The 144179-nt window shown below is 43.6% G+C and overlaps 2 protein-coding genes across 3 annotated transcripts; both read left to right on the forward strand.

Moving 5' to 3' along the window:
• Positions 1-2797: 2797 nt before the first annotated feature.
• Positions 2798-11323, forward strand: NAT14 (N-acetyltransferase 14 (putative)). Of its 2 annotated transcripts, XM_075605253.1 has the most exons (4): positions 2798-3501; positions 5236-5307; positions 7983-8080; positions 10190-11323. In XM_075605253.1, the coding sequence occupies exons 3-4, from the start codon at positions 8000-8002 to the stop codon at positions 10727-10729; spliced, it is 621 nt and encodes a 206-aa protein (XP_075461368.1). In that variant the 5' UTR covers positions 2798-3501; positions 5236-5307; positions 7983-7999; the 3' UTR covers positions 10730-11323. The 2 variants fall into 2 exon arrangements, with proteins under 2 accessions (XP_075461368.1, XP_075461369.1); XM_075605254.1 differs by lacking the exon at positions 5236-5307 and having other exon boundaries at positions 2799-3501.
• A 7869-nt stretch (positions 11324-19192) lies between these two features.
• On the forward strand, positions 19193-78416 carry SSC5D (scavenger receptor cysteine rich family member with 5 domains). The gene is made up of 15 exons (XM_075606644.1): positions 19193-19373; positions 21063-21089; positions 23123-23437; positions 29419-29520; positions 30445-30759; positions 31934-32101; positions 39517-40026; positions 43978-44376; positions 61683-61806; positions 62675-62698; positions 68237-68310; positions 69876-69902; positions 71329-71643; positions 74354-74671; positions 76941-78416. Exons 1-15 carry the CDS (start codon positions 19346-19348, stop codon positions 76961-76963), a joined length of 2769 nt encoding a protein of 922 aa, XP_075462759.1. The 5' UTR covers positions 19193-19345; the 3' UTR covers positions 76964-78416.
• Positions 78417-144179: the final 65763 nt, after the last annotated feature.

The following is a 144179-nucleotide window of genomic DNA, read 5'->3' on the forward strand; positions in this document are numbered from 1 at the left end:
GTGTAGTAGTCCAGCCCCCCTCCCCTCCCCTCCCCTACAAAGCTCAATGAAGACACAAGTCTGCCCCTATTCAGTATGCTGTGAAATTGTTTCCCAGTGCTAGAGAAGCAACTAAATGAGGGGGGGCGGGGGTAACATTTTCTCCAGCTCAGATAAGCCACTTCACAGCATATTGAGTAAGTGCCACAGATGGAGCTCATGTTGGTATAAATACATGGTGGTTTACAGCAGCATTGATTTGAAGAATTTTGATTTTCCAGATCAAAAGTTACTCATTTTAAAGTAACAGTAAAATGAACAAGACTTAAAAATATGCAACAAATTTATTTTTTGCACATGTAGGTCATAGCACGGTTTCAAGTTGAATACACATCTTATCACAGGCCTCAATTTTAAGGGTACAAATACAAGCACAGATTATTGCCCATAAGAAAATAAAAGCTTTGTAGGAAGAATACATAATTTTATTTCCCTATAAATGTTTAATAGAAAAAAAAATGATGGGTGGCGGTTACTTTAAGAGGAGCCTAGGTTTTTTTTTTTGTTAAACAATGATGGGAATCGGGTGTCCTACTGAGCTGAACCTCTTTTAATGTCATCTCCGGGGACCCTCTGCTTACAGGGATTCATACCTCCAAATGTGCCCCTGGAATTGTTCCAGAGTGAACAATATTGAAGTGTTGAAGCTCCTGCATGACGCGGGCCAATACAAAGCCACAACATCAGTGTTTCAGGAAGCAGGAGTCTCCAGGGCTCAAATAAAAGTGGTTAATCACAAGAGGCCGTTGAAGTTCGAAGATGCGGTGCACAACCAATTGGAAGAAAAATGCTACGAGATGAACTCTAATATAAAGATTTATTTACTCATGTTTAAAAAATAAAGAAAAACGGAGGTACACAAAACACCATGGTGTTAACAAGGTGTGCTACGATCCCCGTCATGCAAAGGGTTTAAAGTGGATTTAAAAATCTCATAGGGGTCTATGTACTAAGATTTTTTTTTTTTTTAATGTGCATAAAAATTGTGCATTATGTGCATGAAGACTACATATGACGCATAATTCGTTGTTTGAAATGTTGTTTTTTTACGCATGCCTCATGTTAAATTGATATAATTTAAATTAAAACAGAATTATGTATATTTTGTTACTACACTAATATATATATTTACTAATACTAGTATTATTTATAATAGACATACTACAAAATAATAAATTTAGTTAACCTATGTAATGAAACATCTACTCTGCGTCACATAGTTTTTGTTGATACATAGCAAATTAATTCTACGCTAACTTTTTTTAAGTTTATGCCAAGTTGAACTTGGCGGACGTTTTTGATGCACTTTAAATCAAATTTTGTGTGCAGAGAAATGTTCTTTTTTTAATTTTAGTACACACCATTTACATCTGTAGGTCAACTGCAGTACATTTCTGTGTGGGGAAAAAATATGGTGCAGATGGACACATTTTAGCTTGGTACATACAGCTGGAGCCAGATTTACTCTCCCTGGATTCGCAGGATGAAAAGCAAAACACTGCAGCTCTGAGGGCTGTAAAACCCGCAGCAGTCTGCAGAGGGGCTGTTCTTTCAAATAGGACCCAGCACGGGCAGATTTCCCACAGCGGGGGGATGCTACTGTCAGGATTCTATGGGTTCACCCACCTGCGCGAACATTATTTATCTACATTACATCTGCAGGTGCACACAGGCGCAATCAACATTGAGTTTGTCATGCACGCGCCGATCTTGCTCCAAAAAACAGTTTGCGATGCTTAGTATATAGGTCCCATAGTGTACAGGCAGTCCTCGGTTATCCAACGCAATCCGTTCTGGAAGTAGCGTTGGATAGTGAAACCGTTGGAAAGTGAGTCCCATGTGGTAATCAGAGGCGGTGAGCGTTGGATAACACATTCCGGTGTTGAAAAACGGCCCGTAAGGTTGCATTGTAAAGCGTTGGATATGCCATTCGCTGTAAAGTGAAACGTTGTATAACGAGGACTACCTGTATAAAAAACGAATAGCAAAACTCAGTCGTGTGCTCAGCTGACTGCAAATTTTTCCACTATACAAGGAATTGTCATAATATTCAGAAAATGTGACCCATATCATAGATGCAAATGAAACCATGATTCCCGGAAAACTGGACCAATCTCTGCTGATTTCAAGTTCTACAAGAAGCTGTATTGGAAATAAATTCCCTAACTTCTATTAGCCCCTACACTCCCTTTATCCAACCTCAGACCAATCAATGGGTCTTATTCAGTTTTACACAATCTCATGTTTGTCATAAATGAACTGTATAGTTTACTTCAATAGAATGTCACTGTTTGAAGTTATAAATACTTCCCATTAAAAGGTCCTTTTTTCCCCCTCATGAAAGCGGCTCGTTTGGAAACCGTTACTGTCAGCTGATATTGAGCCGAAGTACAGTATGGTGAGAAAAGAAACATTGCACAGTTAATGGTGCCTTCACTTGAAGTTAATGCATCGTAACGGTACATTGCTGCCCCACTTCCCATCATAAAGGTATACAGGGATATACCAAATAAGTATACATGGGAAGGATGTTGATCCAGGGATTAATCCGATTGCCAATTCTTAGAGTCAGGAAGGAATTTATTTTTCCCCTTAATGGGGTTTTTTGTTTGCCTTCCTCTGGATCAATAAATAAGTATAGATATAGGATAAAGTATCTGTTGTCTAAATTTAGCATAGGTTGAACTTGATGGACGGAAGCCTTTTTTTCAACCTCATCTACTATGTAACTATGTAACTATATTAAATAGCAGTCAAGACTCAAGTGAGAAAGCATCTTCTCCTGATTAGAGATGGGCAAAATGTTCACAGGAGTTTGTGAAGCCATGCAAAACTGGCCATTGGTTTCATGCGAAAAAAAAAAAATCTGATTTGCCAAAGTTTGTAACATTGATCCAGATCCTGAAAGGGGGCTGTTTTTTTTTTCTCGAGGAGGTTACTCCACTAAATAGGGCTCTCTCGCTCTCGTCTCTACACCAAGAGGCCTATTTCAGGGTCTGGATCTCTGTGTTGTGAAATATTGCAGATTTCTGCAGCATCAGAGACAGATTTTGCTATTTTTTCGTTCTGTAAAGCTTAGCACAATATCTCGCAAAAACGCAATATTTAAAAAACAACAAAAAAAAAAAACATGGGGAAAATGTAGGGACTAGTTGGGACAGTTTCACACCTAGTCCTGACATTTAACAGGAGTTGCTCTGAATTCATGATGTGCACTGTAAAAAAATAAATAAAAGGTCTAATTTTCCCATACTGTACTTGGTTTTCCTCATCTCCATTTTACAGCTTTTGCACTGGATGTCACCATGACACCATGACACACTCCTCCCATCCCTCAGCATCCAAGCTGCTCTGCAGTTGCTCAGTGCTCCCTGAGCTCTCACGAGATTGATTCATACCCACACACGGGCATAGCTGAGGTTCTGTAAGACAAAGCTGACCGTGTGATCTCATTGCTAAAAGGTGAGTGCACAGCACAAGACATTGCTAACATTGCTGCCACTTTAATAAGTTCTATGCACCAGTTATATTCTTTAACCCATTTGCTGCCAGAGGGGCTTTGCAATGCGTTGCTGGCACCAAAGGGATAATCGTTGCTTTTGCAGTCAGTGTGATAATTGGCAACGGCTGGGCAGGGCTGAAGATCTGAATGTGTATACAATGTTACCCCTTTCCTCTGTGGTGTGAAGTCTCTGGAATATGAGCATAATATGGCTAAAAATAGAAATGTCAGCACGCTATGCTGCCAGTTTTGTAATCCACTTCTATTAATAAAAAAGCTTTTGTAAATGCTTCTGTTAGATGCTGTGTCTTCCTAAACTGGTGCAATTATGTTATAGCCACGTAGCGGTTGTGTATATATATATATATATAGTAAGCATGAGCTGGGGAGGAGACGCGGGGTGTGAGTAATGGTTTGCTCAGCAAACTGCTATTGGATGCAATTCCTCCCTCCTCTTCTACCTCTCCCCCTCCTCTCCTCTAACCACCCCCTCTCCTCGCCACAACACTGCAAGATGGCGAGAGTCTACATTACCATGCACAATTCTCTATAGTATCACATACATAGAGTACCTGCACTGCAAGACATGGATCATTCCATATGTATTACAATACATACAATTCGAATTAAAAAGTATTGTACTACTGAATGGTTTTCAAGTATGTTTATTGCATTTGTAAAACAATAGGTGCAATGCAGTTTAAAAGAAACACCTATTACAGAAATATAAATAAAAATATATCAATAATCATTTGCCATGACCTGAATATTAATAATTAATTTTATATATACAGCATAGATCAGTGGAGAGCTGAAACGTTGATACTTTAGTATCCATTTCCCAGAATCCCTTGCTGCAGTGGAAGCACTCTGCTAGGTGAAAAGCAGTGTTGCAGACCTCTGTGAGACATGTGAATGTGCTCACAAGTGATATCTTTAGTTGCGGAATACTTTAGTAATAAACGGTTTTTTTTCTTCATAAGACCTGGAGTGCATGTTCTCATTTACTATTCCAACTATTTTTTACAGTTTGCTCCCAGAGATGTTATCTAACTTTGGAGACTATAATCACTTATACATAGATAGATAGATAGATATGAATAGGGAAGGAAGATCTTAATGCACCACTTACCTGCATTGGAATAAGGGGACTAGGGAGAACATCTTACGTTGTGATGGCAACGCTGCGCCACCAGGTGTCCCGTTGTGATAACATGATGCGCATGGCACCATGCGGCGTCACATTGTAATGGTAACGGGGCACCACAAGGCGTCATGACGCCTCATTGTCATGGCAACACAACGCCATTTGAGGTCGCGGAGCCATGATGATGGAACCCTGCAGGAGGAGTTGACGGGAGATGCTGCCTGAGCAGGTAAGAGAGTTACAGAGGCCCAGCTCTCTCCGCCCGCAGTCAGTTTAATTGTTGTGGTGGAGAGCATGGGGCCTCTGGAACCACAGGACTCAGTGCACAGGCACCGCTGGCGCTGCCATCATGCCGGCCATGGTTGGAACATCTTGCTTTTTCCAGAAAGTAGCTATACAGAATCTGGTGGTCAAGAGGATATGGGTAATCAAACTGATGGAGGCCCTTAGGCCATCTGGAACTGGTTTGCCTAGCAGAACCATGCAGGGATCAAGTCTTAGGGTAATATTTAGCATTTAATTTTTTGACCAGAATATCTGCTTTCAGAGTGGATCCAGTACTGGACAGAACCACCATATGTGTGCCATAGATCCATTCTGGCCACACCCTCTAAAACAGGTCAGTGAGTAAGAGTTATACAGTATATGGCATAAAGCTAGACTGGGTCATATACTACTGGAATACAGTAGCAGTTTGTATGGATTTTATTTAATAACCGCATATCAAACTTTTTGTAGCTGGCACTGCCTTATACACTGTGTGTGTATCTGGTGTGCATAGGTCTGTGTATGGTGTGTGGACAGGGTTGACACAACTATGAGTTGGCAACGTATCTCCGGGCTATGGGTTTACCTTGTTTAATCTCTGGGTGGCGTCTCTTGGCGTAATCCTGCATCTCCCCTTTCAACTCCCGTGAACATGGCTGTGCGGTGTGAAATGGTGCCGTGTTGCCATGACAACGGGACGCTTCGTGCCGTCACGTTGCCATGACAACGGGGCGTCACGTGATTCTCGGCGTCGTAAGGTGTCCTGTTGTCATGGCAACTTGACGCTGCATAATGTTGCAACGTCACGTAGCGTCCCGTTGTCATAGCAACGTGGCGTAATTTCACACCATGTTGATGGGAGACGCAGGAGGATGCCAGAGGATGCTGGGAGATCCCACCGCCAAGAGATATTTTTTTTACATTTATCTCCGGGTTCGCCTTTAGTAGAAGGTGGTAACCCTGTGTGTGGGGATTGCCTCCCGAGCTAACGTTGGCAGCAAGACTTCGTTTTGAGCGTTGCTGTAACCATTATTAACCATTTTGTGACCAGATTTACTTTTTTTTTTTTTGTTTTGTTTTATTAAATACAATCATTATAAACTAAGAAACCTTGGGGAACTTTTTGGGATACGATTTTACACTAGAAAGGTTATTCCTATTATGTCAATTTATTGAAAACAACATGGCATTAGGGTAAGAAGTCTTGTAAGTTGCAAGTGTGATATGTAGTTTATGTATTACATTGTGATGATACGAGCATGTATTTTTAGCTTTACAGATTTTAAAATTCAATAAAAATAGTCAAAGAAACAAAAAAAAAATCAAGAAATATGTATAAACTTATATTGTGAAGCAATGGTAATAATATTAAGTAATAACAGTAATATTAATAGAAACAAATGATGAGAGGTACATTTTGTACACATTTTTGATATGTTCAATTTAAGTTTTCATTTATAGTTATTGGGCGTTATTCATTAAAATGCAATATTGCACATACTGTAGCGGTACTATTACCCACAAACTGAAGTCAGTGGGCGTTTCTGTGCAATAACGCCCTAATCCGCACTTTCACAGATTAATAACGCCCTTTATGTCCATTTCCGCTTTCTCTGTGCAGGAGTATTTCATTCAGACATGACTGTGCTTGCTCGACTCACTTGTTTACACTCTAAATGAAGAACTGCATGTGGTTGAATGTATCAATGAATTACTCACACAATACTCTATCCAATCTATTAATTTATTCATTGATCCCTCTAGTGCAGAGTACTATTCAATAATTAATTCTATTACCTGACGTATGTTCACAGTCATTCACCTGTGCCCTATCATTCTAAATGAAGACATTCAAATGAATTGGGAATCTTTCATTTCAGGGGCAGTTGTCATATCTAATTAATTAATTTAATTGTGTGTTCTCCTATTTGCCCCATTATCTGTTTCCTTTCCTTTGCTCTATTACTTCCCTTTTTTGGGATATTAAGTGTACCCAGTGCTGATATTTCTCATCTCATTTCAGTGGGATCTTCATCATTGCTCCCACTGCAGCAAGGGAGTCTGGGAAATGACATGCAAATGAGCACACAATGTGTCACCTTTTGCCTGGAATATCCATGCACATGGAGCCCATTTAAGCAGATGCATCGCTAGTCCCATGCTGTGCTTAAAAGCTGTGTGAACAGCGAGTCAAACAAAACACAGTCTTCCTTCTTACCTCTTAGGGTAAAGTCCAGGGGTTTCAGGTCCAATTGATGATCTTTATTAACTTATCTCTTTTGAGTGCTGGGAACCACTTTCATTTTCTAATCTTATCCTGGAGGGAATTAAGAACCCTCATTTTTGTTCCCGTTGCACCTATATTTGAATATAGCTATACTTTTTACATTCAGAGGTGGGGCTGTCTGACCTATCTACCTTTTATTGAATATTGTATTGTATTCTAATTTCTCAGTACAATTACATTAATTGATATCACTGTCTAGTCTTCAACAATCCAGGAGCACAGGGACAGATTACCAATACAGGCAGTCCTCGGTTATCCGACACAATGCGTTACTCAAAATCGCGTTAGATAGCGAAACGTCTTAAAGCGAAACACGTTTTCCCATAGGAACACTGTTTAAATGAAAGGTTCCGTTCCTGAAGGCATTTTTAATGCTAAAATACACAAAATATTTTATGCAGGCAATAAGATACGCAGCACACATAAATTATATAGTGTATATACTGTATTATATATATAATATAACATAAAATCTAATAATATAATATATTATATAGTATAATATAATATTATATTATATAATATATTATATACACATAAACAACTTTGCAAAGCGTTGTAAGAGGGTTGGATAAGCTGGTTTGGCGTTGTAAAAATGAATATAGGTATGCATTGCATAGCGCTGGATAAGCCATTCGTTGTAAAGCGAAGCGTTGTAAAATGAGGACTGCCTGTAGAGTTGTTATTGTTATCCAATGGTTTTCTGATAAACAGTAAATGTCTTATAAATGCTCTACCAGGTTTCCTGCCCGTGACCATGCCCTCGATTGATGAGAGTCAACTTTCTGTGCGAGAGATGCGTGAGAATGAGGCACAGATGGTTCTTGAAATGTTAAAGGTAAAGATGCACATAACCAAACACACAGAAGGTTTGTAGTGGATTTTGTAGTCAAAGGATGTCACATTATTGCCTGAATTCTGTAACGTGTTGAGTCCAGCAGGCTGCACATGAAATGCTCTGTGAAATAAGCATCCTTTATATATTTTTAGTTAAAGCTTGTTGACCCTGGAGAAAACATTTTCATTTTCTTTTTGGTAATGCCCTCTGATAGACCCATGTGAGAGTTGTGTATAGATGAATTCTGAACATGAGTTTTCAAGGTTTTAGCTATGTGGGGCCAGCAATCTGTTTTAATTAGATCCCCGCATCAGACTAAGCTTCTTCACTTCAGAGTTTACTGTCATTATTAATGTACTTGCATATGAACATAAGTTTCAAATATAATTTACATGCAATTTACCTACAACCAACCCTAAACCCTTGATCCCTTGGGCTACCAATGGCCTGTCGCAGAAGTCCTTCCCTCCCCTCTGTGATTGGTTAAAATTCTTGGCATTAATCACACATTTTTGGCATTCCTGGGTGATTTATGTCGACCAATCAGAAAGCAGAATTTCAATAATGACTCCCTTCTTAGCCTATAATTTGAGCTAAACAGCACTGTCAATCTTCTCACTAGGACAGTAAAAGGTGAAAAAAAAGCTGCTTCCGTATAGAGTGATCACTAAACAATAAAGTGATCCGTATTAAGTGCTCTTATACACAGTGAAAACCTCAAGTGACAGTGTTAAAAACAATATATACACATCATTGTGCAGTGAAAAAACAACTAAATAAGGTTGTAACTCCCTGCTCAAACCCTCTGGTGGGTCCTGTCTTCGCTGGTCTCAAAACACTGTATTTCTTCTCACAATCCAGGGGAAGCATAAGGAGAAAAACAACAACAAAGATCTAAGTGTAGATGTATGTGAAAAAAATAAAGAGTATTGACATGGCTCCTATAGAGTGCCTACTCACGATGTGTAGAATGTATATACACAGATCCAAACCAGTTGCAAAATCCGCACTGTGGTAACTTCAGGAGAGATTATCAATAAGTATGATAATTAAAAGCATATATCACGTGTGTAGACGTTGTCGCTCTGACCCGCTCACCGCCTCCGTCTCCGGTGATTCCGGCAGTAAGGGAAATCCTCCTCTACTGACAGGCTCTCTGCCTGCATGGATCGCAAGCTCCGATATGTCACTTCTGGTCGGCAGTACATAACTTCCAGTTTCGGTTTGCAGGTTCAGAGACGCGTGCGTGAGTGCTCTCATTGGCAAGGACCTCCCACTCTATGCATTTCGCCAATTGTGAACCAGCTTCATCAGGAGACACATACATACATTTTTCACATACATCTACACTTAGATCTTTGTTGTTGTTTTTCTCCTTATGCTCCCCATGGATTGTGAGAAGAAATCTTCTCACTAGGATAGGCTGACCACATTTCCTTGAGACAAAAACGGGACATTGGGATGGCAAAAACGGGACGCCCCACTCCCAGCTCCCCCCGCTCCTAGCTCCCCCCGCTCCCAGCTCCCCCCACACACACACATCATATACTGTGGGGTGGGCAGTAGACGGGAGAGAGGAGCAGCCATCCCCCCGATAATATACTTGGGGGGTTGGGGGGCGTCCATCCCCCGCCTCCCCCTGTCTCCGGCTCCTACCTGATGGCAGCAGCCGCGGCCATCGTGCCACGAGGTCTTCAGACAGACTCGCACTCAGCAGACCCCGGAAGTTCTGGGTCACAGTAGAGCGCGTTACTGTCTGTGAAGGGAGAGCGCGCGCGTTACTCGGCAGCGGCTGGAGAAAGCGCGGGAGTGAGGGGGCGCGCGCATGCGCTAGTGCGTCCATGCGTCCGCATTACAGATCGGAGCGCTCGTGGAGGTGGAGAGGGGCCAAAAACGGGACAAAATAGAATTTTATATAGAAAAGACGAGACAGTCTGGAAATAGGGTAAAAAACGGCAATCTCCCGTTCAGAACGGGATGTATGGTCAGCCTACACTAGGACCACAGTTTAAGCATGTCCACTATAGAGCAATATTACCTGAAAATAACAGAGACGTTCTGGTACATTACAATATCAAATCCTTAATTGCTGTTCTTTCTTTTTATCAGGATGGTTTTAAGGATACAGAGAACCGCTTGATCCTGCACATTTTAACACGCCCCATTACTTTACTACTCATGGCGGTGGCCAGCAGCGGCCTGCGCTTCTTTCTTAACTCCTTTATTGCTGCTCTTCTTATACCTGTCTTGCTGGCTGTTGTGGCTCTCAAGCTAATGCTCTGGCGCTCTCCTGACTTGAAGCAGATCTACTCCTATTACAGCATTGGCCAACGCAAGATCTGGGTGGCAGTATATGACCAAGATGACATATGTGGATGTGTGGCACTTGAGCCCACCCAGGATGACCAGACGGCTGAGCTGAAGAGGATGTCCGTCAGCCGTTGGTACAGACGTTCAGGGGTTGGCATCCACCTACTAAAGTTCTTTGAGAACCATGCCAAAAAGAAAGGCTTTCAGTGCATTGTACTCTACACTTCTGTTGTGGCTAAAGCAGCCACTGGACTGTTTGAGAAAAGTGGATACAAAGTTACTGGAGGTTGGAATTGGCTTGGTTACACAATTATGCAGGAGTACAGGAAATACCTCTAGTTTGTGTCAGAAGAACTCAAAATTAAAATGATGCTAAGTAACGTGGCCTTGAAAAGTAATACTTTTCTCCTACAGTGTTCATTGTAAACGCTTGATTATTTGCCGTCAGAAACAAGATTTCACATGCTACTTGAAAGGCAATTGAACATTGAATCTCTTTCTGGCGAAGAAAAACTCTTGACTCTCATAAGTAAACGCTGAAGTAAGATTATCAGAAATGTTACTGTTGAAATTTGCGCTAGGATAACATTCCAGCAATTTCAGCTCTGCCTCCGTCTTATTTCAAACTGATCACTCAAGATTCAATTATAAATTGTCAGTTAATTTATAACTTTGGAAGAATCAACTTGATTCAAGAAAGTTGGCCGGTCTTTAAAAATTCAGGTTTTAAATTGTATTGCTACAGAATTAAGACAATCCATGGAGTACAGTATATCAAAGGTGCGTGAGATGACACAACACAACATTGACAGGATGTTATTGGATGGGAACCTTTATATGAAGGGTGTTTTGTGTGGATGTTGAGGCTCATGCCTGAACACATAATGTCAAAGGACAATTATGAAAATGACATGATGAATGGCTCATATATATATATATATATATATATATATATATATATATATATATATATATATATATATATATATATATATATATATATATATATATATATATATATATATATATATATATATATATATATATATATTTCTTCTAAATAGCTTAAAACAGCAACCCCCCTCTGGAAATTTACCAACTTAAAAGCCATGTTCATTTTTGTACTGGATATGTTTTATTTATTTATTTTTTGAAGTTTAGCGTTTTTCTGTTAACCAAGGTGGGCTCCTGACGAAGTCCTACCCTGAGAGTCAATCAGTAATAGGGATATTATTCTCCATTCACTGATCTGCCATCAGCAAGTATGGCTGTCATGTCTACCCATGTTTAGGACACATTAGTCATCAAGGGTAGGACAGATTAGCCTTGTATAGGACACAGTCATCATGGGTAAAACACGTATTTTAATGTATTTATGAGAAATGTAAATTGAACTGAGTACAGATGATCAGTCCAATGAAGGAGACTTAAGCACAGTAGTGACCAGAACTTCACAGCAGCCTTAAGAAGGTATAGTGTGTTTCTTCTTGAAAACGAATGTACAACATAATATATATATATATATATATATATAGAGTATATTTATCCGATCTTAGAATCTAAATGTCAAAAAACCCTCAGGGATTTGTGTATATTCTTCTCCATTCTTAACTCACAGTTCACTTCATTTTCACTAGTACAGTGGATTTATCTACGGTGAGAAATAAAATATAGGCATCTATATACAACCTTTTGTCTCTATCTTGGGGTTACATTAGTGAGATTTATAGCCTAGCATAGGGAATGGACCGGATGTGCCCTGATGTCAATACGTTCTTAAATGCTTTCTTGGATAAACGGTATCTCAGTCATATTACTGTAAGTAACCAACATGAGTTTTGGAAAAGTTGTTAACCTCTAGCTGATTGTGAACCATATTCTTTGCTCACTGTGTTATATGTATTCTCTTTTGTTATGCTGCATATAGCAGCAGCCATATTTACTGAGCTGTACTAAGATGTAAGAAACCTTACAACTATTTGAACTAATTCAGCTTTAAGATTTCTTACGGCTTAACACTGATTAGTACATACAGCCCCATATGTTTAACTTGGAATACGATTAACACCTACGATTAACACGAGTTTTCTGTGTACTGAAAGATGATTAATGGGCATCTGATTAAAAGACAGCAGGAGTATTGAATCAACTGTATTTGTTTCTAAGAAGAAATAAACTGAGAGTGTTGAATACATGTTTTCCTATACAGGTTGGTAAATATGCTGTGTAGTGTTTCTGAATCGCTGTTTCTATCAAACAAACGCAATGCGTGCCTACATCTCATTGTCTGGAATTACAGATTTATTATGTTTTTTAACTCTGTGTTGTGTATACTCTTTATCTGTTAGAATAATCAACATTTAGACCCACATTTACTAAACAGTGCTAATCCGTAAACTAATCAGAGGGCCCATACACAGGAATGAGCTACACTGTGCATTACGATTTAGCACCGCTTAGTCAAAGACTGACTCAGTGAGTTGTAGCCGGTACAGTTGCGGATTTAAAATGTTGCCGCCCATAGGCACTTACACCGGGGTCTCCTCTGAACATTTGCTCATTAGATGGATGCAAATAAATGTCCCACCTTATAGTGATATATCAAATAGTCCACGGTCTGGTTCTTTTCTTAATTTATTCAGAGACAAGTGAAAACATAATTCACAGCATCATTTCAGTCAGTGACATCATTCAGGCGTATAGAATGTAGCTATAGAGTGGGGGAGGATCCTTAGCTTGGTGGTTCTTAGCTTGGTTGATGTTAAATGATTCTGAATTCTATAAATTCAAATATAATCTTATACATTTTAGCAAATCACCTGTTTTTCTCACTGTCAGCCCAGTCGTCTTAGTCAGTCATCAACATTAGAACACTGTTTCTTCATTTAGCAATGTTTATATGGATCTACAAAACACTCTTTGTTCTGTCACAAAGTAACTATAGGATTAACTATGTTCCTAATCTTTTAAGACCGATCTTTTTGTATTGTCTTTTACTAACTATTTAACTAACCTTTGATTCCAAACTCATGACCATATACTATTCAAATCAGCAGACATTAAACATACCAAGTTTCATACAAAATGGAAATGAATAAAACAAGATAGATTCTTAAGTCAAATAAAACATTTCTATACCTGCCTGTCTTCAGACTGATTTATCCTCTTATCTTTGCAGAGGCAGCTAATCATTTTTCAAAATAAGTTCTAACTTAATACTAAATTACTTGTTTTAACTATTTACATGCTGAATATATATGTATATAGACAATACAACATCTTTATTATTTAGGCTTGAAATCGTCCTATCTTCAGCCTCCTCCTGCAGCACCGCCCTCCTCCTTCTGCAGCGTCAACGTCACGCGGTGATGCCATGTGACGTCACGTTGTCATGGCAATGCGCCGCCATGTGATGCAGAAGGAGGAGGGCCCTGTGCGAAGGAGAAGGTAAGAGACCTTTACAGAGGCCCGACGCTCTTCCCCCGGCAATCAGTGTGGAAGAGCGTGGGGCCTCTGTATATGGGGGGAAAAAAATTGCCATCCCCAAATTTTGCTGCCCTAGGCGCGGGACAATCAGGCTCTGGGAAAATCCGCCATGGAACAGGTGTGAAATACGTAAGCCTCTCTTTGAGTAACAGTTTGACTATCAAATAATACATAAGGTCTTTCTAGAAGGGTAATTGTCACTCAATCACCAATAATACAATAGAAAAAAATGGGCCCATGATGGTGCAAACGGCTGTGTTGTACTGCCAGTGTTTTTATATCCCATGTAGTGCCCATTTGCTGTGATATTGATGCAGATCATTGCATTATGTGTTCACCGTTTATTGTTGTTCTCGACAATGCATAAATGATGTGGATCCTCAATTGTTCCAATGCAGTCACGCTCCAACAGATGTGAATCGTAATACAAATGTAGTAATTATGCTACTGACTTTTTTGGACCGAATATTTGGACATTTGTCAAGGGTTTTTGTTTAGGAAGCGCCAATAGAGGAGGGCAAGCACATTGGGCCATATTTACCAAGCAGTGTTTTGCCACAAAACATCTGGCAGTGGAAGACACCTTGCAGCCATTTAATATCAATGGAATTGTAAGGTTTCTTCCAGCTCCTTATAGTGTAATGCTGTTGAGTAATTAAGGGCGATTATCTGTTATTACAATTATGTTATATCCTTGTTTTTCATGTTTGAAATACATTTTTAAAAAAAATCTGTTTAACCCTTTAGTTTGATGAGAAACAAATCCTGGTATGGTATAAAAAGTTTACTGAACACATAGAAAGAGTAATAACAGAACCACTCAGGCCTTACAGGGCCTTACCCTCATTGTCCTCCACCACAATGTCCACACCGGGTAGATAGTCACCAAAGTACTGAGGGGCCCCTGGGAACCCAACTACGCTTGTGTCCACAAGTACTAACCCCGCCCAATGTGTGAGACAGCGCTGCCCACACAAACGTGTGTAGCATTAGTGCACTTGTTGGTACCAGCCGGTTGTTCCAACACCCGGTGAAGCAGACTGTAGACAAAGGGGCCGCCCTGTCCCACGCCGTTGTCGTGGGTGGTGGGTGGTGTCCAGCTGCAGGGTCCCACACTGAAGAGAGTCTCTCATGTATAGCTGATGGTCTGGTCCCAGACTACCAAAGGCCAGGATACAGCCACATCCTGGCTTTGTCCCTCACACTGGTACTACAGGGGCAATGTCCCTAACTGATGGACTTGTCCCTGCAGCAACCACAAGCTGAGGTAAGTCGGGGCCTAGCTGGAGCCTAAGGGGGGCTCTGGCCTAGTGCAGCGGTCACAGACGCCCTGAACACACAACCTACCCTCTTCTTCTCTGACTGGCGTAGCTGCAAGCACGCCAAAGTAACAATCTCAGGGAGTAGGGGAGTGCTGCAGCCCTATTGGATGTTTTGCGCTGTGTGACTTACAGCCCCTATGCCCTATGGAGCTTGTAGTTCCCCTGTAGAGCATTATGTGTAATGGCCGCCGTTATTGATGAGCCTCTGCGCATGCGTTGGGTGAACCAACATGGCCGCCGCAACTATTGGGCCAATGAGCATGCGCCAGAGTACAAACATGGCCGCCAGGCTCTTCTGCGCATATGGAAGGTAAGGGGATGAAGGGGGACCCTGGGGGGACCAGGCCACATATGTATAGGTTTTACAACAGAGCATCTTGGACACATACAGTGGTGTGAAAAATAAAGTACACCCTCTTTGAATTCTATGGTTTTACATATCAGGACATAATAACAATCATATTTCCTTAGCAGGTCTTAAAATTAGGTAAATACAACCTCAGATGAACAACAGCACATGGCATATTACACCGTGTCATGATTTATTTAACAAAAATAAAGCCAAAATGGAGAATCCATGTGTGAAAAACTAAGTATACCTTATGATTCAATAGCTTGTAGAACCACCTTTAGCAGCAATAACTTGAAGTAATCGTTTTCTGTATGACTATATCAGTCTCTCACATTGTTGTGGAGGAATTTTGGGCCCCTCTTCTTTATAACGTTGCTTCAGTTCATTGAGGTTTGTGGGCATTTGTTTATGCACAGCTGTCTTAAGGTCCAGCCACAGCATTTCAATCGGGTTGAGGTCTGGACTTTGACTGGGCCATTGCAATACCTTGATTCTTTTCTTTTTCAGCCATTCTGTTGTAGATTTGCTGGTGTGCTTGGGATCATTGTCCTGTTGCATAACCCAATTTCGGCCAAGCTTTAGCTGTCGGACAGATGGCCTCACATTTGACTCTAGAATACTTTGGTATACAAAGGAGTTCATGGTCGATTCAATGACTACAAGGTTCCCAGGTCCTGTGGCTGCAAAACAAGCCCAAATTATCACCCCTCCACCACCATGCTTTACAGTTGGTATGAGGTGTTTGTGCTGATATGCTGTGTTTGGTTTTTGCCAAACATGGCGCTGTGCATTATGGCCAAACATCTCCACTTTGGTCTCGTCTGTCCAAAGGACATTGTTCCAGAAGTCTTGTGGTTTGTTCAGATGCAACTTTGCAAACCTAAGCCATGCTGCCATGTTTTTTTTAGAGAGAAGAGGCTTTCTCCTGGCAACCCTTCCAAACAAACCATACTTGTTCAGTCTTTTTCTAATTGTACTGTTATGAACTTTAACATTTAACATGCTAACTGAGGCCTGTAGAGTCTGAGATGTAACTCTTGTTTTTTTTGCAATTTCTCTGACCATTGCACGGTCTGACCTTGGGATGAATTTGCTGGAACGTCCACTCCTGGGAAGATTGGCAACTATCTTGAATGTTTTCCACTTTTGAAAAATCTTTCTCATTGTAGAATGATGGACTTTAAATTGTTTGGAAATGGTCACAGATTGATGGGCAGCAACAAGTGCTTCTCTAAGATCATTGCTGATGTCTTTCCTCCTTGGCATTGTGTTTGTCATGGGAGAGAGGGTTTGGCCCGGTATTAAAGGGGTTATACCCCTTTTGGCCACCCCTTGCTCTCACCTGGGAGGCGAGGGGTTAACTGGAATGATGTCCAGTACTGTAGTTATGCCCCTGCTTCAGCACCAACTGTGTATCCCCCTTTGAATATGTATTGTTCCCATTCCAGTGTCTGCACCAACACATACACTGGGATCTATGCGGGAGGGAAAGGGTTAATGTTAATTTTGTGTTTATGGCCCTTTGTCACTTTTCCCACCTTTGCAGGCTCCATTTTGCAGTCTCTCCATAGGTCGCCATTACAGCCCATGTAACCCCTATGGAGATTCCGGCGATTTTGGCCCATTCTCATAGAAGACCTGCAGGTGGCGCCCGAGAGGAGGAGCGGCGGTCCCCCATTGTAAGTCAATGGAGCCATTCAGTTCAATGGGGATTTCTCGACGCCGACCTCCAGGAACGGGTTGGCAGCCAACCAAACCGCAGAAGCGGATACAATATCCAAAAAAGAGCTTTTGATCACACTAGGTCAAGTTTAAATACAATTGGCGTGGGAAACTTAGGTTCTAGGGCACCCAGGAATAAAATTCGTTTTGCCCCTAGACCCTAGGAACCCCCACACTCGACCACCACCGGGTCCGAGAATTAAGGACCCCCGTAAAGGGTCGCGCTCGCCATGAGGGTCGCGCCATTGACTCTAATGGTAGCGGAGGTCCCATTGAATCCTATGGTGGCGCCGGCCCATGCATTTCCTATGGAGGCGCCGGCCATATTGATTCTAATGGAGGAAAGCCGCGTGGCTTTGAAACGGCTAAGTCCGAAAGTGTATAAAGTGTAAACCTATATCTCCGGTTCTGTGAGTACCAGAGGGCTGGGATTTTGGTCGCATGTAGTCACTGCTCCGGTATGACTGCATGGCCATTTCCAGCCCTCTCCGATCAACATGACGGAGTATGGGCAAATGTGAAAATTGTGATTTCCCCATTGACTTCAATGCCGGAGTTGCTCCATTGAAAGCCTATAGCGGCGGAGCCCATTGATTTCAATGGAAGAGTGAAATGCAGTGATTTCTTTTAGCTTATAGCGGAGAATCCTGCATTAAAGTTAATAGGGGATTTTAACTTGTTTTTTGTATCTCCGGTTCTGGGAGTAGTGGAAGGCTGATATTTGGCCACTATGGCAAAGGTCCTCCGGTAGGAGGACATGGCAAATTTCAGCCCGCTCAGACCCACAGAACGGATTATTTTAATATGTGTAGATATTAAAGAATATACTGTTTTGCAAGGCTGGTATAAAAGCCCGGGAAAGTTACTGGCTCTGCTTTATGTTAATGTTCAGGAGGGCGACACTTTGTCTACAACAGCCCCCCTGATCAGCGACTTGACCACTCTGATTGTGTACAATAGGGCGGAGAAACGCAGAGCCTGAGTGGTCTGTAAGTGCCATAATTCACACTTCCAGACAAAAGGGTTTCCTGACCAGATACAAGTCTGGTAGACTGTTAGGCGCCCAAGGTTAGGCTATGGGGCTGAAACTCCATATAAACGAGTGTAAGCCCTATACCCAGTGTCTTTTCGTGATGTCTTCATTTGAACCTGTATTGCTGAATGAATTGCCAATCCTGTACCTGATTGCTTCATTGTCCAACCCCTAAGTAAGTGCTATTTCTTGTCTGTTATTTGTATCATCTTGTGTGTTCTCCTTCTTTAAAGGAATAAACTATATTTCTTATATCTAAGTCGTGTTCAATTCAACCCAGATATTTTGGTGTATAGTATACCCTGTCACAAGCTACCGTGACAGTGTTAACACACACCTGAATGCTCCAGACCAGCAAACTGAGAAAACTTTGGCTTTTATAGAGGTGGTCACACATGCTGATGATCAATTAATCAAGGGCATTTGATTAGCAGCACCTGTCTGCTACTTAGCATCTTAATTCCTATGGATGCAGTAAGGGTGTACTTAGTTTTTCACACATGGCTTCTCCATTTTGGCTTTATATTTGTTAAATAAATCATGACACGGGGTAATATGCCATGTGTTGTTGTTCATCTGAGGTTGTATTTACCTAATTTTAAGACCTGCTAAGGAACAGATGATTGTTATTATGTCCTGATATGTAAAACCATAGAATTCAAAGAGAGTGTACTTTCTTTTTCACACCACTGTACTTTAACTCCCATTGTTTTACCAGTAAGTGCTTATAAAGGCCTACAAGACAATTCCCTGTAATCAGAAATAAAAAGATTGCCCAAGATAACAGAATCAGCAATGTGCAAAGATAGATTTGGTTTGCACATGTGACACCATAAACAGTTGTAAACTTCTTAAACGTATCACTGCCTATGAAGGTTGTTTTTATTAATGCCATGCAGCCCCTACAGCACTGAGAGGGTTAAGTGCCCTTTCTTGCTTCATTTCGAAAGTCTTGTCAGCCTTTATATTCCCTGTGTGTGTTTGCAGTTTGGTAAAGAATCATCGTGCAGCAAGCAGACGGTAGATTTTCTGTCTCACTTATGGAGTTTCTTCTCTTCTCTGTGCTAGGTGAGTTACATATTTGGTATAATTTGTTTATCGGACTATACTACAAATAAATGATGCACCACCAGACACCCCTTAAAACCGCAGTTGCACATACTTAGGATAAGTGATCCTAGTCACATTGAAATACAGTAATTTACAGTTTTAGGGGCAAGGGTCCGTGTCATGTATACATGTCAGTATACATGTAATTCATAGCACTTTTATGTTCCATTGGTAGTATTGCTGGGAGCAGACACTTGCATCCTACAGAATACCATGAATTTGCCGGATTACCTCCAAACTGGTAGGCATAAAGCTGGGATTTGATGGAACAGTAGAATGTAGTGCTCAAATAGTCCAATATGGTTTATATAACAGATATAGAGATAAATGTCCAGATACTCATGCGACGTCCTGAGTGAATATTTGCAAATACTGAGATGGGTATGTACCTAGCGATGTCCACTTGACTACCGCAATTGATGGTGCAGAATTATAACCCAAATAGGAAACTATAAATGACAACGTCCTGTATAAACAGGGTACATGATAGGGCGATGTAGCCCATTACCTGTATACCTTGAAGGGACGTCCACTGTATCCACGACGTGCATCCACGGGTGAGAAATCCACGGTCATGTAGGTAAGCGGAGCACAGTCCAACGACATCCAGAGCAGGATAAAGAGAATAAGAAAAAATCCCAGGCCAACTTCAAAATAAGCAGATCAGTTTATTAGCAAGCTAATGCCAAAAACAGGGGCTTCACGAACGCACCAGGTTATTCTCTTTACCCTGCTCTGGATGTCGTTGGACTGTGCTCCGCTTGCCTACATGACCATAAAGCTAGGATTTATATGCTAGAAGGCAACTGTTTTAATAGGCCAGGTAGGTGGCAATGCTTTTTTATTATGTACAATTCTAGCAAACAACTCTTCCATTGCTTTTCTGCCATTCCAATCACATGTAAGTGATATCGTAACAAAATGTATAACTTTCAAAATTTCCTTTAAAAACAAATCGCTTTACAGTGTTATGGCCGTTTGCTAACTGTTGAAAGCTATTTTATTTCTCCAATCTGGTGCAATGTCTTGCACAGTTTTTGCATAAACTTGCTAAACAGACAATCATGTAACGTGTTAACTCTTTTTCTGGTTTGAAACACAGCATTAAAAGTCTCTTTATTAGTACACTGCACGTGTTTGATGTCTTGCAAATCTTTTTTTCTGGTTTCAACTATTCTTTGTGTGCAACATTTCATTTATTTATTTATAAAATGTTTTACCAGGAAGTAATACATTGAGAGTCACCTCTCGCTTGGTAAAACTGAGGGTTATCAGCATTATATTCTCCTATTGTATACAGTATGTGCTAATTCGCGTAATTTTAGTGGCAGATTTAAAAAAAAAAACTATTTCCCATAGATATCAAGGATCATTTAAATGTTTCACAACTACAACACATTAAAATAGTATAATTTTCCTTTTTTTCCCCTTTGTGGCATCTTGGAAACGTCTTTGCTTCATTAACCTAACTTTTTTGCTTGAGAAAAAAACTTTATTAATTACATTACATTATTTGAGTGCGATAAATGACTTATTATATGTTCTTTTTAACTTGCTCATGAGTTATTACTCTGACTTGGTGACAAACAAATCAACCATTCCTGCAAAACAAAGTAAATTACATTATTTATGTCTTATCTTTTTCAGCTGCTTTGCAGGGATTTTCATCAGCAGGTAATAATGATATTGTGAATGATCAATAAGGAGAATGATTGATCAAAACATAGTTTGATTATTAATTTTTCAGAATGTGGGCAAATGTTGGTATTCTGTAAGCAATGTCCAAACGGTGCAGAAAAGGCTGGGAAGGAGAGGGAGAAAGAGAGAAAAGAGAGAATGTGGTTTGAAAACAAACAATAGTTATGAAAGAGGTTCATAAAGCATGTAGATATAAAGAAAGTGAATAGCAACTTGTTATCTGCCAAATTTACCCAATAAAGAATGTAAGGGACACTCATTCAAATTAAAGGAAGTTTGTGTAAAGGAAATAAATGGTACCATCCCTGCTCACGAGCAGCCCATGGTACTCATTTGCATTGGATGATGGCAAAAGTATTAATATGTTTGAGAGAATCCTAATAATATTCATGGAGGATAAGGTTATACACAGCTAAACATCCACATCCAACATCAACAAATTGCAAACTCTGTGCTTCAAATCTAATGCCAGTGATATGGGAAGGCACCTGTTTTGCAATTACCTTGAAGCGAATAATTTGGTTCATATTTCTTATATATGAGTGATAAGGCATGATAAAGAAAAGAGAGAAGCTGGTTAGAGATGGAAGATAGAGGGAGGGGGAGGGGGAAGCAGAGAGAAAATATTTAAAGCCAGATAGGTAGACATTGATAATAATCATCAATAAATTGAATTCCTGCTGATGGCTTATGAGTACATAATTATAAATGTAGATATAAATCAGAATCTTGCCACAGAGTAATTAATATGTGTCAAGTGCTGAACTTAAAACCCGAAAACTCACAAATGATCTGCCTCTTAGTGCTATGGGCCAGACAGGTGTACATGTTGCTGCTAAGCAAAGGGACTTCTTCTTAGCAATCTTTAAAAGACTGTCAAAATGTTCAAAGGAAAACACAGCATCCACACACCCATAAGTACAAACAATGGGGATATACAGAGAGGTATTGAAAAGAGCGACGAAATGCACAGCATTTTATTTATTTTGTGCCTGCGTCTGCACCAAATGTAATAATAAACTAGTTAAACAAGGGTTTTTACATTTAATGCAGATTGCTAATCAGAGGCGTTTATTCCCTGTCAGATTTGGCATTCATATAGTTTGATACATATCGTTGTATGTACATCGGGTGACCTCCTTAATTTATCACCCACATCACTGTTTGATAAAATGATTCCTACAGATGCATTTCTAAAACGTAAACAAAAGGTTCCATGGCATCGCTTTATATGCGGATAGATGGCAGCTTCATTTCAATTTCACTTTAGCCATATACGTCACCTGACCGAAGCCAAAACAATAATCTTGTCATTTACATGTGATACATGTTACACTGGGATTTGGGAATCTGATATTTATTCCACATCAGCAGATGCAGTGTCGAGAAAAGTCCATGTCACTTCCTTGCCCGCCCACATTTTCTGTGCGTTCCCCACACCTTCATTAGAAAGTAAAGTCGGGGATTATGCTTTGATAGTAAGGAAATGCGTTCTCCCTTGATGGGCGATAATGCGTAAGAGCGACTCGACAATAGAACAGAGGAATCCCTTGGATGATTACATTGTGCCGGGCCCGCGGGGGGAACTACCCCCTGGTCGGACCGGAGCGAGCAGCGAGGCCACATTGCACTACATTGTTCAGGAAGGATGGACGGACACTACCCTACCACCCCCCTATTCCCCACACCCTCCTGCCCCCCCTATATTTCCCTATTTATTTTGATGTTATATTTAGTTTGATATTAACTTGGCCAGGAATATGTGTACAAAAATGTTCAGAAATCTGTCAACAGAATTTTCTTGTCAACTATGTATTGTTATATCTTTGCAAGAACCCAATACAATTTAAGTTGCAAAAAAAAAAAAAAGAAAAGAAGTGAAGTTGGTATAACGCAGGGTACACTAGATTTCTACCGGACTGCTGCCCCATATCTGAGAGTCCAGTGATACTTGAAAGCTGGGTTTGTGCTTGGTACATATCCCATTTTGTCCTTTCTTGGCTCCACAGATGAATTTTACCTGAGACTCTCGAATGGTCCAGATCGTTGCACAGGGAGAGTGGAAATTTTGGTGAACAATAACTGGGGCACAGTGTGTGATGATGACTGGGATTTGAACGATGCTGAAGTAGTGTGCAGAGAGCTACACTGTGGAACAGCTCTAAGAGCCCCAAAAGAAGCTTTCTTTGGGCATGGAGCTGGTGAGATCTGGCTGGAAAGTTTAGACTGCAAAGGAACAGAATCATATCTACGACTCTGTAAACACCCAGGGTTTGGAAAACACAACTGTCATCACGGAGAAGATGCTAGTGTTGTTTGCTCAGGTGCTCTTAATTTATTTGGAATATTTCTGTAATATCCCTATTGCTGCTGAAGGGGCCTCAGTTTTCACTACTGATTTGTTATTAAACCTGTTTGTATTTACAACACATTATGTAGATAACCTTTATTTTAAATAATCAGTAACCAGATTTCCCCTTACTAAACAGTATGTCATGTTAATGTGAACATACAGTAGTATAACACTGATTAACCAGCTTACTTGTTTATCCATTATTCTACTAAGGTAAACAAGCATAACATTTAATATAAACATTATCATGTTAATATGTAATTTAACAGAATATTAAACTACAGAGGTTGCCTCGCGCGGTCGTGACACAGATGGATTAACGCTGTGGGGGTCCGATTCAGAAACATGAACCCCCGGCAGCTCCATCATGGCAGACACTGTCCCAGCACCGCTGACTTTTGATTGTTCATCCGTAGCACTGAGGTCAGTAAGTCTTGCTAAAGTGGCTCAGTGAGTAGAAGACACGACTCTGAAAACAGCAACCCAGAGTTTGAAGCAGGAGTTCAAACTGGTTCAGAATCCTGGTGTCAGCTCCTTGTGACCTTGGGCAAGTCACCTTATCTCCCTGTTCCTCAGGCACCAGAAAAGCTCTACGGGGCTTTGACACATTGTGCCTGGGAACTGATACGTAGAGTGCTGCGTAAACTGTCTGTGCTATACCAGAGAAATTATGATTATACTATTAAGTACAATTTATATAAGTTATTTAAATTGCAATAGTGTTCCTTAGGATTTTATATTATAATCATTGTTTTTCATATCACTTGTATTTCTAGCACCATTATTGCCACATGATCACAATAGTTTCAATGACAAATAGAAGTGATACATGACTTTCTACCATTCATAGTTACATGGTTACATAGTTACATAGTAGATGAGGTTTTAAAAAAGACACACGTCCATCAAGTTCAACCCATGCTAAATTTACATGACAGATGCTTTATCCTATATCCATACTTACAGTATATTGATCCAAAGGAAGGCAAACAAAAAAAAACTCCAGTGACATATCATCCAATGTTATCTAATAAGGGGAAAAATAAATTCCTTCCTGACTCCAAGAATTGGCAATCAGATTACTCCCTGGATCCATATCGTTCCCATGTTTACTTATTTGGGATATCCCTGTACACCTTTTCTTTCTAAAAAGATGTCCAACCTTTTTTGAACAAATCTATTGCATCTGCCATCACAGTCTCCATGGGTAATGAATTCCACATTTTACCTGCCCTTACTTTAAAGAACCCTTTCCTTTGTTCCTGGTGAAATCTCCTTTCCTCCAACCTTAAGGGATGACCCTGATTCCTTTGTAATGCCCTTGGGATGAATAGTTCTTTTGAAAGCTCATTGTACTGTCTCCGGATATATTTGTACTAGCTGAGAGACCCGGCGTTGCCCGGGATGTAAATGCGTAATAGGTAGTATTATTTATAAATCGTGGAACAATAGGTGACTGTTTGTTGTAAAGGTTGGATAATAATATTGAAAAGAAAGATGGAAGAAAATGTAATACGATGTTGTATAAAAATGGTTTATTGTAACCACACCACAGTACAATGTATATTTTGGTGCCATAAGTGATGTAAAAATCTGAGTCGTGTGTCCTGCTAGGGTGTGAGGCGGCGGGTGGCGCGTGGGTTGTGAGTGCTGTGTGCGAGTGGGGGTCCTGCTAGGGTGTGAGGCGGCGGGTGGTGCGTGGGTTGTGAGTGCTGTCTGTGAGTGGGGGTCCTGCTAGGGTGTGAGGCGGCGGGTGGCGCGTGGGTTGTGAGTGCTGTCTGTGAGTGGGGGTCCTGCAAGGGTGTGAGGCGGCGGCTGGCGCGTGGGTTGTGAGTGCTGTCTGTGAGTGGGGGGTCCTGCTAGGGTGTGAGGCGGTGGGTCAGTGATGTCGGTGCGTAGGGGCGGGAGGCAGCAGGTGTGTGTGGCGGCAGGTATGTGTCGAGTGTGGCGGGTGTCTGTTGAGTGCGTGCAGCGGCTGTGAGGCGGTGGGTGAAAGGCAGAGGCGGCCGGAGTAAGGGCGGGTGAAAGGCAGAGGCGGGGTGGGGAGGCGGTAAGGCGGGCATGAAGGCGAAGGGCGGCGGGAAGGGGAGGAGGGGGGCAAGGGGTGGAGGAGGGGGGCAAGGGGTGGAGGAGGGGGGAAGGGTTAGAGGAGGGGGGGGAAGGGTTAGAGGAGGGGGGGGAAGGGTTAGAGGAGGGGGGGAAGGGTTAGAGGAGGGGGTGGAAGTGTGGGAGGGGGTGGGAGGGGAAAGGGGAAAAAGAGGTGGAGGGGGGGGGAAGAGGAGCGGAGGGGGGGGTGGAAAGGGGAGCGGAGGGGGGGTGAAGGGGAGCGGAGGGGGGGTGAAGGGGAGGGGGGGTGAAGGGGAGCGGGGGGGGGAAGGGGAGCGGAGGGGGGGAAGGGGAGCGGGGGGGGGGAAGGGGAGCGGGGGGGAAGGGGAGCGGGGGGGAGGGGAGAAGTGGTGGGAAGGGGGAGGAGGGGGGAGGTGGTGGAAAGGGGGAGAAGGGGGGAGGTGGTGGGGAGGTGGTGGGAAGGGGGGAGGTGGTGGGAAGGAGGAGGAGGGGGAAGGTGGTGGAAAGGGAGAGAAGGGGGAAGGTGGTGGAAAGGGAGAGAAGGGGGGAGGTGGTGGGAAGGGGAAGGTGGTGGGAAGGGGGAGGAGGGGGGAGGTGGTGGGAAGGGGGAGGAGGGGGGAGGTGGTGGGAAGGGGGGGAGGGTGGAGGTGGTGGGAAGGGGGGGAGGTGGTGGAAAGGGGGGGGGAGGTGGTGGGAAGGGGGGGGAGGTGGTGGGAAGGGGGGGGAGGTGGGAAGGGGGAGGCGGAGGGAAGGCGGGGGGTGGGAGGCGGTGGGAAGGCGGGGGGTGGGAGGAGGTGGGAAGGCGGGGGGTGGGAGGCGGTGGGATGGCGGGGGGTGGGAGGCGGTGGGAAGGGGGGTGGGAGGTGGTGGGAAGGGGGGGGAGGTGGTGGGAAGGGGGGGGAGACGGTGGGAAGGGGGGGGAGGCGGTGGGAAGGGGGGGGAGGCGGTGGGAAGGGGGGGTGGGAAGGGGGGGTGGGAGGCGGTGGGAAGGGGGGGGAGGCGGTGGGAAGGGGGGGAGGCGGTGGGAAGGGGGGGAGGCGGTGGGAAGGGGTGGGGGGAGGCGGTGGGAAGGGGTGGGGGGAGGCGGTGGGAAGGGGTGGGGGGAGGCGGTGGGAAGGGGGGGGGAGGCGGTGGGAAGGGGGGGAAGGGGGGAGGCAGTGGGAAGGGGGGGGAGGCGGTGGGAAGGTGGAGGGGAGGCGGTGGGAAGGGGGGGGAGGCGGTGGGAAGGGGGGGAGGCGGTGTGAAGGGGGGGGGAGGCAGTGGGAAGGGGGGGTGGAGGGGAGGTGAAGGTGGGGGGGTGGAGGGGGGGGTGGAGGGGAGGTGAAGGGGGGGTGGAGGGGAGGTGAAGGGGGGGTGGAGGGGCGGTGAAGGGGGGGTGGAGGGGTGGTGAAGGGGGGGGAGTGGAAGGGAGGTGAAGGGGGGGGGTAGAAGGGAGGTGAAGGGGGGGGTGGAAGGGAGGTGAAGGGGGGGGTGGAGGGGAGGTGAAGGGGGGGGGGTGGAGGGGAGGTGGTGAAGGGGGGGTGGAGGGGGGGAGGTGAAGGGGGGTGGAAGGGAGAAGTGGAGTGAGGGGAGGTGAAAGGGGGTGAGGGGAGGTGATGGGAGGGGAGGTGATGGGGGGGTGAGGTGTGGGTGAGGGGAGGTGAAGGCCGCTCACTCACCCGTCCGGCAGGTCCCACGTGGATCTGAGGCGGGAGGCAGCGTGTTGTGGCCGCTCTCCCGCTGTGTCCCGGGCGCTCGCTCGCTCCCCCGCTGACTGTAGCGGTGCCGGGGGGGGGGGGGGTATCGGGGAGACACTGACACTGGAGGGGAGGGGGGGTGGAGGGGAGGTGAAGGGGGGGTGGAGGGGAGGTGAAGGCCGCTCACTCACCCATCCGGCAGGTCCCACGTGGATCTGAGGCGGGAGGCAGCGTGTTGTGGCCGCTCCCCCGCTGTGTCCCGGGCGCCACCATCTTGGGCACTCGGCGCCGTGAGGCAGCCTGCCTGGCCACTGGCTGTTCCCCCGCCGGGGAGGGGGGGGCATGTATATGTGTGGGGGGGGGGGAGAGGGGGGGTCTCGCACGGCCGCTGACACTGGGTGGGGGGGGGCGCTGAAGGACTAATAATAGTGTGTGTGTGTGTCCCGCTGACTGTAGCGGCGCCGGGGGAGGGGGGGGGTCGGTGTGAAAGCGCGGGAGACACGGGGAGAGGAGGAGGTGCGCGCGGGTGCTGCTAACACTGTGAACCCCGTGTGTGTGTGTGTGTGTGTGTGTCCCTGTGTGTGTGTGTGTCCCTGTGTGTGTGTGTGTCCCTGTGTGTGTGTGTGTGTGTGTGTGTCCCTGTGTGTCCTTTGGCCCGTCACTCCGCCTCAGGCCAATGAGAGGTGTGCGGGGGCGGGCCAAGGGACCAATGAGATTTCCCCTAGGGACACCGGACATCCAGGCAGGCAGCAGGCATGCATGCATGCAGGCAGGCAGGCAAACATACAGTGCTTTCACTAATATAGTATAAGATATAGTTATCATATCCACTCTTAGACACCTCTTTACTAATGTAAACAAATCTAATTTAGCTATCCTCTCCTCATAAGTTAGATTGCCCACCCCCTTTACTAATTTGGTGGCTCTTCTCTGCACTCTCTCTATTTTCATAATGTCTTTTCTAGGAGTGGTGCCCAAAATTGTACTCCATACTAAGGTGTGGTCTTACCAACGCTTTATAAAGGGGCATTGTGGCAGGACAGCCTGTAGGCAAGGTCAGACAATAGTCCACACATGGAGTTTCGGGTTAAAGCAAATGTTGAGTGGTTTTATTTCTTCACAGCACAATTAAACATTTGGGCACACTGTCCCTTTAAGGCAAAACAAAACTTACAAAAAGAACACCTACTCCTCATAGGGAGAACTTGCTAACACTCCAAGCCCTATCTATCGGGCTGGCTGACTGTCCAGTTCCCAACCCCTAAACATACTGTACACAATAGTCATGGAACAATATCAAAGTTCTTACTGTGTCTTAGAGAGAGGGTTGGAAATCCATCTGGATAGCAGCTTGCATAGGACAGCTCTGTAATCTTAGACAGCCACCTTCTACAAGCATTAACGTCCTTATCAAGGTGGTTGTCAGCTGTCTCCGCTTACTTCCTGATTGCCCAACTATTCTTACTGGGTTAACCTCAGAGTGCTGGATGAAGGACTCAGATGTATGTTTCCCAGGAATGATTATCAGTACTTGACTTCACCACATCACAGGCATAATTATGTTTTCTTCCCCTCCATCCATTGCCCGTTTAATGCAAGATAAGATCTTGTTTGCCTTTGCAGCTACTGCGTGACATTGGGCACTATAGTATTCAGTACTCGGCAAGAGGCAAAAAAATGCACCTTTTTGGGCAATTCAGATGAATTGCTCCTCTTTTCTTTATTGAACAAAGATGTCAATTATTTACTGCTTCAAAGCTACCGTTCGGACGGTTTCTGACTGAAAATTACTATTGACTTCAATGGGGATTTTCAGCCTGATCGGCTGCATCGGAATATATTGAAAAAGGCCCCATGTGTCAAGGGAAACATTTGCAGCATACAGTATGTATCAAAGAAAATAATCTTATCAAAATGAATAGATTTAGTTTTCTTTGATTACATCTGGTGCAATTGTTCCCCCCCCCCCCCCCACATTGCACTACTTTTGCCTTTATACCAGACCCCATAATCATGAAATAAATCACCTTAAACAAACATGAAAGTACTTGAGTGACATTTTCTGCAAGTATATGACTTGATCCTTTTAATGGAAGTGCTACAGCCTGTTAATTTAATCGGAGTGCTTGTTGTTCATTTGTAGTATCGTAATTGTACTTTAAACAATGTCATTTTAATTCTTAAGGATCTTGGAATTATTTCCTTTTAGGTTCAACTGCATTTCTGGAGCCTAACCATATGGCTGTCCCCCTTACTACAGTAATAGATAAGTCCCCGGAAACTGAAATAATAACCACTCCAAAACCTTCCGGTGAGTAATATAGCATTTTGCATGGGCAAAACAATGAAGAATGCTTTCTCCTCTGTCTTCTGATATTAAACTGTGTAACTGACCAGTTTATTATTTATAAAAAAAATGTTTTACCAGGAAGTGATACATTGAGAGGTACCTCTCATTTTCAAGTATGTCCTGGGCACAGAGTTATAGTAACAATACATGGTTACATTAAATGAACAGAGTAATACAGTCATTTCCCAGACATTTCATGGACAGTTAGTTGGAAAATTGGGTACAGGGAATACAAGGGCTGGTGAGTTTCAGTTTGAAATAGAGCAGTTTAACATCACCAAACATCAGCGAACAGCAGCAAACGGCCGCCTTTGGGGCGACGCAGATATAGACTGAAGGGGTTCAGATTGAATGCAGCTGTGGTTTCAAAAAGCCCTTTGTCCCTTGGGTCATTAACATTCCAGAGGGTGGGGCTGATGGAATACAGCAGTAAGAAAACGCAGATATTATACGTTAGCACGCTGGATTTGTGCAGACAGGAGCATCTCTTGGAGAACCCCATCAGGCGTCCGCCTTTGGGGCGACGCAGATGTAGACTGAAGTGGTTCAGATTTAAGGCAGCTGTTTATATCAGTATGTATAAGTTCATTTCCACAAAGATGCCAATCCCTTTGCATCTCCATGATGCACTTTACATATACTGTAAGTAAAACATTTTGGGGGCAACTTGATTATTGTACGAAAATCTTCTCACTGAAGGTATACTTATATCTTGTCACTGCTTCTAGGTGGATAAAATAGGTAGTAATACAGTACTAATAAGTATTATTATGGAAAAAATCAAAGAAAAGTCAGTTGTCCATTTGAGCAGCGATGAACAATAGGGACACTCAGACAGACAGACAAAAACTGTCACAGATAATGTTTCCTTTGTTTAACTCACAGAGAATGTAGGAGTCAGATTGGTGAATGGAAAAGGCCCCTGTGCGGGCCGGGTGGAGGTCTTCTACAACGCTACCTGGGGGACAGTGTGTGATGATCTATGGCATATGGACGATGCAAAAGTGGTCTGTAAACTGTTGAACTGTGGGCACCCTATCTCAGCCCCTGAGAAAGCCTTCTTTGGAGCAGGGACGGGGCCTATCTGGCTGGATAATGTACAGTGTAATGGAAATGAAAAGTCATTGGAGGACTGCAAAGCTTTACCCTGGGGAAAACATGACTGTAAACACGAAGAGGACGCTGGAGTTGTTTGTTCGGGTCAGATTTCTATGTAGTTTGTTTCCCTTCATATTACTATTTTCTAATTCATCTTCCCACACACAGGGACAAGAACGCTGTGAAAGATTGGTGGAGAACTTGAACACGCCCAAGCACTCACAACTCACCGGGTTTAGAACAAAAATAAAAGAAAATGTATTAAACTACATATTTAAAAATGACATACTGGGAACATACTGGGGACAAAACAAACAAAATTCTCCTCCCACGCGTTTCACGCTGTGATACCGCGTTCTCAAGGAGTGTTAAACTGAGGGTATGTTGCCTGGTTTATATAGCCCCTCCTTCTGGCAAACACAGCTGACTGAAAGTTGATTAAAGACGTCAGTTTAAGGTAATTCATAGTGGCATTGAACAGGACATGATAGCAATTAGACAAAGTATCATAACTTACACATAATACATTGGTTGATATAGTGCAAACTTTGACTTAATGTAAAGAGACATATATTTCTCCCCAGAGTGAAAAAAAAATATATATAATTAAACACTATATATATATATATATATATATATATATCATAAAAGATATAAGGTTGTAACTGTAATTTTGTCTAATTAGTAAAACGCCACAATAAAACCTCATAATGTGTATAGTTCATCGGGTTTGTAATTTGGAGTATTGATAGATTCTTATAAAGAAATGTCATAGTAGGTTTAACACATCATACAGCAACATGAATATATCGCCATGTAGTTATAACTAATTAATCTAAATTATAAATCTAGAATATTAAATAGTAATAATATAGTGGCATATTTATGTCACATATAGTAGAAGATGAATGGAACAATATACATTTTCTGGATATAATATAACGTATTCCTACTAGAAAGACCCCCCAGTTTTAGCTTCAATATTGATGGTACATGAAGTCAAAGTGGTATTGGCATAACAATGATAGAGACACATAATTGATTCAATAACATGTCATATGGGAGAGTGCAAAGCAACGACATCTAATAGAGAGAGGATTGCAGATTGGATAAAGTGGTTGATAACAATAAAATCTTTCCACACTAATTTAAAGGAAATACTTTCCCCACACACAGGGAGCCTACTCTTTACAACATTGTAATGAACGAATAAAGACCTATATATTTTTTTCTTTATAACTGAATTTATATTGTAAGTATTCTTCCTTTTACTCAGATCACCTCCTTGCTGTACCACTTCCCTTAAATGAAGATACGGTTACTGCAGGTCACAGGGAGGTATCACAGGGGTCCTTCAAACTATTGCCGCATGCATCGGGTACAAGTCAGAGTTCAGACCACTTTCTTATCCCTCCCGAGAATCCTGAACAAAATTCACAGTCCGGTAAGTAATTATGCCGAGTTTTTACAGCACTTGAGTTCACATTCTCTGGGTCTGTTTTCTTTAATACATTAAGTGGCTTACTCTATATCTGTTGAAGTGGCCCTTATCCCCATTTAGGGATGTTTTCTGATGTAATTCCCCATTGATGTCAATAGGGAATTTCATCTAAAATGAACGACCGACCGCTTTAGCATATATATATATATATATATATATATATATATATATATATATATATATATATATATATATATACGAACACAAAGAAAAAAGAAGGTTTGTTGAAAGCACACGAAAAATATGTGAAAGTACAAAATGGATTTTATTAGCAATACAAAACACAAAAATAATATTAAAATATACCTAAACACATACTAAATGAACACTGCTGAACCAAAGAAGGCACAATAAAAATGTAGGGACCCAAAATATGCAACATGCAAAATACATAGGTATGATAATGCAAATCCAGGGGAAAATAATTTCCCCTGGAAATGCAATGGAGATCGGCCGATCAGCAACACATGATAATACAAATTACTGGAAAAAAACAATATCTACACAAACCCAAGTAAACACAGAAAAAAGAGCAACAATGAAAATATAATGAATGAATACCCTAGATGCTGCGTAGCCAGAAGGTGGTGGCTAAACCCTGGCAGTTATAATAAAGAGCCAGAGAAAGACAGAAAATAAATGTCTAAAATATGCAGAGGTGGGGTCCTCTTAAAGACTAAAATGTAAACTATGAGTCAGCAGAGAAAACAAGGGAGAAAAACATGACATTAGGGAGTTATTTTCTCATGTTTTTCTCCCTTGTTTTCTCTGCTGACTCATAGTTTACATTTTAGTCTTTGAGGGGACCCCACCTCTGCATATTTTAGACATTTATTTTCTGTCTTTCTCTGGCTCTTTATTATAACTGCCAGGGTTTAGCCACCACCTTCTGGCTACACAGCATCTAGGGTATTCATTCATTATATTTTCATTGTTGCTCTTTTTTCTGTGTTTACTTGGGTTTGTGTAGATATTGTTTTTTTCCAGTAATTTGTATTATCATGTGTTGCTGATCGGCCGATCTCCATTGCATTCCCAGGGGAAATTATTTCCCCCTGGATTTGCATTATCATACCTATGTATTTTGCATGTTGCATATTTTGGGTCCCTACATTTTTACTGTGCATTCCTTGGTTCAGCAGTGTTCATTTAGTATGTGTTTAGGTATATTTTAATATTATTTTTGTGTTTTGTATTGCTAATAAAATCCATTTTGTACGTTCACATATTTTTCGTGTGCTTTCAACAAACCCTCTTTTTTCTTTTTGGGTTCGTATATCATATTGGGTTGTTAGCACCGCCAGAGGGTAAATTTAACCCCTACATCTGGCCTAGTGATTTCTTTTTGATTTATGGGGGATGGTTTTGATTGCGGCACCAACTCTGTGAGTTTGTTATATATATATATATATATATTGTGGCAGGACGGCCTCGCGACGGGGTCAGTAAGACGCTAGACACGATGGAAAATAGTAAATAGAAAATAATAGAAAATAAAATAAATAGAAAATAATAAAACTATAGTGGTTTATTAGCCACATCCAAAATAAAGTACGGGTGCACTGTCCCTTTAAAAACTACTTTCTAGAAAATAAAGCCTGTTCCCTTTAGGGAAACTAACTCACTTCTTGAGCCCTTACTAACAGGACAGCCAGCTAATCTGGTCATGCCCAAAACATATGCTACACAAAGGATAACCAATAAGCATAATAATTGTATTGTATTGTATGTCTTTATTTATATAGCGCCATTAGTGTACATAGCGCTTCACAGTAGTAATACATGTGGTAATCAAATAAATAACAGATAATATAAATAACAGATCATGGGAATAAGTGCTTTAGACATAAAAGTAACATTTCGGAAGAGGAGTCCCTGCCCCGAGGAGCTTACAGTCTAATTGGTAGGTAGGGAGAACGTACAGAGACAGTAGGAGGGAGTTCTGGTAAGTGCGTCTGCAGGGGGCCAAGCATTATGTATCGTGTTTAGAATATCCACAGTGCTATTCATATGCTTCTTTAAGCAAGTGTGTCTTAAGGTGAGTCTTAAAGGTGGATAGAGAGGGTGCTAGTCGGGTACTGAGGGGAAGGGCATTCCAGAGGTGTGGGGCAGTCAGTGAAAAAGGTTTAAGGTGGGAGAGGGCTTTAGATACAAAGGGGGTAGAAAGAAGACATCCTTGAGAAGAACGCAAGAGTCTGGATGGTGCATACCGAGAAATTAGGGATGAGATGTAAGGAGGGGCAGAAGAATGTAAAGCTTTAAAAGTGAGGAGAAGAATGGAGTGTGAGATGCGGGATTTGATCGGAAGCCAGGAGAGGGATTTCATGAGGGGAGATGCTGAGACAGATCTAGGAAAGAGTAGAGTGATTCTGGCAGCAGCATTTAGGATAGATTGTAGGGGAGACAGGTGAGAGGCAGGAAGGCCGGACAGCAGGAGGTTACAGTAATCAAGACGGGAGAGAATGAGGGCCTGAGTCAGAGTTTTAGCAGTCGAACAACAGAGGAAAGGGCGTATCTTAGTTATATTGCGGAGGAAAAAGCGACAAGTTTTAGAAATGTTTTGAATGTGAGGGGCGAATGTGAGAGAGGAGTCGAATGTGACCCCTAGGCAGCGTGCTTGGGCTACTGGGTGAATGATTGTAGTTCCAACAGTAATGTGGAAGGAGGTAGTAGGGCCAGGTTTGGGAGGAAGTATGAGGAGCTCTGTTTTAGCCATGTTGAGTTTAAGGCGTCAGAGGGCCATCCAGGATGATATAGCAGAGAGACATTCAGAAACTTTGGTTTGTACAGCAGGTGTAAGGTCAGGTGTTGAAAAGTATATTTGTGTGTCGTCGGCATAGAGGTGATAATTAAACCCAAAAGATGTTATTAGGTCACCTAGAGAGAGTGTGTACAGAGAAAAGAGAAGAGGTCCCAGGACAGAGCCCTGGGGTACCCCCACAGAGAGATCAATAGAGGAGGAGGAGGTGTTAGCAGAAGAGACACTAAAAGTACGATGGGAGAGGTAGGATGAGATCCAGGATAGAGCTTTGTTCCGAATACCAAGAGTATGGAGAATGTGGAGGAGAAGAGGGTGGTCCACTGTGTCAAATGCTGCAGAGAGGTCGAGTAATATGAGCAGAGTGTAATGACCTCTGTCTTTGGCAGCATGGAGGTCGTCAGTTATTTTAGTGAGGGCTGTTTCGGTGGAGTGAGCAGTGCGGAAGCCAGATTGTAGAGGGTCTAGGAGAGAATAGGTGTTGAGAAAATGGAGCAAGCGAGAGAATACAAGACGTTCAAGTAGTTTAGAGGCAAAAGGCAGGAGGGAGACAGGTCGATAGTTAGAAAGACAGGTAGGGTCAAGCTTGCTGTTTTTGAGTAATGGTATGACTGTTGCATGTTTGAAGGAGGATGGAAAGGTTCCAGAGCAGAGGGAGGAGTTAAAAATGTGTGTAAGCGTAGGGATTATAGTAGGAGCTAGAGGTTTTAGGAGATGGGAGGGAATGGGGTCAAGAGGGCAAGTGGTAGAGGGAGAAAAGGAGATCAACAGCGACACATCCTCCTCTGAGACAGTGGAAAAAGACTCAAGGAAGGCAGGAGGAGAGTTAGGAAGAGGTGTAGGATGGGGGGAAGAAACAGAGGGGATGTTCTGCCGTATGGATTCCACCTTTTCTTTAAAATAGTCAGCAAAGTCCTGAGCGGAGATGGAGGAAGGAGAGGCAGCTGAGGGTGGTTTGAGTAGAGTATCAAAGACAGAGAACAGTCGGCGTGGGTTAGACTTGTGCATGTTGATTAGTGCAGAAAAGTAGGCTTGTTTAGCTTGCGAGAGGGCAGAGTTGAAACAGGATAGCATAAATTTGTAGTGAAGGAAGTCTGCGAGAGTGTGAGACTTCCTCCAGAGGCGTTCAGAGGAACGAGTGGAGGAACGCAGCATGCGCGTGTGGGAATTTAGCCAGGGTCTAGGGTTAGAAGGGCGAGGGCGGCAGAGAGAAAGCGGGGCATGTAGATCAAGAGACGAGGACAAGACAGAGTTGTACTTTCTGACCAGGTTGTCAGGGTCTGTAGCAGAGCTGAGAGAGGAGAGGGAGGAGCGTAAAGTGGACTCAAAGTCAGGTAAGTGAATAGAGCGCAGGTTTCTGCAGAACCGGGGGGTAGATGGAGGTGGAGAAGGGGAGAAGCGAGATAAAGAGGATGAGATGAGATGATGGTCAGAGAGAGGAAAAGGGGAAATGGAGAAATCAGAGAGAGAGAAGTTTTTAGTGAAAACCAGGTCTAAGTAGTGGCCATCCTTGTGGGTGCTGGCTGCAGTCCACTGTTGAAGGCCAAAAGAAGAGGTAAGAGAAAGAAAGCGGGAAGCCCAAGAGAGAGAGGGGTCATCAATGTGGCAATTGAAGTCCCCAAGGAGAAGAACAGGGGAGTCTGAGGAGAGAAAGAAAGAGAGCCAGGATTCAAAGTGAGAGAGAAAGGCAGAAGGGGGATGAGTAGAGGTAGGTGGGCGATAGATGACCGCCACATGAACAGGGAGAGGAGAGAAGATCTGGACAGTGTGAGCCTCAAAGGAGGGAAAAGCAAGAGAGGGGGGAATAGGAAGGGTTCGGTAACGGCAGACAGAGGAGAGCAGGAGCCCCATGCCTCCACCCCTGCCATCAGGGCGCGGAGTGTGGGAGAAGGAAAGGCCACCATAGGAGAGGGCAGCTTCCAGAGCAGAGTCAGACTGAGTGAGCCAGGTCTCAGTTATAGCAAAGAGAAGCAGGGAGTGAGAGAGAAAGAAGTCATGTACAGAGAGGAACTTGTTAGAAAGAGAGCGTGCGTTCCAAAGGGCACAGGAGAAAGGGAGAGATAATAAAGTCTTATCTGTAAAGCAGCTCCAACAGCAAACAGGAACACGGTTCCGGGGAGCAGGCTGTGTCCAGCTCGCAGTAATCTGTATCTTTATCTTTATCCTGGGTTGGGGTCCAAGCTGGTCCCAGCAGCAAAGCTCCTCGCAGGACTGGGGGACCAGAGCAACAGCAACGGCTTCCCAGCCGGGAGAGTTCTCTCCACCTTCACGTGGAAAAACAAGCTCACCTTCTGTAACCAACTTCCTGCTTTTTAAACCTGCAGTCTCTCAGGCCTCCTACTTAATTAGGCTGCAGGTGTATGCAGATCTCCATCTGTAGGTTAACTGGTTTAGTGCTGGAAAGTACACACATCCTCCATTCCAGCTTACTGAGTCAGTGACTCTGTCACAATATATATATATATATATATATATATATATATATATATATATATATATATATATATATATATATATATATACTGTATATATTAGCAAAATATGCTTCAAAATAAATTAAATGTTAATTAGTTAAATATCTGCTTTTGCATATTCTGAACACGTAAAAAATGCCCATGATATAGAAGAGTATAGAGTAAAGGTGCGCCTGTTTTCTTTTCTTTTTTCTTTCATATATATATATATATATATATATATATATATATATATATATATATATATATATATATATATATACTGTATATATTAGCAAAAAATATGCTTCAAAATAAATTAAATGTTAATTAGTTAAATATCTGCTTTTGCATATTCTGAACACGTAAAAAATGCCCATGATATAGAAGAGTAATCCACAGATTGATTTCTTTTAAACATGAGCTTTACCTCAGACGCTATTAGAAACAACAGCCGAGTAGCAGCAGAGGCGGCCCCCTAAGAGTCTACCCAACATGTCTTCTGTATCACTGCTCATTCCACAAAGCCAGTGTGGATAGGGTTAACATCATGAGGAAAAGACAGACAGAACTTCCAAGACCTGGAAATAGTCAGCAGCTCCCCCCCCCCATCTCTGCTGTGGGTGTCTATTTGCTGTGCAGCTGATATCACTTTACCTCAGACTTTCTTAGTCTGCGATTATAGTGTGCACGCGCGGCACGAACAGCAAACTCTTCTCTACGAGGCTGCCCATAGAGTGCGCGACTGATGAAGTGCGACTGCGCGCGCAATTCTCGAGAAGACAAACATTTTTGTCTTTGCTGTGCAACGGCCGGGGCACATGCGTGGATCAGTCAATGAGGGTGAACTGCTCAAGTGACGCCACGGCCACGCCTCCCCGTTCCCTCGGACCTCAGTGCAGGTTTCACGCAAGCGACAGGCGCGCGTGACGTCATGGGCTCCATCGCGCGCGGCCACTATAATCGCGGCCTTAGAAACAACACTCGAGTCACAACAAAGGGTGTCAGCCAAATGGTGCCAGTTTAGGTGACCTGCTCTCACAATTCTACCTCCCACACAAACCCACTTACTTCTTCCCCAACGCCAACTCCTTCACATAACAAGCAGCCATTCGAAACACCCCAACCTTCTTCTCTGCCTGTATCATATGTTTCCACTTACCCATCCTTATAGATTGTAGGCTCCTCAGGGCAGGGCCCTCCTTACCTACTGTCCCAATGTATGTTAATGTTTGATATTTTATTGTTTTCGTCCTCCAACCCTATTGTACTACGATACGGAATATGTTGGCGAGTAATAAATAAATGATGATAATAATAATAATAATAATAATAGGCTTATCGGTCAGGATCTTGTGGGGAAGTATGTTTAACATTCATGAAAGATATAAAGGGGATGTTACATTTCTTTGCAATATGTATGAAAAAATTAATTTTTGTTGTTTCTGTCCCTTATTTTTTGTGAAGAAAAGGAAATGTAGGTAGTATGGTACTTTTTATTGGATCAACAATGGTTTACAGTGTAAAAGCCTGCAAACCTCATGGGGGTCTTTTTTTCAGCTATCCCCGTATAGTGTAGATCACCTTTTTTTCCCTTTTGCTTTTTTCACAACATACTGTATATCAAAAAATCATTTGCAAAGAAAACGGCAATTTGAGCTTCTACTCAAATCACATTATAATTACAGTACCTGTGTACATTGCAGGTTCAATTCTCAACTAACTTCTAACTTATTAGCTAATAGACACGAGAGGCTTTATACACAGCATCTCAGCAACGTCATTTCAATCATTTTGCTTCTCTTCCATGATAGATGCCTTCACTCTTTGTGGGCGCTCCAAACGGCTGATTTCAGTTGTTCTATAATTTCCGAACTTACATTTTCCTCAGCTTTTCTAGTATTTTTTTAGTTTTTTCAAAGTAAAGTAAATGACCTAAAATTACCATATTATTACACAACTTTTACAGGTATGTAAGCTCTTAGATAAGTATTTGTGCTTTGTGTAGTCCTTAGGTCAATATATTTCCTTTAATACAACTATTCAAACACTCGGGTATGATCAATTTAATTTACAGGCTCAATACAGCTCTATGCCACAGATTATTCTGTGCAATACCTGACTGATCTCTTAACTCTTCCTATTAGACCGGAAAACCCATCAGCCTGAAGTCTTCACCACACAGCCTGATACCTTCCGCTTTTTACACCCAGACCTCTTCGGCACCCCGCAATCGGATCCATTCATTGCTCCACACCCACACATCTCCATTGCACCACAACCAGATCCATTTCAAGACCATGTCACCACTCACAAGCCTGAACATGTCACCTCTTCACGGCCTGAACATGTCACCTCTTCACGGCCTGAAAAAGTCACCTCTCCACGGTCTGATAACGTCACCTCTTCACGTCCTGAACATGTCACCTCTTCACGGCCTGAACATGTCACCTCTTCACGGCCTGAACATGTCACCTCTTCACGGTCTGATAACGTCACCTCTTCACGTCCTGAACATGTCACCTCTTCACGGCCTGAACATGTCACCTCTTCACAGTCTGATAACGTCACCATTCACCGGGCTGAACATATCACCTCTTCACCATCTGATGACTTCATTTCTTTACGTGTTGATAACCTCACCTCTCCATATTCAGGTGAGTTCCCCTTTTCACAGTCTGAAGAAAAAAAAAGTCCCCCTGAAAGTGACGAGAAAAGCTTCTTAGTATATGCTTTTGTACAATTCTTTAATCATCAACCTGATAGACATTTAAACCAGAAACTAAGACTTTGAATCTAACATCAATTGAATTGAGAGTCTTTGTTGGAGGTGGTTTATATTGAATGAAAAGGTAGCTTATACACACTGAGCAGCAGGCTTAGGCTAAGGCCCCGCTCCCAGAGTCAGCGCACCTGCGCTGCTGACAGGCGGTGCGCTGAGATACACAGACCGCGATCTGCGGTCTGTAGGGAGCGGGAGCCGGAGCGGGAGGTGGGCGGGAGGTGGGAGGTTTGATCGGGAGGTGGGCGGGAGGTGGGAGGTTTGATCGGGAGGTGGGCGGGAGGTGGGCGGTTTGACAGGGAGGGGGGGCGTGGCTTGAGCGGAGGGACCCGCTACTCTCCCCCCCCCCTCCTCCACGGACTCGGGCTGGAGCTGGAAGGTAAGTTTAAACACACACACGCAGGCACTCATTCATACACGCGCACACACACACACAGGCAGGCACTCACGCACTCATACACACACACACGCGCGCACACATAGGCAGGCACTCACGCACTCATACACACACACACACACAGACAGAGGCAGGCACTCGGGCACACACACACACAGACAGGCACGCACGCACGCACTCAGACACACACATACACACACACAGACAGGCACGCACGCACTCAGACACACACACAGAGAAAGGCACTCACCTGCTTTCACTCCACACTCCTCCCCGCTCCCCGAAGCCTCTCCTCCTCCCGTAGCCTCCCCTCCCCATTGGCTCACAGCCACACACGTCACGCGTCAAAGCTAGAAAACACCATTCTGTGGTGTCTCCAGCGGCTGACGCGCGACAGCGTGTAGTCAGCTGTGCCGCCAGTGGGGACCGGGACCGGCTCGCGAGGATTCCCCTGCTGGTGGGGAACTCGCGACATTGCCGCCCGCGCCAACGAGCGCAGCGGGACCGAGGCCTTACTTAGTGCAAGCTCAGGTGCACAAAAGATGTACCTTCCACAAAACTTTTATAATACTAGAAATAACATACATTTTAAATATGCTTTGCAATCACGGGAGCTACAAAGTGAGGAAAAAGTGGAGCCAAAAAACTTCACCAAATTTAACAAAGAAAAGAATCCCATTGGAAACAATGGCATTTTTGCCTTGATAAATTTGGTGGCATTTCCTTGCTCCACGTTTGCAGCCGAGAGACTTTGATACATCAGCCCCATCATTTTGTAATAAAATGTTTTTGCTGCAAGAAATCGTTGAGGAGGTAAGTAGGAATTTAGACCAGGGTAATGCAGTTGATGCACAAGAGGTTGGTATACAAAATAAAGCACATTGGACTCACTAAAAAATATATGCACCTGGATTGAAAACTGGTTGAAGGATATACAACAGAGGGTTGTCATAAATGGAACTTTTTCAGGTTGGGCTAAAGTTGTGAGTGGAGTACCTCATGGATCGGTACTTGGACCCCTGCTTTTTAACTTGTTTATTAATGATCTTGAGGTTGGCATCGAGAGCAAAGTCTCCATCTTTGCTGATGATACTAAATTGTGTAAGGTAGTAGAATCAGAGCAGGATGTAATTTCTCTTCAGAAGGATTTGGAGAGACTGGAAACGTGGGCAGGTAAATGGCAGATGAGGTTTAATACAGATATATGTAAGGTTATGCATTTGGGAAGCAAGAATAAACAGGCGATTTACAAATTAAATGGGGATACATTGGGGGAATACTTGATGGAGAATGATTTAGGAGTGCTTGTAGACAGAAGGCTTAGCAATAGTGCCCAGTAGCTGTAAAGACAAACAAGATCTTATATTGCATTAAACATTAGTAAGACCACACCTTGAATATGGGATACAATTGTGGGCACCACTATTTAGAAAAGACACGATGGAACTAAAGAGAGTGCAGAGAAGAGACACCAAATTAATAAAAGGGATGGACAATCTAACTTATGAGGAGAGGCTAGCTAAATGAGATTTATTTACATTAGAAAAGAGGTGTCTATGAAGGGATATGATAACTATATACAGATATATTCGGGGACAGTACAGGGAGCTTTCAAAATAACTATTCATCCCAAGGGCAGTACAAAGGACTCGGGCCATCCCTTAAAGTTGTAGGAAAGGAGATTTCATCAGCAACAAAGGAAAGGGTTCTCTACAGTAAGGGCAGTTAAAATACAGAATTTGTTGCCCATAAAGGCTGTGATGGCAGATACAATAAATTTGTTCAAAAAAAGGTCGGACATCTTTTTTTAGAAAGGAAAGGTATACAGGGATTTACCAAATAAGTATACATGGGAAGAATGTTGATCTAGGGAGTAATCCGATTGCCAATTCTTGGAGTCAGGAAGGAATTATTTTTTCCCCTTATGAGATATCATTGGATGATATGTCACTGTGGTTTTTTGTTTGCCTTCCTCTGGATCAATAAGTAAGTATAGATATAGGATACAGTATCTGTTGTCTAAATTTAGCATAGGTCGAACTTGATGGACACATGTCTTTTTTCAACCTCATCTACTATGAACTATGTAACTACGTAACTATGTAACACTCTCATTTAGTGGAAGAATGCCACTACCACTCAACTCGCTATATTGATTATATAGACTGTAGATTTTCATGGGTTTTCTAATTTGATTTTGAAATGGAGTTTATTAAAGGCAGATGTGAAACGGCAAAAGAGTTCACACTCTTCATTAAAAATATTGTCCCTTCCGCCCGGGATATTTGCGGACGTGGTATAATAAAGTGCTTATTTCCACATCTAATCTGTGCAGTGGTCAGCAGGTATTGATTGGGGACATCTGGGGAAATGAAAGGAGAACCAGGCAAAGTGCATGTCTGCTAAAATAAAATATGTGAAATGAAAGAGGATTCACATGAACTTTGCTTGGCACAAATATGAAGAAAAAAAAATACATTTGACATTTTCCATTTCTCTGCTTTATTTATATTTTACTTCTTTTCGTATTCTTTTTTTATTCCATTCTCTCTCTATTTTACTTTCTCCCATAGTCTTACACGGGAATTTACATGTCTGATTTCCTTTCATTATTTGTCATTAAGACAATTATGTTGTCAGCTTCGAATTGTATTTAATATGTTTTTAGTCAAGGTGTTAACCGTGGATAAAATGAGACTGTACTGAATAGTTCTGAGAACGAGTTAGACTATGAGCAGACAGTAATCTTAATACAGCTGTAATGTGACAGATGGAAATAGTGTAACCCATTAATTTCACATTACATTGCTGTCCCCTCTGATGGTGGTTATGAAGGGGTGGTTATTGTAGCATTAAACATATGCTAGGCAATCTTTTCTCAGATGTAGCCTAAAACGTAAAGAAGTCTAAAAATATGCACATACCTAAGGAGTTTTGCACATAGTATGAAATAAAACTAATGAGATATTCCTGCCTTTTTGCACCCAAGTCTGGTCGCAACACAAATGAAATAATATCATAAGTCGCAATTGGCTATCTGCTGGCTCCTGAAATAAAAATAAGGATCCCTCATACTGTACATACTATTTTATAATTAATTTGGTTTAACTCATTAAGTTCCGAGCTTTTAATTTTCCTTAAGTAAAGCTTTTAATTTTATTTTCTTACACTTTATTTGAATAGGAAAATGTCAGTTTCAAAAAAAAATTCAGATAATGTTTATTACTTTACCTATGTGTTAACATCAGTGAACTCAATATCACAGGAAAACAGGGGATGTGTTGTATGTGTATTTGGTGACTTTGAGACTTTAGCCACCATAACCACTTCAAGGTTATTAGCAAATCTAATTAGCAAAAAGCAAAACAAAAATTGCAATATAGTTTGCAACATGATTCAAAATCTATATCAATTTTCCTGCTATTTTAGGTGGATCTGTTGTGTCTCCCAAGACTCCCGACTGTCCCAAAGCAGAAATGGACCACCAGACTCTGAAAACTGGAGATGCTACCACAAGACTTTCGCCAGAGGAAGGTCAACTGAGCCCTGATTACTCAAGCAAAGTCCAGATAGCAGCATATGAATTTCACCAGTTTTCAGAGATCATACAAGTTTTGAAAGAGATGAAGAATGATTTTAGTGCATTCTCCAATGCCTACCAGCAAGAGAACAAAGAGTTGCGTTCAATTGCCGATAATTTGCTGTATGCGGCATCACCTGTGAAACAGCTGTTTGGTACTCTACAATGCATCCTTTCTCAGAGAAATATTGCAGAAGGCTTGGGGAATATTATAAAGACCCTGTTGCCAGAGCTTTGTGATAAAGATTAAGCTAAGAAATAAAGATGGGCAGCTCGGGAGGGTGAGCAAAATCCCAGCGCCCCCTGAACTCCATAGACGGACGTTGAACCGAATGTCAGGCAGAAATGAATGAAAACCTTGTTTCTGCCGCCATTTTGTCTTCGGTTCCCGTTCATCTCCTGCTGGCTTTGCCTCCTCTAAAACCTTGGATCGCACAGTCAGTGGAGAGGGGCTCGACAGGAGAGAGGATGCTTTCGATCTGCAATTAACCCCATGTAGACCCTACATCTGCACCAGACGAGATAGGGGCACTGTTCCCCATATAACTTTCTCCCCACTGCATATCAACCACTCTCCCCCAATGCCAATCATTACCCCCTCCCCCACTATACCCACTCCTCATACCATGTAACCCCTCTCTATGTCACTCTTTCCCTTCCCATGTCATTCTCTCCCCATGTCACTCTCTCCCTCTCCTCCCAATGTCACCCACACTATTTCCACCATGTGACCCACTCTCTCCCCCTCACACCACCTACTTCCTCCCTTACATCATATATACTGTATGTGAGTTTTTCCCAATATTTTTTCTATTACAAAAAATATTTTTTTACACCAGTACACCTGCAAAAGGGCCCATCCATAGTACAAATGTTTATCACAAGTCAAAAGATAGTAAGCAGAATGCCAAAGTATATTCCAAATTCCTATTATTTCTATTTTGCTTAACAGAATGCTTTAAACTTTAACGATTTGTACATTTTAATGTGTTGGTAGAAGAAACTAAGCGTGGTCTAATTTACTAATTACAAACTAACTATATTGTATTTTATGTTATAATATAAGTTCATTAAAACAATCCAATATTAACTCTGTATTCAGTATTTTGGACATTTATTGGTTGAGCGTGAGTCAAAGCATTTTCTGTATTCATTTCAATTTCTTCGACCTTCAGAGCTGAACTGAGATGTTTTCAACTCTTGGAATCCCATGGTTCCTGACAGATTTATATTTTTCTTTGCTGGTAAAACACAAAGAACAAAACAACACAGACACCCGGATTACCCATGGTCACCCAGTTGGAAGCTACAACACATTATGTACCAATGACATAGGCTCATGGGAACAAGGTTTACCCGGCAGCAACATATTGATCTTCCATTTGCTGGCAAAATGAACCCAGCAATTTGAAAGGTAATATTTTCCAGAACTGGGAGACTCCGGAGTGAACAAATAAAGTGGTTTAACAAAGGATCTTGGGGTGTCATATATATATATATATATATATATATATATATATATATATGTATATATATATATATATATATATATTATCAAATATATATAACGTGTGTGTGTATATATATATATATATATATATATATATATATATAGTGCAGAATAAATTAGTTCAACTGGACTAACACGGCTATTTTCTGCTTTATATATATAATATATATAATGTAGAAGAAACAAACAGTGCAACCTTGAACAATTATCTAAACAAATCAAAATATATTATATTGCTACAGATATATAAATGCAATGGGAGATGCTAACCCTTAATATCTATCTGTCCCATTAGTCTGCTGCCAATTAGGTGCATGGCACCACATGTGCGAGAGAATTTGTATGCCAAAGAATGACATAGGCGGAAAACACAAGGGAAGAAAAGAAGGGAAAGGAGAACAACATAGAGTAGTATGTCCAAATAATTATAGAAGTAGATGGTAAGATATGCACCCACAGTTAGAAAGACAATAAAAAGCCTTTATCCAATTGTAGGATCAGGAACACTGCTCAGCTTTAAATCCTCACACGACTCCTTTGGATGATGTCATCTGGAGCAGGGATTTCACACCTCAAACAGTTTGGGTAACCGGATCCCAATGGTTTAGTGTCAGACACTCAGCCTCCGTCTCAGGGGTTAACCATACATAGGAGGCAATGCAGGGAAACAGTATAGTGTAAACCGATTTAATTAAAATATGTAAAATACCCTATACAGGTAATGAACTCACACTTTGTGTGTAAATAAAAAGGCAGATGAGAGTATTTTGCTGAGTCTCTCACACTCAGTCTCTCACACTCAGTCTCTCACACTCAGTCTCTCACACTCAGTCTCTCACACTCAGCTCCGATTCAACGGCGCTGCAACTACTGGGAAATCAATTTCGCATTACGTGGTCACGTCCGGGTCTCGCGAGGTCTCGGCTCACTCCGCTATCGATGCTTTGGACACCGGTTCTGCAGTACGATCGGGATGTCAATCTCTCACTCCCAGTCTCTGTACACTGGACAATCGCCCTATGCGTTTCACCGCTATGGCTTCCTCAGGAGATAATACTTGTGTACCTGTCCCTACCTTGGTTATATAGTCACCTCCCATTTTCTATTGGATCAATGATCTGAGTGTCAACAGTGACTTTGTTTTCCCGAAAAAAGTTCTGTTTTGACTGATGTTTCACATAATACTTATTCAGAAATAATTTGATCACATTTACATTGTGGAAACCACTATCAACATCTAATCAGTATTGTTATATATATATATATATATATTAATCCTATTACCTGTTATAGAATGCACAGAGACTGTCCAATAGCTTAATTTAATATTAGTACTGGACCAATAGTCAACAATTTTATATCAAAAGATGGGGAAAAGTGATTTACTTGTTAATATACAATAAATCTAAGAATAGCATAACTAATCGATTATAACAGGGATATCATAGTTATTCACCGATTTGGACAATATTTGTCCTACTATACATAATCTATATATATATATATATATATATATATATATATATATATATATATATATATATATATATATATATATATATATATATATATATATATAGAACAAAGACAGCACACAGCCAGGTAAATGAAAAAACTGTATTCATCTCAGCAATACACGGCACTGCATCCAACGTTTCGGTCAGCTCAACGTGACCTTCCTCAGGGATGTGTGTATACAGTATATTTATATATCCCTACAGTCATAATCGTATACTCAAAAGCCTTGCACTATCTACTGAATGTTGGTGGAGAACTCTAAAAACCAGCACACCAACCACAGCACACTCAAATGGCAAACATCATAAAGTAACAACTTAAAAACAACTACTCAAATTTCTACTCCTACTATAACTCTCTTTAGCAGGTGATATTGAACCTAACCCAGGCCCTCCCATTTCAACTTTGTCCCATACCCCTGAGAATACCCCCTTCAAATTCCAAAAAGGGCTATCTGTTGCCCATATAAATATCCGGAGCCTGCTGCCCAAACTGGATGAACTAAGGTAATGGTGCCTTATGCATAAACCAAAAGCCATCGTTCTTACAGAAACATGGCTAACCCTTAAAACTCCTGATGCACATATTGCCATTCAGGGATACTCCATTTCTAGGAAAGACAGGTCAAAGAGAGGAGGAGGGGTGTTATTTTATATTGCAGACACCTTAATATTTACACTGTTAAATTGCCCCCCAAGCCCACCCTCTTTTGAAATCCTAGTTGGCAAAATCTGCCTACCCTTTTCTAAGCCCATCTTGCTTGCTGGCATTTACCGCCCCCCTACAGTCCCTGACTGATATCACCCAGTTTCTTGGCTCCATTTCCTCTCTGAATGAGAAGAGTGAGCTGCTAGTTCTTGGGGATTTCAACTTCAATTGGCTTGACCCTAAAAACCACAAAATCCAGATACAAATCAAATCGCTTAACCTATCGCATCTCATTTCCCAACTCACACGGACAAACCTGAAATCGCACAACCATTCCTTGCTTGACTGGATTCTCTCCTCAAATCCCAGCAGAATCCAATCCTTTGGCATCCTTCCTGACATTTTCACTGACCATGCAATAGTGTACTGTGTAAGGAAAATTAAACTGCCCGAATCAAGCCCTAAAGTTCTCCTCACTAGAACATTTAGAAACTTTAACCCACAACAGTTTCTGGATGACCTTACCAACTGCCCTTGGCACAGAATCAATTTAATTCCCGACCCTGATTCTGCGCTCGACTATTTCCAATCCGAGTTCTTAAAACTCTGTTATACCCATGCTCCACTATGCAGAATAAGGGTATGGGTGCCCACTTTCCATGGGTTACACCTGACCTTATAGCACTCTACCAGTTCAGGGATGCCTTGTGGAAAAGCTACAAAATAACTGGCACTACCAAGGATCTCAATCACTACAGATGCCTGCGGAACATGTGCACAAGGCAAACAAGGCATGCAAACGAACAATATTACTCTGACAATCTCCACCAAAATACATCCAACCAAGCAAACTTCTGGAAGGTTATCAACAATATATTCCAGCCTTCTAACCATCAACATCCAAGTAATATCACTAAGGGTGATATTACTCTGAGAAACCCCACCAACATTGCAAATGCATTCAATGATTACTTTGTGGGGTGTGCTACTAACTTATTAGCAAAACGCAACACAAACCACAAACCTGAATCTCATCCTGGGAGTACCCATATAGCCCCACCCCTCCCAACACTGCCCACAATTTTCAATTTGGCCCAGTATCCAAAGGGGAGATTACACAAGCGTTCCTGAAATTAAAACTAAGCAGCCAATGCGGACCTGACTTATTACAATCTAGGTTCCTAAGACTTGGTGCCCCAGCAATTGCCAAACCAATTGCTTCCATAGTCAACTCTATCCTGTCTGCAGGCCATATCCCTAAAACCTGGAAAGCTGCCAGAGTTGTCCTAATCTTCAAAAGTGAGGACAAAAACACTCTCTCAAACTACAGGCCAATCTCCCTTCTCCCAATGCTATCCAAAGTCATGGAGAAATGTGTCCACTCCCAATTAAGCGATTACTATACCAAGACAAATTTCCCTAGCCAATTCCAATCTGGCTTTCGTCCCAAACACTCTACCGTTACAATCTATCAGATCTTCTTTTTATGACTATCATGTGTAATCTCAGACTGTATAGATCTAAAACCTTTTTGGGGGGTTTGGATGTAACTTCCACCCCTTAAAGCTCTGACATTTGAAAAAGCCCTTTGTCACAGTAACAGGTTTAACACATTCCCGTTTCAGGCAACTTGGAGCCAATTTCTGTTTCAAATTGGGTCCTTTGGTAAATATTATCTCTGGTTTGGATGGTAAAATTTGTTGTAGAATATGATCCTTATGTAGAATACCCCAGTGTTTGTGTAAAATATTTCGAATTTGTGACGCAGAGCTTGTGTACTTAGTTATTAAAGGTACAGGTACTTTCCCTTCCTCACCTTTTGAACTTTGTTTGTCTTTTGCCTTGTATTTGACCAGTTCTGCTCATTCCATCCTGGACACTTTATTATATGCCTCCTCCACTATTCCTTTTTATATTTGTTTTCATGGAATGTATTCATAAGTTCATGTGCCTGTTGTTGAAATAGTCTCCTGTGTGCAGTTATGTCCCAATCTCTGCAGTTGTCCCATTGGGATATTTATTTATCAAGTGACTGCTATCTCCCAATAGAAAATTATTACAGTCCACTATTTTCACAAATGTTTACATCGCTAACATTCAGGGACCTTTTTCACAAGTGTTTACATCACTAACATTCAGGGACCATTTAACACCTTAAGTCATAAATCGCATACTGCACACACAGGGGGGAGGGATAGGCTTCAGTCAGATACATTCCAAGATGCACTGTTTTTAAGTAAAACCCTTTCTTGCTTTATCCATTGTAACACCGCCGGAAAAAGAGATCAGTGTATCTCGAAAGCTCGCACAAATAAAAGCATTTTGTTAGCCACAGAACGGTATCGTCTCTTCGTTTTTGATTATTAAGCTCGGCTAACACGGTTCAGATACCTCTACATTTATACAGTATGTGTGTTCCACAACTTCTTCTGTAACCGCTTGCTGGTCGATCTCAACCAGAGATGCTGGAACAGCATTTAGAGAGCACTCCTCTATAACCGGCACGGTGTGTTCTCCATCTCGTCTCGGTAGATTACGTCAGTAGAGAGCGTCCATAGAGAGCTTCTTTACAGAGCTTGAACAGCAAACAGCTGGTCTGTACTATGTTCACAGAGTAGGGCGTATGATGTGAAACTAAGCAACACAAGTTGTTAACCCTACGCGTTTCCCTAGTTCGCTTCCTCCGGTATAAAAGAAAATAAATACAATTATGATAGGTCATTGATACTATATTCACTGGTCACTGTATGGTTAAAAAATTTTAGATAGAGACTGTTTACATCCATTGTGCTGATTTAGCCCTTTCTTGTGTTTTGTTTACTCGGATTACCAATGACAACATTCAGATGAATATCATCACCACGACGGCAACCGTTACCCTGGGATACGAGATGCTTTAACGGCTAAACGGATTATTGGAAGAGAATACAGGATCAGATTGACCAGATGCCGCCAATTGATGCCGAGGAACGTAATGACGTCGAGGGACCAGAAGAATAGGATCGGTGATACGCAGCGCAAGAAGGATGCGTTCCACACTACAGGAGACGTGATGACGTCGGGGGATCAAGTTGTTATCATGCAGCACGCGAGGGAGGCATACTATACTGTGACAGCAGATAGCGACGCCGGATTAATCTCAACGCTGACTATGGCAAGAGAGAATAATCAATACATAGCTGGATGACACGCAGTGTGAGGAGGTGGGGCATCTTCCCGATCTGACAGATGGTGTGGCCGGATGATGAGGACTTACTTCAGCACATGTGAATTTCATCTAGGATGATTAAACAGAGAGCATTGTGGGTTTATGGGTGCTATATAATGGACTTCATAGGACTTAATCATTATGCCACTTAGACTTCACTTGATAAAGACCGTTAAGGTCTAAATGTTGTGTTTGGCACAATAAATTAGTTTGATATACTTCAAATCCATGTGCCCAGTCTTCCTTCAGCTACTGCGTGTATTGGATTGGATCGTTCAAAGACGGGAGCACTGGTAACTGTATCTCTTGTTATATTTCATTTGATTTTGGTGTGCAGCACTTACCCATATTCCCATAGTCCTAGAAACATGAAACATCGGGAGTGTAAGTTTCAGGTGGAATATTTGGGTCAAAATTTATTCTTTTTGTTTGCAGTAGTTTGGGGGACAAAGTTACCGGAGGTCCAGTAATTTTCCCCGACGTGCAGGCATGATTGGCGGGTACGCGAGGTGAATTACACTGAGGCTCTCCAGTGTCCCCCAGAATGCTGGTTTTCGAGCCCAGGTATCCCAGACCCATTTTCCTCACAGGTATAAGGTTCCCCAAGGTCTATACTTGATTAAAGTATGTTTTATAATGTTTTATACTATATGTATAAATGTATATGCAGTCAGCCTGGGCATTTACATAGGTGCCAGGATGTCTGCATAGACATTGAAGTTCAAAGGAGGAAGGATGTCCAGAAAACAGGGGGCATCCCACTGGGGCCCCTTTGTAACTGCCAGATCTGGTGGGTCCTGCCCAGCGGGTGGGATAGGAATTAGCTGGGGGAAGTTGCTGCTTGTGGGTGTGTTTCTGGCTAATTCATTGGCTAATTCATATTTCCCGGAAAAAAGGGTGCTCGATAGCGCTCTAACAAAAACCCAAACTTAGTGCATATAATTATGTGTGAAATTAGTGCCAAAAAATATATAATATCAGTGACGGTGTATAAATACCAAAATACAAGTGACAATCTATAGTGATCTATAATGTGAATATCAATGAAGAGGCTTAGCAGACACACTCAACCCTTGGTGGGAGACTGTTTCAGAAGTCTTGTACGTTCAATTCTTTCCAAAAAGGACCAGAGGAGCGCAGCTTGCAGCCATAAAAATAAAAAACATCACATCGCGATCTTCTGTATACCTGGCTATCTGTTGCAAACCACGCTGTTTTACTCCTACCTAAGTGTAAGCCTCCATTTTTATTTTGCCTTGTCAATATATTTTACAATCTACACTATATGGTCTTTTCTTTCTTTGGAGATTGTCTGCTGGCAGTTGCTGCATCTATCACAGGGACCATCCACCCCATAAGTTGGATGACTGCTCAGTTTTGGCTGCTTTAATGTGAGTAGTCCTTTGTGAGCCCTACATTATCACTTAAATCACATTTAAACATTGCTGTACTATGTGGTGTTTTTTATTTTCATGGCTGCAAGCTGCGCTCTTCTGGTCCTAATTCATATTTCCCGCCCACCCGGTTTTTCAAGCCGGCTTGGCATGCCCCCTCCTCTGACATCAGCAGCCAGATGAGCCTTCACTCTGATTGGCTGGTGGGAAATGTTCCCACGCTCTGATTGGCCGCTAGTCCCTGTTCCATGTTAGACATAGGACACCGAAGTCTATATAAGGAAGTGCCCCAATCAGAGCTCTCTCTTTCAATCTTCTAGACTTACAGGTAACCTTGAAACTTGGTCCAGTGACGTGTCGGCAGGTTTTCCCAGGTGTTTGGCTCGCAATAGCAAAGCACTAGGCATCGAGGTGCCAGGGAAGCCTAGCCTAGCTGAGGACAAGTTCTGAGGAATAATGTTACGTTTTCCAGGTTTATTCCAGTGACGTAGAGTGGACAGGGTAAGCCTTTGCTGAAGCAGACGAACCTGCACCTAGTTGAGGCTAGTTTTCAACCCCAGATCCTCAGTAAGTATATTCTGTCTGTATTTTGTATTTCATTGTGTGTACGCGGGTTTACCCAAATAAACCTCATTTTATTCCACCATCTTGTTTTGCCTAGTGAATGATCCCATAAAAATAAAAATGTGTTAAAAGTCCTGATCTCCCGTGACAGTGGCACAACTGATAACGACACACTATATATAGGTCCACAGTGAAGGGGACAAATGTTCCCATGTAATGAAAAATTGGATAGTGGATATTAAATTAAAAGCAATTTATTAATATAATTAAAAATTAATGGGACCACATATAGACAGACAATCGTCAGGTACTACTCACAGCCCATCTATTATGGCCAAGATAGCCCAAATATTGCTGTGAGTAAGGTCAGTGTGTGAGTGTCCAGTGCAGTGGGAATCGTATTAAATAAGTATCCCTAGATACATACCCCTACACACAAGGGATAGGGGTAACGAGTATGGAGGGAAAGGTACCCTGCAATCTAGTACCTCCGCTATCCCTATCTCCGAATCCCAGTCCACGGACGCACAATAACGTATGATGATGCAGCGCGCGGTGCAAAATGTTGGTAAATCGTACCGCTATCAGTTGGTGAGTGGCAATATCCACTACACCCTTGTACCAGTGTACAGGGCTATCTAGCACACACCTGTAGGTGGGGAGCTACAGTCAAGGGTAATTTATACCATTTAAGTAGACTCACAATAAATCAGGATGGCAGTAATCATGAGTGTAAGCCGGCATTGGTCACACATTTTGTGTATATCATGCATCAACAGATATGCTGTGTATAGCTATGTTACCAAATATAATCCTCTGACAGACTGTGTTGATCAAGGTAAAACTACTATTATACTGTAGTGGTGGCACTCTCACCCTACATACATACCCCTACAAACAGGGGCAAGGGGAATAATGAGAGGTCCCTGTGCTAAATGACTGAGCTGTCCCTGCAGATAGAAAAATTAACCTGATTACTGGTGACTCCAAGCAACTCCGCAAATTAGCTGGATTTGGAGCCAGGGAATTAAAATGCTTCCTCACCGGTTCGGAACACAACACATGGTCACAAGTGTGATGGCGCCATGACGCTTCCTCCTGACGCGCGTTTCGATTTTTCTTCAATAGAGGAGGCAAGGTGGGACTTTTCTGTTGTCGTCCCACCCGGTGGGTATCTTTGACAACAGGTTCTGTTCTCCCTAAGATAAATGCCTGATTTCGTTCAGGCAATTAAGGGGTTAAATAATAATAAAAGAGTTTGGCATCATTGTGTGTTTCATTTCATCTTTAATATTTGCTGCAACGTCGGGTTTTCTCATAAAATTCATCAGCTTTTTGGTTACAGCATATTGGAGCTTTTAAGGGAACTGAAATGGGAACTTGCCCGCACTGAGAGAAAAGAAAGTAACAAAATAATGTGCTCAGTGAGAAACACAGCTCTTACTACACATTTCCCACATGCCAAATACGGTTCCTGTTGTACTTCTGCATTCTAAGGATTAGGTTGGCATATATTTTTATGAACTGTCCTAGAAACAGAAGTTGCCAGTAGATGAAGACCATATAACTAACTTACTCTGCACATTTCCCTCCTATTACAAAATCATACACTTTCCCTATTTAATATGCTGAAGCTTGGAGTAAAGCTGCGTCTCTGCAGTATTTCAGGGAAGCTCTGAGCTGTGTTCATTTAAATGAAGCTCACAGCTTTCCTGGTATGGAATGTTGCTTCAAAGTATATTAAATAGGGGCTATTGCCGTATTCTGCAACTTGCTAATATCATAGTGCTCCATTGTGTCTATCCCAAGAACTTTTCAATTCACCAATTATATTTGCCCAACAAAATTCTGCTGGAGAGTTGTCATGTTCTTTACAATGTACAGTAGAAAGGTTCTTGTTCAAATTGCAAAGCCAGTATAACCAACCTCACACTGATGAGATCCAAGAGGTCAAAACATATGTCTGTGAGTAGGTTTACTGGCTATGCACTTCTTTAACCCAAGTTGTGTTCAAAAGTTGTGTAATGCGGCAGGCATAAGCTTATAGTGCTCCATGTTAAAATGGATTTGAAGCAAAAGGTGACAATGTGTTCTAATTTGCATGTCAGTTCCCAGAATCCCTAGCTTCAGTGGAAGCATTGTATTCCAGGAAATAATTTTTATTTGCTGTTCATCTTCCAAAAACTTATATTGTGATAAGGGAAAATCTATCATGGAGAAAGTAGAAAATGATGGTGACCAATATAGCATATATATACAGTGCCTAGGGGTGGTGATAAGCAAAACTTGCTTCCATGGCTGGCAACTTTTAGCCCAGGGGGCAAGCCCATCCAACTGACCCAAGAATCAGATGGCCCACACATCACATTTGACTCACATTTTAATCTGGTCTGTAACTGTTTCATACGCCCATAATATATATTTTCTTTAACTGTGCATGCAATGTCTTGTATATAATGTATACCCTGCTCATTTATGTAACTGTATTTGTAACATGTATTATTTGTCTTACTCTGTGCCCAGGACATACTTGAAAACGAGAGGTAACTATCAATGTATTACTTCCTGGTAAAATATTTTATAAATAAATAAATAAATAAAGAAAATAATACACACACACATGCACACGAGTTACACGCACCATACACACATGCATGCCATGTACTATACAATGAGAAAGCTCCATACCCATACAAAAGCACAATAAACACGCATACACACACATGCATGCAATGAGAAAGCTCCATACCCATACAAAAGCACAATAAACACACATACACACACTTGGCTGCCCAAAACGTAGCACAGTTGTTTTAATTTTTGCATTTTGCAAAACCAATGCAAATAAATATTCTCCTTCAACATGAAGTGCATTTTCAAACAGTAAATGTAATCACCAGCTATTTTTAATTGAATAATAAATGCTCAAAGTTTATGCAAATTTATACTGAAAAATATCGAAAAAATGCCAGGGTTCAGATCTACATTGTACAAACCTATCTTCAGTCATCTTAGAAATTTGCTAAAAATGTATTCTGTGGGTATTACCGTGTTGGCCCGAATATAGTACGGTCTCACACATAATACGACCCTAACGTTTTGAAGGTGTTCTACATGAAAAATAAAAGGCGTTAGGCTGCGCATATAATATGAGTGCAGTTTTCGGAAGGACATTTTTAGGAAAACCGCATAGCACTATATTCGGGCCAATCCGGTACTTTATTTCCCAAAAACTGAAAATCATGGAGATATTTGGACCACCTAAATAATTAAGTTTTTCCAAGCATCCAAAGCACACATCAAATATTCACAGGAATCTGGAGTACAAAATCAGAGGAAGGTTCACCTGTTTCTCCAGCAATGTCATGTACCTTATCATGTGCATGAAATGCCCAGGGGGCTGCCATTACATAGGTGAGACGGGACAGGGGTTAACAAGAGAGAATGAACCTGCATCGGCACAGCAACACATGCAGAACAAGAGACAGTCCTGTTGGCGAACATTTCTCTAACTCTGACCATAAGATGAATGATCTGAAGGTTCCCATACTCAAAGGAAATCTTAGAAAACTGAAAGAAAGATGGTTGCATGAATACAAATTTATGCAACTGCGGGACACTTAGCTGTGGCCTAAACTGAGACCGAAGTTTTATGAGTCACTACTGACACGAGAGACCTCTCTTCCCATGAGTGTTAAATTCCATGTCTATACATACTGCGCTATATCTATGCACACACAGCTGTCTCCTACACATACAAATACTCTATGTAATTCCATCCCTATATACCAATAGGGACCACATAGTATCTACACACACTTTTAGTAATGCAACAGCCTCTCCATTTCCACACCTACCCACACCATTGATATACACTCCCACTCCACACACACCTTTTGTAAAGCGCTGAATACACTGTGGGCTCACTGTGGGCACACACTCTTACATCACTAACATTCAGGGACTATTTAACACCTCAAGTCAGAAATCGCACACTACACAGGGGGGAGGGATGGGCTCTAGTCACATTCCAAGATGCACTGTTTTTGAGTAAACCCTTTGCCTGCTTTATTCAATGTACTGTAACATCGACGGAAGAAGAGATCAGTGTATCTCGAAAGCTCACACAAATAAAGTACATTATACACACACACACACACACACACACACACACACACACACACACACACACACACACACACACACACACACACACACACACACACACACACACACACACACACACACACACACACACACACACACTGCAGAGAGGAGTCAGCCAGGGAGATGAGGAGCTGCTCTGCTCTGCTGCGTCACCTGCTGGATGGAATCTAAAGTGAGCTGCACACAATTTCTCCTCACTACTGGCACACATTTTTTGAATCTGACCAGTCTGGGGGGGCAATTTCTCCCCTATCCAGTCCCCCCCTGCTGATTGCCCAGGTTTCTACCTCCACTTCTGGGGCTACTACCACTCCTGCTGGGGCAGGTATAATCCGTAGCCAAAAATGTTACTACGAGGTGCTGTAGATCCTTATTGAAGTAGATGTGGATTAACCACTACAAATAATTGGGGATATATGCCAGGAGCCCACGACTTCAGAAAAGCTGCGTATTTGGGGCGGCACTCTGCAGCGCATTAACACTCTGGGCAATGCTGTCCGTACCATAGAAATACTGAAAATGTGCTTGGTGGACAGTAATAAGAAGGTATTGGGGAATGACCCCCTTGTGTCCCTGAGGCTACTAAAACCAAGGCTGTTTTTCAGTCCATAGTAATTGAGGAGGAAGACATCACTTCATCATATATAAAAAATCACAGAAACTTCATCCAATTGCAGACTAATACAGGGTGGGGGGGCGTTACGGTAGAAGTACAGCTGGGCACCTCCAGAGAAATGCCCAAAGGTAAGTCCATAGGATCCGATTACATACCTCACCTACACCCTGTGTCCAGCGGAGAAGGAATCAGCGGTCAGTACTCATGAATTGCCTGCGTGATCTGCCTGTGTAGCTGATGATGAAGCAGCACAATATCCAGCTGCGTGATGCTGTCGGCGTGGTGATGTCGGCGTGCTCCAGCCGTGTATAACAAGCCAGGTAAGGAAAGGAAAAAGGAAATGACGCGGCGGTCACAGCTCCTCCAATCAGCCACACGCATTTAGAAAAAATAAAAAACTTTATTAATTATGCAACATGAACATCAGTAGAAAGACACTCTGACGCGTCATTTCCTTTTTCCTTTCCTTACCTGGGTGGACAGTAAGGCCAAAGTTAAAAAGAAATTGGCTAATAATGCTACCGTGGCCAGGAGGATCGGAGGAGGCCCTGTACATGACCCGGATGGAGGAGCGGGTCAGCTCAGTAATCTCCCGCTCTCAGGTAGTGGGACTACCTGGCCTTGTGGACTCGGGATCAAGAGAGACTTGGTAAGTGACAATACAGTACATTTATAATTTACTGGGCTAGCCAAGTCTCCCTAGGCTACTAATTCTCTGGCCCCTCCAGCACAGTAACTCCCAGTAAAAAACAGGCAGTGTTAGGAGTAAATCCTTCAGGGCCTGGTAAGTTATCATATGTATGTTAGTTGATACAGTTCAGGAGAAGCCTGGTATTAACAGGGGGGCCTCTGACTGATAGGAGTCCGGCTTACAAGCCACTCCCTTGGAAGGAGGGGGGTTTCCCTCTAGAAGTTAGAGTAAGGGTTCTGGGAGTGAGTTTTAGGCTGAGTCCCCGCTGGCGCTGTGCGCGCTCATGCTTGGAGATCGCTTCAAGCATGAGCGCCGGGTGTCCTTACATTTACACGCGTGCGGAGAGGGGTGGGGGGGCATTGTGGGTAGTTGAGCACGCTAGAAAGTAAGATTTTTTTTGTTTATCTAAGCACTGAGCGTGTGTGTCCGCGCATGAGCGGGGACTTACAATTATCTATATATGTAAGTAACCACGGCAAGCGCCGCCCTCTCAGCGCTTGCGGGGCCGCAGTCTTATGCTGCCCTTCCTGCGTGAAGGAAGCACCAGTAAAGCCTCTCCTGGATAGGAGTGGGGCTGAGGCCTTGCCCTATTAGGCTGCGGTCCCAGTGTGCACTGTAGCGATCACATTATGAATTCCAGGTACATGCTTCGCCTGAAAGAAAATGTGACATGCATAGCAAAAGGGAGCTAATTACCTTAACAAATTCCCTACTGTAGAGAACCTGGCTGACATTTTATTGATAGCCATTACCAAGCTCATAAAAAAACACCACTGATTTATCCCTGAACTGGTTCCCCTAGATTTCCACTGACACAACTATATTTCCAAAAGCGTACCAATTCCGTACAAACCCTTCTTAAAACCAAAGCTCTAACCATCTCACTGAGTACCAGATGCTTTTTAAGTACACCCCAAAACCTACTGATCCTTCTGCAACTGTGAAAAGCTCAATATCCTCTGGCTTCCAAGATGTCTGCCTATTATCATTCTCTGGGAAGGAATACCGGGTCATGAAATCATCACTACGAAGACGTGTGTGAGGATTTTGTAGGGGCCGAAGACAAATGCCTAGAGAGTACCCTTCCCAAGGGCATAACACTGCAGGTGACCCAGCACAGATTGTAACTGCGTAACCTTGAGCTTGCTCTTAGTATCAGCTTTAACAACCAGGTTTCACAATGTGTCTAACTTGTTTGGCAGGCAAAAAAAACCCATCAACTCCATGTCAATTTCAATTCCCATAAAACAAAGACCTTTTGCTGGACCTTCAGTTTTATCCAATGCCAATGGTACTCCAAATGATTCACTTATTAATCAGAAGGTCAGAAGCAACTGAACACCTTGTTCTTATCCACTAGGGCCGGCAAACAGAAAAATCATCTAAACAGTGAATTGCAAATGCACAACCTGCTTTCCTTCTAACTACCCATCCTAAGAAAGTGGCAAAGGTTTCAAAGCTCTAATTCACTGACCAAGTTTGGAACTTTGGGGCTTCCGTTGCTGAAGGAGTCAGTTTGCAGTCACAGCCGCGCCAGGAACAGCCACCTATTCCGACTCCGGACGCGGAGTAGAGAGCGGCCGCGACCACTGCTATCAACAGCCACGGAAGCGCACCAGGATATTTTCTATATTATGTGAGTGCAACTTTTGTGGATTCAATTTTATGTTTAATAAACTTTTATGTTTTTTAAGAACATCACTGATCCCTTTAAATCATTTTTGCCTCACCCATACCCCTGACCGAAACGGGGAGGGGAAGGAACCCAGAACGGGAAGAGTAAAAGAAAGACCCGTATTGAACTCCCTGCCTGCTAACAGGAGTGTGTGCAGCACCCCTGAAAGATCCCTGACCGGGGGTCGCAGGTGTTTACCTGAAAGACAACTGCCCTACACCTCTACTCACACTGGGCCGTGTGAGTACTTATTGATATATCTCCTTAATCCCCCCCCCTGCACATCATTGCAGTAGGGGCACCATCCACTACAAAGATACCAACTTGAGAGGGTGTTTGCACAAGGCCGTGTAAGCAATTATATGATTAGTTTTTTACCATCTTAATCCCCACCCCCCCTCCCCCCACCGTATTGTGTTGTACCAATTGTAATTACCGCTCGTCATTTTATTCTCCATCTGTGCTTTTACTCATCCCTCGCTCCCCCTACTCTGTTTTTGTCTTCCTGCGTGAAGGAAGCACCAGTAAAGCCTCTCCTGGATAGGAGTGGGGCTGAGGCCTTGCCCTATTAGGCTGCGGTCCCAGTGTGCACTGTAGCGATCACATTATGAATTCCAGGTACATGCTTCGCCTGAAAGAAAATGTGACATGCATAGCAAAAGGGAGCTAATTACCTTAACAAATTCCCTACTGTAGAGAACCTGGCTGACATTTTATTGATAGCCATTACCAAGCTCATAAAAAAACACCACTGATTTATCCCTGAACTGGTTCCCCTAGATTTCCACTGACACAACTATATTTCCAAAAGCGTACCAATTCCGTACAAACCCTTCTTAAAACCAAAGCTCTAACCATCTCACTGAGTACCAGATGCTTTTTAAGTACACCCCAAAACCTACTGATCCTTCTGCAACTGTGAAAAGCTCAATATCCTCTGGCTTCCAAGATGTCTGCCTATTATCATTCTCTGGGAAGGAATACCGGGTCATGAAATCATCACTACGAAGACGTGTGTGAGGATTTTGTAGGGGCCGAAGACAAATGCCTAGAGAGTACCCTTCCCAAGGGCATAACACTGCAGGTGACCCAGCACAGATTGTAACTGCGTAACCTTGAGCTTGCTCTTAGTATCAGCTTTAACAACCAGGTTTCACAATGTGTCTAACTTGTTTGGCAGGCAAAAAAAACCCATCAACTCCATGTCAATTTCAATTCCCATAAAACAAAGACCTTTTGCTGGACCTTCAGTTTTATCCAATGCCAATGGTACTCCAAATGATTCACTTATTAATCAGAAGGTCAGAAGCAACTGAACACCTTGTTCTTATCCACTAGGGCCGGCAAACAGAAAAATCATCTAAACAGTGAATTGCAAATGCACAACCTGCTTTCCTTCTAACTACCCATCCTAAGAAAGTGGCAAAGGTTTCAAAGTTCGCACATGAAATTGAGCAGCCCATAGGAAGAACGTTATTAAAGTAAAAGGGACCCTCCAACTGTCAGCCATGCGGTCAGGTGCGTAACAAACGAAAAGCTGCTTCTGCTGTTTGTCTGTTTTAGCTGGCCAAGCATCTTCACCACAATCCCAGAGTGAGCAAGGCGCATTGTCAAAAGTAACAAATGTTACAGTGCAAGGGTCATTGTCAAAGTCACCATTGACAGAGGAACCAGCTGTGAATAATAGGTGATGAATCAAGTGATAAGGAGGCTCTTTGTGTTGGCACCAGACTCACCATGGACACTTACATTTTGAAATGCAGGGTATTAAAAGTACCATCCTTAACTCCACATCCTTGTACAATTTACCCCTGACCAAATCCAAACGACCTTCCACAGATTATAAATTAACCAACCAAACCTCAAACTCCTGGTAAACAAAGGAGTTTAAAAAAACTCTCAATAAGTTTGCTGCTTTCCTATTAGGGTAATTCCTTAACCATGGCAGCATTGCATCTAGTTTCCTTACCACTGACTCTGGGTAAAACTATTGTAAACTATTTTACTCTTCTTAAAACACCAGAGAGCTGAGGGAGATCACTGCAAAAAAAATAATAATATTTGTGACAAAATGTACACAATGGCGTGTCATTGGCAGAAGCTATTGCTAAAACGCTGCCAATGTTTCTGTCTCCGCCCCACCAACACTCCGAGATGCAACTGAGCGCTGGCAGGTGACATGGAAGGGGCTTCCCTCTTTGGTGTCATGGTTGACAACCAAAGGTCAACTGCTTTAATTCCCCTATCTAAGCCTGGAATAGCAGCCATTTTGGGAGCAAAAAAAGCTCCTCAAATTTAAACCAGGCCACACCCCCCCTAACCTCTGTGTGTCTCAAAAAGGATGTTGACATATTTTAATTGGGCACAACAGTCCTGTGGGAGCATTTCACCTATAAGACTGCCTAAAATGGTAAAGGATTTTAACCAATTGTTAAACGTCTTCGGCGCTATTTTTTTCTCATACTCCTCATTTTCAGATAAATTTCCCTTATCCAAGGGGAACAATGGCAGAATGTCTATGTATGTATTCTCCTTTCCAAATTCTCTCTTTTAAGACTGTGGGACAGTGAAGCCAAAGGGTAAGTGGCAGTCCTACCAAACCCCTCCCCCCTCCCCTCCAGCCAATTAGCTAAATCTTCCTATCTGCCCAGACGCCTAGGCAACAGGCACAGTTGTAATGGAGGAAGGTGGCACCTCCCCCCAGAGCTCACTCCTCCTTACCTTTTTAACTTGGGAGGTCTTTCACTCTGCTGCAAGAACAGGACTTACTATGGGTCTTTCCCCTCATCCAGAGGTAAAAGGAAGGGTTCACAGTGTAGTGTAGGACCTGCATTTTTGGTTATACCTTGACGTTTGGTATGCAGGTGTAACGGGTTTCCCCCCCCCCCCCCCAATCGCGGATATACTGTGTGGGTGCAGGAAACATATAGTTACTCAGTGTGGTGCATAACCTGTTAGCTCGCGGGAGGGCCGAGTTTCCGCCACGGGGAACCTGGGGCAATTATACTCTGGATATTACTTACAATGATGCAGCGCCTCCACCTGCGATGGCTACCACCAGAGGGGGAGTGGTTCCTCGCAGGACAATCAATAACACATACAATAACATATAAGAACGAATACTGCTTTACTGATCACTAAGCATAGAAGTAAAACAGGTAATAACAGGGGTTCCTCTCTAAAGGTAACCCAACTCAACGTCTGCTCCAGATTAGCTATAACGGACACCACAGCAGGTGTCCACACTTTATGCGTCTCGGCGGACGCTACCGTCTCCACACAACAATCCCACCCTCAAGTCCAATGAGTCCCACCCAATGTCTTGCGCTCCCACTACGTAAACTAGCGTATGTGTATTCATGTGTGACTGCGCAGCCACTATGTCAAGAATAGGCCTGGTTGGTGCACGTGTGTTGTGGTGTTACCTGCCCGGGCTCCAGCCACGGGTGCCGCTATACCGCAAGGGGAATCGTTGGATATCCTCCAATGGTGAGGTGAATTCCAGCGCGGATAATATCACCGCTTCTTCCGTCGTCTGTACTCAATGGCTACTCGGTTGAGGTCCACCGGCTGTAGTCATTCCGCTCTTATAGTCTATGGATCCCGGTAAGGCCCAGCATCGGCCCAAACCTCTCGGTGGAAGCGCAGCGTCCGCTGGATTCCTTACTAGCTTATAGATAAGGGGCAGGTCCCTAACTTCGGGCCGGTCCCTATCACACTCCGCTAGCGTGGCTCAGGGCTGTCTGGGGCCTAGGGGAGTACTGGCCTAGTGCTCGGAGTCATGGACTCCCGCACCCTACCTCTTACCCCTTGCCGCTCCAGTCCCCAACTATCTACGTAGTTCCTGCGCGCGGAATATATCTCCGTATGCCAACAGCGATCCTCCTTCCCTATTGGCCAGTCCTTCGCGGGCTTTCTGGACCTTAACTGCGCAGACGCGAGCTCCCTGTAGTCCTGGAGTGCTCCTGCTTCTCGCGCATGCGCAACGCCCCTAACAATGGCAGCGCCCTGCTCCACGAACCGGCGGAACCAGCACAACGCGATACCGGCCGCAACCCTTAGTGCTACTCGCTCGCATATACAGGAGAAAAGGTAATACCGCAGGGGACCTGGCTACATCCTCCCCCCGGTAAAATCCCCAACGCCTCGCTTGGGACACCAATATCATAACTATACACAGCATTTATATAATGAAAAATGCATTGGAGACATAACTTAGCACATGCATGACTCTATACAATGTTACACAACTCTGTGAGCATCACAATCATAGATCGGATCTTGCTCCGAGAACACTGCTGAGTCTCATAATGGGGTGCCCCCATCTGATCATAGGCTACCCGCGTTGGAGGGTACCTGTTTCTTTGGCCCCGTCTGAGCTGTTCTTCAGCAACTCCCTCTGGGGAGTGATAAGCACAGTCCTGAGGCTCAGCCTCTTCCCTTGAGGGGAGAAATGTCTCTGAATAGTCTCTGTTAGGAACAAAGCTCGGGCTCTGTGGATCCAAATTGGCCTGTTGGTGCCACCTCAATAGGCGTTGGCCTACAGGGCCCTTTACCCGTAGCTCCTCCGGGAGATGCCCCTTCTGTGGAGTGGTCCCTTTGAGAGGGTCCCTCCAATGGGTCTTCCGTAGTGTCAAAGGGGTTCTCATTATGGACAGTCTCTTGACCCTGCTCTGGTAAATCGGGCTCACCGTTGAGCGGTGTGGCCAATATCTCAATCTCTTCATCTTCCACTTGCGAAATGGGAAGAAGATGATTGCGGTGCCATACCTTTACCCGGCCGTTAGTGTCTTTGATACGATAGACCGGGAGGCCAGGCATTTGGGATTCTATGTCATACACTCCGTCTCTCCAACGGTCGTCCAGCTTATGTTTTCCTGGGACGCCTAAGTTCCGAAGCAACACAGCATCTCCTGCCCGAAGTTCCCGATATCGGACTTTATGGTCATATCGCCTCTTATTATCAGCATTGAGCTTAGCGGTGGATTTCTCTGCCTGCCGATATACCTGCTGCAAGCTGTCTTTGAGTCGTTGCACATATTTAAAATGGGTAGCATTATGTATCCCATCCGTGGAGATTCTAAGACGCACATCCACTGGTAAGCGGGCTTCTCTCCCAAACATCAGGAAGTACGGGGAGAACCCAGTCGACTCGTGTCGGGTACAATTATACGCATGCACCAAGGTTTCTACATGTCGACTCCATTCTGATTTCTGGGCGCTCTGTAGGGTTCCGAGCATATCTAGCAATGTCCGATTAAACCGCTCTGGTAGGGCATCTCCTTCAGGGTGATATGGGGTCGTTCGAGATTTGGCAATGTTCAACATTCGTAGCAGTTCCCTGATTAAGGTACTCTCGAAGTCCCGCCCTTGGTCAGAGTGGAGGCGGTTGGGAAGGCCGTAGTGTACAAAGTATTTTTCCCATAATATCTTGGCCACGGTGAGAGCTTTTGGTCTTTAGTAGGGAAAGCTTGAGCATAACGAGTGTAGTGGTCGGTGATAACTAGCACATTGCATATCCCCCGGCTATCCGGTTCAATACACAATCGTACGGTTCCATTTTTTTTACGCACCACCACGAGGGGGGACGCATATGGGCCCCGAGACTCTACCAAGATCCCGGACTCTTCCATATCATGGAGAACATTCCTTACATCGTCTATATCTCGTGGAGCGAGGCGGCGCGACCGTTCTCGGAACGGGGTGGTATCACTCAATCGGATGGTATGTTGAGCACTGCGGCTACACCCCACATCCATCTCACTCGTGGAGAACACATGTCATCGTTGGGTCAGCTGCGCGACCAGTCGTTCTTTCCACTGGGTAGATAGTGTCGACTCACCGAAATTGAAATTCATTTCAACGGGCCACTCGTCCGCGGCCGCCGCCTTCACCTCTGGTGGGCCTATGACAGGGCTGACCGGATATATGCTCCCCAACTTCTGTCCGGCATCCAACTCCATCGGAAAGGGGGAGATATTCTGTACGTACACGTGGGTTCGGCGGGGAATCTTAGTGGTCCATTCCCTCACCTCCGGGAGTATCTTATATCCTTTCCGGACTTCTTCCTCCGGGGTACTTTCCAGCGAGAACAGCTGATCCTCCCCCTCTCAGTCCGGGTAGCAACACCAGACGGGCAGCCTCCGCACTCCCCGCGGTAATATGGTCGTCAGCCCGGCTTGGCGATTGTATAGATCCCCATGTCGCTCCAAGGCATAGATCCGTTGGCACTCGTCTCGTAGAACTGGGTCTAGAAGAGCGGTGGCTAAGGGTAACTCATTAGTCTCTTTTAGGCACTTCCGGAACACTTCTTGTACTATATCCGCGTTAGTGCCTAGAATGATCGGGTACTTGTATTGACCTTGGGGTACTGGGCATACCAAGGCCGCTAACTGCATGGAATGTCGTTTCCCGGTGTTCAGCTGGAGTATTTCCATCTGCACCTGTACAATTCCAGTGATAGGGTAGTCTTCATTGCTTAGCCCTCGTACGGTCACGTGTTCAGCCGGACGCAGGCTACAGTGCCGGAGGTGCTGGGCGTAGAACGGATGATATATGATGGTCACTTGCGACCCTGTATCCAGTAGGGTCGAGGCATAGATCCCTTCTACTAAGACAGGTACAATGGCTGCCGGGCCTACTTGGCTGTACGGCCCCCGGTTGGAGGGATCCGTCTGGGCGTCGGTATCGGCCGGGGCTGAGAGGTTTTGGTCGAGTGGAAGTTTTGTCTTCGGGGAGCCCGAGTGAAATGGCCCTTCTTACCGCAGGTGTAGCAAAGGCGGTCCCTTGATTCTGGATGGCCACGGTATGGGGGTGGGCAATTTCGACTCGGCCTAGCTTTGGGGACCGCACCCTTAGGGGCGACTTCCTCTTCTGGAGTCGCGGGATTCTTGGCTTTGGCCCCAGTGGCTTTAGGCGGGTCACTGAGGGTGGACTCCTTACTCTTGGCGGGAGGATGCAACCGCCCATATGCCTCATGCTTGTTGATCTCACCTACTAGAGTGTCCCAGCTAGGGGGTTCGTTCCGCATCAGGGAGCATCTGACCAGGAGGGCGATGGGGTTGTCGGGCAAGGCTCCTTTCTGGAATTGATTCCAACAATACTCGTTCACCTGAGTGGACGTGATCTGGTCTCGTTTCCGCATATCCCATAGAACTAGCCTAATTCGGTGGAGATAGGCAGACAGCTCCTCCCCCAGCTTCTGGCGAAGATTGAGGTACCTCAGCATCAGTTGGCCTTCATCCTCGGTCCCCAACTATCTACGTAGTTCCTGCGCGCGGAATATATCTCCGTATGCCAACAGCGATCCTCCTTCCCTATTGGCCAGTCCTTCGCGGGCTTTCTGGACCTTAACTGCGCAGACGCGAGCTCCCTGTAGTCCTGGAGTGCTCCTGCTTCTCGCGCATGCGCAACGCCCCTAACAATGGCAGCGCCCTGATCCGCGAACCGGCGGAACCAGCACAACGCGATACCGGCCGCAACCCTTAGTGCTATTCGCTCGCATATACAGGAGAAAAAGTAATACCGCAGGGGACCTGGCTACACAGGCTTACGACGCTTTGGCCAAAGGGTTAAACTAAATAACGAAGTTATTATTATTATTATTATTGAAGTATTTAAACTTTATACTATTTTACCATATATGTTTTGTCAATTGGACGGAGCATTGGGCACCCCTACCTTTTGTTGTATACTCTTCTACCTGGCAACAGTCAATCACATTCAACGACCAATCAGAGGGAAGGATTCTCTCTCACTAGTTCAGTGAAGCCGGGAAGAGCATCAAGGGAGGGAGGGATTAACCCAGGTAGTCCAGACACCCTTCTGCCAAAAAAAGTTAGGCCTACCGTACTATATGTATTTTTCCTACTCCATTAAATATTTCTTCCAGTTTCTCTCTGTTTAATTAGAATGTCCATTATATCTGTGGTTATTTGCCCCTTCTCTGTTTTCTCTCACATGCTCTCAAAATATGTATCTGTTCTCTTCCTGGCCTTACAGGATATATTTAAACTTGCCAAGAGAAACGTAATTGCACTAGATTCACTTCACTTTGGCAGTAAATCTGCTTACACTGCTCCTGTCAGTAAAGTATAAAAGAGCTTTTTCTAATTTAGGTTATTCATAGCGACATTTTTAACATACACCCTAGTATTTACAAACATGAAAAGCTTCGAGTTTCTCATACTTGGTGAGTATTATGCCATGATTTTAATATCAACAGATTTCATGTTAAATTCATTACATTTGAAAAACATAATTGGATTTTAGAGTAATTGTTTACTTAAAAATATATATTATATGCCTGTGTATGTCTTACTATGTTTCAAAACTCAGAGAACCCCTTTTTCTACAACGCGGCTGTCGAAACTTTAGGGGTAATTCTATATACTCCTGATGTCATTGGGGTTTTCAGTTTTGGGGGCTTTTGTTGTAAAAAATGATCCAAAACTGCCAACTTCATAATTTTTTTTTACCAAACCATAAAAGTAGATCAAATGATCCTAAATTAAGGCCTCACCATGACAATAAATTCAGGTAACATAACTCTTTATGTACTGCTAGTTTTCCCAAAATTCTGCTGAAACTTGCGAAATTTGCTGTATTTTGGGGAATTGCTGAGTACTATGAACCTTCGGGCTAATTTAGCAAAATGTTAGAAACTTTAGGAGATTCACAGATCTCTATATCTCCAGTTAATGGTGGTAACCTCATTGCGTGCTATCTACACTATAACTCACTTATTCAAGGTGTTTGACTGTTCCTTTTAAAAGCAAAATAACTAAGGCTTTAGAATATGTCTAAACTTGAACGGCAAAAACGCCCAATAATAAACCCAGACTGATATTTTGTTATGCAGTTGTCTATCATAATCACACACATCTCCCATTTCTAAAACTCATTTCTAATTTCAAAAAACGAATTGAAATATGTATAGGAAAGTTCTCAGCCTAGGGGCCTGAATGAGGATTATCTGTGTATATGTTAGGCTGAGTTCAGGGTGGATGGTACGGCCGTGAGCTTCCGTGCGCGCCTCCGCCGCGTGCTCCTGCAACCTCAGCGATCTGTGACTTAGCTGCAGGAGTTGGGTCGTGGCGAATGTGTCACGGAACTGCTTCGCTGAACCAGCTCACGTGGTGCGACTGTAGCCCGAAATATCATTTTGGGTTGTAGCGGCAAAATGTAGCAGCGTCAACGCTGTACTTTGCCGCCGGTGGAGTTTTCAGTTTGAAAACTCCCACCGAACAACCCGAAGTTGTGACAGGCGTGTGCGCGCATGCAAATTGGTCACAGAAGGAATTAAAGATTGTGCGTGATTTCGGATCTTCACTAACTGGGTGTAATAGGCAATGTAGCAGCACAGGTTATTCCCCAGTTTCCCACATAATTTTCATCTTCTTGTCTGTTTGAACTGTGTATATGTATATTTTATTAATGGCATAATAGTAGATTTTCAGGGTGTGTTAAAGTTGACTGAAAAATCTTGGTTCGCGAATTATAAACAGATTCTGTGTGGTGTCTAGAGATAACCAAACAGAAACTTACGACCTGTCGCGCATCATTAGACATTTAGGGGGTTGTTTATGAATGTCTCATTTCTGCAAAACTGGAGCAAAACAACCACGGGATTCCTTGCCTCTAGTAAATCTGGTGCTGTTTTCTTGAATTCCCCCTATTGAAGTAGAACATGTTCTTGCTCACTCGTTTATAATGTATTCATGTATTCATTAATGCTAAATACTTTTTTCCTTTCAGGCTCCTTGTTTGGATTTGTCACTGCAGGTATATAATGTTTTGTCTTTTATTCTATATACAATTTTAATTTTAATATAGACAATTTCTATCATTGACTGTCAGGTTATGAGACGTAATATGTAATAATTTTTGGAACATTCTGATGCAATTGCAATAATTAAAGCAACCAAGAACTGAGGATAGGGACATTTTGAGTAGGTTAAATTGTTTATAACCTTAAATGTTTTCTTCTTTTTCCCTTTTTGTAACTGTGAAGTGCTTTGAGTCCCATTGGGAGAAAAGCGCTATATAAATAAAGTTATTATTAGTAGTAGCAAATTGAGCTGTTAGAGATGGTAAGAAGTATAGATATATTTAAATTATTTTAAAAAAAGCGAAAAAACATTATTTTTTTTTAAAATTCATGATTGATTTTTAAGGAAACTAATTACACTAGTAAGTTGTTTAAAAATCTTATTATTACTAGCTACATTAAATTGCCCCAGTAAGCACTAGTGATGTATGGTTAAGAGCAACGTCTACAATGTATAGTGATTATTCACATCTTGTTTTGTACATTTTAAAAGCTGTTCTGCACACGCTCAGATACGCTGTTCTGCGCAGTCTCAGATACGCTGTTCTGCGCAGTCTCAGATACGCTGTTATGCGCACTCTCCGATATGATATTCTGCGCACTCTCAGATACGCTGTTCTGCGCACTCTGAGACGCTGTTCTGCGCACTCTCAGAGACGCTGTTCTGCGCACTCTCAGAGACGCTGTTCTGTGCACTCTCAGAGACGCTGTTCTGCGCACTCTCCGATATGCTATTCTGCGCACTCTCAGAGACGCTGTTCTGCGCACTCTCAGAGACGCTGTTCTGCGCACTCTCAGAGACGCTGTTCTGCGCACTCTCAGATAAACTGTTCTGCGCACTCTCAGATAAGCTGTTCTGCGCACTCTCAGATAAGCTGTTCTGCGCACTCTCAAGTACGCGTTCTGCGCACTCTCAAGTACGCGTTCTGCGCACTCTCAGATACGCTGTTCTGTACTTTTCAGTATTCAAAATGAAATCATTCTAAACATTGGTAAAAACTACTCTGCACATTTAAGACTTGATATTTACCTTCACCATTGAACACTAGTATCTTAACCACACAAAATAAATAGAGTCTCATTTTCTTGACTTGTTAAAGATTCTTAGTTCTAAGCATTTATATGTATTACATGTATATTGATTCCTATGCGTCTTAGATTTAGATTTTTCATGGTTAATTACTTCGATATCTGGAGAATTGTTCTGTTTAGCCAAAAGCCCTTACCCAAATGTGTACCGTTTACCATTTTTAATATCATTTTTTTAAACGCTGAATATTTATTCTTTCTATTCTTTTACTGCCTTTGTAGCAGAAGCGTTCATCAGGACTAAAATGAGAATGGAGGTTGTTCACAGTAATAGTGTTTTCTTTCTTTCAGATTCCTTGAAAATTAGACTTGTTGAGGGAAACACCAGTTGCAATGGGAGACTGGAGGTGCACCATAATGGAGAGTGGGGGACTGTATGTGATGACCAATGGGATAGATTAGATAGTAAGGTAGTGTGTAAAGAGTTGGGATGTGGGTCCCCCAAATTTATCTACAACTGTGACAAGTTTAGAGAAGGATCTGGACCAATCTGGCTAGATGAGGTGAATTGTACAGGGCGTGAACCTTCATTGTCTGAATGCAAAGCTAACGCTCATGGTGTGCACGATTGTACCCACAGCGAGGATGTGGGGGTTCGATGCAAAGGTACTGTAAAAATATCAATCAGACCTCCATACCTGTCATTCTTATTTCATTGGCATGACATGATACCCGAGAAGGCTCCACCCACCATTCCATGCAGCGCCCCCCCTCCCCCCACCACCAACTAATATGCACAACCCAACACGATTTTGGGTAAACTGGTCATAACATTTATTAGGAACAATAATTTAACAATACACACAAACCCGTCCCCATAGCATACCGATAGAGAGACTACCTCACAATATGCCAGCCACCAGCCGAACGACCTTGGTTGGCACGTGGCGTCCCATGTTACCATCACCCACTTAATCTCAACCTAAAGGCACTACGGCAGTAACCAAAACTAAGCATCTTGTTTCCTTCTAACTTCCTTTCCTAAACTCTGTATCTCCACCCTCTGACCACCAACCCAGCAATCCCCAAGCTGCGATTCCTCTTTCAAGCTCACCCGATAGCTGGATATGCCTCTACCCCCTATTCTGTCGGGTATAACCTTGCAGGGATACAAGGGTTACTTTACTGTACATTTTATTTCATGAATGCTACTGGATGCAACTACAAATAAATGATAATATATCAAGTGATTTTATCTAGACAATAGTGATACAAAAAACAAGCGCAAATATCACCACTTTAAACAAAAATAGCAATAAACAGTTAGTATACTGTCCTTAGAGAGTGCAGCTCCCGACACAGGACTCAGACCAAATCCAACCAGCAATCGACGAAGAAAACAGGTGCGCAAATCTCATCAGGACATAGAAGAGAGGAAAAGAAGACACCAAATAGTGCAATTTTGTCAATTACAACAATGTGATCAATGTTGAAGATTCTATAAAGTTTGCACTCACGTGTACAACGTGATATTAGGGCGTTGTGGTTGTTAGAAGTTACCAACTATATTTATCCAGATACATGCTCCAGATCAACACCAATATTGTTCCACAAGAAAGGAAGGGAAATCCACATACAAAGGAGAAAAAGCAAAATAGTATAATATTGCTTTTAATATTAAAAACACAAAGTATTCCACTTACATAAGTGTCTTTGTGGTTAGCATTCACACCACCCTGGGACATATGGACAGACAATACTCTTCACAGCAACAGCATCTGCTCCGCGGCCGTCACAGCTTACACTGGGCTGGTTGGTGATGTCTTCCACTCTGAATGTCGCCAGCAAAGTTCCACTCTGTAATCCATGACTCCACCCAACGCGCGTTTCTACTTAATAGTCTTCCTCAGGGGCTAGGAAGACTACCCCCGAGGAAGACTATTACCAATCAGCCCAGTGTATGCTGTGACGGCCGTGGAGCAGATGCTGTTGCTGTGAAGAGTATTGTCTGTCCATATGACCCAGGGTGGTCTGAATGCCTACCACAAAGACACTTATGTAAGTGGAATACTTTGTGTTTTTAATATTAAAAGCAATATTATACTATTTTGCTTTTTCTCCTTTGTATGTGGATTTCCCTTCCTTTCTTATGGAATAATATCGGTGTTGATCCAGAGCATGTATCTGGATAAATAAACTTGGTAACTTCTAACAACCACAACGCCCTAATATCACATTGAACACGTGAGTGCAAACTTTATAGAACCTTCAACATTGATCACATTGTTGTAATTGACAATATTGCACTATTTGGTGTCTTCATTTCCTCTCTTCTATGTCCTGATGAGATTTGCGCACCTGTTTTCTTCGTCAAGTGATTTTATCTGCAAGACTTCCAGAAAGCAACTGTGTTCAAACTGGGCTAGAAAATTACATTTATCATGCAATCTCAGAAAAACATTCACTAGACTGCAAGCCATTGCTAATCATTGACAATAGCGATAACAGCTATCACACGTTAATAAATAAATATGCATTAATTCTGAGTATCTTCTTTTCTTACTGGATCCCAACTATCATTTTAGTAATGACTAATGCATTACACTCCAACCCAAACATTACTCAATTAGTAAAAAGTACCGTCAATGACAAAGATTTAAAACATACACTTAACGATCAAAGCATGTTAGTGAAGAACTTTCTAATAATAATTGAGTAGTTCCCAATTTCAACAGAGATGCATCATAAGCATGTTACAGAATAGAGACAACCCACACTTGCTACATTTTCTTGTAAACTGGTTTAAAATGTCCTCTGGCTCTCATCTTTCAGAGTAAAGCATCTTTACAGACTACAACAATTCTTCACTTCTTCCACGCTCTTCACTCCTCTGCCCTCAGCTTTATTCTCTCACTAAACCCTACTTGGTCTTTGCGCTCTGCTCAGGCTTGTCTTCTCTCTGCCCCCTTGTCATTACAGCTCTCCTGCCTATAATCCTTCCCACGTGCTGCACCCGACCTCTGGAACTGTCGCCGTCATAGTGTCCGCCAAGCACCTTCTCTCTCTAACTTCATCTGAAAAGTCACCTGTTCAATGAAGCGCTTACTCATTAAAGTATAGTGTGCTCGTATATGCTCTAACCAAACCACACATTTACTCCTACTGTTTCTGCTAGTCTCCCCATAAAATGATTAGATTATAAACTCTTTGGTCCAGGGACTTGATGCACTTATCCCATCTGTATTATTATATTCCCTGCATTGTAATTGCATTCTTATAAAGTTCTGAGTTCCTGGTTGGCGCTATAAAAAAATAAATACATACATTCTACTACAGACTCATTTATCTTTTATCTTTCATTGCTTTTTTTTTGTAGAAAACTTTAAATTAAGATTGGTAGACGGTCCTGATAACTGCACAGGAAGACTGGAAGTCTATCATGATGGAGAATGGGGAAGTGTGTGCGATGATGATTGGGATAGGAAAGATGCCCAAGTTGTTTGTAGTGAACTAAAATGTGGATCCTCTCAACCATACAAAGCTAGAAGTCCACGATTTGGCCAGGCAACTGGGCGTATTTGGTTGGATGATGTTCAGTGTAATGGAGAAGAAGAGTCTCTGGAGAAATGCAAGCACCGCATGTGGGCCTATAACGACTGCACACACAAGGAGGATGTAAGCGTCTTCTGTACAGGTATGTTCTCTGCAGTGCATTCATTTGGGATTTAGTTATTATTATATAGACCTGGTAATGTAGACACCATTGTCTATAGGAAAATGTATAAGGGCAGTAAATGATTTACCATCTAATGTTTTAGTACCAGAGAATCTACAAGACAGAATGGCTTGTACAGTATAAGGTCACAGAGAGCTATTATTGGGTCTCAAACTGAGGTCTTTGTAAGGTAATGACAACAAAAATGCAAATCCCCCAAAATATTTTTTTTAAAATAATTTCATTGGCTTCCTTAAACAAAATAACTATGGTAAAAACAAAGATTTGACTGCTTTTGTTTCTTTGGAAATTAATTACAAGTGCATTTCGTAGGGAATTCTAAATGGGGGTAAATGTCAATCAAATGTCTGCCGTTCACCAACAATGCCCTTGTCAGAGAGGTGTAGGTAGAGCCAGGGTCATTTTTTTTTGTCTGTTGTTGAGCACACAGTGACCGTAGACAAAAGAGAGCAGCCCAGAAATAATTTTTATGACCACTTAAATATGTCACTGCCATAGTACACTTCGGTCTTTGGCAGGATTACGCCCTTTAGACAGAAAGTCTCTCTTTCCATCTGCAGCTTCTGATGGAATGATAATGATGTTTTTTCTAATTAACGCCATTAAAACCTTACTTGGAGACCTCGGTGCTGTTGACGTCCGCAGCTCTGATGCATAACTGGGATGTAAATATAAGACAGTCAGTTTGTTCATTGTGCTATAAAACCTTTACTTTCCCATTTGCAGTCAAAAGTTGGTTAGTAAGTAATGCAACTTGCACTGTGATCTTTAAATGACACAAATGTCTCTAGCTTAAGGCTGCGTCCATACTGTGGCAGACCTCACGCTGAGCGAACAGACTGCCTTAAGGCAGTGTTCGTGTAGATGCAGCTTGCAGGCGCGTGCGCACGGAGGCAGGAGGGGGCGCGCGATAGGGCGGTCACGTGAGCGGTTCGCCCAATGAGGGTGAACCAGCTCCATGACATCATTGGCACGCCCATAGACAAGCCCACGGACGGAGCGCGTACCATCCGCTTTCCCTCAGCCTCCGCGCGCCTCCGCACGGGAGAAATGTCTATGGATGCAGCCTTAGGCCGCGCTTATAGTGCTGGCGATGCGACTTCGCCCAAAAACAAAAGCATTGCCGCCGCGTGCGCTTATAGTGCACGCGAAAAGCGACGGAGCGAAAACCCGCCGCCGGCAAAATTAGATTTTTCAAGGGCTTTCGCGTCACGTGACGGCCCTTTAACAAATCAAATTGCGGGACTCCCGCGATGCCGCCGACCAGCGAAACATAACTTTCGCCGGTGACGACGGCGACACGATGGGTGACGTCGCCATCGCCACCGGCAAAAGTTATGTTTCGCCGGTCGGCGGCATCGCGGGATTCCCGCAATTTGATTTGTTAGAGGGCCGTGACGTGACGCGACGGCGGCACTATAGGCAAAGCCTTAGTCTCAGAAGCTTCAACACATTTGTAATGTGTATGATTTATTTTCATAATAAATAACTGACGCTTATGAGATTCAGACTTACTTGTCTTTGGCTAATGCTGAGTACATTTTGCATTTGTTTGAATAAACTAGAAATGGCACCATTTGAAGACGGCAGTACATATGACAACTGATGTCTTACTGTAATGTTTCATACAGGGCCACTAACTGCCTGATCCTCATGGACCTAAGGAAGACAAATTGCTTCAAGTGCCACCCTGTGCTTTTTAGCAGCCGCAACATTTGGTGAATGATTAAAAAAAAAAAAAAAAACCTTGTCTATTCGTAACATAATATAAAAGGTGGAAATGTACAATCTTACCACTAATGGAACATGGTTTTTAAAGGAAACACATTACATAACGTGAATGTTTTTTAAGAATTGTATTTTACAACCTTCATTGATGCCTCTGCAATGTACACAGTGCTCAGTTTGGCACAGATATGATGATATCTGGGAAAACATCAAGCTCTTCAATTATTTTCATAGAGAACACACTGGTCCAGCAAGTAATTCGGTTTTGTGGCACATTACTGTTATCATATTGTAATACTGTACTGACAATGCTTTTTGTGCCATTAACATTTTACTTATATGAGAGGAGTATCAGTGGTTTCAGAACCAACAGTTACACTTCTAGCACAGCCATAATCTATTTATCATTGTAGCCATTACTTCAGTAGCAGTCATCAAAGCAGCATCCACCCCCTCCCACCCTGACACTTGAATTATTTCCCCTTTCTTTTGTTTTCAGAATTGGGGGTTCCGTGGAGCTGAACGGCACTATTCTTCTAATCTCTGGGGACCCCCCTGGCTCCTGATAAATATACCTCTTTATGTGTCAATTTTTCAGGTTCCATGTAGGAAATCAATGGCATCCAAGCCTCGCGTCCATGAGCCAATAGGTAGACACCATGTCATCAGAGCATGACATGGCAGCTTCCTATTGGATGATTCTGGCAAACACTATATTTTCACTATATATTGATTAGAACATTGTTCTTGGTAGCAATCACAGGCAAGGCCAGTTTAGCGCACAGGTGTAAAATGCCAAAATCTTATGAGATAAAAGCAAATCGTGTGACACAATAATACCCGGAAATCACATATCAAAATTTGACAATTACCTGCATATGGATTTGTTTGTTGCAGTCGTTTCTTGAAACTTTGACTAAAGAGGTAACCCTACAAGCAATGTCTCAAAACACACTGCGCACAAATCATGGCAATCAATAGTGCACAAGTGAGACAAGATCTTAAAAAAGTAATACTAGAGATAGTAGGGGACTCTAAAGAGGGCTCCAGCAACACGGATAACTATCATTATAGCTGGATATGTGGGCTGGGAATATCTTTTTTATAACATCCCCACTGTTCCTATTCTATTTTCTGTATTCCATTTGGAAACTTGCCAATAAAATTTCAAGTTGAAAAAAAAGAAAGAAATAATAATACTACGTATGATACCATGATACCATAACTAATGTCAGGCAGTACAAATAGCAATTGTACTCTTCCTTTGAGCACACATACACTTACACCTGACCAGCGGTCTTCCTGAAAATTGTGCTTTTTCTGCTAATAAACATTATTACATGTATTTTTGACTCCCGCAGCGTATTAGTGTGTGCAACAGGTCGTTCCCTCACATTGATCCCTCGCATGATTTTTATTCTCATCCTTTCTGAACCAGTCCTCCAGTACACAGTACTCCAGCTAACGTCTTACAAATGATCTATAAAGTGGTATCACTACCCCTGTCATTCTGCTGCTAATAAATATCCCTATACAACCTAACATCTTCTTGGTGTTCCCCGTTGCTCTGTTACATCGCTTGCCTACTTTGAAGCCATATGAAATAAAGACTCCAGTCCATTTCCTCTACAGTAGTTGACATTATAGTGCCATGTATCCTGTATTATCCCTTTGAGACGTAAATGTTTAAAAATAGTAGTTGACTTGGTTAGTTGGTTGCTATTTGTAAGTCTCTACGGCTAATACTAATAATATTGATGTCATTAGTATCTGATATTTTTGAAAGACGCTAACTCATTTTCCACTAGATGTCAGCATTGGCTACAAAATACAAAACTCATAATATTCATATCGATTGGCACAAACGCATGTATGCACCAGCAAAAACGGCACTGTATTGATAACAGAAAGTGAAGAACAATATGATTTGTCATCAATCTGTTACAATTTAATACATTCTGCATCATTGTTTTCACTATGTGTTTTTCTATGGCAAGCATTCTTTCACAATACACTGCCTACAATGTGTTCTAGTCATTCCTCTCCCCACACCTGCAAGCAATGTTTGATTCTCTCTTATTTGTGGATGATCACGAATTAGGGGGTGAGGGGGGGGGGAGGGAAAAACTCTCGCTTCAGCTTAATAAAGAAAGTGATATATAATACTAAATACTGAGGTGCAAAAGGGGATAAGGGGTAATGATGAAAACTAGAAAAAGCACACCCTTCTTCAAGCACTCAATGTATTAAATGATATGGTTGTTTATTTAAAATAAAATTTAATGATATTAAAGTAAAAAATAAATTAAATTACAATATAAATTATAATACACCTAAAGTGTATCAAAGTGAGTAAATCACTGTGGTGACCAAACATATAAAATAAGACAAACACTGTGTACATAAATGTAAAAAACTGAAAACCAAGGGATACCTAGATAAGGAGATAAAATTCTCCTAATAATTAATAAGACCTCAATAGGTCACAGTAAATCATTGATACCCCTTGGGTACAGCACTAAAAGTGAAGACTAAAAGAAACCTGTATAAAATGAACAGGTAGCGTGAAGACTGATAGTTATGTACAATTATAAGACATATGCTTGTTCCTCCAAAAGTCTGTGATTACCATATGTGATAGCTATTTCATAAAGGCACACAAAATGTGTATAGAAGCCTTGAGGCACGAATCAGAGTCCGTATCAATTTATAGCCCCTTAAAACAACAAGAATGGTGGATCATCAGGCAAAGTGGAAGACATGAGACTACAAGTTATATAGCCATCAATTTTATTCTTTAATACTAGTTTATTGTTACTGCACATTACTCTCTGAATGGAAGGTAAACTGCTAAACATGCACACAGCTAAAACAATTAAGAGTTGTAGTTTAAAATATAGCAACATTAATTTTCCTTTTGCATGTCAATTAGCACTCCTAATTTTTCAGGCATGTATCTCACAATTTTACTGTTTCATTTTGATGTGCTCATCTTTATACTCCGCTATCCAATGGACTAATACCTTGATAGTTTCGTTGAGCTTTGATATCTAAGTTGAGTGTGGAATATCTGAGTCTTACTGAGGACTATTTCGAGTTTTGCCAATGTCACATTGAAAATGGCCTTGTAGAAAGAAAGCCTTGTCTTGTGATATGACTTTAATTTAAAACATTTTTACGAGCTGCTCAAATTTGTGCACATGACTCATATAATATGCAGATAAGTTTCTTTCTGGGGGTGTCAAGAATGAGGCTCTTGTAAATGTTTTACTGACTGAATAAGTATTTTTAACTAATGACCATTGGAAAACAGTTGCTTACTAAAGTTCACTTATTTGTAAAACAAAGTATCAGCTCATATCGAAAGAACACATTTATATCATTTATACAACTTTTATAGCAGATACTGTATGAATTTAACCTGTATCTTTATGGCCTGTAAGGTGGCTTATGGCTTAACACTACTTATTAGAGGTGTGTGAATATCTTCCAGTGTGATTCGCAACGTTTTTGCTGAATTTCGCTTCAATTTAATATTTTTGTGACATTTTGGCAAAAGTTCGAACTACTTAAAATGTTGCCAATGTTAGCACTTTACGCCACTTGCACCAGAATTATGTACATTAATGGCGCTATATAAATAAAGACATACAAAATGACAGTCAGCAACTATTAATTGTGAGCACATTTGTTGTGTCATTTATAAACTTGTGTAAAAAAATCCCCACATCTCTACCGCTTAGTCAATAGGTCCCAATGCGCACAAGAGTAAAAAGCCTTACCATCCCATCAGGATGAGTTGTAAAAGTAAAAACTGTATCCAAATAGTCTAATAATAGGGAAACTAATACTGTATTTAAGTGTCATTTACTATGTGCTATGCTATGAGAGTTTTCCATTAAAATGTGTTTGTTTAAAAATAAAGCATGTTATATATTTCTCATACATTTAGATGTTGAAAATCATTTCTCACGTGTCTTTTTATGTGGTTACAGTCTTGCTCTTTTGTAAGTAGGAGGTTAATGTCCTGTCTATATTTACTAATTCGCCTTCTTGCAAGACCTGAAATGCACATCGTTTATTACATATAAAAGATAGAATTTGCAGCTTCCCTCTCATTCTCTTAACATGTACCACGACCAATAGCATAATTGTTACTACAGTATTACACAAATATAGCAGAGGGTTACAAGAAGTTTACACTTCTGTAAAGACATCAACACTTTCTGCCTAGAATATCTTTTGAAAAGTGACTATAATGTTTTTCTTTGCTTTGTTGAAGCCAGATCTCTGTAGCTAATTCTAGCAGATGATTGGAACCAGCGAGGGCGATACAAAGGGAAAGATGCAGCATGAAAATTAGAACTATTGGGGGGGCTGACCAAGAAAATGATGCGAAGTTGAAAATAAAGTGTAAAATACAGCGTAAAAGAAGTACGTTTTATACATTCAATTAATATACACAAGAAGAGTGGCAGAGTCCTTATGTCCAGCAGCTAGATCTACCCATTTTCAATCTTCTGTATGACTGCAGACTCTGCCTGATAGAAGACTTTATGCCTCACCACTAAATCCTAAAGTTTATTTATACAAATCCAATTAACCTTTAATTGACTGTATTCTCTGAATAAGATTCTGTGAACGTACCATCTTCCGCACATTTGAAGAACACTGTGATTTCATGTGTAAAGAATTCCCATGTTGGTCCCTTAACATGTATCACAACCTAGAACAAATCTACATTTCTCTAAGAGCAATAAAGCTATTAGAACTTTGCACTATACTCCGTAGTATAAAACCCTAGCTACATTATTTTCATTTGTATTTACGCCATTTTAGCCAGTATCATAGCATATGCTCCATACCTGATTTATATAAAGGTAACAAAGTATTGTATTGCAGAATTTTCTCCCAAGTACAGTATGTTATTGCAACATGCTATGGACAAAAAGATTAAATACATCCTGAAAAGTCAATTCTAGGAAAACACAAGCATGTAAAATGTCACACCCACCTAATTTATCTCACACATTTTGCATTATACAGTGATTCCTATATTTCTGTTTTATTGTGTTGCTGCCATGTTGCTATTATGTCTACAGTATAATGGTTTTCTAGCAAGAAATTATATTACCATTTTTTTGTAACACTTGTCAGTTATTGGTATACAAGAATTCGCCATACAATTCCATACAGTACATACATTTACATTCTCAAATGAATTAAAGGAGAAAGAAAGAGAGGGGTTCAGAATTGTAAAACTATGGAGGGGTGGGGGAGAGGCAACGAATGATACGTAATGATACACTGTCATAGAGAATATCGGAACATTGGAGCATCCCTAAGAACTTCCAATCTTAATACATGCATTTAAGTGTATATTACACCTGTTGTTTTTATCACATAGAAGTTATGGTAAAACAGCCTAAGTGGACTTCTTATTTTATCAGCAGAATGGAAGAAACAAAAAAAAAGTAATGTTACGTATGTTTAAGAGTACTTCAACTCTCTGTTTCTGGATGGACTTGCATTAATGGTCAATCAAAAACGGCAAAATATGTACAAATGTGCTGATTTCTGACCAGTTGCTGCTAATCACCATTAAGTGAACAAAACAGGTTTGGCAGACCTACAGATGCAGCGGCCATTATTTTACCAAATTACAGCACCGTTTTCGTGTGCGCTGTTGCCACGCGGCATGAACATGGCTAATAGCCCCAGGCACAATCGCGGTTGCTTTGTTTGAATTTCATGGATTGTGTGCAATTAAATGCAATGAAATGAATGAATTGCAATGTGTACAGTACTGTGCTACTGTGCTACTGTGTCAATTTCAGGTGTTTAAAAGCCAGAACACTAAAATGCCATTTTCTGCACTCGCCTGCACTCGCGTCTTAGGGCGGTACGGTTGGAAGACATCCCGCGTCATGACATGGGTATTCCGAGGTATACACCACGTGATTTGTTAAAATAATGGCCCCTGCATCTGTATTGAGGAGGACATGTGAACGCACCCATTGGATCTTTGTCTTGTGCTGCTACAATTTAGATTCACATAAATCCTTGTGTTAGTTGTACATTTGCTAAATTGAATAACACTTCTGTGTCAGTACTGTATGTGTAGCTCATTCCAGATGCTCAAATGGATCATTGTGTTACAAAAAGTTATTGTAATATGAGCACGGTCCTGTTTTTTGTTTGATCCTATTCAAATCATTGGTGGCTATAAACACACAGTGCTGCTAAGCCAGTTTATGGCAGGTGCTCATCTCTGAGAGTTTGTCATGGACTGGTCAAAAAGCATACGGATTATCCACAGCTGTTACTCTAGCACTTGGATGGAGGCGCCACAATAAACACATTTTACAGACACATCCAGCTGTGCAGAATCAGAGAGCAAAAAGCTGTATGTGCTGCGTTATTTTTGGAGCGGTCAGATATTTTCTTACTTATAGGGAAACAGAAAGGCTATCTGTCACGTTCATGCTTCTGTGTGGTCAGGCTCCAGCTGTAGTGGCCGCTTGCCAAGAGATCATGAAGGCGTAAGTTAAAAGCTATTTGCCGCCCTGTCCTTCCCTTCAACTCTCCACAGAACCACTCTTGGGAACGGACCTACTGAGGAAAAATAAGCAAACCTTGTCTTTGCTGCTATCAAGAAAACACCAAATTTTAATTTGTGGGCCAGCCTCTAATTCACTGCCACCACCAAGAATGATTTTTGGAGTGTCCCTTGGGGCATCCAGACCCTGCCTGACCGAGACTGGGTACTCTCCCACTGGACCCATTAACCAGAAGTCCTTGATCCCCTGACATCTGGCTTGCACAAGCTTGGTAAAAGCAATCAGTGTATTAGTGCTACCTTGATACACTAAAAAAGAAAACGCAAAAATAATTTAATGCAGTGTTTCACAACTCCAGTCTTCAGGGAACCCCAACAGGTCAGGTCTTAAGGATATCCCTGCTCCAGCACAGGTGGATCAATCAGCGGCTCAGTCATTTTGACTGAGCCACCTGTGCTGGAGCAGGGATATCCTTAAGACCTGACCTGGTGGGGTTCCCTGCGGACTGGAGTTGGGAAACACTGCTTTAGTGTATGTGCGGTAACGATCGTTGCTACTGTATAACTTGGTCTTGTGCTTATATTGACCAAGTGAGTATAGCCATATACCTCAAGTTCTTTATATATGTCTTATATACAGTTGTGTGAAAAAGAAAGTACACCCTCTTTGAATTCTATGGTTTTACATATCAGGACATAATAACAATCATCTGTTCTGTAGCAGGTCTAAAAATTAGGTAAATACAACCTTAGATGAACAACAACACATGACATATTACACCGTGTCATGATTAATTTAACAAAAATAAAGCCAAAATGGAGAAGCCATTTGTAAAAAAATAAGTATATCTTATGATTCAATAGCTTGTCGAACCCCCTTTAGCAGCAATAACTTGAAGTAATCATTTTCTGTATGACTTTATCAGTCTCTCCCATTATTGTGGAGGAATTTTGGCCCACTCTTCTTTACAATGTTGCTTCAGTTCACTGAGGTTTGTGGGCATTTGTTTATGCACAGATCTCTTAAGGTCCAGCCACAGCATTTCAATCGGCTTGAGGTCTGGACTTTGACTGGGCCATTGCAACACCTTGATTCTTTTCTTTTTCTGCCATTCTGTTGTAGATTTGCTGGTGTGCTTGGGATCATTGTCCTGTTGCATGACCCAATTTCGGCCAAGCTTTAGCTGTCAGACAGATGGCCTCACATTTGACTCTAGAATACTTTGGTATATAGAGGAGTTCATAGTCGACTCAATGACTGCAAGGTTCCCAGGTCCTGTGGCTGCAAAACAAGCCCAAATCATCACCTCTCCACTACCGTGCTTAACAATTGGTATGAGGTGTTTGTGCTGATATGCTGTGTTTGGTTTTTGCCAAACGTGGCGCTGTGCATTATGGCCAAACATCTCCACTTTGGTCTCATCTGTCCAAAGGACATTGTTCCAGAAGTCTTGTGGTTTGTTCAGATGCAACTTTGCAAACCTAAGCCGTGCTGCCATGTTCTTTTTAGAGAGAAGAGGCTTTCTCCTGGCAACCCTTCCAAACAAACCATACTTGTTCAGTCTTTTTCTAATTGTACTGCCATGAACTTTAACATTTAACATGTTAACTGAGGCCTGTAGAGTCTGAGATGTAACTCTTGGGTTTTTTGCAATTTCTCTGACCAGTGCACGGTCTGACCTTGGGGTGAATTTGCTGGGACGTCCACTCCTGGGAAGATTGGCAACTGTCTTGAATGTTTTCCACTTTTGAATAATCTTTCTCACTGTAGAATGATGGACTTTAAATTGTTTGGAAATGGCCTTATAACCCTTCCCAGATTAATGGGCAGCAACAATTGCTTCTCTAAAATCATTGCTGATGTCTTTCCTCCTTGGCATTGTGTTAACACACACCTGAATGCTCCAAACCAGCAAACTGCTATAACTTAGGCTTTTATAGAGGTGGTCACACTTACAGATGATCAATTAATCAAGGGCATTTGATTAGCAGCACCTGTCTGCTACTTAGCATCTTAATTCCTATGGAAGCAGTAAGGGTGTATTTAGTTTTTCACACATAGCTTCTCCATTTTGGCTTTATTTTTGTTAAACAAATCATGACATAGTGTAATATGTCATGTGTTGTTGTTAATCTGAGGTTGTATTTAAATAAGGAACAGATGATTGTTATTATGTCCTGATATGTAAAACCATAGAATTCAAAGAGGGTGTACTTTCTTTTTCACACAACTGTATATATTCATTGCCACTTTTGAACCCCGCTGGTTAGTTGACGCTTGAACTCTATGTGGGAACGGTGTGATTATTTACCTATCTCCATACAGGCTAACCTAACCGGATGGTGTTTAAGTGCTTCACTTTGTCACAAGGGAGACTCCAGTAGCGGGTAGGACCTCGGTGGCCGGAACAGCGGGGAGCAGGCAGGACTTGTCAGGGTCGTAGGCAGATTGCAGATAGCGTGGTCGGGGGTCAGAGACAGAGGCCGGAGGCAGGCGTCAGATGGCGGGGTCAGGGTAACGGTCAGAGGCAGGTGGCAGGTGGCGTGGTCAAGTCACAGGTCGGAGGCAGATGGCAGGTGGCGTGGTTGGGGTCATGGGCGGAGGTCAGAGGCAGGCAGCAGATATAGGGCAGGGAAGATGTACAGGACTGGAACTCAGGAACAGGACTGCGACTAGGGAACAGGACTGGGACTAGAAAATAGGACTGGGACTTGCTAGCAAGAAACAGACTGGGGCAAGCTAGTTCAATAGCAAGTGCTTTTAATATGAAATCAGGACTACAAAGAACAGATCAGATCAGGTCATGGCAGAAACAGAAAGAGTCAGGATCATAAAACAAAGGACAGGAGATACAGGAAACAGGAAACTATAAAGACAGAGAGAGAAGGAAGACAGGAGCACCAAGAGGAGACAGACAAAGGAAAACCCAGAGGAGACAGAAAACAGCAGCACACTCGGTGGACAGACAAAGGAACAGGGAGAGAGGGAGACTTAGGAAAAGATGTCAGGGCTATTCCACTTACCACTGTGTGTAAATCACTCGGGTGTGTGCTCTATTTAACTTACATTGCTCAAGTACAGCAGCCGCTTGAATACTGTTTACAACCACATGCAGCTCTCTCCAAGCGGGTGGCTGCCCTAACACACAAATCATACAAGTGATTATGATCTCCAATAGAGCGCTTTACCGAACAGGACTAGATCCTGAGACTCTACAAGGGGACACAGTATATCACACTTAGCCTTTGAGATAGGCATTACCTGTTATATATTCTCATCCAGTTATAGTCCACATTGTTCCTAGATTATCCATGACACAGTACATCTCAGGATAGAGGTATCTTGTCTGCCCTCTGATCCCTCAATATAAGGAGATATTGTTTCTCAACTTGTTTCTAGGATTACTCATTGGTGACAGGCATATCATGCTCAACCATACTTATTGATCCAGAGTTCTCACCACAGCACTCTTAATAGGATCCTTACTGCATCTGTGTGGTTACTTTTAATACCCATTATTTTATTTTCAATGTACATAATAACATTGTTTAAATTATTACACTAATCATCCAGACCAGCGTTAGAGTGCTCAAACTGGGCTCCTGTTCTCTTTTCAAGTGTCCATACTTACCTTACCCAGAGGAGCACCACTGCCCTGGCTACTCCTTAGCTGCAATGGGGGTATCTATTCAGTATACATTATATATTGTGCCCATTATAATCAAAAATCTACCCCCTCTTGTCGACTTTTTTTTGGCTAGCATGAAGTTGACATTCCTACCAAACAGTATCGCCACTCCCCTCTTTTTCATCGTAGAGGATGAGTGATTTCCAGATCGCAATCCCAGGCCAACATGGGAAAACGCTGGGAGGCGGCTGGGTGTATTACTGGGGTGTGTGTGGGTGGGTGTGTGTGTGTGTGTGTGTGGGGGGGGGTTGTACATGCACGGAGAATTGGCTATGATGTAGGCATTGCTTCGGGACAACAAACTTTTGTATATCTAACTTCTCCTGCTTTCACCAAACAGTGGCAGCATAGTTTAAGTAAGACTCCTAAGCATAATGTCTTTTTTTTTTTTTAAATACTTATATAATTACAATGAGACTTTATACTATGCAGGGTCAGTAGTTTCTATTGAGTCTTGAGGTTGCGTGTACTGATTGATCTGTGTGGTTGATTGAAGTGCTGGTTGGTTAAAGTGTGTGCAGTTAGAACCAGAAGGAAAGGGAAGTACTGGGTATACTAGTGTAACGGGTATTCCCCCACCCCCAATCGCAGATAGAGTGAATGTGAGGAGGGACCTATATGTTACCAGGTGTGGTGCTTTACCTGTTAGGCTCACAGGAGGCCTGAGCCTCCGCTAATGGGAACCTGGGGCAATTATGATACTATGAGTAACCACATACTCGGTGCAGCGCCTCCACCTGCGATGGCTCCCACCAGAGGGGGAGTAGTTCCTCTCAGGACAAATACAATAATGACATACACTGTATGTATAATAACCAATGTCTTTTACTAACGTGCAACGCAAACATGTGACATCAATACCACCATAACAGGTGTCCCTCTCTAGAGGAGACACTAACTGCGTCGCGCAGGACGCTTCCCCAACACCAGGTGATCCCACCCAGTGTCCATAGAAACTCCACCCAATGTCCCACACTCTTGAAGAGAGAGGCAATGGGTGACTGCGCAGTCACTATTATACTAAGGGCCCATTGGTGCACTTGTGTATTTGATAGTACCTGCCGAGCACTCCGGTGCTCGGAGTCGCAACAGCTTCGCAAAGGATCAGTCGTTCTGGGATCCTGTCTGATCTGTTGTGGTGAATCCTTGCTTGGGGTCCCCCAGGGGCGATCCCACCCTGGAGATAGTCTCTTGTCTCTGGGTACCGATGTCAAGGATTGGACTTTGGCTGAAGTGGATCCCAGTAGCAGGAACAGCAGGGAGCGAAGTCAGGAAACAAGCAGGGGTCCGAGGCAGGCGGCAGGTAGCGAAGTCAGGAAACAAGCAGAGGTCCGAGGCAGGCAGCAGGTAGCGAAGTCAGGAAACAAGCAGAGGTCGGCAACGAGGAAAATGGAACAGGATGATAGCAATAGCTAGCACAGCAGTAAACACAGGAACCTTGCAGAAGCTAAGGAACCAGTATAAACAGGCAAAGAGGAACAGGAAAGGGAGGTTTATATAGGCAGGCTGGGAGGTGGAGCACAGGTGCAGAGGTGTCAGGTATCAGAGTCTGTAATGTTCCTTAGTTTAGCAGCAGTACTCCCGGTGGGCAAGTATAGGTACTGCAGGCTAGAACCAGACATTGAGAGTGGCAGCAGTCCCGGTGGCCAAGCATGGGAACAGCAGGCTAGAGAATATGAAATTACTCCCCCCTCCCAAGAGCATTCTCTGGACGATCCTTGCTAGGCTTGTCTGGATATCTCCGGTGAAAAGCTTTGACTAGTCATGGAGCATGTACAAAATCTTTGGGTTCCCAAGACCTTTCCTCTGGGCCATGGCCCCCCAGTGAACCAGGTACTGTAGTTTCCCTCGGTGTAACCTGGAATCCAAAATTCTCTCCACAATGAATTCCTCTTCGTTATCCACGAGGACGGGTTCAGGGGGAGGAAGTCTCCGTCCAGGAAACGGATTCTCACGGAAAGGTTTCAGCAGAGAAGAATGAAACACAGGGTGTATTTTGATGGTCTCAGGAAGCTCTAATCTGAAGGACACTGGATTTATTAGTGCTGAGATGCGAAATGGTCCGATGTATTTTTGGCCCAATTTAATGGTTGGAACCTCTAGACGTAGATTTCTTGTAGAAAGCCAGACTTTATCCCCGACTTGAAATTCTGGGGAGGGTCTGCGGTGTTGGTCTGCTGCTCTTTTGTACTTTACTTGAGTTTCACGAAGTGTCTCTTTGAGGGTCTCCTGGATGTCTCGCAGAGTCTCCAGTTTCTCTGTAACTGCCGGAATGGGGCCCGAAGATGGAAAACGAGGAATAAAGGTTGGATGAAATCCATAATTTGAGAAAAAGGGGCTCTTCTGAGTCGAAGAATGATGTGAATTGTTGTATGAAAACTCAGCTAATGGTAGGAAATCAATCCAGTCATCCTGGAGATGACAAACAAAACATCGTAAGTATTGTTGGATAGAAATAGAAAATAAAGGAACGCGCCCTCTCCTACGCGTTTCGTATCGAATCACCCTGAAGAAGTATTTCGATACGAAACGCGTAGGAGAGGGCGCGTTCCTTTATTTTCTATTTCTATCCCCATTGCGGCTTTATTTTATTGCACTTGTTCTGTTTGGGACTTGCTCGGGACTTTTTAACCACTCGATAAGCTATCAGTGAGGAAAGACGCAGTGAGACGCGACCGGCCGAGAGACGCCGCCAGATGACGTCAGACGCAAGCGTGAACTAACCCGGAAGCAACCAGGATGTCACCCCTTCCAAACCGCCGGTTGAAGTATCTTCAGTATACGGGAAGGCTTCTTAAAGTGGAGCTGTACTTACCGATCCTGGAAACCAGCAGCCAGAGGGAGGACGTCCTAGATACATCTGTTCGTGTCCTGCTGTCCCCGCCGAGTGGTAACATGTCCCTAACATGTCATGCTGTTTAATTTGTATATTGATGTACGTGCAACACTCACCCTTATCTTATAAATAGACTTTTTAATATACTACACTATGGTTTTTTTGCGCTGTTTTCTTTCTGTTTCCATACTGCAGGCTAGAACCAGACATTGAGAGTGGCAGCAGTCCCGGTGGCCAAGCATGGGAACAGCAGGCTAGAGAATATGGCAACCGACTTGAGCCCAAGTCGTCTCTCGTGGAGCGCAGCAGCCGCTGTGTCCCTGTCTATCCCTGGCACTATGTGACACGGTCCCTAACCTAGGGCCTGTCCCTGTAGAACCACAAGCTGGGGAATGAGGACCTACCTGTGACCTAAGGGGTTAATGGCCTATCCCGTCCCCCTAGCTCTTCCTGGTCCTGACTCTAACTAACTAACTATTAGTACTCGCAGCACTTGCAATAACGCGCTACAACCTACTTGCTACCTGCAGCTAACGTACTGCACTAACACTGTGCCTGCCTGTCAGACCTCACGGCACTAACAGCCGTGACCCTGACAAGGCAGCACACTGACGCTAAGGGCCACATCCCTATCTTGGGCCGTCCCTGATCAATTACCCACTAATCTGGTGGGGAGTTGGGGCCTACCTGGGGTGTGGGTATCTATCTGGGTGCAGGAGCTGCACTCGCTCCCCGCACCTTTCCTTCCCTCACAGTTCCCTGGCTCCAACTGACTAGCCTGCTGCAAGCCCGCGAAAATGTATCTTTCTGCCTGCCTGAAGATCCTAAGCCCTATTGGCTCCCTGGTGTCATGTGGGGCGTGCAGAGGCTCCTGGGACTCATAGTCCCTACCTAGAGCCTCCCCTGGTAGGCTAGGGCTTCGCGGGCTTTTCTCTCCTCAATGGCGGCGTCCTCACCGCCCAGCTCCGGGAGCGCTTGGATCCCTGTGATGCACGTGCGGCCTTGGCAACCGGCCGCATGCGTCCCCGGCAACCCCCGAGCCGGGACCTGACCGCCCTCACCTCTGTGATCGCCGGGCGGAGCCGCCATTGGACTCGGCGGCACCCGCGATCGGCAACCAGGTGAGGGGGGTGCTGACAGGCTGGGGAGCCCTGGCTACATCAGCATGGGTGGCTGTTTTTGGGGAGTGTGCAGTGGGTTAATCTATTTTTAAAGTGTGCTGTAATTTGAAGCCTGTAACATTTTTTCCCCTTTCTCCTGCCTGAGGCAGAGTGGTTGGTTAATTGGCTGGCCTAACACACCTGCAGTGGGTGGGATTAGTTAATTGATAACCTAACACACCTGGTGGGTGTCCCTTTTTTAAACAGAGGCTTCTAACGAATCCTGAGCTTGCGTGTACTGATTGATCTGTGTGGTTGATTGATCTGTGTGGTTGATTGAAGTGCTGGTTGGTTAAAGTGTGTGCAGTTAGAACCAGAAGGAAAGGTAAGTACTGGGTATACTAGCAGGGGTGGCTGTTTTTGGCGAGTGTGCAGTGGGTTAATCTATTTTTAAAGTGTGCTGTAATTTGAAGCCTGTAACTTTTTTCCCCCTTTCTCCTGCCTGAGGCAGAGTGGGTGTGGTTGGGGTTAGTTAATTAATAACCTGACACACCTGGTGGGTGTCCCTATTTAAACAGAGGATTCTAACGAATTCTGAGCTTGCGTGTACTGATTGATCTGTGTGGTTGATTGAAGTGCTGGTTGGTTAAAGTGTGTGCAGTTAGAACCAGAAGCAGTTAAACAAGGTATAGTTTATTGAAGCACAGTTTACTGTTAGTACTTCTAAACTTCATAGTTGCTAGAATAAGCAGGATTGAAAATGCCACTCAATGCACATCTTGCCACATGTATGTGCACTTGGAGCAGCTGTTCCAATGAGCATACCGCTGTGAGAAGTGTGAGCGGGTGGTCTCTTTAGAATCAGAGATTGCTGATCTGAAGAGGCAACTTGCAATATTGAGGGACATTGGCAATCTTTTAAAGGGAATTAGAGCTCACTGAGCAGGCCCTTGCTTCGACTAGTGGTGCAGATGGTGGCGCTTTTAGTGAGGAGCAGGTAGGTAGCTTAGTTGCTGTTAGTGAGGAGCAGGTAGGTAGCTGGGTGACAGTTAGAAGGGGAAGCAGGGGCAATAGGGAGAGGCAGGTCGTTTTTGAGCTGACACATCCCAATAGATTTGCCATGTTGAGTGAAGATATTGGGAATGTTGGGGCAGAAATTGCAAGGCTGGGGGAGACTAATTCCTCTAGCAGCCAGGGGAATAGTTCCTCCAGCACAGTGGGGACTCAGGATGCTCAGATGCAAAGAAAGATTGTGGTGGTAGGGGACTCCATTATTAGGAAGGTAGATAGGGCAATCTGTTGCCGGGACCGCATGAACCGAACAGTTTGTTGTCTCCCGGGTGCTCGGGTTCAGCACATTGCGGATCGGGTAGACAGATTGTTGGGGGGGGGGGGGGCTGGGATTGACCCGGCAGTCTTGGTACATGTTGGCACCAATGACAAAGTTAGAGAAAGATGGAGGGTCCTAAAAAATTATTACAGGGATCTAGGCCAAAAGCTTAAGGCAAGGACCTGCAAGGTAGTATTTTCTGAAATACTACCAGTGCCATGCGCTACCGCAGGGAGACAGTCAGAGATCAGGGAGGTTAATGCATGGCTAAGAAAGTGGTGCAGGAAGGAGGGTTTTGGGTTTTTAGAGCACTGGGACTCCTTTTCTGAGAGGTGCCATCTATATTCTAGGGACGGATTGCACCTCAATGAAGAGGGATCTTCTGTGCTAGGGGGGAGAATGCTAAGGAGTTGGAGGAGATTTTAAATGCTAAGGATGCTAAGGATGTTGGAGGAGATTTTAAACTAGGATGGAGGGGGGAGGGGAATGAAACAGATAATGAACTAAATGGAATAGATGAGGATACAAGGTGGTATGGAGGTTAAAATGGGGGCAAGTGCAAGTTTGACAAGCAGTGAGATACCCATAGTAAATAGAGAAAATACTAGAAAACTTCTAAAGACTAAACCAAGTGGGAGCAGAAAGGAAGGAGCAGATAAGATAATAGTACAGGCTGAAAAAAAACTTAAATGCATGCTTGCTAATGCAAGAAGCCTGACAGATAAAATGGGGGAGCTTGAATTAATAGCTACAAGGGAGCAGTATGATATCATAGGCATTACTGAAATATGGTGGGATGAAACGCATGACTGGACAGTTAATTTAGAGGGTTATTCTCTTTTTCGGAAGGATCGGCCAAATAGAAGGGGAGGTGGAGTATGTCTATATGTTAAACCAGATCTAAAACCTATTATAAGGGATGATGTCTATGAAGGGAATGATGAAAATGTAGAGACCTTGTGGATAGAAATTAGCAGTGGAGGTAAAAGTATAAAGAAAATGTTTGTGGGAATATGCTATAAACCACCAAATATCTGTGAGATTGAGGAAGCTAAAATACATTTGCAAATGGAGAAGGCATCAAAACTGGGTCATGTTTGCATAATGGGGGATTTTAATTATCCAGACATAGACTGGGGCAATGAGATTAGCATTACAACAAAAGGAAACAGGTTTTTGGGGGTGCTTAAAGATAATTATATGACCCAAATTATTGAGGAACCAACCAGGAGAGGGGCAGTTCTGGATTTGTCATATCAAACAATGTAGAAGTAATAACAAATATTCAAGTCCTGGAACATTTGAGTAACAGTGATCATAACATGGTCTCATTTGAAATAAATGATCAAAAAGCAGATTACTTGGGTTCAACAAAGACTTTAAACTTTAGAAAGGCAGATTTTAATAAACTGAGGTCTAATCTAGTAGTAATACAATGGGATGATGTTTTTGCAGGGAAAAATGTAGAAGATAAATGGGCAGTCTATAAAATATTGTTAGAAAAGCACACTTATCAGTGTATATACCCTTTGGTAATAAGTATAAAAGAAATAAGTCAAAACCAATGTGGCTAAATAAACAGGTAGGGGAGGAAATGGACAAGAAGACGAAGGCGTTTAGATTCTTTAAGTCAGAAGGGACAGAGTCATCGTATCAGAATTATAAGGAATGTAACAAAAATTGCAAAAGGGCAATTAAATTAGCAAAAAGGGATAATGAAAAAAGGATTGCAATAGAAAGTAAGGTCAATCCTAAAAAGTTCTTTAAGTACCTTAATAACAAAAAAACGAGAAAAGAAAATATAGGACCCTTTCAGTGTGAGATGGGTAGGCAGATTATTGGAGATAAGGAAAAAGCAGAGGTATTAAACAAATTCTTTGCCCCTGTGTTTACCAGGGAAGAATCAAGTTCAATAGTAGCGCCGCAGGAGAAAGCCACAACCTCCATATTACTGACCAATTGGTTAACTGAGGAAGAAGTTCATAAGCGACTTGAAAAAATTTAAGTAAATAAGGCACCTGGCTCCGATGGCATACATCCAAGAGTTCTCAAAGAGTTAAGCTCAGTAATAGCAAAACCATTATATTTAATATTCAAGGACTCCATTTCCACAGGCTCTGTACCACAAGATTGGCGTAAAGCAGATGTGGTGCCTATATTTAAAAAGGGAGCTAGATCACACCTGGGGAATTACAGACCTGTAAGCCTGACTTCAATAGTAGGGAAACTACTTGAAGGTTTAATACGGATAATATTCAGGAATACCTAATGGAAAATAAAATTATTAGTAATAGTCAGCATGGATTTATGAAGAATAGATCTTGCCAAACTAACCTTATTTGTTTCTTTGAGGAGGTAAGTAGGAATTTAGACCAGGGTAATGCAGTTGATGTGGTCTACTTAGATTTTGCAAAGGCTTTTGATATGGTTGCACACAAGAGGTTGATGTACAAAATAAAGAAAATTGACTCAGTAATAATATATGCACCTGGATTGAAAACTGGTTAAAGGACAGACAACAGAGGGTTGTCATAAATGGAAGTTTTTCAGGTTGGGCTAAAGTCGTGAGTGGAGTACCTCAAGGATCGGTACTGGGACCCCTGCTTTTTATCTTGTTTATTAATGACCTTGAGGTTGGGATCGAGAGCAAAGTCTCCATCTTTGCTGATGATACTAAATTGTGTAAGGTAATAGAATCAGAGCAGGATGTAATTTCTCTTCAGAAGGACTTGGAGAGACTGGAAACGTGGGCAGGTAAATGGCAAATGAGGTTTAATACAGATAAATGTAAGGTTATGCATTTGGGATGTAAGAATAAAATGGTGACTTACAAATTAAATGGAAAGATATATTGGGGGAATCCTTGATGGAGAAGGGTTTAGGAGTGCTTGTAGACAGCAGGCTTAGCAATAGTGCCCAATGTCATGCAGTAGCTGCAAAGGCAAACAAGATCTTATCTTGCATCAAACGGGCAATGGATGGAAGGGAAGTAAACATAATTATGCCTCTTTACAAAGCATTAGTAAGACCACACCTTGAATATGGAGTACAATTGTGGGCACCAATCCTAAGAAAAGACATTATGGAACTAGAGAGAGTGCAGAGAAGAGCCACCAAATTAATAAAGGGGATGGACATTCTAACTTATGAGGAGAGGCTAGCTAAATTAGATTTATTTACATTAGAAAAGAGGCGTCTAAGAGGGGATATGATAACTATATACAAATATATTCAGGGACAATACAAGGAGCTTTCAAAAGAACTATTCATCCCACGGGCAGTACAAAGGACTCGGGGCCATCCTTTAAGGTTGGAGGAAAGGAAATTTCACCAGCAACAAAGGAAAGGGTTCTTTACAGTAAGGGCAGTTAAATGTTGAATTCATTACCCATGGAGACTGTGATGGCAGATACAATAGATTTGTTCAAAAAAAGGTTGGACATCTTTTTAGATGGGAAAGGTATACAGGGATATACCAAATAAGTATACATGGGAAGGATGTTGATCCAGGATTATTCCGATTGCCAATTCTTGGAGTCAGGAAGAAATTAATTTTTCCCCTTAATGGGGTTTTTTGTTTGCCTTCCTCTGGGTCAATAAGTAAGTATAGATATAGGATAAAGTATCTGTTGTCTAAATTCAGCATAGGTTGAACTTGATGGACGTACGTCTTTTTTCAACCTCATCTACTATGTAACTATGTAACTATATATGTTAGACTAATATCCCTGTTTTTTTTTTTTATAACAACTTTTTCCTATTGCCTTATATAACCTTTATCCATACATATAACATTAAACAATGCACATGTATACTTAAACCTTTATGCAATTATGTCAACTCCCCCCCCCCTCCTTTGGTGAACCTGTAAACTGGGATCACCTGTTATTCATATAATAACTTTTATTCAGAGGCCTCTTTCCAACCCCCCCCAAGTCTTACTGCACAGGTTTGTGAGTATTTGCGTTCTGATGGACCTTGGCTGAAGGACCGGTCATTACTCTCCACCTTCTACAGACAGAGACCTAGGGGCCTATTCTATAAGCCTTCACAAAAAAATCGCCGGGCCATTTAAATCGCCAGTTTTTTTAGCGTTGCTATCACGGTATTCAGAAAGCCTCGATTACCTGCAATAGCAAAATTCCCAAAATGGGCGAGTAGCCGGTGACGTGATAGCCTCTCTGAAAAAGCCTTACCCGGCGATTTCTTTCAGCAGCAGAGAGAGCTGCACAGAGAGAGGCACTTATCCCGGTTCATATCTCGCCAGCCATCAAAAGTTTTTAATATAAAATGTAATACTAGTGTAGCTGAGCAGGGGGTCTCTGGAGCAGAACCGCGTTGATTTAAGGTCCACGGACCCCATGCTTCCTGAGATACAGGCCCTGTTATGGGGTTCCGGTATTTCCTATGCATTTTATTTCCATGGTCACGTGACGCGAGACATTTAAATTTAATACACTGGTATTAAAATGTATTTTAAAACCGCTGCTATGCACAATAAACATTAAAAACACAACAACACTAATACAGACCACCTCTACCCCTACATGAATGATACCAGAGGCCGCAGGTGTCCAGGGGTCCTCGGTGGTCCCTGCGGGTGTATAGGGGCCCTTGGGTGGTCCCCGTGGGTGTATAGGGGCCCTTGGGTGGTCCCCGCAGGTGTCTGGGCACCCTCGGGTGGTCCCCATGAGTGTCTGGGGGTCCTCAGTTGGTCCCTGATGGTGTCTGGGGGCCTTCAGGTGGTCCCCGCGGGTGTCCGGGGGTCCTCAGGTGATAGCCAATGCTTTTTTTGGCAAATGCTTGTTTTCTATTGAATGTCATTTTTTTAAATTTCTGTTTATTGTTTGGATTAAATTGTTTTGATTTTGAATGGCTTGTTTTTAGTACATTTTAGGATTGGTTACCATTTTAAATATTTTTTTTTGTTTTGTTGGCTACTGGTTTAAATTCCTTAATTGTTTTGTTGGCTTGTGTTTAAATTAATTATTTGATTTGTTGGCTAGTGTTTTAAATTAATTAATAGTTTTGTTGGCTACTGTTTTTTTTTGTTTCATAGTTTGCTCGGATAGTCGTTTATTTAATTGTATTGTTTGGAATAACATAATTGTAATTATTTAGCTATTCTGGTGATAGATAATTATTTGTGATGTGTACTATTAGGCTATTTAGTTCTTTTACTGTTGGGGTGTTTAGGTGCTTGTGTATTTATTTGGTTATTGTTTATTTTTGGCATTAATTATTTTTATTAGGCTGACCATCGAGTGATATAGTGGCATATCATGCCCATATTATATGGGTATAATATACCACTGTGCCAATCAATGGGTAGAGGGTGAGTATAGTGTATCGAGGGGTGGGTGGTAAGGGGTTAAACCTCTTAATTATTATTATTGGTTATGAATTGCTAAGGTAATTAAGCAGTTAGGGGCCATTAGATTGTATATTTTCTTATATTCTCGCTGGCATCGGAGGACATGGACCTGCTGTATGCTGAGGAGGATGCCCTTCATGATAGCAGTGGTAAGTTGAAAGTTTTCTTTACTTTATTTATGCTGGCTGCCTAATATTTGATTTTATAATGGGCAAATGCACTATTATCCATATGGGGATAATAGTAATTATGTCCATTACTGTACTGTATGGGGGGGGGGGTGGTAGAGGAGGTGGGTAGTAGTATTGTTGTGTTTTAAATTATTTATTGTGGGTAGCAAGGATGGGTGAAGTTAGCATTTAGTATTTTTTGTGGGTAGCGGGAGGGGTAAACCCCTTCATTACCTTAGTGGTATTAACCGCTAAGGTAATAAAGGAGTTAACGCCAACTGCAACCCCCCAGCAAGGCCTAGACACCCAACAAGGGCCAACTACCCCCGTCACCCACCCCCGCTACCCACAATAAACATGGCACTGGTAGTAAACCCTTTCATTGCCTTAGTGGTCAGCTGCTAAGGTAATGAAGTTGCCTATAAATGCATGTTTATTGCATGGGATTCATGCCGGTGGTTTCCGGTGCTGATATTAATGGGTATCAGCTCCGGAGACCCCCGTTATCAATCCAATGCAGAAAAAATGCATTTTTTTCCCTAAGTCCTGTCTCGCCCCCTTTTAGCAACTTCTCACCAGCCTAACGCTAACTTTTCCTGGCGTGAGGATTTTGGGAGAAACACCATTCTAGAGATGCGATTAGCCTCAATAAGCTAATCACGGCTGCTAGAATTGCATGAGTTTCAGAACCTGCTGATAAGTGGCTTATTGCCGCTCACCCGGCAATTTTTTTTTGAAGGCAGAAATTTTTGGCGGTTCATGCCTTTATCACCCACTTATCGAGGCTTTCTGAATAACAGTAGGCAGGTAAGTGCTCGATAAGTGGCTTATGAACACTTATAGAATAGGCCCCCTTGTCTTTACAGTCTCTTACTTGGGGCTAACTTTGTCACCGCTGATGAATAATGAACAGTCCACAAGTATCTTATTCCTTTGCAACTTGATTCCATTTTCTCTGTAGTGATTGAGTGCGTTGTTCTCGGGCAGAAAGCCACTTGGGGCCTGGCGCCACGGGCCTAACTTCTCCAGAAGCTTCACCCCTTCCTCCGGTGACCTGGCCAGGATCTGCTGCCCATTGAACTGCACTGCCTAACTGAAGTGGAATCCCCATTTGTATTTTATATTCTTCTCATGCAGTTTCTTTGTAATAAGCTTTATTTCCCTCCCACGTGCCAATGTAGTGGGTGAGAGGTCAGGGAATATCATGAGTGGTGCTTCTTCAAATGGTAGTGATTTCGCCCCTCTTGCCATTCTCAGAAGGTCCTCCTTTACTCTAAAGTAGTGGAATTTTAGGATCACGTCCCTTGGATTCTCACCTGCTCTTGGTTTCGGACGCAGGGCCCTGTGCGCTCTGTCCAGGTGGAACATTTTGTGTTCTGTATTTGGGATCAGGTAAAGAAACAGCCTGTGTAGGTATGCTTCCAGGTCATTCACCCACTCTGGGATTCCTCTTACCCTCACATTGTTTCTTCTGGATCTATTATCTAAATCCTCTTCCTTTAATTCTGTGATAAGGGCATTAGCTTCTGATAGTTCACGTTGCATGGCTTTCTGTGCTTCTATCATGACATCACCTTTGGTCTCTATTGCATCTGTGCATTCACCCAAAGCATTTAGTTCTCTATTAGTCTCCTTCAGTGCTTCTTTCAGCTCTGGCAGGAATAGTACCTTAATATTTTGGTACATCTCACTCACATCTACATTTCTAGTGTTTTGTATTACCTCCTCCAAGCCTGGGCCTGGCCTGCCTCCTGTTCCTGCGTGGAGCCGCCATTTTCTGTTGCTTCCATGAGTAGACCTCGCTTCCTAAAGAAGTCCATGGCGTCACTCAAGGTGGGCAGTTTTTTAACTTTTTGGTGGCATGGGTTTGGTCTCTGCGAGTTCCGATGCTGATTTCTGGGTTTTTGGGAGCTAATGATATACGCAACCGCTGCCATTCACGCCGCGCATGCGCCCCTCCTTAATACCATTTTTAATAAGTTCCCAGTTGTCTTGGCAGGAGAGTGGAATCATATGTACAGAATAGGTCCACAGAATGAAGACTGAGACCTCAACTCAAAATATACATATATACCAAATTTCCCTTTGATCTCCTCAAAGACCTGAGCTGATAACCTTATGGGTCAGGGCCTGGAAAGGGATTGTGTCATAATTTTATTATATAGCAATACTACCAGGTGAATATTATACTGTAGGGTATTACAGTCTGTATCTCCACTATCTGTCTTTATGTACAGTATTATGTGATCTATAGATACGTCAAGTGGGAATCTTCTTATCTGAAACAAAAATAGACAAGAGAAGACCTCGTAACTATCTCGAAGTAGCAGTTATAAAATAAAGGATTAGTACAAAAAACGTATTATTTCTTATCCTGAATTGTTATCTTTTACTTACTCTTCAACATCAACCTTGTTATATCAGTGAAACTTAGTACTTGGGCATTACTATAACCAGTGAACTTGGACTATGTTATTGTTCTTCACTAGGAGATCCCCAGTATTGAAGAATAGAAAGACAAAGTAGAATTACATACAGGGATCAAGTCTGATTCAACCATCCCTAGAGCAGCCTAACTCTGTAAAAAAAGAAGCAGCCCTTATCTCTGCTATTAACAAGAAACACATTTACCATGGACAAACGAGTTTGCACATTATTACCCCTATTTGCTGGAAAAACTGTTTTTACCAACAGCATACTGTGCTGTGTAACCCATGCATAAATGAAATCTTGTTACATCAAACCCTCATGTATACACACATTGTTTCATAATGTTCTTTTCATGTGTTCAACATGCTATTCAAAAATCTTAACAGACCAACTGTGAACCATCAGTCATACTGTAGATGATGATATTCCTATAGTTCTTGCCAGATACAGTTCAAATGTTCTCTTTTACTTAGCATTGAGTTACTAACATGTGGAAGCCTCAAGAAGCACCATGTCTGGGAGCTGAGTCAGGGTTAAAACACACACACACTTGCATATAAATTCCAACAATGTGACCTTTGTCAATATTTTCTTCAATGCATTAGTCATTACAGTAATGATGTGCTATGATCCAGACTGCAGTTCCCCGGCCAGTATTGTTCCAAGGAGTTGAGACGTCTGAACTTTTTGCCCAAATTCACATGCAAATTCTGCTTTTTTTTCACCAAAGAAAAATGTGTACCATTTAAAAGGTTCGCAAGCAGTTTGCCCAGTAAAATTAAAACTCAATGCCATAGACTGAAATATGGTATTTGTGAGAAAGCCTATTTCATGGTCTGGATGTTGTTTGGTTATAGATGCGCTCAGAAGTGGAACTAGGGGGGGGACAAGCAGGGCAGCCACTTAGAGGCGCAGGTCAGGCTGCTAGTGACAGGTGGCGGCAGCGGAGGATGGCGGTGGAGGAAGGAGAAGGATGGTGGCAGCAGAGGGGGTGGGGGATGGCAGCAGATTGTCTGGGGTGCGGAGTCCACCCCAGCAGTCTAACCTGGAAGTTAGTCACAACTTCCGGTTTCTGATGCCCGGGTGGGCTTCACTACATCCAACAGGGACTGCTGGGGACTTTTAGCTGAATGGTGGAGAGCAAGAAATGGATGGAGGAGGGGTGTGGAGCAAGAAATGGATGGGGTGGGAGAGCAAGATATGTGTGGAGGATGGTGGGGGAGAAAGAAATGGATGGAGGATGGTGGGGGAGAAAGAAATGGATGGAGGGGGGGCACGGTTGGTGGGACTTTTTCTGGATGCAAAAATACTTAGTTCCTCTTCTGAATGCACTGGTGAAATACGCCAATTTCACTAGGACATAGACAAGTTCTGGTGTCTGATCCCAGATGGGCACCGCTCCATGCAACAGGTAGGGAAAGCTGGAGACTTTTCACTGAAGGATGGGGAGCAAGAAATGGATGGAGAGGTTGTGTGGGGGCAAGAAGTGGAAGGAAGGGTGGTGGGGGGTACAAGAAATGGATAGAGGGGTGGTGGGGGAGCAAGAAGTGAAATTGGGGGTGAAGGGTGAGTGAGAAGTAGAATGGGGGGTGGTGATGGGGAGGGCAATAAATTGATGGGGGCATAAGAAATGTATGGAGGGGCTGTGGGGGAGCAATAAATGGATGGAGAAGGGGGAGCAAGAAATGGATGGAAGGGTGTTGGAGGAACAAGAAATGGATGGAGGGGTGCTGTGGGGGAGCAATTAACGGATGGAGATGGGGGTGCAAGAAATGGATAGAGGGGTGCTGGAGGAGCAAGAAATGGATGGAGGGGTGCCTTTGGTGAGCAATACATGGATGGATGGGTTCTGTGGGAGCAAGAAATGGATGGAGAGGGGGTGGGGGAGTAAGAAGTGGATGAGGGGGTGGGAGAGCAAGAGATGGATGAAGTGGAGTCCCAGTGGATTGGGGGGGGGGGCACATCCTCTGGATGCGCTGGGGAAAAACGTCAATTTTGCTAGGTATTAGACAACTTCCACATACATTTTCAGATGTTTTTGGTTAAAAAAAAAGTTGGGGGAACTTTTAAAAATGGGGGCCTTAGGTATGGAATTCCTTCGGGACGATACATTGGCAAGATTCTGGCATTACAGGACATAGTTGAAAGCCATAAGATAGGGCTCTTTACAGATGAATCAAGGGCAGAGCATTAGCCAAGAGATGGGGCGTAGCAAGGGTTTATGGGTAACCTTGATTTTTTAGAGCTGTTCCCACTGGTGGTGGCAGTGGAGTTCTGGGGGGCAGATCTGGCTAACAAGGAAGTCCTCTTTAGGACAGATAATAGCAGGGTGGTGGCAGCTGGATATTGTCATCCACCCCGGAGGTAGTCTGGTTACTGAGGTTGTTGGTCTTGAAATGTTTGGACCATAATAAATAGTTCAGGGTACAGCATGTCCCGGGCTTGAAAAACAGAGTTGCAGATGCACTTTTCTCATTTTCAGCGTTGCGGGAGTTGGTTCCAGAAGCGGCCTCGGTGAGGCAAATTTGCCCATGGAGCCTATGGCAGGGGCAGTTCAGGAATAATGGATGCGTGCATAGTAGCCCCAGGTATGTGTTCTGAATACCTTAGAGACATGGGAAGAATGGCAGGCCTTGGCTAGAGAAGGCGTTTGAGGAAAGGGGATCAAGGGCTTTGAAGGAGAAGAGCGCTAGGAATAGGTTGCTGAACTTGATTTTAAAGAAGTGGGAGTTGGGGGGCAGGGGGGGAGTTCAGCTTCAGTGGTGGAGAAGGTTTTGGTATGTCTGAACAGTGGACGGACTCTATGTAGATTAGGCAGAGGGACATTTCACAGTTGGTTTTGCACTTAAAGTCTTTGTTTATGGTATGGTGAGAGGTGTCCCTTAGGGTGAAGTGGCGCGGAGCCAGGAGTTTCGCAGCTGTGGATGGGTCACGGAGAAAAGTAAATAAGGTAATGGCAGCCTCCATGAGGGAGCTAAGGGGTATACAGTAGCAGTAAGGCATGTCGATTTGGAATGTGCTTATGGACAATGGGGTTCCCCTTTCTGATATCGGGAATGATATCTTGATCCTGGCATGGCAGGGCATGCTACAGAAGGCAGTGTGGCTGGAGGCGGCTCGCAAGACCAGTTTAAGGTCGGTTAAATGACCTTGCGGGTGGCAAGAGTAGTGTAACATGGGTGGGGACTCGTCAGTATTTCCTCCTTGTGGTGAGGTGTTGGACCTCATAATTGGAACTTTGGGGAAGGCGGTGCCATTCCCGGCTCCTGCATTACGTACATCGTACAGTGTTTTGTGTCATGCGGCCTGGGTGGCGATGTGGGCACGAGCTGAGGGTTTCCTTGAGCTCTTGTTTAATTGAGTAATCTGTCTGGGTCCCTAGTATGGTTTATTGTGGTTTAATATGATGTTGTTATAATAAAGCTGTGACCGGTTTATCCTCCCAATTAGTTGTGTGGTGTGATTCTTTGGGACTTGGGGGAGGTGACCAGCTCGAGGCATGGGTAAGTCATATAAATGAGGTGTTCTCATATCATATTTCCTCATTGATTAAAGTCTGTTAAGTTTAACATGGGGGAGTAATATTACATTAGTTAAGTCACAGTTAAACTTTGTGTACTCCCATCTCTACCCTGAAATATGACTTTTGCAGTGGATGCTAGGCCAGGGTTAGCCATGATTTAACTAACATAGCACTAATTCCAGTGCTATTTACCTCTCTTCTCTCTCCATTCAAGCAAAATTATATGTAGAGCATGGTGTACACTCTCAGCGTTATTTATTGGGGGGAGGAGGGCGATATTATCTGGATCCTCATGCACTTTCAAATGAAAATGATTTGCCTAAAACTTTGGGAGGAATTGAACATGGGACATTATTCACCAAAGGAAGAGCTACTTACTGCTGTATTATTTACAGAACTGCCTTTCTATGGATCTGGAGCCCCATGTATCAGGAAAAGGTGCACAATGTGAGTAAAGAGGGGAGAAGATGTGTGCAGTGGGTAACAAAGGGAAACATTAGTGTGCAGAGGAGAAGAGGGGGGAAGAGTGGGATATAAGGGGGGAGAAGAGGTGGGCAGTGGCGGAGGAGGGGCGTGCTTTGGTCCAAAATGGGTGGGGCTTAGTGCTCCTTCTTGGGTGGAGTCAAATGTTGACATATATGCATTTGCATCTCATTATCATTAACATTGGTTTTAGTTAACGCTATGCTCTTTTCATGAAAAAACATGGCTTATTGTTATATTATTGCCCTTATTGAATACAGCATTACATCATGTTAAATAGCCTGATGGAACTTAGTGAACCCCCTTAGTACTCTTAAAGGCTGCAGTTCTATGTACATTAGCAGGTAAAACAAGAAAAAGAACAAATGACAACTTACCAGTGGACTAGTGTTTTTTCTTGCCTCACACAGGCACCATATCAAAGGCCACCACCTCCTCAGAGAACTCAGAGAAGAAGAGCTGGAGAACTGTGGCTCTGGATAAGTGAGAGTTGTAGAATGCCGGCACATCTCACAATCTGTGCCATTGCACAGCTCCTACAGTATGCTACACTTGCAGGGCAGAAGTGCTGCACAGAAGCTCCTACTGCAGTGGAAGAGTAGGTTCTGGAATTAATAGGAAGGAAACAGTCAGGTAAATGGGATCCCAGAAAAGGAGGCACATCCTCTTGTGGGATTCCATTGTAAGAGGTACATAGATTTAGGAGCAGGTATTGAAGGAAAGAGGGAGTTAATGTACCTACATTATTTAATGTATTGTTTTGTGCGTTATATATTATTACCGGCGGTAATAATAATAATGATTATCTGTACATGATTATCTACTGTATATATAAGTGGTGACTGCATTAATCTTGGAGGGTGACCAGGATACTCAATGAGCAATTCAGATGCTTCATTAGAAAGTATTTTAACTAGTTAAGGGAGGAGGAGTGGGATTGAAATAAATCAGGATAAATTCAGCTGTCCCCTTGCCTTGCAATACATAGCGATTGGGCGGGACCTTACAGCAGGAAACATACCACACCCACCTCCTGCTGCTGAAGGAGGTGTATAGGGGAAACAAGAAGGATTATGAAGAGCAGTAACAAAATCCTTCGAGCACTGTTTAGAAACGCTTCGTAGTTTGGGAAATAAAATCCCAGAACTAATTGGATATTGTGGCTATTACTGAGTCATGGTACAATGAAAATCAGGACTTTGACATAGCTGTACCAGGTTACACTATATTTAGAAAGGACAGTGTAGGAAGAAAAGGGGGAGGAGTTGCCCTTTATTTGAAGAATAACATAAATGCTACTTTAGTACAAGGTACTGTAGAAATGACTGAGGCACTTGTTGAAACTGGTGAAAAAGGTCATCATTCATACTGGGCTGATCTACAGGCCTCCAACAAGGGGAGGAATTGGATAGGGTGTTAATAGAAGTCATCAAAAACAAGTGAAACATTTCCACTCCTCAGTACATCAGGGAAATCTTGGTAAGTGAATATTAATAACTGGACAATATTGTGCAACTAAAGTTCACATGATATAATAATCAGTATTAACATCTTGAGCTCCCTTGATAATGTGGTGAGAATAATCATAACTTCCAGTGCCCAATGAACAAGAAAATTAGCCACGTACTGTATATGCCAATAGCACAGCATGAACTCAACTCGCAGCCTACTAAGGCTAAGGCCCCGGTAACTCCACTGCAACGCGCGCCCGCGAGATTGGCGGCGCGTGCAGCCGATTCCCTGGTCTGCAGCTCACTGCAGGAAGAGAGACCGGGGGGGGGGCGTGGCGGGGGAGTGACGGGGCGCGGCCATGACGTCACCCGGCAGGTTCGCCCTCGTTGGCTGAACCGCCGGGCGGCGTGCCGTATCGCTCGTCGCGAGTCCTGCTCTCAATTCTATTGAGAGCAGGAGCAACCCTTGCCCCAGCGCTGCGGCTCCCCCTCGCAGCGGGCCCGGTGCCATTGAGGGGAGGGCTCTCATCCGTGCAGCGTCCGTCACAGCGGACGCTGTAGTAGGCAGCGGGGTCAAGGCCTAAGGGTACTGGAACCAAACTTCCTCCCCCCCGGCCGGCACATATTGCTCAGCGTCCCCTAATTTTACCCTAATAAGGTTAAAGATTCTCATATATCAACCTTTTAGAAACTAGTTGAACAGGATTTATTATTGTTGGGCAGAGGTTTTTCGGATACTCATCCCCATTATCATAACTTATCAAAAATAATTATGGAAGACTTCAATCTGCCAGATCGACATAATTAATTCCTTGCAATGGGCATCTCTCAAGCAACTGAGGGAGCCCACTCACAAGGAAATAATACTGGACTTAACACTGACAATTGGGGACAGAGTGTCAGATGTAATTGTGGGTGAGAACCTAGGTTACAATGATCATCAATCAGTGGTTTAGTATAAAAACAAAGACAGCTTTAAAGAAAAATAGGCAGACTCAGTAGGATAGGGAACTATATGAGGTTAGACAGAAGGAGGCTAAGCAAAAAATCAGTTGTACAAAGGTCCATGCAGAAGAGAAAATAGCCCAGTCAGTAAAGAAGGTGGGGAAAACCTTTTTGGGGGGTATAAGTGAAAGGAGAAAAACAAAAGCAGGAATAGTAAGATTACAGACAGCAGAAGAGGACATCTGTTCTTTACATGTAATGCCTCTTTGTTGAGTACTCTGATGATCTGGTGATGTTTCATGTAGAAGTTCTTGATCTGATTGTTCTGAATCTGAAATTTGAGTTGTGATGGGCATTTGTTGGTGTGGCTGTGGTGCTGTGTGGTATGTTCCTGTAGTCTGGTAGTCACTGTTTCACTTGTCGAGCTGTTTCAACTGTCTTTCTGAGGTTGGCCATATTCCATTTGCCTTTGGTCACAACTGAATTATTATTCTGTGTGAAATCCATGAAGTCCGCAAATTTGGCGAATCCACCCCATTGAATGTGGGACTATTGTACAATTTCACTGTATATGGTATTTCCTATGCGTAAATATTTTCTTCCTAGGCATGTATGACTGCCGTTGTCGCAGTCGAGGATATGATCTCTATTTCTGGGTATCTTGAGTATTTGAACATCATGACCATAAAGTTTTGCTGGAGGTAAGCGGACCAAAGAAGTCAATAGCTTCTTCTTGCCAGACATTCTCTGGTAGTGGTAACATGATCATTCAGGTTCAGGTCATGAGGTGGTGTTTGTGCTCTGATATGTGGCATAACCGGAGTGCGTCCTGAACAATTTTGGTCAGTGACTGTGACCAGGCTTTTTTGTCTGATGTTTTTCTTTGTGGGCACTATGCCTTGATAACTTTTGAGTGTGGAGTCAATCATTCTCTGTCATAGTGCCTGTGTGATAACTGTTCTTGTTCCTCTGATGACAATTCCATTAATTTAGATGGACAACTCTGTATATTTTTTGTACAGTATGCCTTGAGTTCTTGTGTGTTTATCCATCCCTTCTTTGTGTGTACATTGTGAATGTGCCTCCACCTCTGCTCCTGTGTTAGTTGGATCCACTTTTGTAATATTTAATCATCTCTCGCAATTGCAAGAGAAATTAAGATTTAATTAACTATTGGGGTATGTTTCTGTGAGTTGATAGGCAGATCCCTCCCTTAATTGTTATTCAATTGCATGTGATCAGAGAATTTAAGACAGACTATCTAGGCTGTGAAGCCATTTGGCTGTGTGTCCCATCTTCAGTGTCACATTTAAAGTGTGTGGCAGAGTTAATTTTGGAGTTGAAATTGGAGGTGAAGATTTGAGGAAGATCGGCACTCTGCACAACAACTTTGCAACTGTGAGAACTTAACTTTCAAAAAGCTGTGATTCTTTGTACTCTTTCTATCCTCCAGTACCTGGGAAGTCTCACTATGCCCTCCCTATTGCTTTTTCTGTTTACTGTTTCCTCACTTCTTTGTGAATGTCTCTGTTCTCTCCAACTTCCCCACTCCCCACTGCACCATTATTTATACACCTTTCTTCCATCAACTTCTTTACCCCTCAATAAAAAACACCCACACAAATCTTCTATTCAAACCCTCTATCTACTCCTTCCTTCTGTTGGGGATCTCCACTAAGCTTAAACCCAGACATACACACCCGATTTCACCCATGCCTCCCTGCCATCTCTTCCCCTGTAAATTGTGTTAAACCTCTCATTTTAATACTGACTAACCTTAAAACTCGCCCCACAAATAAAGCATCCCAAAAGCCTGCACTCATAGTTACTGTCCCACACTCAGTCACTCCTACCACCCATTGTGGCCTTTGATATTTAGAGCAGGTGTATATCTGATATTGTACAGATGAAACTGCCACAATTATTTATTTTCTTGTTTATCTGTTTTATTGTAGGGTATTTATCTTTGAATTCTTTAATTTACTGTGTGGTCTTTTAAAAATGGCCACCGTTTTTGTGGTTGCAGCTAGTGCAGAGCCATTTAAAAATGGCCGCCTTTGTTTTCTGTTTGCCCTGGCTAGTATGATTGTGTTATTGTTTTCTTGCCCTTTTAAGATGGCCACTGCATGTTCTCGTTGTGCAGACTGCTTGTATATTTAGCCCAGCTCAAGATAGCCACCATGTCTTCTTGCGTCTATTCAGTGTTGCGTAAATAAGTTGGTTTCTACAATTATTCTCCCTGTGGTTCTGCTGTAAATGCTGTTGACGTATGTGCACCTCTGCTATGTGGTACTATTTTCTTATTGAGGTTTATCAAACTTCTTTCCTTTTACTCACTGCATTTTCTGTTTTCTCGATCGCTGGGGTTCCTTGTTCCTCTGAAATCGCATCTTCGTGCATGTATACAGTGTTGAGGTACACAGTAGTATTAACTATCTCTACTTTATTTACTTCAGTAATATCAAATAAACATACAATGTAATGTAGCTCTGCTGTACTTGTTTCCCATCATTGTCTCCTCCTTCTTCCTAAAATGGTGCATGGTCTACACCATCAGATTGATATAAAAGGAACGGAGGTACCTTGATATGTATGGCTTAGAGGAGAGAGGGGGATATGATTAATACTTTCAAATTCATAGAGGGTGTTAACAAAGTACACGAGGGACTATATCAGACACAGAGAAATGCTAGAACAAGAGGTCATGTTCTTAAACTAGAGGGTGCCGGCTAAGGGGAAATGTGAGGTAGCAGAATGGGTGGTGGATTTGTGCACTAGCCTCCTAACAAAGGCAGTCAGGGCTAAAACAGTAAGGGAATTCATAAGATGCTTAGGACAGACATGATGCTATCCTAAATATGAAAGGAAGCCAAAGATCAGATATGATCAGAAGTTTTACAGCAGAAAATGCTCAGACTGGGTGGACCAAGTGGTTCTTCTCTGTCGTAGAATTCAACATTTCTTTTTTTTTTTTTTAAATTAACCTTCATATTGGTATTGCACCTTATAGGTACTATTCACGGGTTTGTAGAACAAGCAAAAGCTCATTCGGATACTTTAATGGATTATATTAATCAGCAAAGACAAAATGTTTGCATGCTGTGCAGAACTATAATATACTGTAGCATAAAGGTTAACTAAGATCCCCTGAATGGACAGAGCCCCAAGTGAAATGTTTTACATGCCCAAAAAATATTACACTGTATGGGATAAACAAACTGTACCTTGGATTGGAAATTTACATTCTCTCTATAAATGATCGTGATAAATCCATGTCGCAAAGCATTGCATCACTAACTAATAACAGAATCTTTCTATCCTATTCCCCAGATCCTGATAAATAGGCCAATGAAGGACAAAATAAATACTGTAGTTAGCAAAAGTGTCAGAGATGACTACATATGAGCGTGAAAGTATTAGGGTTACTGATTTTTTTTCATTAAGCAAAGGCCTGCCCTTGATATTTATATTTACTGACACATTATCACATATCCCTGACTGTGGGAACTCCCCGTACGTTGAGCCCATCATGCTCAAGTGAAATTCAACCTAAAGGCTGAATCGCATATCGTTCCTCTTCTAATTCTTTAAATGGTTATTCTGCTAACCTCCTGAGAAGGTCTCCTCACCCCTTGAGTTTTCTACATTACACCCCCTGAGCTATGTTAAACTCATACACATTTGCTAGTATTCTACATACCATAAAGAGATCATTTTCAGAATCTCAGCTTGGGGTTGACTTGTGGCTTGTGCTGCTAATTAGTTTTGACAAGCAAGTTGTACAGTATCTCTTTCCCTATTTATACAAAAATATCACGAGAGGCACTCTTATGAAAAACTGGGGTTTGAAGACTGGAGTTGAGCCTCTGCTCTATACTATATTGGCTGGAGTGCCTATCTTCTACTAACTTTCCCTATTTATATGCATTTTCTCCTGTTTCCACGGTTATGTGTATCATACAACGACAGTATTGGCGCCCAGTTAGAGATGTGTAATTTTTCTGATTAATTCGTGAAAAAGGTTGCAAATTTAGCCCAAAATTGCAGACTTTGCAACACGTTCACGAAGCATCAAATGTCAATATGACGCAGAAAGAGAAAATAAAAGAAGATTATACAAATGTGTCCAATAAAGTCAGCCTAGAACTAAAACCAATTATATCAAAACGTCAAAACTGTAGAAAAGTAAAAAAAATATGTAAAGAACAAAACTATTAAGTATTAACAATAACACTATTAATCAACAAAAAACATAACCATAAACTATACAACTACTGTATAAACGATACAACTATACATAAACTAATAAAACTAATTGTATGAATATAATAAACTAACCAACTATAACAATACACAAACTATAAAACTATACTACTATACTACAGTATATTACTATGTAACTATAACTAAACAACAACAAAAATAATTCTATTTAATTTTTCTTCTCTCTCGAGCATTTTATTGCCAGTTTTATTTACTGTCCTAATCATAAAGGCATACTGCAAGCGGTTAAGAAGCGGTAAGGAGCTATTTACTGCCGCGGTAACTGTGGTCTATGTAAATGTAGTGGCTGGCTACTTATTCACATACTATTAACTAAACTCCAATACCTGGCGGAATTGGGCTACTGCTAAAAAAAAAATAACACCTTTTTATCATCATATATTTTTATATTATTTGAAGACGTTCGTACAACTTTACTCCCAATGATAGATCAATAAATCTGAGATTTCCCACCCATGTGCTCCATCACAACATATTGAGGGCAATTTATCAATGTTTTCTGCAAAACTGCAATTATTATTTACCCTCCTGTAAATATAGGGCTTTTTGGCACGTATTGGATACTTGTATACATACTGCATGACTTTCTCTCAGACCAGCAAGTGGTGTTACAGGCCTTGTCATTAAGGTGACCTTTTTAGCATCTTGACATTTACTGCCCATGGAACTGGTTCCAAGCCTGACGCTTATTTTTTAAAATCTGTGCTTGATGACTACTAATTAGTTGATTTGATAATATAATCTGAGAATGTAGAAGAGTGGAAATGGAAGCAGCAGCCTGATCCCAACATGCAAAAAGCTTGCCAGCAGCATTATACTGTAAACACGCTCCATATTTGAGCAATGGCAGAGAAACGCATCTTCACTCTGCTCTGTCCTAACATGTGGTGACTTGTTATCTCGGGAGAGGTGACCCTCTTTCCGTGGTTCTGGGATATATTATATATAGGAACAGATGAGGAGAGAATAGAGTGGGTGGAAAGAAACAGCTGTTGTTGACCATGTGGGTGGTAGCGGTAGCAATGGGATCATTTCACTACAGCTCAGGTGAAAAGTAAATAATCTTGGCAGAATCAGAAGGGAGAGAGCTGCTCTGGGATTTAATTAAGCATGGTGGTGTTTGGTGACACACTGGCTGTGCTCCCTACTGCTTCTAGAACAATGTGTGATGTTACAAGATACGTTCCACATTTAAGGGACAAGTGAGGTTAAAATACAAGCTCCGCTGAATTCTGGCTTTCGTCGTTCTATTTACTCAAAACAACTATATATTGGTACAAATTAGGATCTGAATTTAGGTAAGAACTTGCACTCAGTCTCTAGAATTCAAACCCTTAGCTTCATTCTACCTCATTATCATTACATAACAAATGTAGTTGTTATTGATCTTTCTGTGGAGCATTGTGCTTAGATGATAGATTTATGCAATGGCCTTTCTAGTGTAATAAGGGCCGCCGACAGGGTGGGAGAGCTGGGGCAAGTGTCTCGGGCCTGGTGGCTGTAGGGGGCCCCGTCGACCTGGCCCAACTTCTGCGTCCCGCTGCCATGTGGCTGGGCCTCTGGTTGCTGTTGCAGGCCTGGCTCTCCACAGCTACTGCATGGTCCCATGATGGGCCTCTTCCTCCAGCTGAGCCTGACTTACGGGTACACCCAGCTTCCAGCGCGCACCGGTTGGAGAGAAAGAGAGACCTGGTGTGGGACGAGGCAACAGCTGAGGAGAGCTGGGGCCCGGCGGAGCCAACCAGAGGCCGGGACCAGCTGCCGTGCCTCTGGTTGATGTGGCCAGGCCCAGTTCCTGGCTCTCCTCAACTGCTGTTTTCTCGTTCCATACCGGTTCTCTCTCTCCAACCTGGGTGCACCCGCAAGTCAGGCTCAGCTTCTGGCACGCACCGGTGGGAGAGAGAGGCCCGGCTTGGATGAGGCAGTAGCATCAGCTGGGGAGAGCTGGGGCCTGGCGGCGGCAACCAGAGGTATGTGTAATTGGGGGGGTGGTAAGTGTATTTGTGCGGGGGGGGGGTGGCAAGTGTATTTGTGGGGGTGGTAAGTGTATTTGTGGGAGATGGGGGTGGTAAGTGCATTTATGGGAGGTGGGGGGTGGTAAGTGTATTTGGGGGTAGTAAGTGTATTTGTGGAGGGGGTGGTTGTGTCTGTATCTGGGAGGGTGTAGTGGTGTCTGTATTGGGGGGGCTGTGGTAATTTTGTATTGGGAGGGGTTATTATGTGTGTATTGGGGGGGTTGTGTGGACAGTGTGGGAGGGGGAATTGTATGGTATTGGGGGGAATTGTGTGTGTTGCCAGGTGAGGAGGGGGAAATGAGTGTGAGGAAAGGGGGGATTAAGTGATAGGGGGTAATTGAGTGATAGCAGAGGGGGTGGGGAAGAAGAGAGGGGTGGAGAGTGACGAAGAGGGAGGGAAAGAGTGAGAGACAGAGTGGGGAGAGAAATACAGGTGTGTAAGGGGAGGGCTCGTAAAGCAACTGACACGGGGGTGGGGCAGCGACACGGGAGGCAGCAGCGCCGACATGGGGGGTTTCGGAGCTCTAGTCCTGGGCCTCAGGAAATCTGTTTGTGGCCCTGGGTTATCACCTACTGTATCTGTGAGTCACAGGTCCATAGCTGGTCTAACCAAAGTGTTCCAGTTACTTTCCCAGAAGCCTGAGATTGCATCCTGTGTTCTTTCAATTCCAGTACAGTATAGGAAACAAAGAGACCAAACGCAAAGTAGATGAGCGAAATAGATAGCTATATGTTTATTATCAGTTGCCAGCCTATGTTTTGGATTTTAAGCCTGAGACCCTTTGGGTGCAAAAATAAAACAGAAAATAACGCAGTTTTTATCAGAGAAGACTGTCCAACTAATCAATAGATTCTCCTGCTGTTTTAGTATCACAATTGTATGAGTTTTGCACCAGTAGATTTGGATAACTATCCCCATAAGGGAGATCGTGGGATGCTGTCTGCTACATCAGGCAGACTAGACCCCTTGCAGGTCTGCAGATAAAATATAGCTGGACCTGAGAAGACCCTGACAGAAGCTTATCTTGAATTGCACTGAATCTGTTCACCCTGTGTTTCTCAGATCATGCTGCTGGAGCTCAGAGGAGACTGAGGAGTACACTGCAGAAAGATATACTTTTGGGAGGTGAGTGACTGCCTCTCGTATCAATGGAAAATGTGCTTATGAAGTTGCCAATCTTATACATGATCATGTATGCAGGACATTTAACCTCAGGAGCCCTAGATCAGAGGGCTACAAATATAAATGTATTTAGTTATGAATAATACATTCTTACTCTTCATCTGTAATCCACTCATAACTGGACTTAGCACCATTAAAACATTTTTATTAGCCATAAAAATATATTACCCTGCCATAAAACCCTCATGCCTTTTGCTCTGAGGATATCCTTTTAGCATGTAATGGTATGTCAGGCATGTGGGGCATTGCCTAGGGTCTCTACATTATCAGAAGCGGGCTTATAGCTCAAATATCAAAATAATTCACCCCACAATAATATTCTATCTTGCAATTCATCTCTGTTCATTCATTCCTCTTGTATATGCTTAATTCTATTTCAGTTATTTTTTTTAAGTAAAAAAATAGGAACGCATTTACATTTTGTTAAAATCAGTCACTATGTAGTTAATTTCAAATATTGTCTTCTATTTTCCCCCTGTAACTAGCAAATTAGCAGTTACATTTCAATTTTGAGAGTACTTTAGTTAAACATACACAGTTAACCTTCTCACCCCAACTCCTATTTTTAGGTTGACATTTGCACATGGTTCTTGATGAGCAGCCCTAACTTGGCAAAAATTAGGCAGAAGTGACCGGCGTGTTTAATAACTCTAATTCACTGCAAGAACTGGGCACCTATCCAATAAGGAATATGTTTTGCTTTAGTGATTGCAGTGCTATCATGTGATAACACTGAATTGTGCACTTCACTGAATCTGGCCCTAGGTTTTATACCTGTGTTCTCCCCCAAAACATATGAGCATGTTAAAGAGAATGGGGTTAGGGGTTGTGTAAACATCCATGTTTTTTAATTAATAATAATCTATATATGTTATATGCTTAGTGTGCTGATATTTCAATATCACTACCCATGATTCATTTCTGCAGTTTAACTACTGTACAACGTGATAGATGTGATAAAGGGTTGGATAGCCTGTGAAAGATATAACAAAGCAGTCATAGGTTTCTTATTATAATTTTCTCACTTTTTCTACCATTCACAACCTTATGGTGAATGGGTGCAGGGTGTTAGAATGTTGGGAAAATGTAATTGTATGTATGTATGTGTAACGGGTATTCCACCCCACCCAATCTCATATATAGTGTGGTTGAGTAGAACATGCAGTGTTACCGGTGTGGTGCGTATACCTGCAGGCTCACAGGAGGTCTGAGCCTCCGCTAATGAGAGCCTGGGGTGAATCCTCTGGAACGTTTCTTGGTTCAGCGCCTCCACCTATGTAGGATTCTAGGGAAGTGTAGAATGACCCTACATAGGAACCCAATCAGAAACCACACACACAGTGATTTATATTATAACTAATGACTTTACTACAAAGGATAATAATAACCTGTGTCCCTCTCACGAGGGGACACTGACAGTGACGTCTCGCAGGACGATTCCCCGACACCAGGTGATCCCACCCAGTGTCCCAAGAACCCCACCCAATGTCCTGTACTCCTACAGAGATAGTCCCTGGGTGACTGCGCAGTCACTAAAACCTCTAGGCCTGTTGGTGCACATGTGATGACATAATACCTGCCGAGCACTCCGGTGCTCGGGTCAGCAACAAGCTTCTAAAAGGATCAGTCGAGCGATGCCTCCTTCTGATCCTCCACTACACTCCTTGAAACGTGGACCGCTCGAGCGGTCCCACTCCGGAACAGTCTCTGTGGACCCCAACGTGGGTCCAACCGCTTTCCGGGAACAGCAACGTGACCCACCCTGCACTATAGGCCGTCCCTATAGCACAGCATCCTTAAGTGGCTTAAGGGTCAATCTCCTAGGGCATTCGGGGTTGCCTATCCTATATATAGGTAGGTCTTGTACCCACCCTACTCATAATACGGGTCCTGGGCCATGGATCCCCGGACTGGTTACCGCTATGAACCCCCCCCCCCCAGTTGCCTCGTACTACGCGCAACGCCGCCCTGGGCAATGGCTCCCTGGATTGGTTACCGCTATGAACCCCCCCAGTGGCCTCGCCACTCGCAACACGGACCCTGGGCTATGGCTCCCCGGACTGGTTACCGCTATGAACCCCCCAGCTGTCTCGTGCCACTAATTCACCTAAACGCCTGCCGCAACGCTCTGCAGACTAACCTCAGCCCCCTTTATCCCTGGCTATTCCCCAGCTCTGACTACCATGAGTGACAGGGTCCCTCTCTGAGACTATCCCTGGCAACACTCACTAACCTGGGGGAATACAGGGTTAACTAGGGCCTTAGTGCAGGGAGTCTCCGGCTCCTGCACCCTACCTCCTTCCTTCCTTGGGCTCCTGACTCTGACTGCCTGCTCTGACTTCTTGCTCCAACTGACTGCGTAGCTCCAGCCCGCCAAATGTATCTATCTCCCTCCAGGGCAGTCCTACAGCCCTATTGGCTCCTCTCAGGCACCTGGTGCCTGTCTCGCTATGCCCCATGGGAGTTGTAGTCCCATGGAGCCTAACAGCACATAGGGACCGCGTGCGCGCCTTGCCTATGCCTGCACTAGCTCCTAATGGCCGCCGCAATCTCTCCCTACCTCTCGCGCGACTCTCCTGGCTGGCTCCTACACTCGCGCGATCACTGCGCATGCGTGAGTGGTGGAGTAATGGCGGCGCCCTGCTCTGCGGCCGCCAGGACCTTACAGACGCGATCGCGGCCTTAGCAACGGCCCGATCGCGTCCCCGGCAACCGGGCGCAGGCAGGAGAAGCCGCGCTGCTCCCTGCTCCAGCCCCCACCCTTGGAAGCAGCCGTCGGGTTTTTCAGTACCCGCGATCGAGCTGCGCCAGGGAAGGGGGGTCTCCAGGGAGAAAAAGGTGACCTGGCTACACTCTCCCCCTGGTGAAACACCCAACGCCCTCGCTTGGGGAACGACATCACATGGCACAATTTTACACAATGAAAAATTGCAGGGTATAACCGGTACACTTATCAGGTCGACTTTAACCTCACCAAAACATGTCACATCACACCCCATAATACCCGAGGCCAGCTGAGTATCAGCTGCTTGCTGAGACCATTTGTGGGGTGCCCCTAATTGAACATGTGGGGGTACCTCACTTTTGCGTCCGTGAGCCTCCCCGGGGTGAATCTCTCGGAGAGCACACCCTAAAGCGACAGCTACTGGCTCTTCGCTACTTCCTCCCCCTGGTGGAAGGAGTAGCACAGTGTCTCTGAATTGGGCCTTTACCCGGTCATCAGCGGCAGGGATGCGGTAGACCAGGAGGCCAGGACCTTTCCCGCGGTCCACCACCTGGCGAATGGCACGCTCCTTTCTGGGCTTAAAGGAGGCCAGTCTCCCTGGATCTTCCTTTACACAGTCCTTGTCCCTATATTTTTGCGAGGCTTCCACCGAGAAGCGAGCACTGGACGATGTCTCGGTTTCACCTGGCAGGGGGGAAAGAGTAGACACCTTACCCCTGCGGTGATTCACGGTGGCCAACCGGTCCTCGGGACGCTGTCAGTTCCCACCTTGGTGGTATCGGGACCTGCCCCCGGCACTTCTGGGGCAGTCCACTTACGCGCTGAAAACTCGGGAGCGTTGGATCCCAGTCCTGGGACCACTTGCGTCGGAGCACATGGGCTCACACTCCGCTTAGGAACCGTAGCTTTGGCCTTCTTCACGGCCACCTCCATCGGAGTCTGTGGGGAACAAGGGAGTTCCTTACCACTCGGCAGGCTGACGATGGGCTTCTCCTCTTCCGGAAGGATCGGCGGTAGACACTGGTCCACTCTCTTCTCTGGACAGCTACCTTCTAATGAGGACACCTCCACCAGGACGCGATGCAGAGGGGAGCCCTTCGCCCGGGCGACCAGACTTAAGGAGCCATCGTGCTCCGCGGTCACCTGGAGGCTCACCCCCGACACCCCTGGGGCAGTCGACTCACCCTGGTCGTCTGTAGGTACTGGTCCCACGCCTAGGACCGATGGTACCTCTGTAGTAGGTCGGACTGACCATTGTAGGGCACACGGGCCCACAGCAGGGTCCGCAACATCGGGATACACCTTTTCCAGGGTACACGGACCCACAGCAGACTCTGTATCCTCGGCATCACCGCTGGGGTGGTTCGCCGGTAGGCGCATCGCCACGCGATGGGACTTCAACCTCTTCACTGGAAACTTCTGCATGCTGGGGCACAATAGACTTCAGTAACCGCACACCGCAACATTCACAGTAGGACCACCATGTCAATGTCTCTCTGGAACAGCCGCACGTGGGGCTAAAACACTGTATGCCCATTTCTCCTTCCACCTCGACGGTCCTGAAGTCGAGGGGTCCTTGAGCCACGTTGGCTCCCTGAGCGTGGGCTTCTTGCAGGCAGGAGCATATGAAGAGAAGAGAATCTACTCCTGGCGCGCGCCAGGCCACATACACACTAGGGTGTATCCCTTGACAGTCTATCTCGGTTTCCTGCTCAGAAAGAAAATATTCCATGTCTACGACAATGCCTTCCTCCTCCTCCTCCTCCTGGTGAACAGAAGGGTCTAATGACTGTTCACTGTGCTCACTCCCCCTGGTGGAATTTAAAGGAGAGGTGTGCTCTATCACTGAGTGGCTCTGGCCCTGCACTGAGTCACTCACATTACGGGGGCGGGGCTCTGGTTTTCCCGCCAGTCCCGGATGGTTTTCTGCAAAATCATTCTGCGCCTTGGGAGCGGTATCACGTGCACGCATCTCACTTGGAGGAAGTTGCCATGGCGCGGGGTCAGCGTATACTAAAGGGTAACCCTCAGGGGGACACCCGGGCATAAATAACATGGACGGTGACTCGGACGGGCATATATCCCTTGAGGATGACACGACAAAAAGCCGCGATCTCGACGGGGATGTGGAAGCTGGCTCTAAGTCTATAAGAAGAGCGTGCTGCCATCCAGGGATTTTACGCATATGCTCATAGATCCCATCTTCAGATATATTGGCGGGAACGCCTTCTAAGGCCACCACACGGCGGGGACTAAGATTATTTATCCTCAAGGCCCAGGCGAGGACCTCGTGTCCGGACTTGACAACCATGGTGGAAAAAAATAGGACTTGGACAATTTAAAAAAAAAAGAACAGGGCACCCCAGGTCTATCTCAGCAGCGCCTCCAAATGTAACGGGTATTCCACCCCACCCAATCTCATATATAGTGTGGTTGAGTAGAACATGCAGTGTTACCGGTGTGGTGCGTATACCTGCAGGCTCACAGGAGGTCTGAGCCTCCGCTAATGAGAGCCTGGGGTGAATCCTCTGGAACGTTTCTTGGTTCAGCGCCTCCACCTATGTAGGATTCTAGGGAAGTGTAGAATGACCCTACATAGGAACCCAATCAGAAACCACACACACAGTGATTTATATTATAACTAATGACTTTACTACAAAGGATAATAATAACCTGTGTCCCTCTCACGAGGGGACACTGACAGTGACGTCTCGCAGGACGATTCCCCGACACCAGGTGATCCCACCCAGTGTCCCAAGAACCCCACCCAATGTCCTGTACTCCTACAGAGATAGTCCCTGGGAGACTGCGCAGTCACTAAAACCTCTAGGCCTGTTGGTGCACATGTGATGACATAATACCTGCCGAGCACTCCGGTGCTCGGGTCAGCAACAAGCTTCTAAAAGGATCAGTCGAGCGATGCCTCCTTCTGATCCTCCACTGCACTCCTTGAAACGTGGACCGCTCGAGCGGTCCCACTCCGGAACAGTCTCTGTGGACCCCAACGTGGGTCCAACCGCTTTCCGGGAACAGCAACTTGACACACCCTGCACTATAGGCCGTCCCTATAGCACAGCATCCTTAAGTGGCTTAAGGGTCAATCTCCTAGGGCATTCGGGGTTGCCTATCCTATATATAGGTAGGTCTTGTACCCACCCTACTCATAATACGGGCCCTGGGCCATGGATCCCCGGACTGGTTACCGCTATGAACCCCCCCCAGTTGCCTCATACTACGCGCAACGCCGCCCTGGGCAATGGCTCCCCGGATTGGTTACCGCTATGAACCCCCCCAGTGGCCTCGCCACTCGCAACACGGACCCTGGGCTATGGCTCCCCGGACTGGTTACCGCTATGAACCCCCCAGCTGTCTCGTGCCACTAATTCACCTAAACGCCTGCCGCAACGCTCTGCAGACTAACCTCAGCCCCCTTTATCCCTGGCTATTCCCCAGCTCTGACTACCATGAGTGACAGGGTCCCTCTCTGAGACTATCCCTGGCAACACTCACTAACCTGGGGGAATACAGGGTTAACTAGGGCCTTAGTGCAGGGAGTCTCCGGCTCCTGCACCCTACCTCCTTCCTTCCTTGGGCTCCTGACTCTGACTGCTTGCTCTGACTTCTTGCTCCAACTGACTGCGTAGCTCCAGCCCGCCAAATGTATCTATCTCCCTCCAGGGCAGTCCTACAGCCCTATTGGCTCCTCTCAGGCACCTGGTGCCTGTCTCGCTATGCCCCATGGGAGTTGTAGTCCCATGGAGCCTAACAGCACATAGGGACCGCGTGCGCGCTTTGCCTATGCCTGCACTAGCTCCTAATGGCCGCCGCAATCTCTCCCTACCTCTCGCGCGACTCTCCTGGCTGGCTCCTACACTCGCGCGATAACTGCATATGCGCGAGTGGTGGAGTAATGGCGGCGCCCTGCTCTGCGGCCGCCAGGACCTTACAGACGCGATCGCGGCCTTAGCAACGGCCCGATCGCGTCCCCGGCAACCGGCCGCAGGCAGGAGAAGCCGCGCTGCTCCCTGCTCCAGCCCCCACCCTTGGAAGCAGCCGTCGGGTTTTTCAGTACCTGCGATCGAGCTGCGCCAGGGAAGGGGGGGCTGCAGGGAGAAAAAGGTGACCTGGCTACATATGTATGTATGTACTGTATGTATGTATGTATATCTTTATTTATATAGCACCATTAATGTACATAGCGCTTCACAGCAGTAATACACGTGATAATCTTATAAATAACAAAATAATACAAATAAAACATAATGGGAAGAAGTGCGTCAGACATAAAAGTAACATTTAGGAAAAGTAGTCCCTGCCCCGAAGAGCTTACAATCTAATTGGTAGGTAGGAGGAACGTATAGAAACAATAGGAGGGCGTTCTGGTAAGTGCGTCTGCAAGGGGCCAAGGTTTATGTATGAGGTGTATAGTATCAGCCGCGGAGCTACTCATACAGTATGCTTCGTTAAGGAGATGTGTTTTAAGATGGGCCTTAAAGGTGGATAGGAACAAGGAACAAAGATGACATTTGTCCCAAAATGAAAGAGAAAAGTGGTGAAAAAAAAGTCCAACAGGTAAACCAAACAGTATGAACAATAAATAACAATAGAAAGACTATATCCTGCTAGAAGGAAAGCATTGTATCTGTGGGAAGACTCATATGGAAGAATGACCATGGTACTGTACATGCATAAATTTGCATGACGTAACAGTTAACCTTATAACACAGGGGTGCCTAAACTTCTTGAGCTGCGCCCCCCTGCCCGACAGCCGTAGCGTTCACGTCCAACTCTCTAAGGACTCGGCGTCAAATGACACCGCGGGTCATGAGGCGTCACGACAGAGAGCAGGTAAGGGAGTTACAGGGGCCTCACGCCTCCCTCGGCATTTAATTTAAATGCCATGGGGAAGAGCACGGGGCCTCTGTAACCGCCGCGCCCCCCCCTCGCCCCTAGAAATTCTCGCACACCCCCAGTTTGCGCACCACTCCTATAACAGACAAATAACATGACACAAAAAATTAATTGTAAAAACATTATTTGTACTGTTAAGTATTTGAGACATTCAGTAGCCACATCACAGCCAGGGACATATAATGTTTTTACACCCAATTTTTTTATTCATGTTATTTGTCTGTTATAGACTGTTACATCACGCAACTTTTCTTAAGGGAAATTAAAATTCTGTTACACCGTAGTCACCTGTGTGCACATCCGTCATGTAGCACCAAAATGAGAACCCATACCTGTAGTAGCTCCCTCCCCCATGGCTTCCTTTGAAAGCAGACCACTTCCACGTTGACTATTTAATGTTCCTAGTGGAGCACACCTGAGATACCTGTGAGATATGCTACAAGATGGATTAGCTACACGTGTGAGCAGTGAGCAGCTCAAAAGTCTGATGTGACAGTGTGGAATGGGACAACTTGCCACAGCCAGCTTGTCGCCGCCGTCTAGCCGCTATGGTAAGTTATTAAGGGGGTAACTTTAGTGGTTTTAGGGTAAGGGGTTAAGCTTTATAGGGGAAAGTTTAAGATATGGGGGTTAGGATAAGGAGTTAAGGCTAGGAGTTAAGTCTAGGGGTTTTAAGGTAAGGGGTTAACGGGTCAGGGTAAGGACTTCATGTTAAGGGCTTTTGGGGTAAGGTTAGGTGTCACGGTAGTTTGTGGCAGGGTATAATATACACCAAAATATCTGGGTTGAATTGAACACGACTTAGATATAATAAATATAGTTTATTCCTTAAAGAAGGAGAACACACAAGATGATACAAATAACAGACAAGAAATAGCACTTACTTAAGGGTTGGACAATGATGCAATCAGGTACAGGATTGGCAATTCATTCAGCAATACAGGTTCAAATGAAGACATCACGAAAGATAATGGGTATAGGGCTTACACTCGTTTATATGGAGTTTCAGCCCCCATTCCCCAACTTGTGGTCGCCTGAAAGTCTATCAGACTTCTTTGTAGTCAGGAAACCGTTTGTCTGTAAGTGTGAATTATGACACTTACGGACCACTCAGGCTCTGCGTTTCTCCGTCCTATTGTGCACAATCAGAGTGGTCCAGTCTTTGATCAGGGAGGCTATTTGTAGACAAATGGTCGCCAACCTGAGCATTAACATAAAGCAGAGCCAGTAACTTTCCCGGGCTTTATCCCAGCCTTGAAAAACAATATATTCTTTAATATCTACATATATTAAAATAATCTGTTCTGTGGGCCTGAACGGGCTGAAATTTGCCACTTTTCACACTTTCGGACTTAGCCGACTCATGCAGGAGGACCCTTGCCATGGTGGCCAAATATCAGCCTTCCACGACCCCCAGAACCGGAGATACCAAAAACAAGTTAAAATCCCCTATTAACTTTAATGCAGGATTCTCAGCTATAAGCTAAATGAAACTCTGCTTTTCACTCTCGCATTGAAATCAACGGGCTCCACCGCTATAGGCTTTCAATGGAGCAACTCCGCCATTGAAGTCAATGGGAAAACCACCATTTTCACATTTGCCCATACTCCGTCTGGTTGATCCGAGAGGGCTGGAAATGGCCATGCAGTCATGCCGGAACAGTGACAACCTGCAACCGAAATCCCAGCCCTCTGGTACTCACAGAACCGGAAATATGGGCTTACACTTTTCACACTTTCGGACTTAGCCGTTTCAAAGCTACGCGGCTTTCTTCCATTAGAATCAATATGGCCGGCGCCTCCATAGGAAATGCATGGGCCGGCATCGCCATAGGATTCAATGGGACCTCCGCTCCCATTAGAGTCAATGGCGCGACCCTCGTGGCGAACATGACCCTTTATGGGGGTCCTTCATTCTCGGACCCGGTGGTGGTCGAGTGTGGGGGTTCCTAGGGTCTAGGGGCAAAAATAATTTTATTTCTGGGTGCCCTATAACCTAAGTTTCCCACGCCAATTGTGATTGAACTTGACCTAGTGTGATCAAAGCTCTTTTTTAGATATTGTATCCGCTTCTGCGGTTTGGATGGCTGCCAACCCATTCCTGGAGGTCGTCGTCGAGGAATCCCCATTGAAATGAATAGCTCCATTGACTTACAATGGGGAACCGCCGCTCCTCCTCTCGGGCACCACCTGCAGGTCTTCTGATGAAAATGGGTCCAAATCGCCAGTTTCCCCATAGGATCGTATGGAGCTGCAATGGTGACCTATGGGGAGCTGCAAAATAGAGCCTGCAAAAGCGGGAAAATGGAACAAAGGGCTATCATCACTCCTTAACTATTAACCCTTTCCCTCCCGCATCAATCCTAGTGTATGTGTTAGTGCAGACACTGGAATGGGAACAATACACATTTACAGGAGAATACATATTTGGGTGCTGAAGCAGGGAAAAAACACATTACTGGACCGCAGTCCAGTTAACCCCTTGCTTCCCAAGTGAGAGCAGGGGGTGGCCAAATGGGGTGTAACCCATTTAATACCGGGCCAAACCCCCTCTCCCATGACATTAGGGGATTAACTTTTGAGGCAAAATGGCTGGTGGCGAGTTGGCTCCGGCAAGGCCTGCTAGACTGGTTACAGTAATGCTACCCAGCAGCTGTTTAGATCACACTGCTAGAGATGCTGCTAACACAGTAATGGTTGTGAGTTCTAGTTCTGCTTCGTCTGACACCCATACACAATTCCAGTACACAATTCCAGTCACTAGGTATTGTACATTAGGCTTATCAGCTCAATATACTTGGTATGGAACTCTTTTTAGGAAGTGTGGGATGGGACTCATTTAAATATACTTTGCATAACCATTAGCATATCGCTCAGGTGTGCTCCTTTTTCAGCATAGGCATGTCTCCCTAATTTATTTGGAGGCAGGTTTGAGGGGACATATATACAACTGGAGATACTATTAAATTAGATCAACAATGACGGATTCTGAGGTACCCGCTGTGACTTTTTTTTGTATACAATCCACAGATGTATTTGGTTTTGGACCAGTTCGCCAATCTCTACTCATAATTAAAGGTCATCATGTAACCACAGCTTAGTGATAATTGCCATGCATGAGCGATCAATCAGTGCATGCCACAAGGACACTGCTGGTGAGAATTCCTTGTCAACAGTTTTATAATTACCCAGAATCCCTTGCTGCAGTGGAAGCATTGTGTGAAAAGTGGGGGGTGCGAGATTCGTTGCGGGGGGCGCAGGGTTTACAGAGGCCCCGCGTGCTTCCTTAAGGCATTTAAATGAATACCGGGGAGCTGCAAGGCCTCTGTTACATAGTTACATAGTTACATAGTAGAAAAAAGACTTCCGTCCATCAAGTTCAACCTATGCTAAATTTAGACAACAGATACTTTATCCTATATCTATACTTATTGATCCAGAAGAAGGCAAACAAAAAAACCCATTAAGGGGAAAAATTAATTCCTTTCTGACTCCAAGAATTGGCAATCGGATTAATCCCTGGATCAACATCCTTCCCATGTATACTTATTTGGTATATCCCTGTATACCTTTCCCATCTAAAAAGATGTCCAACCTTTTTTTGAACAAATCTATTGTATCTGCCATCACAGTCTCCATGGGTAATGAATTCAACATTTTAACTGCCCTTACTGTAAAGAACCCTTTCCTTTGTTGCTGGTGAAATTTCCTTTCCTCCAACCTTAAGGGATGGCCCCGAGTCGTTTGTACTGCCCGTGGGATGAATAGTTCTTTTGAAAGCTCCTTGCATTGTCCCTGAATATATTTGTATACAGTTATCATATCCCCTCTTAGACGCCTCTTTTCTAATGTAAATAAATCTAATTTAGCTAGCCTCTCCTCATAAGTTAGAATGTCCATCCCCTTTATTAATTTGGTGGCTCTTCTCTGCACTCTCTCTAGTTCCATAATGTCTTTTCTTAGGATTGGTGCCCACAATTGTACTCCATATTCAAGGTGTGGTCTTACTAATGCTTTGTAAAGGGGCATAATTATGTTTACTTCCCTTCCATCCATTGCCCGTTTGATGCAAGATAAGATCTTGTTTGCCTTTGCAGCTACTGCATGACATTGGGCACTATTGCTAAGCCTGCTGTCTACAAGCACTCCTAAATCCTTCTCCATCAAGGATTCCCCCAACATATCTTTCCATTTAATTTGTAAGTCGCCTTTTTATTCTTGCATTCCAAATGCATAACCTTACATTTATCTGTATTAAACCTCATTTGCCATTTACCTGCCCACGTTTCCAGTCTCTCCAAGTCCTTCTGAAGAGAAATTACATCCTGCTCTGATTCTATTACCTTACACAATTTAGTATCATCAGCAAAGATGGAGACTTTGCTCTCGATCCCAACCTCAAGGTCATTAATAAACTAGTTAAAAAGCAGGGGTCCCAGTACCGATCCCTGAGGTACTCCACTCGAGACTTTAGCCCAACCTGAAAAAGTTCCATTTATGACAACCCTCTGTTGTCTGTCCTTTAACCAGTTTTCAATCCAGGTGCATATATTATTACTGAGTCCAACTTTCTTTATTTTGTACACCAACCTCTTGTGTGAAACCGTATCAAAAGCCTTTGCAAAATCTAAGTAGACCACATCAATGGCATTACCCTTACCTCCTCAAAGAAACAAATAAGGTTAGTTTGGCAAGATCTATCCTTCATAAATCCATGCTGACTAATAATTTTATTTTCCATTAGGTATTCCTGAATATTATCCCGTATTAAACCTTCAAGTAGTTTCCCTACTATTGAAGTCAGGCTTACAGGTCTGTAATTTCCCGGTTGTGATCTAGCTCCCTTTTTAAATATAGGCACCACATCTGCTTTACGCCAATCTTGTGGTACTGAGCCTGTGGAAATGGAGTCCTTGAATATTAAATATAATGGTTTTGCTATTACTAAGCTTAACTCCTTGAGAACTCTTGGATGTATGCCATCGGGGCCAGGTGCCTTATTAACTTTAATGTTTTCAAGTCGCTTATGAACTTCTTCCTCAGTTAACCAATTGTTCATTAACATGGAGGTTGTGGCTTCCTCCTGCGGCACTAATATTGAACTTGATTCTTCCCTGGTAAACACAGAGGCAAAGAATTTGTTTAATACCTCTGCTTTTTCCCTTTCTCCAATAATCTGCCTACCCATCTCACACGGAAAGGGTCCTATATTTTCTTTTCTCATTTTTTTGTTATTAAGGTACTTAAAGAACTTTTTAGGGTTGACCTTACTTTCTACTGCAATCCTTTTTTCATTATCCATTTTTGCTAATTTGATTGCCCTTTTGCAATTTTTGTTACATTCCTTATAATTCTGATACGATGTCTTTAGGTCAGTAGGGACAGAGACATCGTATCAGATTTTAGCTTCCTCAATCTCACAGATATTTGGTGGTTTATAGCATATTCCCACAAATATTTTCTTTATTCTTTTACCTCCACTGCTAATTTGCATCCACAAAGTCTCTACATTTTCATTATTCCCTTCATAGACATCATCCCTTATAATAGGTTTTAGATCCGGTTTAACATATAAACATACTCCACCTCCCCTTCTATTTGTTCGATCCTTCCGAAAAAGAGAATAACCCTCTAAATTAACTGTCCAGTCATGAGTTTCATCCCACCATGTTTCAGTAATGCCTATGCCTATGATATCATACTGCTCCCTTGCAGCTATTAATTCAAGCTCCCCCATTTTATCTGCATTAGCAAGCATACATTTAAGTTTTTTTTCAGCCTGTACTATTATTTTATCTGCTCCTTCCTTTCGGCGCCCACTTTGTTTAGTCTTTAGAAGTTTTCTAGTATTATCTGTATTTACTATGGGTGTCTCACTGCTTGTTAAACTTGCACTAGCCCCCATTCTACCTCCATACCACCTTGTATCCTCATCTATTCCATTTAGTTCATTATCTGTTTCATTCCCCTCCATCCTAGTTTAAAATCTCCTCCAACCTTTTTAGCATTCTCCCCCCTAGCACAGAAGATCCCTCTTCATTGAGGTGCAATCCGTCCCTAGAATATAGATGGCACCTCTCAGAAAAGGAGTCCCAGTGCTCTAAAAACCCAAACCCCTCCTTCCTGCACCACTTTCTTAGCCATGCATTAACCTCCCTGATCTCTGACTGTCTCCCTGCGGTAGCGCATGGCACTAGTAGTATTTCAGAAAATATTACCTTGGAGGTCCTTGCCTTAGGCTTTTGGCCTAGATCCATGTAATCATTTTTTAGGACCCTCCCTCTTTCTCTAACTTTGTCATTGGTGCCAACGTGTACCAAGACCGCCGGGTCAATCCCAGCCCCCCCCCAACAATCTGTCTACCCAATCCGCAATGTGCCGAACCCGAGCACCCGGGAGACAACAAACTGTTTGGTTCATGCGGTCCCGGCAACAGATTGCCCTATCTACCTTCCTAATAATGGAGTCCCCTACCACCACAATCTTTCTTTATATCTGAGCATCCTGAGTCCCCTCTGTGCTGGAGGAACTATTCCCCTGGCTGCTAGAGGAATTAGTCTCCCCCAGCCTTGCCATTTCTGCCCCAAAATTCCCAATATCTTCACTCAACATGGCAAATCTATTGGGATGTGTCAGCTCAGAAACAACCTGCCTCTCCCTATTGCTTCTGCTTCTAACTGTCACCCAGCTACCTACCTGCTCCTCACTAACAGCAACCAAGCTACCTACCTGCTCCTCACTAACAGCGCCACCATCTGCACCACTAGTCGAAGCAAGGGCCTGCTCAGTGAGCTCTAATTCCCTTTCAAGATTGCCATTGTCCCTCAATATTGCAAGTTGCCTCTTAAGATCAGCAATCTCTGACTCTAAAGAGACCACCCGCTCACACTTTTCACAGCGGTATGCTCCTTGGAACAGCTGCTCCAAGTGCACATACATGTGGCAAGATGAGCATTGAGTGGCATTTTCAATCCTGCTCTTTCTAGCAACTATGAAGTTTAGAAGTACTAACAGTAAACTGTACTTCAATAAACTAAACCCTGTTTAACCGCTTCCTTGTTCAAACTGCTTCTGTTTCTAACTGCACACATTTTAAACAACCAGCACTTGAAATCAACCACACATATCAGTCAGTACACGCAAGCTCAGGATTCGTTAAAAGCCTCTGTTTAAATAGGGACACCCACCAGGTGTGTTAGGTTATCAATTAACTAACCCCACCCACTGCTGGTGTGTTAGGCCAACCAATTAACCAACCACGCCCATTCTGCCTCAGGCAAGAGAAAGGGGAAAAAAAAGTTACAGGCTTCAAATTACAGCACACGTTAAAGATAGATGAACCCACTGCACAATCCCAAAAAACAGCCACCCCTGCTAGTATACCCAGTACTTCCCTTTCCTTCTGGTTATAACTGCACACACTTTAAACAACCAGCACTTGAAATCAACCACACATATCAGTCAGTACACGCAAACTCTGTAAATTTCTCCTTACCTTGGTTCAGACGGCTCCTGGTAACATGACGCCTGGACGTCAGAGCCAAGGTAAGCGGGCGGGGGAATGGCCAGGGAAAAAAATATTGCGTTCCCCTGTGCTAAGAGATAATGGGAAATGGCAGGTTTGTGGACCTGGCTGAGATGTGAATGTGCTCACATGTGATATTCTAATTCACAGCTTCATAAACCCATATGTGGATCCCTGACACGGACATCATGATGAAAGAAGTGTCTTAGTAGGTCTTAGAGTACTTTTAATTATACATGTTGGTATGCTAAGCATCCATGTTCTTGCATGAACAGTCCTGGTATTCTAATACTGCTTGCCTGTTACATAAATATGAATTGTGCATTTTGGACATGCGATAAAGGTAAACGATGTATATATAACTGCACCATGATTTTGGCTACTTGATGAATACATGATACCAGAAGTCTTTCATGTATTTCTTTGTGAAATGCAGCTGATGATATATACATCAGCGTCATCAACAATCAGTGGTTTTTTTTGGCTCATGATAGGGTGTTAGAGGCTATATTAGTCCCAGAAAGAGTAAGATACTTCGTCGGTTGTGAATAGTGATACATTTTAATCGAGCAACATATTAGTGGCACAAAGTTTTCTTGTGGATAAGCTTTCAAGACGGCAGAGGTCGCTTAATTAGAGGAAAATACCTAATCTCAAGCATTTTATGTTTTATTTCATTTTGTTTCACTTCCACACTATAGTGTTGATAAAACAGTGTGTGTGTGTGTGTGTGTGTGTGTGTGTGTGTGTGTGTGTGTGTGTGTGTGTGTGTGTGTGTGTGTCCTCTTGAGTACTAGAGGGGCCTGCTACTCAGTGAATTCACAGGCACTCTGACAGCAAAAGGGTTAAGTTATTATTACTATTGTTCATTAATAAAGTGCGGTGCAGTGGGGGGAAAGAACTGTAGTTACATTAATAGAAAGTAGAAAGAAAATAAAAACAATCTAACATAAAACCGATACAAAATGTTCCGAGGGCCCTGTTTGTGAGAACTTAAAATATAGAGGGAATAAAGGGCACAGTTGAAACAAAAGGTGCAAGTGGCTGCTCATTATTTGGCCGAGTGTGCCCCAGGGTTGGAGTTTGGTCCATTCGCACGGCTGTGCCTTCTGAATTTGGGAGGTTTGGATTTAAGGGGGTTTCAGATTCTTTAAAGAGGTGAATTTCCCTCTGCTATTGAGCTGGGGAATTTGTGCTAATTGTTGGCATGGCAAATGTGTTAGGTGCTATATATCAGACTGGCTGTGCTATGTGTTCAGTTTATATGAGTATTTATACATTTTTGTTAGTGTCCCAGTAATTGGTGATTTGCATTTGAATTGGGAACCCTTACTGAAAACCAGTGAACTTGTAAAATCAGTTTTATTCAATGTCATTATCATACCAAAGTCAAAGTTATTTTTATCTTAAAACTGATCAGTGCAAGACCTCAATGTGCGTGTGTACTGTATCATCCAATAATAGTAGGGTGCTATGCAGTAAACAGTCTGAAGGAGCAGAGCATGTACTATTTCAATATGCAAAATACTTTATTAAACGTATCGGTCCAGAAATATCGACTAAGGTATTTTGCCCATTTGAACAGAAAGCAAGGCCCGGAGCTCCTGGGCAAACGGCAACATTACTGCTTGATGAGTGGGGGGTGGCAGGCAAGCCTAATGTTGCAAGTTGGGGAAAAGGGAGAGAGGAGTAAGGCTGAGCTCAGACAGCCTTGTACACTATGTACTTCACCACCAGGAGTCGTTTCTTGTTTGACAACTCCCATTGTCAAACCTACAAGAGTACTCCCCCTGATTAGTTGCAGTCTCGGGAAGGAGCATATTATAAAACTGGAACACTTTATTCTTTACCAACAGGGTATCCGCTTACAACGGGTACAACTCTCTTGTCCCTCCTCCGGATGGTCCCTGGAATCAACTCCCAGGCTAGGGCCCAAGAGTTTATCCTAGCTCTTCCCCTATTCCCTGGCGGAATAGGAGTTATTAGTCCCACACCCCTAAGGGAGGGAATGGAAGGTGGTCATGGGAGAGAACACTGACTAAATTTGCTGTGCAGTCCCTTAAGTACCATGGGGGAGGGTTTTACATCTGAGCCGTTGATAGGGCAGAATACAGGCCTAGTCCCGCCCCCTGTCACTCAAGGGAGCTGCTTACTGTAGAGGAAAATCCGGATTGATCCTAACACTGCCCCCGCTGGTACCAGGGCTTACATGTTAGGTAGGGCTGATTAGTAGCCAAAAAGAATACATGGCTACATATATATTGTGTAAGAGAGTGCTACTAGGATTGTGACCTCATGTATAGAACAAATAACAAAAAGGCCCAGTGCTACATATTACTTGACATTGTATTGTATTGTATTGTATGTCTTTATTTATATAGTGCCAAAAGTGTACTCAGCACTTCACAAAAAATACAGTACAGGGAATTATAATTATACAATAAGTGCAGCAAAATCAGACATTAAGAAAGGAAATCCCTGCCCCGAAGAGCTTACAATCTAAGAGGTTTAATGGGAAACTTACAGAGACAGCAGGTGAAGGAGTAAGTGCTGTAGATGGCAGTGCTTGGTCACAATGGGTGGTAGGAGTGACTGAGTGTGGGACAATAGCCATGAGTGCAGGCTATTGGGATGCTTGATTTGTGGGTTAAAATTTAAGGAAGGTCATTGTTAAATGAAAAGGTTAACACCATTTACAGGGGAAGAGGTGGCAGGGAGGCATGAGTGAGATCAGGTGTGTTTGTCTGGCTTCAGGCTTAGGGGAGATCCCCAGCAGCAGGAAGGAGTAGATAGAGGGTGTGAATAGAGGATTTGTGTGGGTGTTTTTTATTGACGGGTAAAGAAGCTGTTGGGAGAGAGGTGTATAAATAATGTAGTGCAGTGGGGAGTGGGGAAGTTGGAGAGAACAGAGACATTCACAAAGGAGTAAGGAAACAGTAAACAGAAAAAGCAATAGGGAGGGCATAGTGTGATGCAGGAGGAGAGAGTTCCAAGGTACTGGAGGATAAAAGTGTACAAATAAATCACAGATGTTAAAAGTTAGTTAGTGGCAAAGTTGTAATGCAGAGTCCAGATCTTCCTCCAATATTCACCTCCAATTTCAACTCCAAAATTAACTCTTGAAGACACTTTAGATGTACACTTATGATGTACATGATGTGACGCTTTTGATGTTACACAGCCTTATATTATATACATAATATTATATATTATAGACATATTATATAGTTAAATACTTATCTGTATCTCTTCTCATAAGCAAGGGTAATTTAGTTCAATTATTTGGCCAAAGTAGTTTAAGCCTACAACCAGTTCTTGGTATGAAGGTGCCGCAGTGTTAGGACCTACAGATGTGTCATACTTGGAACTGCTGCCTGGGCCCACTCAGCCACTCACCTCATCTGCAGCACTCTGCCTGCTGGCCTCTCTGGCCACTCCTCCCTATGTCGGTGCTTCCGCCCCCATGACCCTCACCATCAGCCATACCAGACCACAACGGCTGCTCTCCTATTGAGCTCCTGCAAATAGGCTTCTCTTTACACTCCTTCTCTTTGCGGGGCATTCCCCTGGTCACTGACCCCACCTTCCGACAGAGTCCTACTGCTTCCGCGGGCCACCATCACAGGCCTCTTCAAAATAATGCACAGCTGTCTCTCAGGCAGCTCCTCACACTGGATGTTGCACGGCTGTCTCTCAGGCAGCTCCTCACACTGGATGTTGCACGGCTGTCTCTCAGGCAGCTCCTCACACTGGATGTTGCACGGCTGTCTCTCAGGCAGCTCCTCACACTGAATGTTGCACGGCTGTCTCTCAGGCAGCTCCTCACACTGGATGTTGCACGGCTGTCTCTCAGGCAGCTCCTCACACTCGATGTTGCACGGCTGTCTCTCAGGCAGCTCCTCACACTGAATGTTGCACGGCTGTCTCTCAGACAGCTCCTCACACTGGATGTTGCAAGGCTGTCTCTCAGGCAGCTCCTCACACTGGATGTTGCACGGCTGTCTCTCAGGCAGCTCCTCACACTGGATGTTGCACGGCTGTCTCTCAGGCAGCCCCTCACACTGGATGTTGCACGGCTGTCTCTCAGGCAGCTCCTCACACTGGATGTTGCACGGCTGTCTCTCAGGCAGCTCCTCACACTGGATGTTGCACGGCTGTCTCTCAAACAGCTCCTCACACTGAATGTTGCACGGCTGTCTCTCCGGCAGCTCCTCACACTGGATGTTGCACGGCTGTCTCTCAGGCAGCTCCTCACACTGGATGTTGCACGGCTGACTCTCAGACAGCTCCTCACACTGGATGTTGCACGGCTGTCTCTCAGGCAGCTCCTCACACTGGATGTTGCACGGCTGTCTCTCAGGCAGCTCCTCACACTGGATGTTGCACGGCTGTCTCTCCGGCAGCTCCTCACACTGGATGTTGCACGGCTGTCTCTCAAACAGCTCCTCACACTGAATGTTGCACGGCTGTCTCTCCGGCAGCTCCTCACACTGGATGTTGCACGGCTGTCTCTCAGGCAGCTCCTCACACTGGATGTTGCACGGCTGTCTCTCAGGCAGCTCCTCACACTGGATGTTGCACGGCTGTCTCTCAGGCAGCTCCTCACACTGGATGTTGCACGGCTGTCTCTCAGGCAGCTCCTCACACTGAATGTTGCACGGCTGTCTCTCAGGCAGCTCCTCACACTGAATGTTGCACGGCTGTCTCTCAGGCAGCTCCTCACACTGGATGTTGCACGGCTGTCTCTCAGGCAGCTCCTCACACTGGATGTTGCACGGCTCTCTCTCAGACAGCTCCTCACACTGGATGTTGCACGGCTGTCTCTCCGGCAGCTCCTCACACTGGATGTTGCACGGCTGTCTCTCCGGCAGCTCCTCACACTGGATGTTGCACGGCTGTCTCTCAGACAGCTCCTCACACTGGATGTTGCACGGCTGTCTCTCAGACAGCTCCTCACACTGGATGTTGCACGGCTGTCTCTCAGGCAGCTCCTCACACTGGATGTTGCACGGCTGTCTCTCAGGCAGCTCCTCACACTCGATGTTGCACGGCTGTCTCTCAGGCAGCTCCTCACACTGAATGTTGCACGGCTGTCTCTCAGACAGCTCCTCACACTGGATGTTGCAAGGCTGTCTCTCAGGCAGCTCCTCACACTGGATGTTGCACGGCTGTCTCTCAGGCAGCTCCTCACACTGGATGTTGCACGGCTGTCTCTCAGGCAGCCCCTCACACTGGATGTTGCACGGCTGTCTCTCAGGCAGCTCCTCACACTGGATGTTGCACGGCTGTCTCTCAGGCAGCTCCTCACACTGGATGTTGCACGGCTGTCTCTCAAACAGCTCCTCACACTGAATGTTGCACGGCTGTCTCTCCGGCAGCTCCTCACACTGGATGTTGCACGGCTGTCTCTCAGGCAGCTCCTCACACTGGATGTTGCACGGCTGACTCTCAGACAGCTCCTCACACTGGATGTTGCACGGCTGTCTCTCAGGCAGCTCCTCACACTGGATGTTGCACGGCTGTCTCTCAGGCAGCTCCTCACACTGGATGTTGCACGGCTGTCTCTCCGGCAGCTCCTCACACTGGATGTTGCACGGCTGTCTCTCAAACAGCTCCTCACACTGAATGTTGCACGGCTGTCTCTCCGGCAGCTCCTCACACTGGATGTTGCACGGCTGTCTCTCAGGCAGCTCCTCACACTGGATGTTGCACGGCTGTCTCTCAGGCAGCTCCTCACACTGGATGTTGCACGGCTGTCTCTCAGGCAGCTCCTCACACTGGATGTTGCACGGCTGTCTCTCAGGCAGCTCCTCACACTGAATGTTGCACGGCTGTCTCTCAGGCAGCTCCTCACACTGAATGTTGCACGGCTGTCTCTCAGGCAGCTCCTCACACTGGATGTTGCACGACTGTCTCTCAGGCAGCTCCTCACACTGGATGTTGCACGGCTCTCTCTCAGACAGCTCCTCACACTGGATGTTGCACGGCTGTCTCTCCGGCAGCTCCTCACACTGGATGTTGCACGGCTGTCTCTCCGGCAGCTCCTCACACTGGATGTTGCACGGCTGTCTCTCAGGCAGCTCCTCACACTGGATGTTGCACGGCTGTCTCTCAGACAGCTCCTCACACTGGATGTTGCACGGCTGTCTCTCCGGCAGCTCCTCACACTGGATGTTGCACGGCTGTCTCTCCGGCAGCTCCTCACACTGGATGTTGCACGGCTCTCTCTCAGACAGCTCCTCACACTGGATGTTGCACGGCTGTCTCTCAGACAGCTCCTCACACTGGATGTTGCACGGCTGTCTCTCAGGCAGCTCCTCACACTGGATGTTGCACGGCTGTCTCTCAGGCAGCTCCTCACACTCGATGTTGCACGGCTGTCTCTCAGGCAGCTCCTCACACTGAATGTTGCACGGCTGTCTCTCAGACAGCTCCTCACACTGGATGTTGCAAGGCTGTCTCTCAGGCAGCTCCTCACACTGGATGTTGCACGGCTGTCTCTCAGGCAGCTCCTCACACTGGATGTTGCACGGCTGTCTCTCAGGCAGCCCCTCACACTGGATGTTGCACGGCTGTCTCTCAGGCAGCTCCTCACACTGGATGTTGCACGGCTGTCTCTCAGGCAGCTCCTCACACTGGATGTTGCACGGCTGTCTCTCAAACAGCTCCTCACACTGAATGTTGCACGGCTGTCTCTCCGGCAGCTCCTCACACTGGATGTTGCACGGCTGTCTCTCAGGCAGCTCCTCACACTGGATGTTGCACGGCTGACTCTCAGACAGCTCCTCACACTGGATGTTGCACGGCTGTCTCTCAGGCAGCTCCTCACACTGGATGTTGCACAGCTGTCTCTCAGGCAGCTCCTCACACTGGATGTTGCACGGCTGTCTCTCCGGCAGCTCCTCACACTGGATGTTGCACGGCTGTCTCTCAAACAGCTCCTCACACTGAATGTTGCACGGCTGTCTCTCCGGCAGCTCCTCACACTGGATGTTGCACGGCTGTCTCTCAGGCAGCTCCTCACACTGGATGTTGCACGGCTGTCTCTCAGGCAGCTCCTCACACTGGATGTTGCACGGCTGTCTCTCAGGCAGCTCCTCACACTGGATGTTGCACGGCTGTCTCTCAGGCAGCTCCTCACACTGAATGTTGCACGGCTGTCTCTCAGGCAGCTCCTCACACTGAATGTTGCACGGCTGTCTCTCAGGCAGCTCCTCACACTGGATGTTGCACGGCTGTCTCTCAGGCAGCTCCTCACACTGGATGTTGCACGGCTCTCTCTCAGACAGCTCCTCACACTGGATGTTGCACGGCTGTCTCTCCGGCAGCTCCTCACACTGGATGTTGCACGGCTGTCTCTCCGGCAGCTCCTCACACTGGATGTTGCACGGCTGTCTCTCAGGCAGCTCCTCACACTGGATGTTGCACGGCTGTCTCTCAGACAGCTCCTCACACTGGATGTTGCACGGCTGTCTCTCCGGCAGCTCCTCACACTGGATGTTGCACGGCTGTCTCTCCGGCAGCTCCTCACACTGGATGTTGCACGGCTGTCTCTCCGGCAGCTCCTCACACTGAATGTTGCACGGCTGTCTCTCAGACAGCTCCTCACACTGGATGTTGCACGGCTGTCTCTCAGGCAGCTCCTCACACTGAATGTTGCACGGCTGTCTCTCAGACAGCTCCTCACACTGGATGTTGCACGGCTGTCTCTCAGACAGCTCCTCACACTGGATGTTGCATGGCTGTCTCTCCGGCAGCTCCTCACACTGGATGTTGCACGGCTGTCTCTCCGGCAGCTCCTCACACTGGATGTTGCACGGCTGTCTCTCCGGCAGCTCCTCACACTGAATGTTGCACGGCTGTCTCTCAGACAGCTCCTCACACTGGATGTTGCACGGCTGTCTCTCAGGCAGCTCCTCACACTGAATGTTGCACGGCTGTCTCTCAGGCAGCTCCTCCCACTGGATGTTGCACGGCTGTCTCTCAGGCAGCTCCTCACACTGGATGTTGCACGGCTGTCTCTCAGACAGCTCCTCACACTGGATGTTGCACGGCTGTCTCTCCGGCAGCTCCTCACACTGGATGTTGCACGGCTGACTCTCAGACAGCTCCTCACACTGGATGTTGCACGGCTGTCTCTCAGACAGCTCCTCACACTGGATGTTGCACGGCTGTCTCTCAGACAGCTCCTCACACTGGATGTTGCACGGCTGTCTCTGAGGCAGCTCCCCGTTCAGTGGCAGAGGGGCCAGCGACGTGTTTGGGACTCTGAAACTGAAGGACAGTAACTTCTTCAACAGGTCAGTAATAGAGAAAGGGCTAACTACTTCTCCTTTACTTAAACAACCCCCTAGGCCCCACGCCCTCATGACCACACACTCCACGACCTGAGGAGGGTCCCCTTGGCAACTGTCATGCTGCCCCTCCCCTAAGAGTTCAGGGCTCTCCGGAACTGTGTTGGTAGGCAAATGGTTAGTAAAATAATAATGCTGGGTTATTTCACAATGTTGAGCATCTGTTCACTACACGACTCATTACTTTGTTTCTATTCTGGTGGGTAACGTTCCTCACTGTAAGCACTTTGCATCCTATTTATGTGGGTGATACTCTTCACATCATTGACCGCTAACAACAATTTGTTATACTTGACTACTATCACCATGCTCTTTATTCAGTGATGTAAATGACATCTGGCACTTCACTTAATTAATGCAACTTGTACTTGAATGCATTGATCTTAAGTTTTGGACCCTTATGCTTGAATGTATTCATCTCTAGTTCATGTATTGTCCACTTTGCAAAAGATTAATTAAGCCCCAGAGAAATGCCTTGTAGGCATCTCTGACAGCAAAGGGGTTATCATTTGAACCAAAACAACAAAGGGTGTAGTGAACATTTGTCTGATTGTATTGACTGTTGTGGAATAAAACAATCAGGCCCCCCTGGGATAGGGCATCTTCAGGTGTTGCCCTTGAGACGTTACTCTGTAATACATGAGCATTAATTCAATCTACTGTAGTACACACCCTGTCATATATTTTAGATATTATGTTGTTCCCTATGTTGCATCTTTTTAATCAACGCCATCTGAATGTTGCAGTAATTGTCTATTTCTCACCTATTAAAAGAAAAAGCTTTGCATGCAGGGAAATATCTTTTTGCCATAAAACTGGAGCAACATGCATTTCTGAGCATCAATTTAGAATGTTCCAACCTTACCCCACCTGCAGTTCTGGGAGTAAATAAAAGTGCGTTGGGAGTAGTTCTGCAGTCGCGTAGGCTAAAGGCTGCATCTACAGTATATATGGATTACCTAGTCCTTCTGTGCCAGCAGTTCTACAAAACAATGTAAGATCAAGGAATACATTAATTGACTCTGCTGGTGTGGTGTATGGCTTAAAATCCCCATGTGGTATGGTTTATGTGGTGTGACTTCAAGAGAATTACGCAGATGTGTATTGCAGCACATCTGTAGCATAAAACAATGGGGAAAAAGATTGCATCAAAGGGACACAACTCACTAGTGTAACGAGACACTTTTTGCTTTCACATAGTGGCTCACAAGTGGGTCTACATGCTTGGGACATACAAAAAATGTCCCTAGGGAGTAGAGGTGATGATTTGGAAAAGCATGTACTGCAACATGAATCAAGAGGACTCTTTAATCTAGATACTTTTACTCCAAAGAGATTGAACGAGGAACTGGTATATTCTGCATTTGTGTGAATATCCTTTGTATACTTCTGTAAATCTTTATGTTTTGTTTTTTGTGTAGAACGCCTGTGCATCAGAAAAACAAGTCCTTTGATATTTGAACATCTGCAGTTGAACAACTCCCAATAAGCTGTATAATGCAATAAAGTTACCCTAATAGGGTTTGAGGGACTCGTACTTAATGCAACAGGCACCAATAAATAATAGTACAACCAATGTCCCATATAGTGAGAATAAAAGGGTATGGCAACCCACACATATAACTCACTTTTGAATTCCAGGATCCAGGGAAGTATTCCACAGCAGGGATGAGTAGCGTGCAGTCCACCAATATAAGAATAAGGAACAGGTAGAAAAAAGGCAGTGCACTGCCTTGAAAAACAGGAGGAGGCTCACGGAAGCAAAAGCAAATATTTATTTCATAAACACATTAGACAAAGGTCCCCCCTGGCCACAGCAAGTATCCACCTACGCGTTTCGGGCTCTATGCCCTTTCTCAAGGTGTACCCCACTCTATAGAAAGCCGGTATTTAAACCTGTGCGCCGATCGCGCTACCGAGTGATGTCACAGCCCAATTGACCAATCGGCAGGCGTCTCCTACTATGCGCGTCCCTATTGGATGAGGGGATTGCGTCACATTCACATTCCTACAGGGAACCATGTTAAAAATGGTTTTGAAGCAAAAGGTGAGACTGTGTGCCCATTTGCATGTCATTTGCCAGAATCCCTTGCTGCAGTGGAAGTGCTGTGTGCTGGGTAATAATGGTGAAAGGCGGGGTTGCAGACCTGCCTAAGACATGCAAATGAGCATACAGGAATATTTGCTATACTGTATGCTTTGCTGTGGAGGGTTTTTTGTCACTTTTTTCACTCACCATAACTTAACTAAGTATATATTAATTATATTATTGTTGCATCTTTAAGACACAGTTTCTAAAACTAAGTGACATTACTATTTGGTTCCATTTTTTCTTTTTTTAATTATATTAATTGATATCAGATGTATTTTTCATTATGTGGAGGGGGTTTAAATAGCAGCCTGCTTCACTAAGCACTATACTCCTTAATAAAGCGCCATAGGGGGCGTGAAACGCGTGGGAGGAGAGTTGTCTGTGTTTGTCCGTGGCATTTTTATCTAGTTCAATAAATATTTTTTTATTTTTTCAATCACTGGTGAGGTTTCAATCTTCTTAGGAGCTGCAGTCTCATCAATCTACCTTTCACTTCTCTGCTGCTCATGATTGAAGAAGACGCGTCCGGGGGTCACGGGGGATCTCTGTAACAGCTGACCGGCACAAGTGCCCTGTCAGCAGCAGGAGGGTGAAAACTTGTGAGTAATTGAATACTCCACACCGGAGACATAGGGTTAAGACACAAGTGCTGGACATTCACTGAGAACCATACTCAGTCCTCTTGTGAGTGCTCTCTTTGTTTTACTTCATTTCCCCCCATATATGTGTCTCCTCCTACCCTCCTGTTTATTCATATTACTACAGGGCTTGATTACATCCTCCCTTAACCCGATTTTTGCTCTGTTTTCATTGCTATTCATTTGTTATAGTTTTGTGTGTTTTCCTTGAGCTTATATTCGATTTTGCATATATCACTATTTCTTTACCGTTTTTGCTCCGATTACGTAGCTATTTATCCATACATATAAGGATTGCACATTCCTTTTTGGTTTTGAACCTCACCAGCAGGGCCTGTCAGGCCTTGTTTTGTCTTAAAGGCACATTTTTTCTTTGTTTCTTTGTCATATACCATTTTTCTTTATACGGAACATTACTTTTCTCTTTTTTCTATTTTTGTTCATTTGGATGCCAATAGTTTCTTTTTGAGTCCAATACTTTTATTCCACTCAATATAGACATGGACACACAACAATGAAACGTCCCACAAGACTCAGTCACAGAAATCCCTTTTTTATCTTTAACTGGTTCAATCTCTCTGCAGGACACAAAAGAGCTGACTGTGTTTGACAAAGAAAAGAGTTTATTTTGTGAGGATGCTCAGGACTTAAAGTTACACTTCTTCCGTTTGGAGAAATTTATAGCACAAGACCTAAGGATATGGTGGGACATAATAACATTGGAGAACTACCAAACAAATCAGAGAATACCACGGGGGTTGCGAATGACCAAGGCACCTACATTTGGGTTCGAAGATAAAGAATTTGAAAGACAGTGGAGTCTCATTCTAGACCAATGTTCTTTCAAACTCATAGACTTCGTCATACAACACAAACGTAAAGAAAAAGTTGAAGCTGAAAAACAAGTCACAGAATTACAAACTAAATTCCAACCATTTACCCATATTGACAAATTTAAAGAAAATGGACACTAAATTGGCTTAGTGTATCAATAATCTGGGAAAAAATATTATGTTAACCAAATAAAACAAATATGAACGGGATAGGGTTGACTATCAAAAAAAAAATATATATATATATATATATATATGTATATATATATATATATATATATATATATATATATATATATATATATATATATATATATATATATATATATATTTTGCAGAAGCCTGAATCTGATCTCTCTGACAATGAACCGGCTCCTCTCGGTGTCTCTTTTTCAGAGTATGATTCTGCAGCCTCGTCATCTGAAGAGACACGTTCTCTCGTTAGACAACAGCCATATCAGATTGCAACACCAAAACAACATCCGTCAAAAAACGACAAAGAAAAAGAGGATGACTCAGATCTCAATTGGTGGGTGGCCCCGGCAAAGAAAAGGAGGTACTGAGTTTAGATGATACCAATGTTATTAATATTTATAAGTATTCCCTTAACATAGCAGAATTGAAACTCCTAGATTTTGGTCTAACATTTGCACCTGACAGTAACTTTAACATTTTTTCTACAATAGTGGATCTGTACAAATTCACTAGAATATTAACACTTAAAAGGGTTTCCAAACAGAAAGAAGAATATACCAATACCATTATCAACATTGGCTCAACTATGTTGGATACTAGAGAGCAAGCTATGGTTCATGTGTTAAAGATCAATGTCATATACAAGATCTTATGGAATTATTCAACGAACATTCCGATGTACGTGATCCATCACAAACCTTCAAATCTAGAGAGGACTCAGGCTTGAAAAAGAGATCCAAATTCTGCCCTACATTTCTAAAAGGTCATGCCATTGACGTCTTTCAAACTGCAGGGAAAAGAGATCTGTTAGTTCTTTCCCAAGGTATCTTTAGAACAAGTGAGAGGAGACAACATCAAAAAACTTGGACTTTGAGCATCAAAATGCTTAAAAAAGTTTAAAAGACAATACAACTATTGGCATAAAGAACGCTGATAAAGGCGGAGCGGTTGTCGTTATGGACAGAGATTATTACAATAATGAAGCACGTCGCTAATTGAGTGACCACCACTCCTATACTTTATTAAACTCTGATCGCACTAATTCATTTTTGGCTCAATTATATGATCTGTTAGATCTGGGTAGGGACATTCAGGTTTTCTCTATTAATGAATTTGAATATCTACATTCTACTCATCCCATTATCCCAATATTGCCCCCCTACCTAAAGTTCATAAATCTTTAGACTCACCACCAGGGAGACAATTTTTTCCAGCATTGGGTCTCTTGGGGAACACCTGTCTATATAGATCACTTTTTGCAGCCTTTGGTTTCCACATTTCCTTCTTATCTTTTGGACACCTCACATGTACTTTCACTTTTTTCAGATTTCACTTGGGCACCTGATTATTTATGGGTCACATTAGACGTTTCATCACTTTATACAGTAATTTTGCACGATCACGGCCTCGCTGCGGTACGACACTTTTTGGAGTCATCCTCCAACTTATCACCAGCACACATCATCTTTATTTTAGACAGCATACATTATCTCTTAACACATAATTACTTTATGTTCGACGGGGATTATTATCTCCAACAAGTGGGGCCGCAATGGGAACATGCTTTGCACCCTCATATGCCAACCTTTATATGGGTTGGTGGGAACAGTCCCAGATAGAAATCCCTTCAGACATTTAATAACATCCTATCACCTCTACATAGACGATCTTCTCATTATATGGAAGACACTATTGCACAGTTACATTCATTTATTGATCTTCTCAACACCAATCCTTATAATCTCACATTCACACATCACTCTCACCATCACCACATACACTTTCTAGATCTCTGTCTATATGTTGATCTAGACATGAAGGTCTACACGGACATTTATAGGAAACCAAATTCCCGGAACACACTACTACGTGCCAAAAGGTGCCGCAATCTTAGTCTGTTTTGTTGTATACCAATGGGACAGTTTTTACGGCTTTGCTGGAACTGTTCCACTATGACTGATTTTGATACAAGATCATTAGAGTTGTAACAAAGATTTACACCTAGAGGGTTCAACCACAAGATTCTTACTGAGGCCTACCAGAGTGCATGACTAGAACCTAGAGAGGATCTGATTGACCCAGATCCCTCCCAATTCTATAACAGAGATCACAAAGCCAAACATAGGAGAGGTGTTTATGATACGGCTAAATTCAATTTAGACCCTCCATTCTTTATTACTGAATACAGCAACCAAGCAAATATTATCAAATCCATTGTTAAAAATATTGGAATATACTGTCTGCTGACCCTCTATTATGAGATATGGTCGCAATAGATCCGTAATTCGTCTTTAAAAAATCTCAGACATTGGCAAACATTGTATCACCAAGTATGCCTAAATTGATTTAAACATCCAACAAAGATTTTTGTCCAAATTTACTTGGTTGCTTTCCATGCGGTAAATGCAAAATATGCAAACATGTATAACGAACTAAAACTTTTACGAATAAGGAGGGGGCTAAAATATGTAACATTTTATCTTTTATCACCTGCAATACGAATTATGTTATATTTATTCTCATTTGTGGCTGTGAAAAACGTTATATTGGTTTAATCACTAGACCTTTCAAGCAAAGAGTGTTGGACTCATAACAAAAAAAGGCCAGACACAGCCGGTGTCTTAGCACTTTAGTGTTTGTCAATTAGGTACTCTTAATAACTTTAAATGTGTGGCCACAGAACATGTAAAATCTCATGTATGGGGTGAGATAGAACTTCTGCCATACATAAAAGAGAAGCCTATTGGATTTGTTCTCTGGACACATTGATTCAAAAAGGTTTAAATACCAAATGGGATCTCAGGTATTTTCTGTAACAAGTTCATTTTAAATATAATCTCTATATCATATTTATGTTAAGCCATGAATCCTTGGATTTGCATAGCCTATAAAGATAGATTTTCATTAACTTGTATATTTGTATTTTTAATTTAATCAAATTGTGCTTTCCATCTATATATATATATATATATATATATATATATATATATATATATATATATATATATATATATATATGCAAATATAGCTGTGTGCTCATCTGCATGTCTTAGGCAGGTCTGCAACCCCGCCTTTCCCCATTATCACCCAGCA

This window comes from Ascaphus truei, chromosome 6, assembly GCF_040206685.1.
Source record: "Ascaphus truei isolate aAscTru1 chromosome 6, aAscTru1.hap1, whole genome shotgun sequence".
Lineage (NCBI taxonomy): Eukaryota > Metazoa > Chordata > Amphibia > Anura > Ascaphidae > Ascaphus > Ascaphus truei.

Coding starts and splice junctions, on each gene's coding strand:
- NAT14 (XM_075605253.1), top strand. CDS start 8,000: ATGCCCTCGATTGATGAGAGTCAACTTTCTGTGCGAGAGATGCGTGAG. Junction 8,081..10,189: donor TGGTTCTTGAAATGTTAAAG/GTAAAGATGCAC, acceptor TCTTTTTATCAG/GATGGTTTTAAGGATACAGA.
- SSC5D (XM_075606644.1), top strand. CDS start 19,346: ATGGAGTTTCTTCTCTTCTCTGTGCTAG. Junction 30,760..31,933: donor CGCTGGAGTTGTTTGTTCGG/GTCAGATTTCTA, acceptor CCTTTTACTCAG/ATCACCTCCTTGCTGTACCA. Junction 71,644..74,353: donor TGTGGGGGTTCGATGCAAAG/GTACTGTAAAAA, acceptor TTTTTTTTGTAG/AAAACTTTAAATTAAGATTG.